General features: G+C 46.6%; 2 protein-coding genes, 1 long non-coding RNA gene and 1 other non-coding gene across 6 annotated transcripts; 3 read left to right on the top strand and 1 right to left on the bottom strand.

Annotated features, from left to right (window-relative positions):
* The first annotated feature begins 1,245 nt into the window (after nucleotides 1-1,245).
* Nucleotides 1,246-68,205, top strand: TRIM71 (tripartite motif containing 71). The gene is made up of 4 exons (XM_070455308.1): nucleotides 1,246-2,275; nucleotides 50,842-51,009; nucleotides 56,531-56,665; nucleotides 61,386-68,205. Exons 1-4 carry the CDS (start codon nucleotides 1,397-1,399, stop codon nucleotides 62,835-62,837), a joined length of 2,634 nt encoding a protein of 877 aa, XP_070311409.1. The 5' UTR covers nucleotides 1,246-1,396; the 3' UTR covers nucleotides 62,838-68,205.
* A 12,620-nt stretch (nucleotides 68,206-80,825) lies between these two features.
* LOC110145561 (uncharacterized) lies at nucleotides 80,826-91,683 on the top strand. The gene is made up of 4 exons (XR_002316255.2): nucleotides 80,826-80,951; nucleotides 89,739-89,893; nucleotides 90,606-90,678; nucleotides 91,329-91,683. It is a non-coding gene; the product is annotated as an uncharacterized lncRNA (long non-coding RNA).
* A 6,595-nt stretch (nucleotides 91,684-98,278) lies between these two features.
* Nucleotides 98,279-104,164, top strand: CCR4 (C-C motif chemokine receptor 4). 3 transcript variants are annotated; one of them, XM_070455309.1, is made up of 4 exons: nucleotides 98,279-99,273; nucleotides 100,366-100,452; nucleotides 100,645-100,994; nucleotides 101,696-104,164. In XM_070455309.1, exon 4 carries the CDS (start codon nucleotides 101,746-101,748, stop codon nucleotides 102,823-102,825), a length of 1,080 nt encoding a protein of 359 aa, XP_070311410.1. In that variant the 5' UTR covers nucleotides 98,279-99,273; nucleotides 100,366-100,452; nucleotides 100,645-100,994; nucleotides 101,696-101,745; the 3' UTR covers nucleotides 102,826-104,164. The 3 variants fall into 3 exon arrangements, with proteins under 3 accessions (XP_070311410.1, XP_020761585.1, XP_020761586.1); XM_020905926.2 differs by lacking the exon at nucleotides 100,645-100,994; XM_020905927.2 differs by lacking the exons at nucleotides 100,366-100,452; nucleotides 100,645-100,994 and having other exon boundaries at nucleotides 98,280-99,273.
* An 861-nt stretch (nucleotides 104,165-105,025) lies between these two features.
* LOC139031321 (U11 spliceosomal RNA) lies at nucleotides 105,026-105,155 on the bottom strand. Its single transcript, XR_011483802.1, has one exon. It is a non-coding gene; the product is annotated as a U11 spliceosomal RNA (small nuclear RNA).
* Nucleotides 105,156-125,102: the final 19,947 nt, after the last annotated feature.

Here is a 125,102-nt window from a genome sequence, read left to right on the forward strand (position 1 = left end):
ACGCACGCAGCCCGAATCGCGGAGTTGTTCAAAGCCCCGGGCGGCCAGGGCGCACAGCGCGAGCCAAGCCCGGTAGGCGCAACGCTGCCGGGGCCACCCGAGTCTCTCTCGGCGACTGGTTTCAGAAAGAAGATGACGCGGGCGCGGGCCGGCGGCGTTGACCACGCGGCTCCTGATCTCACCGCGCTGGGCCGTTGCCGGTTCCACTGATTCCGGCGCGCCTCGGTGGAGGTTCCGTCCCCGCGGCTCGAGATCGGAGGGGGGGACCAAGGCGAGGGCGAAATGGCCCGATGACAAAGGAAATGTGATCCCCCTTCGCTGCCAAGGTTTCAGAGAGGACGGACGCGAGGAGGAGGAGGAGGGGCGCGGGGCGCGCGCAGAGCTCGGATAGCATTGCACGACGGCTCGCGCGGAGCGGGCAGCGGGTACATCTAATATCTTCCTGCCGATGAATAATTCACGACGGCCCGCGGGGACCTGCGGCCCCGCGCAGCGGCGCGGCTAAACCGGAGGAGAAGGAGCGCGTGGGAGGCGCCCAGGCCCTGCAAGGCCGGGGCAAGAGGGCCCCGGGCCGCGTGGGGCGCGCGTGCGTGTTAAGCGCCGGCAGCTCGGCGGGGCTCGGCGGGCGCGCGGGAGACTCGAGGCGCGTGGGGCGCGCGTGCGTACTACCCGCGTGCGGCCGCGGCGGGCCCCACTAGCTGCAGCTGCGGCGGGGCTCACCGCCCTTGCAGAGAGGCCGCGCCCGGCCGTGCGCAAGCCCGGAGCGCCGCACGCCGGGCCACCCAGGAGCCCCTGGCCGCCGCGTCATGCGGTGGGGCGGCTGGCGTCGCGCGGGGGGACACGGGCTCGGCGTCGCGCCGCTCCCGCCTTTACTAGTTTGGGGAGCCTTCCTGTCCCAAGAAGAGACTAAATCCATTTAAAGAAAAGCCCACGCACCAAATACTCGTCGAACCAAATTCTGCCTCTCCTGCCGGGACTGGGATTGCACAGCGGACTTGACTTGGGGGTGGGGGACAATTCCCCTTGGCTGGCGAGAAGCTAAGCTGCAGCTGCTCCGGGAGTCCTCTGACCTCCCTGCCCCCGCTCGCCCCTCGCGTGTCAGGACTTGTTCCGGCGCTCCCGCCTCGGGAGGCGCGCGGCTCCCGCGTCCTCCTCCGGGAGGAATCCTTGTCGCCTCTGGAAAGTGGCATTTAATGCCCGCTGCGTCGCGGGTGGCAGCGCGCGGGTCGGGCGCGGCGAGGCCGAGGCGGCCGCGCCGTTCTGGTGCCGGCTCCCGTGCGTAGGCCTAATCGATGCCTTTTTTCTGAGTGAGTCGGCGGCTCCCCCACCCACCTCGTCCGCGCTCTCCTCCTCCTCTTCCTCTCTGGTCTCCTCCCTCCTCCGGGCCTGGTTGCAAATGGCTTCGTTCCCCGAGACCGACTTCCAGATCTGCCTGCTTTGCAAGGAGATGTGCGGCTCGCCGGCGCCGCTCTCCTCCAGCTCGTCGGCATCGTCGTCATCCTCGCAGACGTCCACGTCGTCGGGGGGCGGCGGCGGGGGCCCCGGGGCCGCGGCGCGCCGCCTGCACGTCCTGCCCTGCCTGCACGCCTTCTGCCGCCCGTGCCTCGAGGCGCACCGGCTGCCGGCGGCGGGCGGCGGCGGCGGCGCGCCGGGAGAGCCGCTCAAGCTGCGCTGCCCCGTGTGCGACCAGAAGGTCGTTCTGGCCGAGGCGGCGGGCATGGACGCGCTGCCCTCGTCCGCCTTCCTGCTCAGCAACCTGCTCGACGCCGTGGTGGCCACGGCCGACGAGCCGCCGCCAAAGAACGGGCGGGCCGGCGCCGCGGCGGGCGCGGGCGGCCACGGCAGCAACCACCGGCATCACGCGCACCACGCGCACCCGCGCGCGGCCGCCTCGGCGCCGCCGCCGCCGCTCCCGCCCGCTCCGCCGCCGCCCGCGCCGCCCCGCTCGGCGCCTGGCGGCCCCGCAGGCTCCCCGTCGGCGCTGCTGCTGCGCCGGCCCCATGGCTGCAGCTCCTGCGACGAGGGCAACGCGGCCTCGTCGCGTTGCCTCGACTGCCAGGAGCACCTGTGCGACAACTGCGTTCGCGCGCACCAGCGCGTGCGCCTCACCAAGGACCACTACATCGAGCGCGGCCCGCCCGGCCCCGCCGCCGCCGCCGCCGCCGCCGCGGCGGCGCAACAGCTCGGGCTCGGGCCGCCCTTCCCAGGCGCTCCCTTCTCCCTCCTCTCCGTCTTCCCTGAGCGCCTCGGCTTCTGCCAGCACCACGACGACGAGGTGAGTGCGGGGACCGCACCCGCGGGGGGACTGCGGCCCGGCGGCGTGGGCAGCGGGTCTGGGCCCCAGGGGCGCTGCGCGGCTGCTCGCAGGGGTCTCCGGGCAGGTCCCCGACGGAGGGAGGGAGTCCTCTCCCCCTTCCGGATTTCTCCGGTTTTCTTTTTGACTACGTGGCAGTCACTGCCTTTGAGCCGACGACCCTGTGTGTGTGCGGAGAAGAGCTGGCTTCTGTGTGCGGGCCGCCGAGGGTCCCAGAACGCGAACGCCTCCTCCCCCCGCTTCCATATCTAATTTTCTGCTGGCCGAAAGTGGTAACCGCTGTCTCCAGTTATAGGCAGGAGCTGGGGTAACACAGATGTGTGTGCCTGTGTAGACCTGGCCTCCGTGGGCGACGGTGCCTACTCTGCTCCCCCAGACAGCTTCCGAGGTTGGAGATAGCCCCTTCTTGAGAGACTTTGCTTTCCTCGTTTCTGTTTGACAAAACGGGCAGGCTATTGTTTTAAGTAAGACATGGGATGCAGGCGTGTGTGAGTCTGTGAGTGAGTGTCTCTGTGCGTAGATGTGGTCTTGTGGGGGTACACCAGGGTCTTCCCAGCATACTGAGGGCTCCCGTTTAGGTTTTTTCCCCACTTTAGTTTTGTTGGTTTGAAGTTCATCGATGGTTGCTTTTAAGTAAGGCGTTGGCCAGGAGTTAGGGGATCGAGTGGGTGAGAGTGGGGTACACGTGCCTGGAATGCCCTGATTTTCCACGTGCGCGATCTTGAGGGCGGGCTATGCTTGTAGTTGGGATTGTGTGGGATAAGCTGGCAGCTGCGGATCTGTGAGGGCCTCGGGTCTTTAGCCTCCAGCTCCCGAGGTTCCGTTTCCCCTACGTGGAGAAAAAGCGCGTTCTGGCCCCTGAACCTGCCTTGTGTGGACTTGAGTCTCGTGGGCCCACCGCTGCGCCCGGGGCTGCGGGTTGCGGGCGGCGGGGGGGACCTTGCCTGTTGCCCTCACCCAGCTGGAAGTCCTCGGGCCTCCCCCGCCTGCCCCGGTCTCGGTCTCTCCGGGAACCGGTTTCCCAGGTTGGGAGGTGTCCCCACCCCGTTCAACCTGAGGCTCGACTGCCCCTGGGGAACAAGCCGGCCCCGGCTGCACGCGGCTCGAACCGGGCACGCAGAGCCCGAGGACTGAAGGGCAGCCTTTGGGTTCACTTGGCTCTTGGCTGTTTGTTGAATAAACCTTTCTTGCTTATTTTTCACATCGTGTGCTACCTTAAGCCTATTCGAGCCCCTGAGTGGAAGGGGCTGAAAGTTTTAAGGCTCAGCCTCTCCTGAGAGGGTCGGTGCCTTGATGCGATCTACTTGTAGTCCTCGGGGAGTGGTGATGCTAGAGCCTCGCCTTGCAGGGAAACAGGAGTCCTCGTGGGAGTTGCCGCCTGCGAGGTGGGGTGGGCGTGCTGGCTGCGAGCGCGGCTGCGGCTTGCCCCGCGCAGCCTTTTCCACTTCTAACCTGTTATTTGGGGAGGAGGGCGGAGCTATTGCCTGCTGGCCTTAAGCCGGCTTCTCCTATTGGAAAAAAGTTGAAATTCTAATCTACTTGTTGTGGACGCCTCATTTTCAAAGTTTCTTTCTAGGTAAGAAGCCTAGGCGGGCCGTTATTCTTTGCCTTCCTTTTTTTAAAGCTTTGAATGGACTCTTCTGAAAGTTTTCCCACATTCAGGGCTGAATGTTTCTAGCAGATTCTTTCAAAAAATGGATTGAGGTAAAAGAGATCTGAATCCCAATCCCGGGAATGGGAAGAGGGAATCAATTCACTGGGAAGTTTAGTGTCAAGGGGGAGAGGGCACCTCGAATCCGCCCTCCTGGCAGGGGCGTAGATGGAACCCTCCCTCGAAGCAGTTGAGTTTAAATGTCAGGTTTTATTTATATTCCAGTTAAAGATCCGTATACGTTTTATTTGGGTTAAAACAGTACATGCTCAGTGTTGCCAGACTTGTAAAAGGTTTATATACTTTTCAAATTATAAAACCATTCAAATGGTATGGGAGTGTGTGAAGTGAGCGGTGTTCCCCTCACCCTGGGAGGTACCTGGATGCCCTGAACATTTCTTTTCTTTCTTTTTTTTTTTTTTTAACATTTCGATTTTTTAACGTGTGCAGTTCTGGTGAAGTTGTTTGGTAGAGGCATTAAGATACTACCCTGTTAAACCAGCTATCCTTTAAAAACACGAAATTTTCTCAGTTTTGAGCAAAACTCTACTCCCCCTGCCCCCTGTTGGTTTTAATTTAAAGAAGAAAACTTGGAAATTAATTTTTAGAGCTTTTTAATCCTTTCTGGGTTTGGAATGTTACCGAATTTAAGTTTAAAGGGACAGCCCAGGGCTGTGAATGAGAAAGTCAGATGTTCGGAGGAAAAGCACCTGGTTCACCCAGGGGGTCCCAGCCCGGGCCTAAATTCTTTCTCTCCTTCCAAGGGAGTGATCCTTAATAGTTTAGGAATGATGTGCGTTTAGAAAGCCCTTTTTCCGATTGGGAAAAGAGCCTGAGGTCACTGTAGGAGATGACCGCCTTGTCCTCTGATAGTGATGAAATGAATGTCTAAATCCGTGTGGTTTTCAATGGGTACAGTCTGCTTCGATTTTTGAAATGTGCTGTTCTTCTGAGTTGCTCCGGTGTCAGCAGGCTCCATGAAATAATTCAGCGTGCCCTTGTCTTACGGTGACTGATGCCACCTGACCTTGGGCAGGGGGTCCCCCACGCCTGGCTCTTCCCCTGTAATTTTAGGGAGAGTGCGTCAACAGTTGGCATTTAGGAGGGTAGCCGGTCGGGTCTCTTCCCCCAGACTCTGTTCCTTAAGCATCCCCGCCAGCGTGACAAGATGGTTCTCTTGAGCTTTGGTTTAAAACAACCGGAAAACCTAAAAGAAAGAAGCTGGGTTTTCGAACGGAATGAAGGTTGCTTCCTCCTCCTCTGTATTTGGTCCAGGTAAAAAACGAGAGTTTGGGTTTTTCGCCTCGGTGGTGGTCAGTCCAAAAGGCCTGCTGGCGGGCGGCCTGGCGGGGAATGGGGCGGGGGGTGGGTGGTCGGCGCCCCGGGACCGCTGGCCGCGCGCCTCCCGCGGGGGCCGGGGAGAGGCGGACGGAGGCGGCTCGACCAGCCCGGAGCCGGTCTCCGCCAGCCGGACGCGGCGGGGCCGAGGCAGGGTCTGGTCTGCACGCATCTGCGGGGAGAGCTGGGGAGCTGATCGGAGCCGGAGCGCGCGGCTCCGGTCGTCACGAGGTGTCCTTTAATGCTGTGTTGCTTGCACGTGGGAAGCAAGCCCTGCCTTGGCCGCCTCGGAGGCGACACTGGGGGCAGAAAGGCTGTGTGTGTTCAGGGCCGGGCGGCAGCGCTCTGTAAATGGGAGAAGCTGAGTGGGGTCTGAGCCTGTTCCGGTCCCCGGAAAGGCCTTGTCACTTGGGAGCAGGGCAGGGGTGACCCAGTTGCCATCTTGAGCTGAGGGTTTCTTTGTAGACCCCGAAGATGGCAATGTTGGTTCCCAGTTAGGTGGGAAGTGGGGGTGGATTTTCCTGAGTCTCTTGGATGGAAAATGGGATGAAGGGAATGATGCAGTTTATTTCTGTGTCTGTGTGTAACAAACTCCCTGAAAGATAGGTTCTAGAATTCCAATTCAATATGACCCTAAATGTTGACCCCAAATATTGAGGAAACCACTCTTCAAAAATCAGCCCCAAACACCCTGGAGAAAGAAGGTTTGCTGCCTAAAATAATTGATTGTGGAATGTACTCCTGTATCTTAATTTGAATAAGCTCCTGTGAATGGGGATTGTACCCGAATTGGCATCAATATATTTTATTCTATATTTACAGAGGCCAAGTTTTCTCAGGCATGCGTCCCTTTGTGTTTTAAAATTATATGTGTGTGCCTCGTAAATTGTAAAATTCATAGTAAGAGGTTTTTTTGTTTAAGGACAAGAGTAAAAAATAAGTAAAAATGTGCATTCTAGTTGTTTCTGCTCCGCATCCTCAACCAGTTCGATAGGACTTGGTAGATGTATGTCTGCTTAGCACACAAATCTCGCCTATTCACTGGAAAATCAGACCTTCCATACCTTGGAAATAGTTGGAAGGTTCCTGCTTTGAATCCAGTTCAGCAGGTGGACATTTGTAGATTGAAATCTGTTGAATTACGAAAATGCTTGAGGAAAATGTCTGGGAGAGAAATGTTCACTATTGATTTCTCAATATGTTAGTTTTAAATATACTTTCTACACTGTGAACTTTAAAGAAAAATATTCACATGTGATCGGAGGAATGTGCCTGGTCTTCCATAAAATGCACAGAGATGCGTTTCACCAACATGGCTCCCAGGCAAGTGGCTAGTTGGGCAAGCTGTGCTGATGAGGTTGCCTCACAGGCATGGCCGAGAGTCAGAAAGGATGCTGGTGATACTGAGGCTGTTGTGAAATCAATGCTGTCTCTGGAGACTTACGACCAGTTTTTCTTGCTAAGGAGTAAACACTAGTTTGGGAGTTGCATAGACTTGGTTTTGGTCTATAGGATCTTGATTTCCAATGCTAGGAATATATATTTTGCAAACAGTGAAAATATTTTAGAAAGAAAACGGGTACTTTCAGTTCGTTTGATAGCACTATACATTCTTTATGACTCAGTGTTTACAAGTTAAATAGTTGTAGGACTAAAGCAGTCTGAAAGTGTTTAAAGACTGAGTAAAATTGCCTTTTTCCATCCCAGCTTTCCTTCCCATTTTAGCTACTTATAAATGCTAATTCCAGGGAGTCCTTTTCAGATTTCAGGGCATTAAAACCAACATTAAAATGTAGAATTTCTTAGTTTCTCTGCACATGTAAAATTTTGAGCGCAACTGTTTCGCTTTTTATATTTTCATTAAAAAGAAAACTTCGTATATGTAGAAAGGGAATTAGCTTTGGAGGAAGCCATAAAGGAGGAGGTGAAATGGTTAAAATTCTTTTGTCGTTGAAGTAGTTTGCCAGGAGAAGAAAGGTTTTATAAGCGTTTTCTGCTTATGAGGAATTTTAACTTACTTGATAATTCTATATAGCTCTCACATTTAACACCGTCCAAGTTTTATATCCTTTGGTGCTTACTGAAGTCACATGGGTTGCTTATTCTCACCAGTTCATCTCACAGGGCAAGGTTTATTTCAGATGTATTCATTCTTAGGGAATAAAGGACCATTTCGATGTCATTCTTCATGACACTTGAAGGAAAGATTGAGAAGAATTCTACCACACAGGCGGTTTCCTCCTGCCTTTCCCCATAACTAACAAAGAGTTCAGGGCTTGACTCACTGATGGTGTTTGTGCCACCTCTTATTTTGGAAGGGAGCGGAAAGGTATTGATGAAGAATTACAGTCGACCAAAGGGAGCAAGATGCCTACCCTCGCAGCCCGCTCCGTTGCGCCTTCCCTTGAGCTTTCAAGTTTCATGACTTGGCGGAGGAAGTCTGAGCCATCTTTTCCTCTTCAGTTGATGCGACCTCCCGCTTCTTCAGTACTAAATTATTCTCCTCCCTTTGAGGTTTTGTCTGTACCCACAAACCTAGTTGACTGAAACCAGATTGACTGTTTTGATTGACAAGGCTCTGACTTGTTAACAGAAAAATTGGGAGGGGTGTGGGGGGTTGAGCGCAGGCAATTTACATCTGAGACTTTGGCTTAAACCCTATTCCAGCGGAATTCTTTGCCTCCTCAGAGGGCATCTTACACTTCTTCGTGTTTTAGATGCTTTGCTTGCAGTTGGCTTTGAAGGTAGGGTGGAATGAAACAGGGGAAGACCCTTAACTCCTGGCTTTCATCTCCCACTCAAACCCAGCTGAAATTTGGGGGAGATTCCAGTTTAATCTAAAGATATCAGACCAATGTTTTGTTTTGTCCTCTTTCATGTAGATTTTTCTTACCTGAGCATCAGTTCCCACCTAGTGAGTCATATTTTTAGTACATCTGTATAATGATCCCAGTTTAAGGGTCAGTAGACATGAGAAATTGGAAATTTGTCCCCAAACAATTTTCCACACAGTTCCCCTAAGGAGGTGGTGTTTTTTTTAAAATTATTTTTTATTGAAGGATAATTGCTTTACAAAAGGAAGTGGTATTCTTCAGTGATACTGCTTTCAGAAATATACAGACTGCAAGTTGAAGTTGTAAATTTTGGGACGAGGAGGCCTGATCATGAATAAGCGCGTAATTTATTTTAAATTTTTTTTGGCTACACCAGGCGGCATGCGGTGTCTTAGTTCCCCATCCAGATATCAAACCCACGCTTCCTGCAGTGGAAGTGCGGGAGTCTTAAAGCCCTGGACTGCCCGGGCTTAATTCTTGATTGTGATTGTTTACCTGACAAACTTGTGCAAAGTGCACGTTCTGCCAACATTAATGGGGCTTGCATGAAGCAGAGCACAAGATAATGAAATGGATCAGGTCAGTTGTGTAGACCAAGGGTTCCCTTCTTGGCTCCCGCACCCTGTGAATTTTGAGGGTCCCTGAGTTGGTTTTGGAACCCCTGAGCCTCTGTCAAAGGTCAGCAACTGTATCCTTTAGTTGTTACTCCTGAAAAGTTCAGCCAGCCATTTCCTTCCATCTAGCCTTAACTGTTTGCAATTGAAGATGTGTTTTTTTTTTTCTTGAAATGACAATGGGTTTTGCAAACTTCTTTCATATCTTTGACCAACTGACATAATTCTAAAAATGTTCTTCTAAGAAAAAGTCTGGGCATGGAGATTTTGCTTCACATGGATCTGACAGCACATCTTCAGCACAGGTGTTTAAGAAAACGAGAATGGTGAAGAGGTGGCATCAGCAGTCATGATTATAGTGTGTTTCAGCAGACCACATCGAAGATTTTGGTCTGTATCCTCTACCTCTCTTTAAGATAAGGGTCAGAGGAAGATCTTTTCCCGAGGCTCATCTCCAGGCTTGTACTGGATAAGTGCTGAGCAGAAAAGTGGATATAGTAGAGGAAGTTTTGGTAGAAGTTGGGAAAATGTTTTTGTGATGTTTCTTTAGGTTTATTTTTACCTAAGCACTCTTAGACAATGTGGTTTTGAGATTCTTGTGCTGCCTTAGTTTTCTCATCTGTAACACTTTGCAGTGTTGTAAGCATTCTAATTAATATATTTAAAGTGTCTTATGGCACACTAGAAGGCAATTTTAAATATTTTAAAAATTATTTATTTACTTATTTGACTGTGTTGGGTCTTAGCAGGCATGAGGATTTAGTTGCTCCCTGGCATGTGGGATCTTAGTTCCCCAACCAGGGATGGAATCTGTTTCACCTGCCTTGCTAATGCAGATTCTTAACCACTGGACCACCAGGGAAGTCCCTGTAAACTTTTTTTTTTTTTTTTAATGAAAAAAAAAAATTTTAATTGATGTGTAGTTCATTTACAATATTACTAATTTTTGCTATATAGCAAAGTAATTCAGTTACACATATATACATGTTCTTTTTTTAGTATTTATTTTCCATTATGGTTTATCATAGGATACTGAATAGTGGTTCCCTGTGCTGTACGTAGGACCTTGCTGTTTGTAATTAATAAGCTGTTGAGTTTTGAAGCAGACTCCTCACCCTATCCTTTTTCCTCCAAAGAGGATGCTGTAAAAGAAAACTGTTTGTCGATGTTAGAAACTTTGGCTTCTGTCAGTCTACTCTGATCTAATTGGAAAGGTGTAGTGATTTTTCAAGTGATGCAAGGTGAACTGGAGAAACATGCATAAACTTTATTTCACTCTCGAAAAACTAGCCCTCAACTTTAACTTCTGGTCTAGACCATCTTTGGGTTATAGGGCTCCCTGAGACTAGTGTAAAGATGGGCACAAGTGTGTTTAGAGGCTACATCAATGCCTGTGGCTTTTTTTTTTTTTTGGTGGAAGGCCATGTTTCTGTTTACATTTTATATGATGTGTTGAGAATCATTAATCTTTAAAGTCTTGATCTTTTGGGGGACCGAGACATTTCAAGGAGACAGATCAACTTGCTTAAGGGAACAGTTTGATTTCAGAGATGGGAATATTTTATAAGCTTTAATTTCACGGTGTTGTCAGCTGTGTGTTTAGGTGTTCCCGAAGAGGAAACTTCAATTATCACAAGAAAGGCCTTAAATCATTATAGAAAAACTGATACTTTACAAATGGGGAGACAGGCTGGGGTGGTGAAGTGATTTTAGCAGGAACTTGCCTGGTCCAGCACTCTTTTCGCTCTGCTAATTTATGTACAATATTTGGCAAATACATCATTATTATGTCTTAAAATATGTATGTATTCATTTGGCTGAGCTGCGTCTTAGCATCTGAACTCTTAGTTGCAGCAGGTGTGACTTAGTTCCCTGACCAGGGATGGAACCTGGACTCTGAATTGGGAGTGCAGTCTTAGACAGGGAAGTCCAGAATTATATTTTTGAAACTGGTCTTAAAAGTCTGAAATTTACTTAATGTTAAATTTATTGCTTGAATCTTTAGCTTCTTGTGTTTTTATCTTGGTTTTGGTCTTTTTTTTTTTTTTTTAAGTTACCAAGGAGAAAATTAAATAACATACAAGTAATTTACAGCTGGAGGTTTCCCACGTGTCTCAGTGGTAAATATGCCACCTGTCAATGCAGGAAACACGGGTTCAATCCCTGAAATAGAAAGATCCCCTGGAGAAGGAAAGGGCAGCCCACTCCAGTATTCTTGCCTGGAGCATTCCATGGACAGAGGAGCCTGGTGGACCGCAGTCCGTGGGGTCACAGAGTCGAACGCGACTTTGTGTCTGAGAATGCACACACAGGTGCAGCTTGGTAAAAGCGAGTGTGACTAGTGCTGCTGTGACTGCCTCTCCTTCCAGGGTTAATGTGTTGTCTGAACAGTAATTTAGCAAGGAAGAGGCCTTGAGTTTAATCTCTTGAAATGACGCCTAAGTCTCATAGGAGATCTGTCAGTATCAAAGTGAGAAGGGTGCTTCCTCTGCCAACCACCTCTTAACATAGGCTCACCCTGTCACCCCAGCACTTCAGAGCAAATAGAAATTCTAACACTAGTGGGTTTGGGGCTCTTATACCAGATCTGGCCTTGGTTGATGTTGGTGGCCTTAAGGACCAAATCGAGAAAGATGTTTTTTGGATTGCCGGTTCCCAGTGGTGATGGAAAATGGTGGTGCTGCCTTTATTTTGTTATCAGAAACAAAGACTTCTTTTTCAAGCCACAGAATGGGAAGATGCTTCGTAAGATCTGGGCTAACAGCCCAGTGTCGCCCTGGAGTAACTGTGAGACCTTGGACAAGTCACTTATCTTTGATTTCTGGACCTTTCAGGTGGAAATGGTTGAAGTAGTTTTCGAGAACTGTTTGTGGAGGGAAATTATGATTTACATAAAGATGCTTTGAAGAAGGAGCTAGGAAAAATGTTTTCAGTATCGTGAAAAAAATTTAGCTTCAACTTTTCCTGCAAGTTGCAGTCAAATGGGTAAAATTCCATCTTTGTGAAATTAAATAAGCTACTTATCCTTTTTTTTTTTTTAATCTTTCTTAAAAAATATTTTCTGGTTGATGGCCAAATGGTATTTGATACCATGAAATAATTTGGGCAGTTCCTTACTGCTGACAGAGGACTTGATGTGTTAAGATTTGTTGTCAAAATACTTGCACGTCTGCTGCTTAGAATTGTGCTCTGTGCCAAGCCTCTGGTTAGCCTCGCTGGGAGGATGGAACTGGAAGAAAATTGTTTGAATGGGGCAGAGGGATTCTTGGCTTCCTGTTCGGCTACTTTATTTGTGGTCTTATTTACATTACCAGAGGAAATCTAAATGTTAAAGCAAGCTCTTACAGCATCTGAACAGGTTCTGATAGGGAGGTGAGTTTGGGCTGAAAGACAGGAATCTTGAAGAACGAAGGGATTTAGGTAGAAGATGGAAAGAAGGCGGGAGTGGGTTTTGATTTCTAGCAGCCTGCATTGGCTTAACTATAGAGTGTTTATGATCTGATCTTTTATCTGATTTTGCCTTTCAGCATCCCTGAGAAAGGAGTTAAGCTCCCCCTCCCCATCTCATAAAACTGAAGTATAGTTGATTTACAGTAGTATATTAGTTTCAGGTGTCCAGCATAGAGATTCAGTATTTTTATAGATTATACTCTGTTAAAAGTTATTACTAAATAATGAGTATAATTTCCTCTGCTGTACAGTATATCCTTGCTGCTTGTCCATTTTATACACAGTAGTTTGTCCCTCTTAATTCCATACCCCTATCTTGCCCCTCCCTAGTGGTAACCACTAGTTTATTTTCTATGTCTGTGCATCTATTTCTGTTTTGCTGTTTCATGTGTTTCATTTTTTAGATTCCACGAATAAGTGTTGTCATATTTTCTGTCTGACTTTTTTCACTAAGCATATTCTCTGGGTCCATTTACATTGCTGCAAGTGGCAAAGTTTCATTCTTTTTGTGGCTGTGTGTATATATATATATATATATATATATATATATATATCTTTTATCCCTTCATCTGTCGATGGACACTGTCTTAGCTATGGTAAATAGTGCTGCTATGAACATTGGGTGCAGGTATCTTTTGGAACTTTTTAATTTTACCAGATACCTATCCAGGAGTGAACTTATGGTAGTTTTAGGGGCCCGTTCCTTTTTTTTTTAATTCCTCCTGCCATCTGCACACCTTGCATGATCTCCCTTCCCTGACCAGGGATCAGACTCAATAACAGCAGTGAAAGCGCTGAGCCCTAACCACTGGACTGCCAGGGAATTCCCAGGTCTCCCCTCCTTTTTTACCCTTTTTAGGAGGGTGGCTATTGATATGCAGAGGAAATAGCTTATCAGTCTGGAGCTAGAGCCACGTTTAGTTACTTTAACAGATAATTTAATGTAAAGCATTATTGACTGTTATTTGAGTTGTTGAGGTTTTAGCTGGGAAATTGCAATGTAAGGAGAGTCTACTTGCGTGCCTGGCTGGCGGGAAGCAGCTCCCCTCCTTGGGTTGGGAGATTGAGAAGAGAAAAAGTTGGGGGTTGGTAATACTCCTCTGGGTTCCTGTGGGTCGGCTCAGTGTTAGAAACCTGGAATTAGGTGCTGCCACTGGAGCGACTCGTGAAGCTGGATTAGAGAAGTCTGTTGAAGGAAGTTCCACCCAGGAAGCAGAACTCATAGAGCAAAAGCTCTCCCCCCTTCAAGTTCCCTAGCGTCAGAGTCAGAGGTCTGCAGCTGGCAGAGCAGAGGTGTGGCCCACTCGGGGGACAGGTTTAAGCTAAGAGGCAGTTAAGAGCTCGGTCAGCAGCACAGCATGGAAGATGGACTCCCACTTGGCTGCTTGATTCCATTTGAAAATTTCACGAAAACATGGGGGAGACCCTGGGCTAAGGGGGACTACGGGGATCCGGGGTTAGCAGCGCCCAGCCCCGCGGTTCACACTCTTACTAACCCAGCTTGCTGTTGATTTGCCAGCAGGCAGCCCTTGGCCCCGGCAGCCCACGCCCTGTGCTTACTTCTGGGGGGAGACTGCCTCTGTTGTTCCCAGACCTGTGTGTGCGTGCTCAGGCGTTCCGTCGCGTCCGACTCTCTTTTGACCTGAAGGACTGTAGCACCCTGTTTCCTTCTTCCAGAGGATCTTCCCGTCCCAGGGATTGAACCCACATCTCCTGTGGCTCTTGCATTGCAGGCAGATTCTTGGCCCCTGAGCCACCTGGCAAGCCCTGGGTCCTCCGAACTTGGTTGTGTAAATTACACAGTTGAAGTAAGAATGAAATCAGTGCAGAAAAGTTCTGCGTAAGCAGACCTGTGTGCCTGTGAACTCAGCTTTGGTGTAGAGTAGGAGGCCCTGGGGACAGAGCCGTGAGCAGAACCGCCCTGAACCCCTTTTCTTCATGGAGCTTGTTTCTCCAGCCAGCTTGGGACTGGGGGACTCGCTCTTCTTCCCCAAAGGCAGCCCTCTGGGCCGACGGCTCTGGTGCACTGGGCCTGCTGTGGGAACCTCCCTGACACCCTTCCAGCCCTTCCAGCCCCAGAGCCCAGGGCTCTGACCTCAGGGAGGGGAGGAGCCTTGGCCCTGCAGGAAGGAGCTCGGGTCCCTGCTTCCCCTTCCTCTCCTCCGCCTTTGGGATGACCTGCCCCCCAGGCTTTGTCCTACAGCTGAGGGGGGCAATTGCAGCTGCAGAACCCGAGGCCGAGAGGGAAACCTCACTTTTGACTACGTTCCGTGATGTCTTTGTGCTTTTGGCATTTGTTTTTGCATATTGAGGTAAACATATACATCGTACAATTGATCTTTTTTTTTTTAGCGTACACTTCTGCACCTTTTGACAAGGGTGGAGAGTGCCATCACTTCACACTCTAAAGAGCACCTCATCACCCCACAGTACCCGTCTCGGAGCCTCAGGCAGCCTCCAACCTGTTCTCCAGTCCTCTGGTCTGGTCTTCTCCAGAAGGCCATGAAATGGACTCTGAGAGTGTTGGATCCCCGAGTCTGGGCCTTTTCCACTTGCCAGGCTACGTTCACGAGTCCTCGAAGGTGGCAGGAGGCTGGTGGCAGTGGGTCCTCCTGTTTCTTGCCGAGTAGTTTTCCATTGTACGAATCTCCCATAGTTTTCACGTTCCCCAGCTGAAGGGCCCTTGTGTTTCCTGTTGTCAGCAGCGGTGACTGTTGATGCCTGAAATATGAGCATATGTTGAGTCCTGGTGGTCACTGTCCCCAGCCGGAGCCCCCATTTTCATCCTGGAACATCTGTCAGCAAAGTTAAGTGGCTCTGAGACTCTTGTTCCCGCATTGCTCTATAGGATGATAACGTTTGCATTCGTCTGCCTAGGGGTGTCTTCTCTGTTTGAGGATCAGATGGGATATTTCCTGATGAAAAAGTTCAGTGTATACTACATATAAATGTACATGAACAACAGGGACTCACCGTAGATCACAGGGAACTATACTCAGTATTTTCTATTAACCTGTAAGGGAAAAGAATCTGAAAAGGAAGGAATGTATACCTTAACGTATATGTGAAAATGATTCCTTGTGCCATACACCTGACACTAACACGACACTGTAGATCATCTTTTCTTTTTTTAATAAAAAATTTAAAAATAATATAAGTGAAGACAAATTGAAAGTGCAGGAGCTGCTTTGGAGACTGCTGCAGGGCGGACAGGGGAAGCTCCTGTCAGCCCCGCATTAGTCCCGCCCTTTATTGATTTTTTTTTCCTGCCCTTTATTAATAACTTTTCAGAACAATTTGGTTTTTATTTCCATTTTATTACTAGCTTTATCAGAGCTTTCAGGAGGAATATACAAAGAGGAAAATTTGTTTTTACCAGTTTAATCAGATTTTTAAAAAGCTACATGGGTGCACATAAAAAATAAAAAATACAACTCTGATCAGTGATGGACCACCCCAAGTATCTGGAGCTTTTAAGGGAATCTTGGAAAGAATTGCCTCCGTGGAGTGTAGATGGAAAAGTGTCTCCATTTTAAATGGAAGATTAACAGGGGAAAGGGGCGTTTCATATTGAGGTTGTTGATATTTATGGTGGTGAATAGAAACCAAGTTATGAGCAAGTTATAGCAGAATCCTTTCCGAGGCTGAGATAGCAGTTCATTGCAGGCAACATTTGAGGTTCACAACAGTTGGTAATTTTGTAATGTTGTTATTCACCCTTAAGTATGCTGTACAGTAAGAAGACAGATGTGCCTTGAGATCTAAGAACTGAGGTGAAGTTGTTAATTCCATTGAAATGTTAGTAACATACAGGAACATGCAAAGAACTGCACTTTGTATCTGGGCATCTCAGACTGTGACAGTGCAGCTTGTTTAGAAGTTGGAAACATTTTCCCTCATAAAAGGAGGGATGGTGTTCACATTGACTGTTTCCAGCATTCACATATGTGTTTTCTCTCCCTGCATTGGTTGTATGGGGTCTACTGCAGAATCAAGCACAGAAGTTTTCTGAATGTAGTGTTCATCAGTGTGTGTCTGTTCTAGCCCCCTGGAACTAGCTCAAGGTTTTTTTTTTTTTTTTTTCTGATGGTTTGCCTGTTGGGATGCAAAATCAACTCTCTTTTCCACCAAAGGGGGGGAGAAAAAAAGTCATGAAAAGCAGCAGATAAATATATGGGAATAAAATCTAAGAAACGTGAAAGATGGAACGATGAGGATGAGGAGGGGATATTTGGCCTGAATTTGGGAGAAAGGGTTGAGTTTCCAACTCAATACAATACAAGCCCCGATGTTGGCTTGTATAACTTGGTGAGGCTGGGTGTTGAATGGGGGAAGCCCACAGTATTCTGAGGTTCCAACAGGTTAAGAAAACAGGAGTCTAAAAAAATAACTGGGGCGGTATCTCTGTCCTGCCTGCCAAACTCTTCTCATTTTGGTTCCTTGACTTTCAGTTGGCACTCCTACGAGTTGCCACTCACCGTGGGGAGGTCTCACCCCACCCCATCTTGGGGCCAAAGGCAGACAGGTTAGCCACAGTGAACCCCAAAGAGGAACCCGGATGAGTGAGTGCTTAGTAAAAACCATCCAACATTTGCAAACATTTGATAGGGTCCACGAAAGCAGGAAGAGGTAACAGTTTTGTTTTAAAAATTTGTGTTCTTCTAACAACATTGAGAAGTTTTTTTCCTTTCTTTCTTAACTGACTTTTGTTTTTTTTTTTCCCCCTTAACTGAGTTTTTGTTTTGCTTTTTCCTTACCTGAGTTGTGTTTAAGACTTACCAGCACTTGTCATTCTGGGTGGTGATTTTTCTGAATATGTATGTGTCTGTGACTGATATTTATTTGACCTTTCCTTCCTTCCTTCAGCATGCTCAGCTTGTAGTTGCTGGATGAATGAAAAATTGAGAGTTTTCTTAGACCTTACCTTGTGTTCCCTCCCAGGAATAGTTAATTTGGCCCACTTAACGTGAATCCTCATTTAATTATGCAAGCAACACATAAATATCTTTGTTAGGATGATCTGTAAGAAACTTTTTTTAAGTATACCCCCAGTCCTACTTCTTCCCAAAGTGTGTAATCTGGGTATGTTCTCTACCAAACCTTTACCACTATTCACATACACACACGCACGGAGTATAGAAATACCATCTTGAAAAGCACGTGGACATTTTCCTATACTTACTTTGCTAGTCATTACTGCTCCGGGCTTGGTGTTCGTGCTGTGGAATTTATTTAGCTGTTCCTTTCTGTAGGATTTTTCTGTACATTGGCCACTGCCGTTTATTTGTGTCCCGGTGACTTCTGGAGGGAAGAGCCCCCCCCAGGCCCGCCAGCCAGGGCCGTACTCAGAGACTAGCAAGGCACATTTGAAATGTTAATTTGCCTTCCTGCCAGCCACATTTCCTCCCACCCAATCCAGCCCCGGTGCCGGCAGTCTAATGGGAGAAAAATGGCTCGTCCCAAGGACTGACTTTGCATTTCTGTGATTGCTGTGGGGTGGGCATCTTTTTGTTTATTGACCCTTTGGATTCCCTCCCCAAATTGCCTTGGTTCCTGGGCCTCTCTCCTGGGTTAAAAAAAAAAAATTCGTAGGCATTTTGGGTAAATACTGCTCTTTCTTCCAGCAGATTTTTCAGAGTCCATGGCTAGCCTCAGTTTAATTTAACTTGGTATACAATTTAAATTTTAGTGTTACTGACAGTCGTCTTTCATTGTCTCTGCATACTGTGTCTTTAATGATACCTTAGAATATTTTCTTAGTGTATCTTAGGAGGTGGGATCTAATTTTATCTAGAACGAACGATGAGCCTGAGGTCCTGACTGAGTGAATGGTCTCATTTCCCCTTTTCTCTGAACCCTTAAATTTCTGGGAAACAGTTGTGAATATAGCTGTCCACTGGGGGTGACGAGAAGGGAGTATTAAGACCTTTGCTCAGTGAATGCCAGCTGGCTTGCAGTTTAATGTATGTATATTGAGTGTTCATGCTTTGTGGTCATATACTGGTGATCTCTTAAAAATCTCTTAGGTGTTGGGTGGCTATTAAGGAAATAAATGGTAATGGTAATGCTTGATAAATGCATTTCATGCATATCTGCATAAAATACAGATAAATGGTAATGCTTGATTTGGTGTAGGCCCATTAGACATCAGTTAGTGGGTTTTTGCTTGTTATTATGTTTTTAAAAATTTATTTTTAGCTGCACACGGGCTTTCTCTTGAGATGGCGTCTCTTGTCGTAAAGCACGGGCTCAGCAGATGTGTGCACGGGCTTAGTTGCCTGTGACGGGTGGGATCTTCCTGGACCAGGGGCAGAACCTGTGTCTCCTGCTTTGGCAGGCAGATGCCTAACCACTGGACCATCAGGGAAGCCCATCACTGCGTGTCTGAGCACATGTTGTTCTGTTGCCCACGGTGTGCCAGTTACTGGGCAGGGTCCTGCAGACCTGCCTTTTCTTCCCTGAGTTTTTCATCTTCGTTGGGTTTTTTAACTGGAAGAGAAGCAAGTAGTCATTTTAATCCAGGCAAGTACTAAATAGCTAAAAATATACAACTTGCTAATTCCACTCCCCAGATGTAACTCCTGGTAACAGGCTGGATTCTGTCACTGGTCTCCTTTCCTGTGCTTTTACACCAGTATCTTTATGACTATATTTATCATTTAATCTTTAATCGGGCACACTCTGTTAATAAAGCTGCTTGGAAAGTATCATTTGTAACACACCTGTAGTTCTGCATCTTGCTTTGTCTTTGAAATAGTCATTCGTCATCACCTTTGTTGAGGTGTAGTGTAGGCATAATGAAATGCACCCATTTCAAAACATTTATTTATTTGACTTCGCCAGATCTTAGTTGCAGTATGAGGGACTTTTAGTTGCAGCATGCGAATTCTGAGTTGGGTGATCTAGTTCCCTGACCAGGGATTAAATGTTGGTCCTCTGCTTTGGGATTGTGGAGTCTTAGCCACACTGGACCACCAGGGAAGTCCCAAACACCCACATTGTAAGCACACATTTTGGTGGTGAGTTCGGGCAAATTTATACATCTGTGGTACCACCATCACGATCATGATGGAACATTTCTACCACCTTAGAAAGTTCCCTTGCCGCAGTAATCTTTCAGAGCTCATGTCTGGTCTGGTCTTGGGAGGATTTATAGAGACTAGAGTGGGACACAGGCCTTTGGATGTGAATTAGACTGATGGCAGCGTTGCCAGGTCTGATGTCCTGGTTTATTGCTGAGGTGCGGGGGAGCTGTAAAACACCCTAAAATCTTGACCCTTGAGAGGCATTTTTATCCTTTGCAAAGGCCCAGATTCTCTCTCTTTTTTCCTGTCTTAAACATTTGCCATTTCAGGACCACAATGCAAATGGTCAGGGAACATTGTTTTCCAGCAAGCAGTTGCCTGCTGGGAGGCAAATTCCTCAAGGATTGCTTGGAAAATGTGGAAGTAAATTCCGTTCAATCAACACACTTCTCATTGAACACCGGCCATGTGTCTGCCCTCTCCGGGTGTTTGAAGACACAAAGGAGTAGAACTGAGGGTGCCTTCTGGGGACCCTTACTTACATCACCATACAGGGAACTAGAATAGCCGGGGCTTGGGGATATTCTGGTGAGTCATGTACAGGTAAAAGCATTAAATTGTTGATGAGATGTTACATGCTCAGGGTTTTGTTTTTTTTTTTTTTTTCATGCTCACGTGTTAAAAAAAAAAGTTTCAGGGCTCAGGAAAGGGCAATGCAGTAGAGAGAGTTGAAGCCTTCCCAACAGAGTGCTGGAGTCCTGTGTGTCCTTTAGAACAGGGCTCCCCAGCCTCCGGGCTCTAGTGCCTGATGATCTGAGGCGAAGCTGATGTAATGATAGTAGAAATAAAGTGTACAATAAATGTACTGCCCTTGGATCATCCCAGGCCACCCCCACCCCGTCCGTGGACAAATTGTCTGCCACGAAACTGGACCCTGACTCCAAAAATGTTGGGGACCACTGCTTTCAAGGGTTCTTATCACTGAATCTAGGCTGATGTGGTCCCAAACATTTCTGAGAAAATTCATAGCTTTCCAGGCCTGCCTGGTCAATTGGGGCGACCACTTGGTAACTTCTATTCCTGAAGACTCCCTTTTCAGGAAATTTTGGTTTTGAACTTCTTGGAAGAGTCTTGAGTTGTCCTGGAGGACCCTGGCTGCACTTTGGGGTGGGGGCAGTTCCCTGCCCCGAAGAGGCTACGGCAGTGTTATTCACAGCCACCTTCCCCTGGTTTTCAGCCGCTTTGCAGGTATGTGCAGACCCGAGGAGCTGCTTTAGTTGAGTAAGTTGATCATTGGGTGTTGCTGCAGGGGAGGGTCCTTAACCCCTGGGCGCTGTCGGGATCGTTTCTGCCCTTTTCCTCTTTCCTGAGCTTTGGCGTCCGCCCCCAGCGAAACCTGGGTCTGCCTGCAAAGGAAGTAGTATTTTGCTGAGCCGAAGCTGGGACAGAATCAGGGTTGGATCCTGTGAGAACCGGATACAAGGCGTGAGAGAGAATTTTTTTTTTTTTTTCTTGCAAGGGGAGAAGGGTGAGAGTGAGGTGGGACCCACCCAGGTAGAGGTGAGGACCAGTCGTGGTCTCCAGGAAGAAAGGCCGGGGAGCCTTTGCGGGCGTCTGCAAAACTGGGAAGCACTTTGCTGGGGACCCTGTGGTGATTAGAACGTTATCTGCAAAAAAGCAAATGTTCAACCAGTGTTTGCGGAGTTAATTCAAACAGGCTCCAGGGAGCGGTTGGGCCCCCTTGAAAACCTGTGGCTGGGATGCTGGAAGGGGACTTTGGTGGGAACGGAGTCCCCTTGCTTGGAACCACCTCTGCCCTCAAAAAGGGAACCCTGCAGTTGTGTCAGCCTGTCCCGTCGCCTTCACTGAGGCCCTGGAGTCTCTCATCTCCCCTGTCTGCAGATTCTGTCCACTGTGGTCCCCAGAAGTGGGTGCCCCAGCACACAGGCCAGAGCCTCCCCACACTGTACCCCAGAGCTCCCCAAACTCTACCCCAGCTGCACCCCTCCTTCCAAATGTCTTTGGTGCTGGGGATCCGAGTGGAACCTGTCTGGCATCATCGGTGGTGATGCCGGAGCTGTCGTTTTAAAAAACCAGCCCGTGAATCCCACCCTCTGGTTTTGAAGGACAGTGAAATGTTTGCCTAGGGTTACTGTAAAAGCCAGCCCCTGGCGAGAATACAAAGAAGACCCTCAAGATAAAGTTAATGATTACATTTGGAGCTTTTGGCCTGTTTCCTTTAGAGTTTTCTCTCTTGAACTTTACTCCATCACAGCTAGGGACCCTGCCCCCTCTGCCCCCCCCCAAACTGCATTCCGTGTTTGGAAGGTTGGATTTTAGAGTCTGAACTGGAGTTCTTGGGCCTTCCTGTCTGGGTGAGGGGTGCGGAGGGGAGTGGGCTTCTTCCCAGGGCCTCTGGCTGGGGGCGCTTTTTTCTGCCCAGTTTTGTTTGGATACCACCCCACCCCCATGCCTGGGGCAGCAGCAGTTCCTCCCCAGGCCCTTTGTTCCTCCTGAGGGCGGGAATGGCGGCCTCCTGGAATGTGGATGCCCTGGCCTGAGTGGCCAGCACCATTGAAGCCTGGTCTCTGCTCCTGGGGCGGCTCTTAGGGCTGGGGTGGGTGGGGGTGATGTGTCAGACCAGCTCGGGTCACCCCTGGGCTGGATTAAGTGGACCCGTTTTAGTGCTTACCACAGTCACACGAAACACCCCTCCGCCCATTAAAAACAAAACCACAGAAACCCTGGTTACTGTGCTAATGAGTAACCTCAAAATTCCAGGCTTCCCTTCTCAGAGTCACCTCACCCAGCAGGGGGGACCCCCCCAAATCACCAGGAAGCCTCCTGACCAAGATTGCAAGCTCCAGCATACCCCCCCATGCCTAGTTTATAAATAGTAAGCAATTTTTTAGAATGTCCCATGCAATATTTGGGACACACTTGCGCCAAACATTGTTGTCTGTTGGAAATTAAAATTTAACTGGGCTGTGCTGTAGTTTGTATGACAGTTCTCGGGACACTCCTTAAGGCTGCTGCGGAGGCTGAAATCAGTGAAAGACTCCCCCACCACCCAGCCCCCTGGCAGGACCCACCCCTCCCCGACTCTGCCTTTGGGTCCTACAGACAGGGGTCCTCAACCTCTGGGAGCTAATGCCTGATGCTCTGAGATGGAGCTGATGCAGTAATAATAGAAATAAAGTGCATGATAAATGGGATGTGCTTGAATCATCCTGAAACCATTCCTGCCCCACTCCTGGTTTTTGGGAAAAAATGTCTTCCAGGAAACCAGTCTGGGTCCCTCGTGCCTCAAAGGTTGGGGGCTGCTACAGACTTGGTGAAGAGTTCTCATAGGTGACAGCAGTTAGTCACAGGACAGAAGACCTAGAACAGGAGCCCTCTGACCTCCTCACCCTCACCCCAGCCACTGGGGATCCTTGCTGAAAATGGTGGGGGAGAGATGGAGGCTCAGCTTGGAAACCAATGCCAGCTCAGAGGTGGGAGAAAGCTTAGCTCTTGACCACACTCCTGGTCCGTTGCTGCCAAAGACCCCAGCTGTTATGGGGGGTGGGGAGGCACACTCCTGTCTGAAGCATTTGGGCAGTAGTTTAGGAAGAGCAGTTTGGGGATTTCTACAAGAGGATTTTAGGGGAAGCTCGTTCCACATACCGTAGGGTTTCTGGGCACTTGTATCTGCTTTTCTCTAGCCAGAGAAAGAAAGATCGTCCCTTCAGGATTTCAGCAGGAATTTCTGTACCTCGGGGAAGAGAAGCCCAGTGAGCAGGTTGCAGCGAGTTTGTGTTGGGAGCGTGGAGAAAGGGGCTTCCAGGTTCACTATTGTATCTCAATCTGCTGCCAGGAGAACTCAGGAGAACTCAAGTGGATGGGTTGACAGTGACATAGTTGTGACGTATTGCCCATTTTGCTCTGACTGCCAGGAAGCTCGGAGCCAGACTCCTGGTTTCAACAATGTAGGGAGGTTTGTTGACTTGCTTCTCCTTAGGCAGCTCAGACTTGGTTTGTTGCTGCTGTTAAGCTGCTCAGTCGTGTCCGACTCTTTGCAACCCCATGGGCCGCAGCACTCCAGGCTGCCGAAGCTGTTCAAACTCGTGTCCATTGAGACGTTGATACCACCCAACCATCTCGTCCTCTGTTGTCCCCTTCTCTTCCTGCTTTCAATCTTTTCCAGCATCAGGGCCTTTTCTAATGAGTTGGCTCAAACTTGGTTTACATGTATGTTACTGGCTTTCTTTGCAAGCTGCTCTTCAAGTGAAAGATGAGGGGGTTGTAAACTGTCCAGGAATGGGACCGTTCCAATCCAATAAATCCAGCTGATGAGCATGTAAAAGAGTCAAGCCATTGTACCAGCGTAGTACTTGTCAGGCAAACACATGATGCTCGTGTACGCCCGTCCCTCCCTGGACAGAGTCCGGCCCCATGCTGAGGGGCAAGGAGACTTGGTAGAATGTGCCCCACGAACCTCTGGGGGCAACAGGACCCGAAAAGCCCCACCTGTAAAAGGCAAACCATCCTGAAAGATGCCAGGGTGAGTCATGTCCCCTGGAAGAGGCCATGGCCAGGTGTAGTATCGTTGGACCCCCGTCCCCCATTTCCCCCACCCAGGGAGCCCTTCTCTTCTGCACTTTGGTGGAGCTTGAAACCCCTTCTTGAGGAGTGGGAGGAAGTGGTTAATCCCCACTTCCTTCCCTGGGAGTTTTATGGGCCTCTGGGAGCCTGCCTTACTCTGGCCATAATGGTCATAAATGACCCTCTCCCAGGGCAGGGGCCAGGCCCCTCTGAATCTTTCGGCAGTTAGGTGCTTTAATACATGGTTTTCTGTAATTGGGAGGTGGAGTGGGAAGCCTTGTAGGATTACTGGGGTGGTGGCTTGAGCCCTTCCCAGGGGGGCCTGGGCTGGAGAGATTGTGACAGAGCTAGGGCCCCCTGGGTGCTGTAGCCAGGTGGGGCTGGGTGGGGACAGCTGGGGAGTCCTGGCAGGTTAGACAGGGTGGAGCAAGGAGAGATGAGAAGGGCTGAGAGATTAGTGCACTTCAGAGGATCCCTCCCCACCCAGTTCCCTTTTTAATCTTTCCTCAGCATTTTAAGATACGGCAGTAAACTCCTCAGTAAGCTTCAATTTTGATGAAGAAAGCACTTGGGGTTGCCCAGCTCTTGGGACAGGCTTTACCGAGTGGCCTTTAAGTAAGGGATGCTGGGACTTGCCCAGTGGAGTGATGGCTGGATTGGATCTTGTTTAGGGAGAGATCTCTGGGTTAGGCAGTCCCTTCCTCTCCTGCCAGCAGGTCCCTCCTTACCTCCTGTGAGCTAATCCTCTGCCTTCCATTCTGCAGGATTTTAATTAACTGTTTAATCTTCCTCTGCATGCTTATCCCGATAGCTGCTGGGTTTTCTGTTCCAGGGATGAGTAACATTCTGGGAGGGAGTCTTCTGGCCCAAGGGCTATTAGAACCTCCCTGAAAACGCCTCTGTCTTGCTGCCTCCAGGGAAAGTGCAGAGCCAAACCAGAAGGCAGCCTGGATGTGGGCCTGTGGGCCCTACACTTGAAACACAGCACCAGCCCTTCTTTGTGCAGGAACTCCTGGATTGAATGTTGTGCAAATAACATCAAACAGTGCACTTTTTCTGTTAAGGTGCCTGGAGGTGAAATAAAGAACAAAAAATGTCCTAAGCTGTTAGAAAAATATTTTATGCAAAGAGCATTTTTTTGTGACTGCCCATTTTGAGCTTGTATTTTCTCATTTAAGGGCTTCTTATTTAAATCAGCCTTTTCCAGTTTAACAACTGAAGTTGTCTTTGGAGTTCATTGATTAACCCCAGGGCTCCCAACCCCACAGAGATTCTGATTGTTTAAAACCAGGGTGGGGTTCTAATTCGCATTTTTAAAAATATTTCTGTGTTGGGTCTTAGTAGTGTCCTGTAGGATCTTTTGTTGCGGTGTACTGACTCTCCTTGTGGCTTGCAGACTCCGTACTTGGAGTTCTTGGGTTTAGTTGCCCTGTGGCATGTGGGATTTTAGTTCCCCCACCAAGGGTCAAACCCACATCTCCTGCATTGCAAGGCAGATTCTTAACCTCTGGACCACTAAGGAAGGTCCCAGTTTGCATTTTTGGAAAGTACCTTGTGGTTCTAATGCAGATGGCTCCTTTGAGAGAGAGAGGTTTTAAGCGGTAACCCAGGAGAGGAGATTTAAGGTTACCGCGGAGCCCCAGCACGCTTTTTTTTGTATTAGCATTTTAATCCCCAATTACCGATCATTAATTATATCATGTATCCCATCTAAGTGAGTGCACCTGAGTCCTACCCTGTTTTATTGTCAGCTGCCCTGGTTTCAGTGGCCCTTGATAAAAAAATGATGCTTTAACATACTATTTGGTGTTTTAGCTTTAAGCCGTAACCTGGGATTTGAAGACCTTTCCTCTGAGCCACTTTTTTGTTTGTTTGCTTTAAAAAGACATCAGTGTCCATTATTTTTGGCTGAGCTGGGTCTTTGGTGTGCGGACTTTTCTCTGGTTATGGAGTCTCCAGTTGCGGTGCAGTGGTTTCTCTCGTTGCGGAGCCCAGGCTCTAGGACGTGCAAGGCTTGAGCAGTTGCCCTCCAGGGCCCTAAGAGCACAGACTTTTTTCAAAAGTTGGGGCACATGGGCTTAGTTGCTCCAAGGCACGTGGAATCTTCCCAGACCAGGGATCGAACCTGTCTGCCTTCGCAGGCTGATTGATTCTAAACCACCGTGAGCCACTTTCGAAGAGGGTCAAGGGGCCCATTCGTTCACATCCCCCAAAGTTCTCCTGTCTTACTGACGTGGCAGTGAAAATCTGACTTGGGTCCAGAAGGCAGTGTTCTGGCCTGTGCTGGAGTGAGTCGCCCCACAGTAGCAGTCTGAAGACTTCTGCCATTGCCGCGGACAGAAAGCAGCTGGAACTAGGTTAGCCCCCCTGGGACTGGGCGCCAGGGCCAGAGTCCCAGAGTCTGTAGAGCTGCCAAAGGCTGTTGCCAAGTCTTCAGCCGCTGCTCCTGCTGCCAGCTGGCACCTCCTCTGTCTAAACAGAGCCACGCGGGAGCTACCTGGAGGCCTTCCAGGGACCTGTCTGCAGGACACGGGCGGGCCTGGCAGGCACTGCAGCTGCAGGAGCGTCTCAGGATGGCTTATGGGGGGCATGACTGTAGCACTCCCCAGGGGTGCTGAGCGCACAGTCAACTTTCATTTTGGCTTGAGAAATAATGGGGCTTCCCCTGTGGCTCAGATGGTAAAGAATCTGCCTGCAATGTGGGAGACCCAGGTTTGATCCCTGAGTCGGGAAGATCCCCTGGAGAAGGAAGGGGCTACCCACTCCAGTATTCTTGCTTGGAGAATCCCATGGACATGGGCGCCTGCTGGGGTAGAGTCCATGGGGTTGCAGAGTCAGACAGGACTGAGCAACTAACATTTAATAAGTAATAGTTTTTCTTTTTGACTGCACCACGAAGCTTTCAGGATCTTGATCCCCCTACCAGGGATTGAACTCAGACCCCCTGCACTGGAAGCTCAGTCTCCTGACCGCCAGGGAATTACCAAGAAATAAATCTTGTATAGCTATATTTCTCTTCCTTGGGAAATTGATCTATTGATATTGTTTATCCCAGTTTTTTCTTTTTCTCCCCCCTGAATCTCCATGTTTCCTTGAAAGACTTAAGTCAGTAAATAAAGCTTTTCTTTTTCCCTCCCCTCTAAGTCCTCTTTAAGTTGTTTCATCCAAACTCTTTAGAGTGGCAGAGCCCACCTGGAATCGATCCACTGCCCCGCACCCCTACCCTAGGAGAGGAGCTCTGACAGGTGCAAGGTGGAATGTTCTAAACAGAACACATCTTCCTGAGTGTCCCTTTCATTTGAAGATTGTATTAAAGCAGCCCCCACCTGCTGTGGGTGGGAGTGCAGGGATGGAAAGATAGGACTGAAAAGGTGAGCTGATGGCTGTGAACACCCCCCTAACCACCCCCCCCCCCCCCACTGCGATTTACTGCCCAGGGTGAATTCCACTGCTTGGGCGGAGACTGGGAGATAGCGACCTGCTCTGATACAGACTGGCCTACCTGCGTCTGATACAGAACTAGACTTACAAAAAGACCTTGTGAAAAATGTAGGATGCCTTGGGGACCAGGAGGACAGGAGAAGGCAGCTTCAGGGGTGGCTGGCTTCTTTCCTTGCTCCCTGCCTCTCTCCTTCCTTCCATGGTTCTTTTCTTTCTTATCCGCAGAGCAGTAAGCTCTTTTATGATTTTGTGCCTTTGACGCACTTCAGCAGGGCTGCAGGGCGTTGTTTAGGGTTACAAACCTCAAAGCAGAGGCACCAGGCAACTGAGCATTACATATCATCACAAACCAGTTGTGCATGCTGCGGGTTAATAACATTAACATGCCCAGTCCCTTGAGGAACCAAAGCACCGTGATACCTTCCACAGGGTTTCTGGGGCAGGCTGTGCACCAGCCATCTGACCCAGGCCAGAAGTCAGTTTCCACCATCTGTAAAATGGAGATGGGGCTACGGCTCATTAATCCATGCTTTCTTTTTTCAATTTTTCATTAATCTGTCTTTGGCCATGTGGCACGAGGTGTGGGATCTTAGTTCCTCGACTGGGGATGGAACCCACGCCGCCTGCAGTGGAAACGCAGAGTCTTAGCCCCTGGACCTCCAGGAACCCCCCGGTGTGATTCTGTTTTAAACGTGATGACGCGGGGCAGTATCCAGCCCAGTGCCCGACTTTCTGTTGGCAAGCATCCGCTGAGTACTCAGTTAAACGCGGCCCCTTCCTCATGTTGGCAAAGGAGGGTCCCGACAACCAGGCAGACCTGCAAGGGTCTGTCCCCTCCCCGCAGCCTCTGAGTCTCAGCTCAGGTGGCTCTCTTCTCTTGAGTTGCGTTAAGACGCACTTTGGAAGGAATGTTTGTGTCTCCCTGCGAAAGCAGCCAAGACCGAAGCGCTACTTGCTACCCTCTGACCTGGTGCAGGGCCGTCCCTCTCTCCCTTTGGCCTGGTTTTCCTTGTGTGTTGCCTAGGGATCAGGGCAGCTACATTCCTGTACCACAATCTGATCTCTGTTGAGTTCTGACAGTTGTACACCTCGGGGTAGGGTGCGTTTCTCTCTGCCCTCCCTCTTGTTCTTCTGCGGCGAGGAATCCTGCCCAAGGAGTTCCACAGGTCTGGCCTATCCATCGGCTTCTGCACCAGTCAGCTGCTTTCCTCCCTGCTGTCCGGGACCACCCCTCTGGCCCGGGGGCCTGAGTCACGGGGCCTCAGGTTGCTGGAAATGTCTCTCCGAAGGCGTAAGGAGATGGTTTCTGCTGATTCCTTGCCCCCTGTTCCTCATTTTAGGTTTCTAGTGGCCCCGTGACTTGCTTTGTTGTTATGCACTGTCGTGTCCGGCTGTCTGCAACCCAATGGTCTGTAGCCCGCCGGGCTCCTCCGTCCATGGGATTCTCCAGGCAAGAATACTGGAGTGGGTCGCCATGCCCTCCTCCAGGGGATCTTCCCGACCCAGGGATCGAACCCACATCTCTTTTTTGTGTCATTTGCATTGGTAGGCAGATTCTTTGCCCCTACACTGCCTAGGAAGCTCTCATATTTCTAGGATTGCTTCGTTTCGTGCTCCTTTTGGGGAACGAAGCTCAAAAACACACTATACTACATCCAGAAACAGGAGGATGAGGTTACTTTCCCCTTGTCAAGCATTTTTATCTTATTATTTTTTAATAGATATTCATTTGGCTGTTCCTGGTCTTCACTGAAGCATATGGGATCTAGTTCCCTGACCAGGGGTTGAACCCGGGCCCCTTCCATTGCAAGCGAGAAATCTTAGCCATCGGACCACCAGGGAAATCCCTGCCAGGTGTTTTTAACCATGCTGTGTGTTCATTTTTGCCCTTTGGCCCCCACTCGTGGCAGCTGACTAAAGCCCAGGCCAATAGCTAGGGTGCCAAGGAGCCAGTGGAAGAGCCGCCAGGACTCAAGGTGGCAAGAAAATCCAGAGAGCCAAGCAAACCTCCTGTGGCTGCAGCTCAAGGTGGTGGTGGTGGGGAGGGGGTTGACCCTCCTGCCCCGACCCCCACCAGTCACACCAACCTCCCCTGGAGGAGCCTGGGCCCTGCCACAGGGGACCCAGAGCCCCCAGCACCCCCCACCCCGCCTCCACATCAGCGAGCCAGCTCCTTGCAGCCTCAGTGTCTGGGGGTGGGGGAGGGTTAAGACACTATTTTAAAAATTTCAAGGACTCTCTTGTTTTAGGAAATGGGATCCTGGGGATGCTGGCCCTGGGAGGTCAGGGGGGCCTTAAGCAGAGAGCTGGGGGGATGGGCAGGATAATTGCAATTTAAAGTTAAAAGCGATGCTTTGGAAAATAGGCCGCACAAGGTCAGACGGAAGCAGATCTTTTCTTTGGGGTTGAGCTGAGTCTACCCCCTCCAAAGGGCTTAGACTATAAACCTGGCATCGGGATGCCCTCCTCAGATGTATTTGTAAACAGCCTGGCTGGGGGAAGGAGCCTGTAGAGGGGCCCTGGAGGACTGAGTTTCGATCCTTGCTCTTGCACACACCATGCTTGTTTTACCCGAACAAACAGCCCTCTGGCTCCACTGTTTTGTCTGATGGAGGGGGCAGAGTTGAGCACACCGGATTCTTCGCCGTTTCTTTCTTTTTAATAGGCAGAGACTTATGAGAATGTGATACCTGTGTGCCCCAGAGAGACATGCGCTCCACAGTCGAGGGCTGCTCCCTTGTAGCCTGGGAGATTTTTGTGGTTGAAAGCATTCTTGGGGGATGTCTTGAGTGCCTTTCAATCTAGATCGTCATCTGTTAACCATGAATTTTTACAAGTGGAACAGAACTCCACCCAGCTTGGATGGTGTCAGGATTGAGCCCCGTGAGGAGGCCGTTCTGTCTCTGGGCTCATGCTTTTTTGGGGGGATGCGGTGGGTAAAGGGGCAGAAGGGTGCAGTGACAGCTCTGTGGGGCCGTCTGGCCTGTGTTTGTGCAGGAGAATGTGGTGATTAGAGGGGGAAGTTGTGCATCGTTAATTAGAAATGCGAAATGTTTTGCGTGTGATGCTCCAAAAGCACGCAAGTATTAGGCAGGGTGAGAAAAGCGAAGAGGAAAATTGTCTCCCAGAGGATTTTTGTAAGGCCTTTCCCTCCCCCTCCTCGTGTTTGACCTATTTATGTATTTTCAGAGTGTTGATGTCATAGCCTTTCAAAGGGATATTGTATGTCTGGACTGCTAACTTCTTTTAAGTGGGCCTGAAATATCCCTGTCTCCATTAATGACAGCATGGTTCCCTCCAGTAATGGAAATTGTCATAGAGTGTCTAGTCATCCAGATGACTGAGGTCATTCTCCCCCCATTTTGGACCCCCTCCGGCAACAGCTGGAATGCAGTTGGCCAATAAAAATAACCTGAAGGAAGACTAGCTTGTGTGGACTAATGTTCTTTGGATTCTAAAAACTATTTTAGGATGAACTGCTGAGTCTGGGTTGCGGAGAAAACCTTGCTCACTAGAGTATCTTTATTTAAAAAAAATCTTTTGACCTATTTATTAGTGAGGCTTTTGTAGGGGAGTCGGTCCCTGCCCCATCCGCCTGTTTCTCTTGTGGGATTAATCATTTCCTTTTGACCTTGTGCTCTGCCCCTAACATGTTGCATTGATCAAATCCCGAAATCTCAAGTCATTTCTCCACCCCCACCAGCCACCCCATTCACATTAGAAAACCTAAGGGTGAGAGTGGGGGAGGGGTTTGAATGGAAAACGTGATTTGTCAAAATACGCAAAATGGAAAAAATTATGACTTTTTAAAAAAACAACCTTCTCCACCTTCCTGTTGTCTTTTGGACTTCTGTGAACAGGCCTTTAAAAAAGCCCCCTTTCCCCAAATGTGACTGGAAACATCACTATTCCAGCTTCTGCATTTTAAAACTTGTCCGACAGTGTTTCTTCAGGAGAACACGAAAAGTTTGTTCTTTTTTGAGAAGCGTTGGTTTTAATTCCATCCCCACCCGCCACCCCCCACTTAAAAATTCTGCAAATCCTGAAATCGATATTTCAGTCTACAGGGAGTTTATAGATGAATACAGTTGGTAATAGCCCAGTGCAGACAATTAGCAAAAGAAATGTGTCCATAACAAGCATCTGCAGAGTTGACTTTGATTGTAGGCCTTCCTCCTCCTCCACTGAGTTCGCTCAGGTAATATAAAGTTGTTTGAAGTCTCTTGGTCGCCATTATCCACACCTTTTCTTCCGATTGGTAATGATATTAGAGCTGGCAGCTTTGAGAGGGACAGGGCTATTTGGGTTTAAAGTAATGACCTCCTGTGTGACAGTCATAGAAATTTACTTTTTGGAGCTTAACGGTTTCGGGGTGGCACGTAGGAAAGTGACAAGGGAGAAGGAAATTTAAAAAAAAAGGAAACCTCATTTTACCATCTTGCCTGCATCCATGGTTATCTCTTGGGGGTTGGGGAAGGGATTTTCTGTGAGCTTCCCTCTTGCAGGGCCGGAGGGAGAGTGTGAGCCGGAGGAAGCTTGGAGGAACAAAGGCTCTGTATTGGGCCAGCCGCCACCTTGGACCCTCCTATCAATATTTTATGATTGACTCTAAGCCTTGGACCAAATTGATCACAGAGCCCCTGGGAAGGGAGTTAAAACCGGAGCCCTGGGGCACATCCCAGAGCAGGACATTGAGAGCTGTGTTCTTCTGTCTGACTACGAGAGGGGTCTGTGTTTTCCAGATTTACCCTGTGTCCGCTGAGTGAGTGGGATGAATGCTCTGGAGAGGGTCAGGGTCTCCATAAGAGTTAGGGGAGGATGGGGCTCTCCACGCTTCATGTTTAAGAGCAGAGGCCAAAGCAAGACAAAAACCTCTGGGCGTCATACTAAACTCATTTCCGAGTGCCTGGGGAATGTGCTTTTAAAACAAGACGTGTTTAACTTGAGGACTTTCTTTTTGACCCATAGGTAGTGGGAAGCCATTGAGGGTTGTTGAGTTTGGGAGTCGTGATAAAGGAATCGGAGGGTTGATGTTAGCAGTGGTTGTTGGCACGCGGGGCAGGTTGCCTGTATCACAGGCACATGTATCAGTGGGAAATTACAGAGGGGAGTTTTCCAAGGCAGTGGGACAGGGACTGTTGTTGCTTTTAATAGCATCAGCAGACCTCATGCCTCTGACACCTTACTTGTGCCTGGGCAGGTTGCTGTGTATTCCTCAATTTCTTCATCTGTAATGTGGGTAATAATACTCGCTACCCCAGAAGACTGCGAGGAGGATTAAACAAGTTAATATGCGTCAAGTGTCTGGTCTAGGCCCTGACCTCAGTAAACACCAAGGAGAAATGTTTGCCAATATTAAATTCCTGTTGGCTCTGAGGCTGTTTGGGTCAATGAACCCCAGGGGAGAGCCATACGCTTCAAGCCCTACGGGGGAACAAAAAAAATACACAGAAGATTAAGTTGCTTGTCATCCTAACCCAGAATTAATAATTTGGTTTATATCATTCTTTTTTTTTTTTTTGGACTGTTCATCGTGGTTTGTGGGTTCTTACTTCCCCAGTCAGGGATTGAACCTGGGCCCATGGCAGTGAAAGCACTGAGTCTTAACCACTGGACCACCAGGCATTTCCCTGGTTTGATAACATTCTAGACTTTATGGCTTAGAAGAAACTCCATTCCCCTATTTAGATCATACCGTAAATACTGTTCATATTCTGTTTTCCACTTCACATTACATCATGATAATATCTGGTTTTAGTTCAGTGTAAACAGTAATTAAACATGTAGCTTATCTTAGCAAATATTTTAGGAATGTGGAGGGAATCGCAGAAAGTATTTACAGTTTCATGAGGTTCTAAATAACTATATAATCATGCCCCCTTTGGGCGTGAAGTGAAAAATATTACAGAAAAGCATCCTATGGCATCTAAGCACGTTCATGTACCCCTCACTGTAGAATGAGTTAGCAAGGAATTCTTGTACCTGTTTTCTTCCTTAACACGAATAGCATGCTGTGTACACCACTCCTTCCTTATTTTTCCCTCATTTGTGTATTTTGGAGCTCATTCCATGGCTCATATTCTTTTTTATGGTTGCCCAGTAATCTATTTAATAATTGTAACCAGTCAGTCCCCTGTTGGAGGACATTTAGTTTGTATCTAACCTCAGAGGTGGTGCCACAAACCATCTGGATTTTTTTTTCTCCCAAGAAAGGGCGGAGTTCCTAGCTGGATGGCTTGAACATATACATTGTAGAAGTTCTTGTTTACTGGAGAAATAATATGCCCTCTCTTCTTCCCTGAGAAGAAATAGAGGTTAAGGCTTTTCCTGGAATCGCAGTCGGCTGTGGTGAGAAATACAAATCAGAGGTGTGTCAGATCTAGGTTGTCAAAAGTGTGTAGGAGACGGTGCCTTAGGGGAGACCCCTGGGAAGACATCTTAGGGTTGACCCTTTTGGAAGCTTACTGGGGATTTAGACTCTTTCCCCATTTTGGGCTTCCCTGGCAGCTCCGATGGCAAAGAATGTCCTTGCAGTGCAGAAGAGCCGGGTTCAATCTCTGGGTCCGGAAGATCCCCTGGAGAAGGGAAATGGCAACCCAGTCCAGCATTCTTACCTGGAGAATTTCATGGATAGAGGAGCCTGGCGTATACAGTCCACGGGGTCACAAAGAGTTGGACACAACCGAGCGATTAACAGTTTCACTTTTCCCCATTTTAATGGTTTTCTCCTACATTCTTCTAGGTAGCTACTTCTAGAGAACCACCTATTCAGAGACCTGGCCTCAAACACACAGAGATGCTTCCGGTTGAACTGAGTAGGCTCTTGAGGTTGTGGCCAGCTCTTGGGGTTTGGAGAATCTACATTTTCTTTGGGCTCTCCCTCTGTGGCTGCGGCCTGATCAGGGTCTGGAATGAAAATGAACTGAACTTTGATGGAACCAGCTATGGGCAGAGCTGGGAAGGAACCTTGACCGTCTTGTTTAATCCCTAGGCCTTACTCAGCTTCCCTGGTTGACTCAGATGGTAAAGAAACAGCCTGCAGTGGCTGGAGACCTGGGTTCAGTCCTTGGGTCTGGAAGATCCCCTGGAGGAGGGCACGGCAACCCACTCCAATATTCTTGCCTGGAGAATCCCATGGACAGAGGAGCCTGGTGGGCTACCGTCTGTGGGGTCACAAAGAGACATAATTGAAGGGACTGAGCCACCCACGCATGCCTGCAGGTCTTACTCAAGAATGGAAGAAGGCGTTATCTCTCAGTGAAAAAAACCTCTTCTTTTCTAATGGATAAGATTGAAATGGTGTTTTTTTTTTTAATTTGCTAGGTAGTCCTATGACTTTTTTTTTCCATTTATTTTTATTAATTGGAGGCTAATTACTTTACAATATTGTAGTGGTTTTTGTCATACATTGACATGAATCAGCCATGGATTTATATGTGTTCCCCACCCCGATCCCCCCTCCCACCTCCCTCTCTACCCTATCCCTCTGGGTCTTCCCAGTGCACCAGGCCCAAGCACTTGTGTCATGCATCCAACCTGGGCTGGTGCTCTGTTTCACCCTTGATAATATACATGTTTCGATGCTGTTCTCTCAGAACATCCCACCCTCGCCTTCTCCCACAGAGTCCAAAAGTCTGTTCTGTACATCTGTGTCTCTTTTTCTGTTTTGCATATAGGATTATCATTACCATCTTTCTAAATTCCATATATATGTGTTAGTATGCTGTATTGGTCTTTATCTTTCTGGCTTACTTCACTGTGTATTATGGGCTCCAGTTTCATCCATCTCATTAGAACTGATTCAAATGAATTCTTTTTAATGGCTGAGTAATATTTAATTATTGATGGCTTCTCATGAGTCAGCAGTGGAGCCTGCTTTTTTACCTGGTTATTGGAGGTAGAAGGCTAGCTGGCCTGGAAGGTGGAAGAAGGGGTGCTCTCCTGGCTGGTGGTCAGCTGGGGCTGGCGGCCAGGGCTCCTGCTTTCTTCCTGGCCTGGGTTTCTCAGGGCGCTGCTGCTGGACTCAGAAGTGAGGGCTTCAACGAGGCACATCAGGGTTTGTAGTAGTGACCACCACACATTTGATGGGGCAAGGGAAGTTGCACCACCAGCTCCGATTCAAGCTAAGGGGAAGTAGAGTGTGTGTGTGTGTGTTTTAAGGGGAAGTAGATTGTGTGTGTGTGTGTGTGTGTGTGTGTTTTAAATATTTACCCATCTGTTTGGCTGCACCGGGTCTTAGTTGTGGCATGTGGGATCTAGTTCCCTGATCCAGGGATCTAACCAAGGCCCTCTGCATTGGGAACATATAGTCTTAGCCACTGGATCAGCAGGGAAGTCCCAGATTTTGTGTTTTGATGAGAGGAATAGCAAAACATGGGCAGCCATCTTCAGTTGCGTACGAGTGGGTTTTCCTCGAAAAGGGCAGAAGTGCCTGTAGGTGCTCCCTGCCAGTGATGAGAGCTGGGCTTCCCCATCATGTCCTGGATTTCTGTCCACATTTTAATTAAACCTGCACACCGTGGAGCCTGCTATTCTGTCATACCTCCCAGCACCTGTCCTTCCCCTTTCCTTGTTTTTTGTTCTGTTTTCATCGTGATGTGGGGTGTTTTTCGTCAGCAGTTAGGGAGATGACTAGACAAGGTCCAACAGGTGGCCAAGAGCGCGGTTCATCTAGGGACCTGCTGCCAGACACAGGACCCCTTTCCTGTGTATTCTGCTGATTACAGCGCCAGTCTCCCCACCTGAGTAGTCACTCAAATGTTCATTGAGCTTTCACGTGCCAGACACATGAGAGGAAGCACAGAACAAGCAAATAGACACTTGCGGTAGTGAAAAGCGTTCAATAGAGAAAATTCAGGAGAGGGCTTCCCTGGCGGCTCAGAGAGTGCCCAGCACTGCCTAGGAAGGACTCTCTTTAAAACTGATCTCTGGCTCTCCTTCCTGGTGGCTCAGTGGTTGGAAGAGTCTGCCTGCCCGTGCAGGAGACATGGGTTCGATCCCTGATCCGGGAAGACCCCCCCCCCATGCTGCGGAGCAGCTAAGCCTGGGCGCCACAGCTGCTGAGCCTGTGCCCTAGAGCGCATGCTCCGCCACTGGAGAAGCCGCCAAGATGAGCAGCCCGCACGCCGCAGCTGTCTGCAGCTAGGGGAGCGCTGACCCGCAAGGAAGACCCAGCACAGCCAAACATAAATAGATAAAATAATTTCAAAAAGAATTCAGAGGAAGCCAGGGACCCAGGACCTTAGTGCCTCGTAGTCAGGGGAAGGATCTGTCTGAGGAAGCGATGCTGATACTTGCAGGAACTGAGGAGGGAGGGGGGCCGCTGGGCGCTGGTGGTGCGAGGGGTAGGGTTTTCAGGCAGAGGGAACGGGAAACGGCAGGTGGAGCTTGCGTCAGGGAGCAGCCAGGAGTCCAGGACGGCCCCGTGAAACCCTGCGGGCCGAGGGGCCTCAGGCGTGCAGTGGGAACGCGGGAGGGCTTCACGGAGGGGGCACTGCCTCTGACTTTAAGAGGCCCTCTTGGGACTTCTAGCGGTCCAGGGGTTAAGACTCCGAGCTTCCACTGCAGGTTTGATCCCTGGTCAGGGAAAAATAAATGAAAAAAAGCTTAAAATACACAGAAGGTACTCTCTGCATGAGGAGACTGCAGGGGAGCGTGGTGGAAGGGTGGGCAGTGGGGTGAGAAGGTGCCTTGCGTTCCTCTCCCCTTGTGTGGACCTTTTATCCCACCCATTTCTGTTTGCGCTTTGAGACTTCGGTTCCCTTTCCTCCTGGAAGTCTGCTGAGATTACTGCCCGAGGCCCAGTGTTCCCTTTCTTCCCCCATTCCTGATCTTGTGGGCCTCGTTCATCGCCCCTGCTGGTGGGCTGTCCCCTCTTTGAGGGGAAGGAAAGGGCATGGTCCCAGGAGCAGGTCCCAGGAAGCATGCCTGCCTTGGGGATTCCTGTTGAACACATGACCTGTGTCGGTGGGGACTGAACGGGGCTGGTCTGAGAGTGGCGGGGCAGCACCGTGGCCGCACAGGAAGTTGGAGACTTTTATGTTTTTAAATTTATTTGGCTGCCCCAGCTCTCTGGGGGATCTAGTTCCCTGACCAGTGATAGAACCTGGGTCCCCAGCATTTGGAGCATGGAGTCTTAGCCACGACCATCAGGGAAGTCCCCAGTCTGCTTTTTCCGGTTGTATTTATGGGCTGTGTAAATATTCCCTTCAGTGGGCAAAGAAAGTCCCAGCCCTGGAGAAAGGTCGTTGACCATGGGAGGGGCTTGGCAGCCCGTATCAGCCCCGCCTTGCAAACACAGCCAGCCTTGCAGACAGGATTCCGGAGCTGGATTTACCTTGCCTTTTTTTTCCACTGACCTAACTGGAGCCTTCAAGGCAGGCCACCATCCCTTTCCTCGCTGCTAGAACTGCTCTTAGCATCTGGGTTTCATGCAGCTGGGAACTCTTCACTGCCATCCGTGAGATGAAGTGTCCTTTCCCCACCTTGAGGGGATGGAAAACGTTCAGTGAGCCCACTTATCCAAAAGAGCTGGAGAAGGAAGGACCGAATCAATATTTGAACCTGGGTCTTTGGACGTCTCAACAAAAAGGTGGCCCCAGGCTGTGCCCTGGCCTCTATCCATGTAGTTGGTCCAGTTGGTCCCCTCTGGCGCTTGGGCTCCCAGCTAACTTCTCCCTCAGTCTGTTCCTGGGTCTTCCCTGCACCTGGGCCAAGAAAAATGCGCTTCTGCTCATAGTGTTTTTAATTGGATTTGTAAATCTTGCATATCAGTTCCTGTTCTTTTTTTTTTTTGCTGCACTTCATGGCTTGTGTGTGATTTTAGTTCCCCCACCAGGGATTGAACCCGCACCCCGTGCAGTGGAAGCGCAGAGTCCTAAGCGCTGGATTACCGGGAAAGCCCCATAAAAAGTCATTTCTGACTTACCCTGCCTCGCCCTTAGGCCAAGTGACCCCAGTAAATCCTAAGGGATTTTGTACTTCTCTGGATGGCAGTCTTTCCTCTCTGCCCTCATGTATTTTGGTTAATTCCCCATTTGTCTTACTGATCCTGTACAGTGGGTTTTCATACTGGGCCATTTCTGAGAGTGAATTGTTAATAATCACACTTAGACAACATGACCATGACCTCCCCAGGCTGACCACCCAAGACTTCTAGGAGATTGGAAGCTTGAGTTGATTTTTTAAATTTCCTAAGGCTCTTAGCGCAGAGCCTGAAATCCAGTGTAAATGGTTTTTTTTTTTTTTAAAGCGGCAAACACTGCATAGTTAATGCAGACATCATGGCCTCAGAGACTACAAACCACTTATATTAGTGCTATCTCTGAAACTGTGAAGTTCACTCCAGGAGGCAACTTTGGGAAAGCAGGGGGATAAGTGGACAGGCCAGCCTGAGTCGTCCCGGTGGGCCTGTTACTTGGGGAAGGCCCTTGGAGTATTGGGTGCAGCGGGTTCTTCTGTCGAAGGGCTGAGGAAAAACAACCTGGGGCCAGAAATTAAAAATACACCAGTTTGGGACTTCCCTGGCAGTCCAGTGGTTAAGACTCTGCACTTCAGTGAAGGGGGTGACGGTTCGATCCCTAGTCAGGAAGCTAAGATCCCACATGTCGGCACGGTGTGGCCAAAAATAAAAACAGAGACACCAATTTGAAGATCCATCACAGACAGATGCCTCCTACATCTCCCTGGCCTTGCATCCCAGCTATCTCCGCACAGAGCCAAAGTAAGCCAGCCCGCAGTTTAAAAACCCAAGGAGAGACCTCTTTGAGGGCTGTTCCTTTATTGTCTGCCTTGAAGTTTGGATTACGTAACACTCCACCTGATCGTTTCCCAGCTCAGAGCCTGTGCATTTTGTCTTTCCTCCACCCTGTCAAGTCTGGCCTTTGAACTGGAGTTTATCCTTGAGTATCTGCGTGGGGGGGATGCTGGGGAGGCGCTGCCCCCCTCCCATCGTGTACCTCCTGGTTGCGTTACCTGCTGGGTCAGGGTCAATGGGGCCATCCATTAAATTCTATTGAACAGCACACAGGTGCAGTGCAGAGAGGTGAAGCGCAGGCCTCCTTTGTTGGAATGAAGTGGGGTTTCTCAGGAAGCGCCGTCCATTTCTGAGGCTAGAATTATTTCTCATTATCATTATTTTCTCATTAGACTATCATTCACGCGTGATGAGTGATCCTGGGAATTCAGGCTTCTAAACAGGAGTTGGACTCGAATTGTTCTACGTGCAGTGTCCCCAGTGGATGATCTTTTTTTTCTGATTGTATCTTGTTTCTGTTAGTTGCCATTTGCTTGCCTGAAATCCTGCTGGCCTGTGTTGGAGTTCCCGACTCCTTGTCAAATCCTGCTGTAGGCAGTGCTTCTTTAGGACCACAGCCAACAGGATCCACACACACTGGTGGGATAGAGGAGGTGGGTGAACTCCAAGGACTCGGCATTCCTGCTGGTCTCACATCTCCACTGCTCACTGCGGTTTGGATTTTCCCCTTGCGATGGGGGGTGGGGGGTGATACCCGCCCTTGTAAACTGCCTGGATCACAGAATCGGGGTCCTATTCATGTCTCCCAGCCCTGCATGGGTGACGGGTGACTCTTGAAATAAAGCTGGTCTGCTGGCTTGGCCTGGCCCTGCTGCATTTGTAGGGGTGTCCGTGCAGAAGGCCTGGGTTCGATCCCTGGGTCGGGAAGATCCCCTGGAGGAGTAAAGAGCAACCCACTCCAGTTCTTGCCTGGAGAATCCCATGGACAGAGAACCTGGCTGACTCCAGTCCACGGGGTTACAAAGAGTCAGACACAACTGAACGACTAACACAGTGGGATTTCACAGGGGTTCCTGTTGTTGGAGTCCAAGGGTTTGATTTTTAAATTATCTGAAAGTGCTGACTTACAAAGGGTTTTAGAAAGACATAGGTTTGATAAAGATACAGGCCTTTCCTATCACCTCCAGCTGCTGCACTGGAGCTGCAGTTTGAAGTCCCTCTGCTCTTGGTCACAGAGCGGTGGTTCCTGAGGTGTCACAGGGGTCGAGGAGTGTGTCTGTCCATCTCTATTTGATGCTTTCCTTGATGGGGGTGGTTTTAAGGAGTGTCACCAAAACATGAGGCTTGGGACTCTGCAGATGCATGCAGTCCTGTGCCCAGGGTCGCCCCTCACTGGCATTGAGGGAATTCACAGAGGCCACCCAGTGCTTCCTTGACCTTTTTTTTTTTTTTTAATGCCAGATCTTAAGTTTGCCAACCAGGGATCGAACCTTTGTCCCTGCAGTGGAGGCATAGTCTTTAACCACTGGACTGCCAGGGAAGTCCCATCTAGTGCTTCTTTGGTTGGCTTCCTTCCCCAATTTTATTTATTTTTTTAATTCATTTGGACACTTGGTGTGTGAGATCTTATTTCCCTGACCAGTGATCAAATTCGGGCCTCCTACAGGAACATTCCCCGGCCCTGTCCCCACTTCCCAATTTAAATCATTCCTGCTTGTGAACAAGGTTCTTTTTTTTTTTTTTTTTTTAAAGGGTAATCTTTTATCTTTTATTTATTATATATTTTTTTCCATTTTATTAGTTGGAGGCTAATTACTTTACAATATTGTAGTGGTTTTTGCAATATATTGACATGAATCGGCCATGGATTTACATGTGTTCCGCATCCCGATCCCCCCTCCCGCCTCCGTCCCCATCCCATCCCTCTGGGTCTTCCCAGTGCACCAGGCCCAAGCACTTGTCTCATGCATCCAACCTGGGCTGGTGATCTATTTCACCCTTGATAATATACATGTTTCGATGCTGTTCTCTCTGAACATCCCACCCTCGCCTTCTCCCACAGAGTCCAAAAGTCTGTTCTGTACATCTGTGTCTCTTTTTCTGTTTTGCATATAGGGTTATTGTTACCATCTTTCTAAATTCCATATGTATGCGTTAGTATGCTGTATTGGTCTTTATCTTTCTGGCTTACTTCACTCTGTATAATGGGCTCCAGTTTCATCCATCTCATTAGAACTGATTCAAATGAATTCTTTTTAATGGCTGAGTAATATTCCATGGTGTATATATACCACAGCTTCCTTATCCATTCGTCTGCTGATGGGCAGAACAAGGTTCTTAGAGCAGTAAATACTCGGTTAACCTGTTGATTTGGAGGCAGTGCTCGATCAGGCCCTTAAAATCGTCAACAGGTGTGACTGTCACAGTGAGCCATCGGGAAAGCCAGTGTCGGACCTGTCTTGTCGTGCCCTAGGCAGCAGACAGTTGAGTACAGAAGGCATTCAGTTCAGAGTGACAGAGCTTGCCCAGTGGGGATAGAGAGAAAGGAACATTTCTGTTGGTGGTGTTGGAGGGGTAAGATACGGCTTGTGTGCGTGTGTGCTCAGTAGAGTCCGACCGTTTGTGACCCCGTGGACTGCAGCCTGCCAGGCTCCTCTGTCCCTGCGATTTCCCAGGCAAGAACACTGGAGTGGGTTGCCATTTCCTCCTCCGATCAAACCCAAGTTTCCTGCATTGTCCGGTGGTTTCTTTACCCCTGAGCCATTAGGGGAGTCCCGAGATACGGCTTACTAGTAATAATTTAAAAGCTTCTTCATCTTGAATTTTTTTTCGTATCTGAGTCTTTTTTTTTTTTTGGTGGCGCTGGGTCTTCATCGCGGTGCCGGGCTTCTCTAATTGTGGCCAGCGGGCTTATTGCCCTGCAGTCACATGGGATCTTAGTTCCCCTCACCGGGGATCAAACCCACCTCCCCCACATTGCAAGGTATACTCTTCACCAGTGGACCACCAGGGCGGCCCCTTACTTGAGTCTTAGTTTCTGCTTCCTTTCTGGAGATGAGTGCTTTTCCCTTGCTTCTTGCATCCACCTGTCCACGTGGTCTCAGCCGCAGCGGCCACTGAGACCCCTTAAGCAGCTTCAAGGGACGAAAGGTCTCAGGTGCACGGCGTCACGCACTTTTTTAAGAGGTGAGGGCTGAGTTACATGGCCACCTTCAGAGTGTGCCCACTTCTTAAAGTCAGCCCCTCTGCCTCCCCGAATCTGGTCCAGAACACAGCAGATTAAAATTGGACCTTGATTTTTCAACCTCAGAGGCAGACAGGAAAACTGTGTTATCTGTATCAGAATCTGTCGTCTTGTGCCTGGCTTGAAAATCTGTCCACGGGCAGTCATCTCCGTTGTTGGGACCGATCTCTTTCATTGGCTGCTGGGAGCTGCCTGGGCCCCTCATTAGTACATCAGAGGTCAGGTGTGCGCCAGGGCGGCAGCTGGGACCCTAATGATTTCATGCGGCTTTGTGTGACCGCTGGCCGCCTGTGGGCTGTAAATCGGACTCGGGGTTCTAATTTTATCAAAGCCTCCAGGGAGTTGGTCCGACTTGCCTCTTGTGAGATTAAACTTAAGATAATATTTATAGTGGAGGGCAAAGGAAAAATAATACCTAATGGGAACATTGTGGGAAGAATGGTAGCGACCTATTAGAAGTAAATTATGTGGGGCCACTGGAGTAACTCATTTATGGGCTCAAGGAGTATTTATTAGGTCTTTAGCTCGGAGGAGTCGGTACAGAGGCCGGGCTCCAATATTCATTGTGTTGTGTTGTATTGACATAAATACAAGCGTCCATTTTGACAATTTAATTCTTTTGGCTACGCAGCATGTGGGATCCTTAGTTCCTGGATAAGGTATCAAACCTGTGCCCCCTGCAGTGGAAGCAGGAAGTCTTAACCACTGAACCGCCAGGGACGTGGCCCCATTTTGACACCTGTGTACCTGTGGACACCTGTGTACTCACTCCTTCCTGCAAGATAGTAGGAACATCCATCACTCCAGAACGTCTCCCTCGAGTTTCTTCCAACCACACCTGTTTTCACCTGTAGCTTCTGTAATTTTTTTTCACTTTAGATTAGTTTTGCCTTCAAAGAAATAGAATTACACAGTATATGCTTTTTTTTTTTTTTTTAATTCTAGCTCTTTCCACTAAGCATCTGTGTGTGTGGACACAAATCAGTAATTGATCCTCACTGCTAAAAGTATTATAGTGTGTGGACAATACTGTTCCTCTGTTGATAGGGAAGTTTTGTTTTCATTTTCAAACTGGAAGAATTTCTAAATAACCCACTTTTTATTTAAGTAAAGAAGTTTACTTGCTAAAAAACCGTTTGGTGAGCAGCAGCCCCACACGCAGTTCTGGCATGGTCGAGAGTCTCACTCGATGTCCTGTGAGTTGGGTCTCTTGGAAGAAACGCCCGGCACAGGAGTGTCACATGCTCTTTTACCGCAGGCCACTGTTGGAGTCTTACCAGGAGTGAGGGAGAATGCAGAGCTGTGGGCAGTCAACCCTGCTGGCCTTGGCGGGCATGGCTGGCCATGAAGGGGCCTCAGGCTGGTTGCTTTGAGCGAAACTCCAGCCTGAAAACCAGAATTCCACCAGGAGCAAAGGAGCTTTTGCAGGGTGGGCACCCCCAGAGGTAGACAGGATTTGGGGGGGAGAACTTGTTTATCAGCATCATCTGAGGAAGTAGGATGGATGCGGGCCCCCAAGGAGGCGCTCAGTGACGCCCCCTACCGGGGGCAGAGCCTCAATACAGCTGGGCAGGCGTAGGGAGGGTTAGGTACTCCTGGGTATCACACGTGGACAGAGTCACAGTTCATCTCTGGAGTTCCCTTATGTGTTGTCCCACACTGAGTATTCTGTGACATCCTGATGATACATTTATAAATTTGATGTTTCGGTTGGACTTCACAAAAGCGCTGAGAAATTCTGACTGTAGCTCCATGTGGCAATTTCTGCCTGCTTTTTTTTCCTTCCTTCCTCGTCATCTTGAGCTCTGCGCTTCGAGCCCTTTTGGAGGGCTTCTCCTGCCCTCAAAACCTAGCTGTGGTCTCCAAGTATCATCAGGATCCTAGAAAAACACACATGTGGGTTATACGTCTTTCTTGCCGCCTCTAGGAGTCAGATTTACCGTTGGAACCGCAGTTTTAGGAGGGAGCTATGATAAGAAATAATTGTAAGGCTCTCTGTCTGTGACTCTGGGCGAAGGTGTTGTGTTTTACTGCCCAGAGTGTTCTTGTTTTCTGGGGGCCTCAGTGCTAGAGGAAAAGTGATTTCCTTCCAGGATGAACTCATTTTCATTCTTTTAAAAATAATTCTGACAGTTCTGTGAGCCCCAAATTGAGTTCTTTCTCCTTGTAGCAATCCGCAGGTAAACTCAGCCAAATCCAGTCATTCAGCTATAGAAATAGAACTTACTTCTCTGGTTTTTGGTGGCTTTTCATAAAAAGCTAATGCTTCTGCTTTTTTATGTGTTGATAGTAGAAGCTGTGTGTCCAGGGAGGGTTCTTCCTGGGGTTGAACCCTGAGATGGGAAATATAAAGCATAAAATATAAATATTGCCGGGATATAAAGTGGAGATCCGATGTGCCTGACTCTGGGGTGTTGGGCCCTGATCCCGCAAGCAGGAGAGGAGGCGAAAGGAGCAAGAGAAACCTGGAGGAAGCCTCGTGGGTGGGGAGCTGGGTCTTGCTGGGTGATAGGTGGTGGTTGGTTGGTGTTAGGAAGGAAGAGGGCAGCAAATGGTTATTGGGAGTGTGAAAATTTTCTTTTGTTCTAAAAAATTAGGAAAGGGATTTTGATGTGGCTTTTGAAGTGGCACAGAAACCTCAGATGAGCCACACGGATGTTCTGTGATCATTTCCCTTGGGACCAGCAACCACATTGAGTCTAAAGTTGGCAGAGCTGTGACTTCCCTGGTGGTCAGGTGGTTAGGACTCTGTGCTGTCACTGCTAGGGCCTGAGTTCAATTCCTGGTTGGGGAACTTAGTTCCTGCAAGCAGTGCAGCACACCCCACCCCACCCCACCCTGGAAAAAAAAAGGTTATTAGAGCTGGTGGCCTTCCTCCTCTCTCTTGGGATTAGATGTGCCTTGAAGTTCATTGTTCCTGATTTTGGAAAGTTTATCCTGTGAAACAGCACCACAAAATAATGAATATTAGCAGTTTTCCGGTGAAATATACGAGAACTCCCCCTAAATGGTATAGATAAAAATTAGAAATCCTTTTCACGCCAGTTCAGTTTTTGTTGCCACACAGCATACATAGAAGCTTTTGGTTTTCCGGAGTCTGTTGGATTTGGGGGGATGCAGAATGGGTTTCTGGGCTTGTATGGGACGCCCTGTGTTAGTTTCACTGGTGTTTGAATGGCGCCTCTGGGAATCCTTCTTTATGCCGCCCAAGACCTTCCCCCCTGTCCGCCTCTGGACTCACCCCAACAAGTGGCCCCACTCCCCTCCACCCTTGGAAAATCTGGCACCCACTCCTGAGCATGCGAGACCCCAGCCTTGCTTCCTTGCTTCTCCTCTGGGGCCTGCCTTCAGCCTTTACCTCCGACTTCCAGCCGAGCATAGTGGACCTGTCCTCCCAGCCCCGCGTCGCCTGGCTCACTGGTGTCCATCCCCGCACGGGCCTCCCGTGTAGGTTTGGTCTGTGTGTGTGTGTTTGTTAATTTGTTGGAGTACAGCTGATTTACAGTTTTTTTCTGCTGTACCGCCAAGTGGATCCGCGACGTGTTTGCATATATCCCCCTTTTTGTGGATTTCCGTCTCCTTTAGGTCACCTGGCAACATTGAGGTCCCTGTTCTGTACAGTAGGTTCTCATTAGTTGTCTATTTTACACACAGTATCAACAGTGTATATATGTCAGTCCCAATTCATCCCACCCCTCCCCCTCTTGGAGTCCGTACATTTATTCCCTACTTCTGTGTGTGTATTTCTGTTTTGCAAATACGAGGTTTTGTCTTCTTGCAAACAGAAACTGACACTGGAACCACCTTTGTTCCTCACATGAGTGGAGGCTGACCTGATATCAAGTTATTAAATTCAGGAAGGCTTACTATCCACGCTTTGCAAGTAGGGTTTTTTGTTTGTTTGTTTGTTTGTTTGTTTTTCTTCTTCTGATATGTCAAAGTGGCAATTGAATCTATTACCAAATGGAAAATTCTGGGCTTTGTAAAGAGCAATATGAAGAATGTTTGCTGCATTATTGCTTGCGAGTTTTCCAAAATCAGGAAACCGCATTAAAGTCCTATCAGCAGGTACTAATTAAATAAGTCGCGGTACATCCACAGACAACGTGACACAGCCGTAAAATAGGCAGCTGGGCCCAGAACAGTCTCCGGGTTAATACACTTAAGTGAAAAAGTCTGGTATCATGCTCTCCTATTTGTGTCTTAAAATATAGCATGTTTTTGGGTGATTACATTAAAATGTAGAAACAACCCAGATGTTGGGGCAGATTTTATTTTTATTTTTTTGTTGGGGCAGATTTAAAAAAAAAAACAGTCTATCTTTTTGCATTAAAAATGCACGTATTTTGAAAAGTGTCCGACTCCTTTCCCCCACTAAGAGGGTAGCTTGTTCCCTGCTGGACTCTGAGTCATTGGTGATGGTGTCAGAAGGAGGGTTCAAGATTCCTTTCTTCCCAGGCTCCCCGAGGCCACAGCTTTGCGGCTGGCCGCACGTGGTTGGAGATTCGGGAGAGCTGGTGTGAATTGGAGAGCCCTGCTTTCCAGTCTGTTTTTCCCTCAGTCAAGCAAAGCTTGGTTTCCATGTTGTTGTTGAAGAGACTTGGTTTCGTGGCCTGACTTGACTCCTTGAACGTGGTTTACCATTTTTTAATAGGAGAGGCTGCTGAGTGTCATGAACAGATAAGGCTTCTGGTTGTCACCAGCCCGCCTCCTCCGGTAGCCTCCCAGCATCTGGAGGGGCGGGTGGAGACCTCCTCCTGTCTACGCCTGGGTTTGTGGGAGGCCGCATGTCCTCAGTTCATTTTAAGGGCTGCCAAAAAAAATTCTCCAAAAATAAGTTGTTGTTATTTCAGTCGGGGCATCTGGACAATGAGAGGCCCCCTTCATCCTTTCCATGTGTACTTATCACTGATGTGGGTAGTTGTGTTTTAACCTGCTGTTCCACAGAGTGTGTGTGTGTGTGTGTGTGTGTGTGTGTGTGTTCCTTGTTGGATCACACGTTGTATAAAATGGTAGATGCCATGTACACACCGACTTGTTCATTAACAGAGCACTTAATTTAAGCCCTGCCTAAGGTAAACCTGCCTGCTTGGTATTTTTATTTATTTTTTCTCAAACTTCCCCCTACCCCCACCCCCCTTCCTCTCCTGCTGGGCTCACATTCCTAGGCCTTTGTCTCCGCCTGGTATTTTAGAAATTTTGGGAGAGGAAGGCAGTGGGTGGGGCGTTCTGGAAGCTGGGGGCAGGGAAGAGGGTGGTCACTTGCAGGGTCAGAGGTCAGGCCTGCTCCATTCAGCTGGGGCAGCCAGATTGTCGCCATGTGGGGGGGAGGGGGCGTGTCCGAGCATCTGCCCGGGAAGGCCCGGAGGGGCAGCTCGGGCCCTGGAATTCCTGCCGCCGGAGGCCTGCTCCCTCCCTCCCCCCAGAGCCACAGTTCATGGCCTCTGCCACATTTCTTTCTGCCTGTGGCCCCTCTGAACAGCCCTCCAGTTTATTCTTTCAAAATAACCTTAAATAAGCTGGTTCAGAGAGAGCGGCACCCACGCACACCCACGTGCACCCTGCCTGTTCAGTGAGTCTCACAGGGCCCAAAACTGTTGAGTTTTGACCTTAGAACCTGTCAGGCGAGTGAGGTGTGGAGCTTTAGAATGGAGTGATGTCCCTCCAAAGTTTTACTCTGCTAGAAAGTTTACAGTATGTGATCATCACGTTTTTTGGTTTTAGATAGTGTATTCTTAAAAAAAAAATCAATAGTCGGCTGCGGCTCTGTGACAGCCTAGAGGAGTGGGATGGGGTGGGAGCTGGGCGGGGAGGTTCAAGGAGGGGGGACGTATGTGTACCTGTAGCAGACTCGTGTTGTATGGCAGAAACCAGCGCAGTATTGTAAGGCAGTTGTCTTTCAACTGACAAGTTAAAACATCAACAGTTGAATAAACGCATTGCTGGGGCTCTGCTTTTACCTTCCTTTAAAAAAAAAAATTTTTTTTTTTCCATGCCACACAGCATATGGGACCCTAGTTCCCTCTCTGGGTATCAAACCCACGACCCCCCCCGCCTGCATCCCTGCTTTGGAAGCAGGAGTCTTAGCCACTGGACCACAAGGGAAGTCCTACCGATTGTTAATGTCACCCACAGCCAACCTGGAACTGCAGAAGCGCTGGCACTTAGAAAGTGTAGCATGTTAGCGCTACACTGATCCCATGTGAAACACTGTCAGATGGGGTCACACCCCAGGACCCCTACTGCCCATTGTTGAAGTGCTTCCCGCCTCCTGCTTTGGACCTCCCATCTCTGCTAGGATCTCTTTTCTGGCCTCATCACTTGTAGATCCTGTTTATCTGTTTATTTCTGGCTGCACTTTGTAGCACATGGGCTCTTAGTTCCCCAACCAGGGATTGAACTCAAGCCCAGAGTCTTAACCGAGAGACCACCAGAGAAGTCCCTGCAAGATCCTTTGAAACCCACCATTTGTGGGATCTCTTCCCCCGGACAATATCATTCCTGTATACTCTAGAGTTTGCAAACTTAAAAGCCCAGAAAAATCAGCTTAATACCTTGCAGTTGAACAACTGCACCTGGAGGCTGCCTTCCGGCTCAGCCCAGAATTCTCTGGTTTGTGGCACTGAGTCCCCAGAGATAGGGTTCCTGGGAGTTCTGGAGTGGAAGGGGTTTCCTGAGGTCAGACACCAAGTGCTCCATACAAGGAACTGAAGCCGAGACAGGTGACAGGATAGCAGGTCTCCTGGCGGGCGGGTGGTAGCGCCAGGCTCAGGCTGACAGCCTGAAGTTCTTCCCCACTTGGCGGGAGCCCACAGATCTAAGAAGACAGGCAGACATCAGCTCCTGTGGCCATCCATGCTCCCCTGCCCCCCGCCCCCTGCCAAAAAAGAGGGTAGATCCTGAGCAGAGGTGAAGAGAAGATTGCTTAGCTGTTGGGTAAGAGGAGGGAGCCTTCTGCTGGGAGGTTTTCACACTTCACATTAGCAGGAGTGATCCCTTTATTCCCGTGACAAATGGAAGGAGCAGAGGGGAATGATGTTGTTCAGGCCAGAGAATCTCTTTAGCAGAACTTCATAAAAACACAGAGTCCAGGGAATTTCCCTGCATTTATTTATTTAGCGTTTTTTGGTTCAGATATCAGGCAGGCTTGAGAATTTTAGGTTTATCAAATGAGAAAGATTACATCTGTAAATGGCAGGCCTATTTCAGAAAGCCTTCACGCCGGCAAGTGCCTCCTGGATTCGACTTCTGGAGAAGTACCGCACTCCGACAAGTTACAAACCCGATCACGTTTCCTGCCTGAGGAAAGGGGGTCTAGAAAACTTGCCGGATCACAGCCATTTCTTTCAAGCAGGAATTTGATCTCCTTAGTCATCTTTCCTTTTTCCAGTTCTTGGATCCCAGAGAAGAAGCACCCTAACCTCTACTGGGTCGTGCTCCTCTGAGTGGAGCGGCATGTCTGCCTGACAGCCGCCTGGGGGCATCATTTCCTAATGGACATGCTCCACCCACAATAAATACTGCGAGCTGACCCGGGCCCTTGCAGTGTGAGATGTGCAGTGTAATAGTTACTTCTTCCATCTCACGACACTCTGCTTCCAGAACCTCCCGGTCTTGAGTCTTACCGCCTCAGGGACACCTTGGCAGGTGGTTTGTGCCCTGGACGGGGTAGCCAGACCCCTGTGTGTTGGGAGCAGCCCTTGCTACCTGTGTGGCCTCTTTTTCACCTGGGCATTGAGTGCTGCGGATGTGAAAGCACCCCCACCCCCAACACACAAACTGCTTCCCTGCCTGTTGGCTGGCTTGCCCTCACCCCCTGGTATAACAGAGGCAAACTGAAGCCCTGCTCTTGTAAGCAAGCCAGCAAACATTTACAGACAGGGCCAGCTCTGGGGAGGGATGCGATGGGACTGGCCCCGTGCCAAGGAGCTTTTGCTGTTGGGCGTTTATCAGCAGGTGGAGGTGATGCCAAGCCTTCTGCCCCTCCCAGCTCTGGGGGGCCCCAGGGCAGCACAGAGCATTGCATAAAAGCAGCTCTGTCAAGCACCGGCTGCCTCCCAGGGTCAGCTCCTGGGAACAACTTGGCAGGAAAGAGAAAGACAAGAAGCCGGCTGACTCTACCATGAGCCGCTGGCCTTCGTTCCAGAAACGGAAGCGCTCACCTTTGCTTAAATGCTTCTAGATGGAGAAGGTGGCAGCGGGCTGTAGTGGGTGGGTGTTTGATCCTGGCCCCCCGCCTGGCTTCCCAGCCCAGAGCCTGGGATGGCAAGAGAAACTTGGTGTATTCGTTCATCTCAGACCGCAGAGACGTTCTCTTGGAACTTTCTCTGGTTAGATTAGGATTAGGGAAGTCTCTGATGGCAGGAGGCTCATTTTGTTTCTTTGTTTCTTGGCCTTCCAAGCAGCTGTGAATGAAGCTGGAGTTGCACGGGGGAGCTGGTTGGTTTTCCTCTGTGTCGGGTGGAGGGGAGCGGGTGGTCCTCAGGGCGGACTGCGGCGCTGCCCCCGCCGCCCCCGTGGGAGGTGCGTGGTGGGGGTCTGCACGGCAGAGCATCGCGCCCGCCGTTAACCTGCGCCTCTCTGGTCCCCAGGTGCTGCACCTGTATTGTGACACGTGCTCCGTGCCCATCTGCCGCGAGTGCACGGTGGGCCGGCACGGCGGCCACAGTTTCGTCTACCTCCAGGAGGCGCTGCAGGACTCACGGGCCCTCACCATCCAGCTGCTGGCCGACGCCCAGCAAGGCCGCCAGGCCATCCAGGTCAGTCGCTCACCCCCCTTCACCCGTCTCCCCGGTTCTTGCGGGCACAGGAAACCTTTCCCGCCCCCCTGTCGGCTGTGTGCAGGCGTTCGGGCCATGGGACAGTGGCCCAGATGCGCCCACGCGGCAGGCAGCGGCAGTCACATGAGGGCGGAAGGGCAGGGCATGGAGACCGCACAGTCTCGTGAAGATGACAGTGACGTGACTTGAGTTACTAGCTGCCCAGCGCAAGTTTCCCATCCAAGTTCCTCTGTCCTGCCTTTCCCCCACTCCCCGCCCCAATCCAATGGATATCAGCCTGCTTCTATCAGAACTGTAGGAAGATTGTGTCCTCACCTTGCTACCCAGATTGGTTTATCGGTGAGAAATCAATGAGCATGGGAAATTTTATATAAGGTTCAGAGTCTCAGACTTCCCTGGGAGCTAAATAAGGTCATGTAGGAAGGGATACATGTAACTTGGGGGCACAGGGAAGTTCGCTTACATAGGTAATAACAGTGCCACCTGAGCCAGCTTGACAGGGTTTTAGGAAAATAAAAAAATTGGGTTGTTTTCCTTGTCTGGTAGGATAAGCTTGAAAGTCAGACATTGTTAATGCTCGAACAGAAATCGAATAGGAAACTGTTTAGAATGTGAATTATTTTTTAAAATACGATTTTTGGGGGGAGATAGTAAAGAATCGATCATGCTCTAGGGAAGAATGGTTTAGGATTTTAGTAAGTTTCTCAGCAACTGTCACATTCCTGTGCGTGATACTGAAGTACTCTTCCTGATGAGTCAGGTAATCTGATATCCAAGGCACTTTGACTCATGAAAGTACAGCATGCTGGGAAAGATTGAGGGCAGGAGGAGAAGGGAATGACTGAGGGTGAGATGGTTGGATGGCCCCACCCACTTGATGGACATGAGTTTGAGCACACTCCGGGAGATGGTGAAGGACAGGGAAGCCTGGCAGGCTGCAGTCCGTGGGGTTGCAAAGAGTCGGACACAACTTAGCGACTGAACAACAAGTGTAATGTGAAAATTTCATAAAGGTTTTCCCTGGGGCCAACCATAGTTTGGATCAGGAATATAGTTGAAGCCCACTGACAACATTAAGGTGAATCATAGTTTCAAAGATACTCAATGTGATAAAGATACAGCGGTAGTTCTCACATATGCTGTGGTGGGCTTTGAGTTTATCGGTGACACTTGCTTCTCTCTTATCAGGCCACTTTAGATACCTGTCATCAGGTCACCACTGTTCTCCGTGCAGACATCACTAATCGCTTTTGGCACTCTTCTCAGCGAAACCCAGATTTGGCCTCAGACTCTACTCAGTACTAAGTGGCCGCCACTCAACAGTCAGCTGGCATCACTGACTTCCCTGCCCAGATTGAGATCCTCCACTTCAAGTGTTTGATTGAATCTGTTAACATTTGAAGACAACCTTTTTTTCCTCAAGTGCCGTGCCTGTTCAGTGCTCTTCCTTCTTTCCGCCCTTCCCCGCCCCCCTTCTTTCCTGCCTTCTTATTTATTTATTTTTTAGATGTTTATTTTGGTTGTGCCGGGTCTTAGTTGCGGCACGCGGGATCTTTAGTTTTGACGTGTGGAATCTAGTTCCCCGACCAGGGGTCGAACCAGGCCCCCTGCATCAGGAGCACAAAGCCCGAGCTGTTGGATCACCAGGGAAGTCCCTATTCTTCTTCTTTTTAAAAAAAAATTAATTAGTTTATTTTAGTTGGAGGATGACTTTACAATATTGTGGTTTTTGTCATACATCGACATGAATCAGCCACGGTGCACACTTCTTTTTCTTATATCAAGTGTGTGTTTCTGTTTTCCGAGCTTCCCCAACCCTTTAATTCATCCACTGCCATTTCCCGCAACCCATCTGCCTCTTGCACCCTTCAAGTGCTCCGCGTAGATAGCGGGAACTAGTTAAGCAGGTCCCGGTCTGCACACCGTGGAGTGCAGTGCTTGCCTGGGAGTTGTGTAGGGTTTGGAGAAGAAAGATCCATTTGGTCTCTTCACGCCGAGCTTTTATGACTTTGGGGATGGGGACGACTCATTACAACCAGAGCTTTGCTCCCCTTCTTCCTGTTCTGGGCTTCCCTGGTGGCTGAGCTGGTGAAGAATCCACCTGCAGTACGGGAGCCCTAGGTTCAGTCCCTGGGTTGGAAGGATCCCCTGGCGAAGGGAAAGGCTACCCACTCCAGTATTCTGGCCTGGAGGATTCCGTGGACTGTATAGTCGCAAAGAGTCGGACACGACTGAGCAACTTTCACTTAAGTTTTACCTGTTTGGAAAATGGAAGAAGTAGTTCCTGTCATCGGTGGGAGGGCCAAACCCGGGGGGAGAAGACTGAGAGCAGACACAGGCATGGTTGGCCCAGTCATATGGACCAGGACATCAGCTCTGTGCTGATTAATACCGAGCCCCTCTGGAAACGGGGCATACCCATTACTGATGTGCCAGCCCACCCTTGCATGGTCTGAGGCAGGGGCTTCAAAACGTGGGGGAAAGGACCTCGTTTCTCCCTTTGACTTCCTGTTCTCAGCAGCAGCTCTTTTCCCCTCCTGGTAGCAGAAGCTGGTTCCAGTTCCCAGCTGCCGCCACTCCCAGAGTGAGCTGGGCCCCGGGGTGTCCCTCCCCACACTTCTGGGTCCCAGGAACCCCCACTTGCTTTGTTCTCAGACCCCAAGGGTGGTAGCTGCTGACCAGAGTTACTCTCTCGATCCTCAGGGCGCCCTTTGTGCTAGCAGGTCTCCACTTCCAGTACAGCCGAATTCCCTGCATTAAATCATCTCTGTTTAAATGTCTAGTGAGGTTTCTCTTTTTCTGAATCAGTCCTGACTGACAAACCTGAGATGTTATATCTCTGCTCATGTACACACTTACTAGATTGATCAGTCTTAACTTTTTCTCTTTGGGGTAGTTTGGATACATCCACCTATTTCAACTTGTCGGCTCCTGTATTAGTTTCCTGGGGCTGCTATGAACTGGGTGACTTACAGCCATAGGAGTTTATTTTTTCATGGTTCTGGAGGCTATAAGTCAGAAACCAAGCTATCGCTAAGGCTGTGCTCCTTGTGAAGACTAGGGAAAAACCTTGTCTTGCTTCTTCCTGCCTTAACTTGTACCTGCATCAGTTTCGGTTTCTGCCTCTGTCTGCACATGGCCCTCTGGGTCTCCATGGTGGCTTGGACAGTGAAGAATCTGCCCGCAATGGTGGAGACCCGAGTTTGATCCCTGTTGGAAAGATTCCCTGGAGAAGGCAATGGCAACCCACTCCAGTATTCTTGCCTGGAGAATTCCATTGACAGGAGCCTGGCAGGCTACAGTCTGTGGGGTTACAAAGAGTCAGGCACGACTGAGCAACTGACTGACTTTTCACTTTCCCCCAGCCCTGTATGGTAAGAGTCGTGGATTTAGGACTCAATGCTAGTCTGCTGAGACCTCATCTTAAACAGTAATTTGCAAAGACCTTATTTCCAAGTTAAGTCATTTCCTGCAGTTTCAGGCACATCTGAATTTTGGTAGGACGGTGTTTAACCCACTGCAGTCATGGGTGGGTGTTCTTTACTCCCAATTACATCTGAGCTGAGTTTTGGAATCTTGGGGTGACTTTGGAGGTGAGAGCCATCCCAGACCATGGATAGCCTGTGAGGCGTCCAGATCAGCTAGGTACCAGCTCTGATCCACTCAGTGGGTCCTTAGGCCTCTTGGGGATGTCCAGTGTCTGGTTTGGGGGCAGCTGCTTGTGGTTCCCTAGCCATTAATGTGTCTTCCAACTGAGAGCATGAAACGTGGTTAGTTAGGGGTCCCAATTATAAGTGACTGAATGAATTGTAGCTGGCTGTCGTTGTTTGGTCTTTTAAGTTGTCTGATTGTTTTTCGACCCCATGGACTGTACTCCACTAGGGAATTCCCTGGCAAGAATGCTGGAGTGGGTTTCCATCCCCTTCTTCTGGGGATCTTCTTGACCTAGGGATTGAGCCCGTGTCCCCCGCAGATTCTTTACTGCTAAGCCACCAGGGAAGCCCTTGTCACAATTGATTAGCTGAGAGCATGGTCCTGAAAATAAGGTTGGTCATGTATTGTTTGATTCCATTTGTGAGAAATACCCAGAATGAACAGATCTATAGAGACTGTAGGTGTTGGATGCCATGGGGGAGAAGGAGGGGAGATGGCAAACGACTGCTTCATGGGCATGGATGCTTCCTTTTGGGTGAAGATGCTGTTCTGGAGCCAGATAGTGGTGGTGACCGCACCACGTCGCATGTGCTGAGGGTCACTTGTGGGATCACATCTCAAGGGAGGAGGTATGGATAGGCCTACTTATTTGTATGACGTGGCTAAGTGGGGTGAAGGGAAAGGATGGTTGCGCCTTTGTCACAGGGGTTTATCAGCTAGGCGCTGTTAATAATAGCCGTATTTGACTCCAGGCCAGGTTCTGGACCCAGCTTTTCCCATGTATTGTTCTGCATTTTTCTCATGTTTGCCCCAGTTGGAGAAGGCCAGGAACACATCTGAGACCTTAGAAACTAGTAGGAGGTGGAGTTGGAATCTGAAGGAACCTGGGTCTTTGAGCCCCAGGCTGGCCATCCAGCCTGGTTTACCCAGGGCGGGCGCCAGCCGTGGATGCATTCCACGTCCCAGAAAGCCTCCTGTGCCAGGCAGACGGTTGACGACTCATTTGCAGCTGATCGCTGAGCCCAGGCAGGATCCAGACCCTTGAGGCCTCCCTGGGTTCTTCCTGATCTGGGCCACCTGCTCTAAAGCCAGTTGGAGTATCAGCAGTTGGTTTGGAATCCCTGATTTAATACCTCAGTATCTCCAATCCTTGTGGCTTCTCAAGACACATCATGTAATATTCATGAAAACACTAGGCCTTCTGTCTGCATTAATTTTTTATGAGCAATACTACGTCTGATTAAACGGGCTGATTTACTGGGGGCTGGTGGTACAGGGTAGGGGCGTGGAGGGGGCAGGGATGGGCTCTGGCAAGCTGTGTCTGGACGCAGGTGTGGCTTCTCAGGTGGGTGTGACACGGTTCCCAGTTTGCACTTGGCATTGTTTCTGAGCTGCAGCCTGTGGCACGCCTCCCTCCAGGGATGTGCTTGGCCTTCGAGGTTTCCCCCAGGTAGGAACCTGTGCCGGAAAGCCTGCGGGAAGTTGCCTGCGTGCCCAGAGTCATAGATTTCACATCTGACCCTCAGTCCCCAGTTTTGGGCTGGGTCCCAGCTTCAGTGGTTTCACTGTGCTGGAGTATCTCTTTAACAATCCTGACATTCACTGTGGAGGTGCCATTTCTCGTACAAAGAAACCCAGCCCTTGGCCAGCAGCCCCTCCAGTTACCCGTCGAACAGAATCCCTTCTTTCTCCCAACGCCCACTCTCCTTTGCCAGGACAGGGACCACGCGGCCTGAGTGGGGGCCCACGGCATTCGTTTTTCAGGGCTGAAGAAAAGGAGCCTTAAGTGTTGCGTGTGGGGAGTGAAGGTCTTTCTCGTGGTCTGAGATTGCTTTTGGTTTTGCAGCTGAGCATCGAGCAGGCCCAGACGGTGGCAGAGCAGGTGGAGATGAAGGCAAAGGTGGTGCAGTCGGAGGTCAAAGCTGTGACTGCGAGACACAAGAAGGCCCTGGAGGAGCGGGAGTGTGAGCTGCTCTGGAAGGTAACTGGGGCCTCCCTACCCCTCCCTGGGCCGGCTCGGCGGCCGCGTGACCTCTGTGAGCCACAGCAGGACAGTGAGTGTTCTGATATCGTCCCCTGGACCCTGGCTCCAAGTGTCGAATAGTCTACAGGAAGATGCTGCTGCTGCTGCTAAGTTGCTTCAGTCGTGTCCGACTCTGTGCGACCCCATAGATGGCAGCCCACCAGACTCCTCTGTCCCTGGGATTCTCCAGGCAAGAACACTGGAGTGGGTTGCCATTTCCTTCTTGCACAAAGATGCAGGCATATCTAGACATTGCAGGTGCCCTCCAAGCAGAGGGACTCCTTTCAGAAGTCGTCAGTTCCCTGAGATTGGATGGTATCTTGGGTTTTCTTTTTTTTTTTTTTGCATGTGGGCTCTTAATTCCCCAACCAGGGCTGGAACCCGCGCCCCTACAGGGGTAGCCCTGGGAGTGTGAGACCTAACCACTGGACCACCAGGGGAGTCCCAGGAGGCTCGGGTTTTCTATTGCAGACACGGCAGAAAATTCTAGGCAGAAAGAAGGGAGTACAGTGGAGGCTGCCATCAGGAAAGCAGGCTGCTAGGACGCATCCTTAGTTTTGGTGCTCCGGCTGGTGGGACTTCCTGACCCCTTGTGAAAGCCAGTTTTCCCTTGTTGGGGGCAGTGAACGCCTGTGCCCTTTCTTCCTGTTGAAGCAGGAAAGAGCGCAGAGTCCGCTGGTGTGCTGTTTAGATAACATCAGCTGGAGAGATGACTCGCCCCGCCCACGTCCCTAGCAGCATTTTCTTGTCAGATCTTCCACCCTTGCTCAGGAGGAAAAGGGCAACAGGCCTGAGAGGGTCCAGTGCCTCTCGCTAGTTCAAGAGGAATCAGTCTACCTTCTCAGAACACATGACAACTATGCAGGGACTTGGCTGGTGGTCCACTGGTTAAGACTATACTTCCAGTGCACGGGGCACAGGTCCCCTTCCTGTTTGGGGAACTAAGATCCCACGTGTCATTTGGCACGGCCAGAAAATAATTGATAAAAAGATGCCAGCAAAGACTGTACAGAGCTTATGTAAGTGGGTGTATTTGGGTGTGTGGTGCTTGTTTGACTCGTTGCATCTTGATTTCTTTCTTTTTAAAATTATTCATTTGTTTCTGGTTTGCGCTTGATCTTCATTGCTGCTCAGGGGCTTCCTTTAGTTGTGTGAAGGGGTTCGCTCCTCTTCTCTGCGGTTTGGGGGTTTCTCTCGTTATGGAGCACAGTCTCTAGGCGCACGGGCTGAATTCAGTAGTTGCAGCTCGTGGGCTCTAGACCTGGGCTGTGTACTGGTGGTGCATGGGCTTAGTTGCCCCAAGGCATGTGAGATCGTCCTGGATCAGGGATTGAACCCGTGTCCCCTGCATTGGCAGGCAGATGCCTATCCACTGGGCCACTAGGGCAGTCTGACAGCATCTTGATTTCTGAAAATGATCCTCGTCAATTTCCTCTGCCCTAAAACAGTGAATTGTGCTGGCCTTTTGGAAGGCTGCATTGGCTTCTGCCTTGCCCCTTCCTGTCCGTTTTCTGCCTTCTCTGGCCTCTCAAGGAATATGGCTCCGCTCCCTTTTGGCAGGAGAGTCCTTGGGTATAAACAGTCCAAGAGTTCATTCACACGGTTTATTCGGGCACCTCCGTGGGCCTGCCACAGTTTTCAGACACTCTGATGTTCCCCCCCAGTCTGCCGGTCCCATGCCACCCACGAATGTTAATTATAACTGAGAGGGGGCCCCCTTCTTGCAACCTGAGAGCTCTGTGGTGAACTCTGCCACAAACTTGCTCTTCTGGATTTGTGGATGAAAAGGCCTTTGTGTGCGGGGGTTTCTGCAGACCTCACCTTAGTTCCCCTCCCTCTGGTGGGCCCAACTCGCATCCTCCTTCCTCAAAGGGCAGTGCTCGTTCAGGGAGGACTAGAGAGCCCGCGCTTTACTGGAGGAGAAGCAGATTGGGAAGCAGAGTCTGTCTCTTCTTCATGTAAGCAGATTCTTGTTTACTTGCCTAAAAACTCACTTTTGGTTGACCCAAAATCAGCTTGCTCGTATTGGACACACAGCAGTCCCATTCATCTCTGCTTTCTGCTGGAGTACCTTGCCCCAGATTCTGGCGGAGTCTGCCTTCTCCACTGATTACTAACTTTTCTGCTCCCTCCTGCCTGTCCCCGCCTGGGCACCTTTGTGTATAACGTTTTGTTTTTGTGCATCTTGGTTATTGAAAATACTTGAGTGCTGGGTGACCCAGTCTTACGTGTCTGGATGCGTCTCCTCTTTCTTGTGACTTACACGTTTCCACACAGTTGAGGGATGAGAACCAAGACCCATAGATATGGTCCAGAGCGACAAGAGGATATGGCTTCTCTTTGGTCCGCACCCGGGCCTCTCTGCACGCACGTCCTTTCAGAGTGGACAGATGAATGTGCAGGAATCGGGTTCAGAATCATGTTATCCACCCCACAAAGGGAAATCGGATTAAATCCAGCCCTTCTACCAGTGAACCCTTCTTCTAAAATAGACACTCTGTGTCTTTCAGATCAGTTAGGCACTCAGAAGTCACGGTCCTCTCTGCAGAACAATGCAGACTAGTCGGGCGGCTGGTTTGTTCTCTTCACGGAGTAAAACACTTAAATTTAGAGGAGTCTCAGGTTATTTCATGCGAAAGAATGGAGAAATGGCTGTTTCGTCAGTCAAACAAAAACCGCACGTTCCCTAATAGCGTGGTTTGGGACCCTCGGAAACAGGACAGAAGCCGTGTTTTTACATACTACAGCATTTTAGGTTTAGAGGCCCCTTTGGAAATAATCCAGGCCAGCGGTTGCCAGAAAAGATGGTGTCTCCAGATCTGGTGTGTGGGGCCTCTTAGGCTCCCTGTTGAAAATCTCTAAAACCTGTGAACAGAGAAAACAGTGAAGATAGGGGACAGAGGGGGGATTAGTTTGTAATCTGGAATTAGATGCTCACCAAATCCTTCCTTTTACTCCCTCCACACACAAGTGTTCTCCCTCTGATTGTGTGTGTGTGTATGTGTGTTTATGTTGACAAAGAGACAGAGAAATAACCTTCAAGAGACTTCAGGCCCTTGTGCAGAAGATTCAGTCTGTTGGGATTAAGCTTTGCACTCCAGTCCATTGGGCAGTCCTGCCTCTGGTCCCATGTCTGCCACTTTACTCTCCACCTTTCAGGCTAGGGTCCCTGAAAACCCTCTATCAGAGTCAGACCTCCCTCGGGAGTCTCCATCGCACTGTGTCTACCCTCTAACCCCTAGCACTCTGAATTTGTCTTACTGTCCTTCGTTGCTCGCTTAGTATCTGTCTTTGAGATTATAAGCACAGTGGGCTGAGGCGCGCATTTTCTGATGGCCACGTGTGTCTCCAGCCCCTGATGCAGACAAGGTGCTCAGGAAATGTCTGCATCTGTCACATGGCTGTTTTTCACTTTTATTTAATTTTTAAAAGGCTTCCCTGATAGCTCGGTTGGTAAAGAATCTGCCTGCAGTGCGAGAGACCTGGCTTCGATCCCTGGGTTGGGAAGATCCCCTGGAGAAAGGAAAGGCTACCTGCTCCAGTATTCTGGCCTGGAAGATTCCATGGACTGTGTATAGTCCACAGGGTTGCAAAGAGTCAGACACGACTGAGCAACTTTCACTTCAAATTTTTAAAAAGTATTTTATTTGGCTACACTGGCCTTCATTAGAGCACATGGGATCTTGAGCTGTGGCACATGAACTCTTGGATGCAGCATATGTAATCCAGTTCCCTGACTAGGAACCTGGGCCTCCTGCATTGGGAGCATGGAGTCTTAGCCGCTGGACCACCGGGGGGAAGTCCCTAATTTCTAGCTTAGAGAAAAGTTGCAGGGATAATAAAAGAACTCCATGTATCCTTGATCCATATTCACCAGTTATTTACATCATGTTCCATTTTCATCAATGGGGGTGTGTGTGTGTGCGCGTGCACTAGAGAAAAGTTGCAGGATAATAAAAGAATTCCATGTATCCTTGGTCCATATTCACCAGTTATTTACATCATGTTCCATTTTCATCAATGTGTGTGTGTGTGTGTGTGTGTGTGTGTGTGTGTGTGTGTACACGCGCGCGCGTGCATGAGCCGCATGCACATGCATGCAGTTTGAGCGTAAGTTGGAATGTTGGCAACTCGGCACCTTTACAACTAAATGTTCATTTCCTCTGATCAAGGACATTCTCTTAATCAACACCAGGAAGCTGAGGCTTGATACGACACTAGTTTCTAATCTTGAGTCTAGTCTGTAGTCAAATTTCACCAGTCGTAGTTTTTTTTGTTACTGGGTGTTTTTTTGGCCACGCCACCAGGCATGTGGGATCTTGGTTCCCTGACCAGGGATGGAGCCTGCACTGTCTGCAGTGGAACCACTGGACCACCAGGGAACGTCCCACCTGTAATGTGTTCAATAGCAGCATTTCCTCAGTCCAGGGTTAGTCATTGCATTTAGCCATGACTACAGGTCATAGGTCTCTGTAGTCATCGCCTGTGACCAGGGAAAGTTCCCCCGCCTTCCTCTGTCTTTGCGTTTTGCTAGGCTGGGGGCGTGGAGACCAGTCATTTCTGCAGCCCCTCAGTCTGAGGTTTCCCTTAGTGTGTGAGTCTGTCAGCCGATGCATTGCTTTCTGTCTGTCTTCTAAGCCTCTGTGTCCTCTCTTCTGGCTCTCGCCTTTCTCTCCAGGTAGAAAAGATCCGCCAGGTGAAGGCCAAGTCCCTGTACCTGCAGGTGGAGAAGCTGCGGCAGAACCTGAACAAGCTGGAGAGCACCATTAGCGCCGTGCAGCAGGTCCTGGAGGAGGGCCGGGCGCTGGACGTCCTGCTGGCCCGCGACCGCATGCTGGCCCAGGTGCAGGAGCTCAAGACCGTGCGCAGTCTCCTGCAGCCCCAGGAGGACGACCGGGTCATGTTCACACCCCCCGACCAGGCCCTCTATCTCGCCATCAAGTCCTTCGGCTTCGTCAGCAGCGGGGCCTTCGCGCCGCTCACCAAGGCTACGGGCGACGGCCTCAAGCGGGCCCTGCAGGGGAAGGTGGCCTCCTTCACCGTCATCGGCTACGACCACGATGGGGAGCCCCGGCTGTCGGGGGGTGACCTCATGTCGGCCGTGGTCCTGGGCCCCGACGGCAACCTGTTCGGCGCGGAGGTGAGCGACCAGCAGAACGGGACGTACGTGGTGAGCTACCGGCCACAGCTGGAGGGGGAGCACTTGGTATCGGTCACGCTGTGCAACCAGCACATCGAGAACAGCCCCTTCAAGGTGGTGGTCAAGTCCGGCCGCAGCTACGTGGGCATCGGGCTCCCCGGCCTGAGCTTCGGCAGCGAGGGCGACAGCGACGGCAAGCTCTGCCGCCCGTGGGGCGTGAGCGTGGACAAAGAGGGCTACATCGTGGTGGCCGACCGCAGCAACAACCGCATCCAGGTGTTCAAGCCGTGCGGCGCCTTCCACCACAAGTTCGGCACGCTGGGCTCCCGGCCGGGGCAGTTCGACCGGCCCGCCGGGGTGGCCTGCGACGCGTCCCGCAGGATCGTGGTGGCCGACAAGGACAATCATCGCATCCAGGTCTTCACCTTCGAGGGCCAGTTCCTCCTCAAGTTCGGGGAGAAGGGCACCAAAAACGGGCAGTTCAACTACCCCTGGGATGTGGCGGTGAATTCCGAGGGCAAGATCTTGGTCTCAGACACGCGGAACCACCGCATCCAGCTGTTCGGGCCCGACGGGGTCTTCCTAAATAAGTACGGCTTCGAGGGGGCTCTCTGGAAGCACTTTGACTCCCCGCGGGGCGTGGCTTTCAACCACGAGGGCCACTTGGTGGTCACCGACTTCAACAACCACCGGCTCCTGGTCATCCACCCCGACTGCCAGTCGGCCCGCTTCCTGGGCTCCGAGGGCACGGGCAACGGGCAGTTCCTGCGGCCGCAGGGCGTGGCCGTGGACCAGGAGGGGCGCATCATCGTGGCCGACTCCAGGAACCACCGGGTGCAGATGTTTGAATCCAACGGCAGCTTCCTGTGCAAGTTCGGCGCCCAGGGCAGCGGCTTCGGGCAGATGGACCGGCCCTCTGGCATCGCGGTCACGCCGGACGGGATGATCGTCGTGGTGGACTTCGGCAACAATCGAATCCTTATCTTCTAATCACGTTTCCTGGGCTTCCGTGTTTGGGGTGCGCGTGTATCCATCTCTTCTCTCCTGTCTCTTCTCCCCGCCTTTTGAATTTCAAAGAGGAAACTGTCTCAGGGAAAAAAAAAAAAAATTTTTTTTTTTTTTTGCTTTTGTTTGAAAGACAACAAGAAAAGTACAACATTGCTTACGTCCTACCTCATCTTTATTTTTTTACAGATGAATGTACTTATCTTTTCTGCAGGGATTGAGCCTGTGAAGTGATATCTCTATCTACCTCAGTACCCTTTTACATTTCCTTCTCCGACAGGCCCTCGCCCAGTGGGGGCTTCCCTCCCCCTCCGTGGGGTGTGACACGCACAAGCCTAGCATCTCTGTGGCTGAGGGGGCGGGCACTGGATGTGTGCGGTGGGTTGCATTCTGTAGATTTGAGCCAAGGAAACACGAGAAAACTACTAAGTAAAAAGAAAAAAAAAACTATAAAACATGGGAAAATAGATTTAAGATGCTTAATTGTAGAGTATTTGTGTTCTTAAGAATACTGTGTTTATGGGGTTAGGTTGTGTTGTGTGATCTTGATCTTTATGGGAAAAAATCTTTTTTTCTTCTTTATTTTTTCTTTCTTTTTTTTTTTTTTTTTTTAATGCTGCAACAGAGAACTTTCCTGCGTTCTCCTTTTATACCTCAGTGTGTTTCTCATCCTGTTCGACATCAGTATCTTTTCTTACTCCTAGAAGATGTGGCTGTGGCTTGCTAGCCGAGAAAAGCAGACCATTCCTATTTTAGGGTATGCAATCTTTATTTCTTCTGAGGGAGGGGGTGTGTGTATGTGTGTGTGTGTGTGAGAAAGAGTGAAACCACCTTACACCAATATAGCAAAATAGAAAATGCTATGCCACCTCCCAAAGAACTTTTTTCTCACACTTTGGTTTCTGATAAATAGATGTAGTTCCAGGCTTTTTGATTAAAAGTATTCTCAGAAGTTAAGTGATTTTTAGTCTGCTGTTGGTTATAAAGAACTCATTAGAAGGAAGAAGAAAAGTCACCTCCTACTCAGAGTGAGGATTTTCAGGCATGGACTGGAGTGTGGATGTGAGTGGGTGGGCGTGCATGTGGTGAGTCAGGAGAGACATAAGACCCAGGCAAGGGACCCCCAGACTGTGGTTGATTGTAGTTCTCTTAATACTAGGCGTTCTCCTAAGACGAGTAAGCAAAGGAATGAACTTTTGTTTTAAAAGCACAATTTTTTCCTGCTTCGGAAGTTCAGGGAGATGGAATGATTGCGAGGCAAGTAGGAACAGCCCACTCCCACACCCTGTCCTCAGCTCAGCTTCACAGAGCAGTCTGCTCCTGAGCCATGGAACGTGGTTTGTTTTCCCCGCAAAGGCCTTTGAATGTAAAGGGTTTGTAAGCCAAAAGCACCCCAACCTGGAAATCGTATAGGACAGAATACCTCTTGTTCAACCAAAGAATGAAGATGTATGAAGCCAGTCTCCCCAGCTGCGGAACCATGAGATGGCATCTGTCACTTTACAGGGCGGGTTTGTCAGAAGCTGGACTTGGGTGCAGAGCCTTGTGCTTCTGAGTCTTGGCCGTCTTGGAAATACTGAAATGAGAACCAAATTCCAGAGGGGCACCAGAAAGAGGTATGCCTGGACGGCAGTGCCGTCTAGAATCTGTCCCCTCACAGATCAGTGTCTGGCCCTGTATTGAAAAGAAATTCCTCTTGCAGTATGGCTAGTGTTTTTAACGAACAGAATAAACTAACAAACGGAACAACTCTTGTTGTTCCCAAAGAAAAGGAGATGATGGGAAATAGTGTAGCCAGCCAATCAAATTGCTTTTCCCATCCAGCTTTTTAGGACATTTACCACATTGTGGTCCCCCGTCTCTTCCCATTGCTTTAGTTGTGAGGTTTCTAAGTGACCAAAATGGGGGAATCCTCGTTCCCTTAAGGAGAACCACATGCAATAAAAGATCCCCTAACTGGAAAGTAGCTTCAAACTGCTGGCACCCAGATGCAGTGTGGCTGGGTAGGGAGGTGTCAGGAGACTTTGTTCGGTAAAAGCGCCTCTTCTTTTATTGAAGAATTTAATAGTGATTCCCTAATAGTGAATTCCCCTCTAATTCCTATTCATTTGTCTTTTATGTTGTCCCTAACTTCTCAGTTCTTTGGTAAAGAGCACATGTAATTAAGCATTTTTATTGTTGTTTTGTTTTGTTTTGTTTTGGAATAACTTGGTGCTGATTCTCCTTCTCAGTCCTCCTGCTCCCCCAGATAATCACCAAAGACAACTGATTTTAAATGCTTAATTTTTTTTTCGTTATGGGGGGGAGTGGATCTTGAAAATTCTTTCAAATGTTCTCTGAAACTCAGGTCGTGATTATGGTTAGGCTGAGTTGTTTGAGGTAGTGACTACCTTTGGTTAGTCTATCTTTGGTTTCATCATCTTCCCTGTCACCTTTTCTTCCCAGTTTCCCCATTTGTGGGGAAATACTGGGACCTGAGTGAGAAATGTACTTGGTGAGTGGCAGTAACTCACGCTGCTTCTCTAAAGTTTATCTGTGGATCTGGTTGTGAATCCAGGGTTTCCACACGGCTGAAATGACCAGGGCTTCATTAATAGACTGTCCAGTGTGCAGGCTTAAAGCAAACGGGCCCCCTCCCCGAAGCGAGCATGGAGCGGGCGTGACCCAGCCTCTTCACTCTTTGTAAAAGATACATCTCCTTACCTTGTCTGCGCCTAGGATTGTGCATCACCGCCATTCAAGAAACATGTCACACTTGGGGAGCTTTTGTTTGTGAAACACTGCCGTCTGTGGCTGCCCCCACTTGACTCCTGACCCACAAGGGTTGGTGCAAAGCACTCGGAGTGTGCTGCTCCCGCGGTGTGGAATGCTCCGGATCAAAGAGTCAGGAGAAAGGCTAGCCTTGGGACCTCCCTACAGTGAGTGAGTCTCTTCACAATAAGCATTTACCAGTGCAGGTCTCCTGCCCCTTAGGAGGTGATGCTAGGGTAGCAGGAATTGGGTCCAAGCAGGAGTCCGTAACGTGGTGTAACGATAGGGTTCCTGGGTGCTGTGAGGGGGAAGGATAAAATGTTTCTGTTGAGGAATATGATGCTGAGACAGTAATCCCCGTGTGTGTCTGATCTGGTCAGGGGATGGGGTGGGGTGTGAGGTCAGTATATGGTTTGAGATGCCAACTGGATTTAGATGTACAGGTTTAAATATTGCAATGGCTAAAGGAAATCTAAACAACCCACAGAGGCAAGCCACTTTTGGTTGACACCGACTTGGCATTTCAGAAGTATTACTGGTGTTTGGGTTTGTTTTGTGGGTTTGTTTTTTTTTTTTTTTTAATACTGGGTTGGCCAAAAAGTTTGCTGGGGTTTTTCCGTAAGGTGTGATGGAAAAACCCAAACGAACTTATTGGCCAACCCAGTAATTCCTGTGTGAATTTGGTCACAAGAAGCAGTACTATCTCAGCCTGTGCTGTCTGGTGGCTGGCAGTTGGCACTCGAGTTGGCTGGAGCCCAGTGGCCCAGACAGGACCCCAAGTCCACTGACTCTTTGACTGACAGAACCCTTTTAAGTCTAACTTATTTGGGGGATCACAAGATTAGGGTACCATAAACAGAATCTAAATTACACGCTGGGCCAAAAACAAGTTGCCAGAATTGAAGGCACTTTGAAATGCGGTTGTAAGAGAAGACCGTGAGATTGGCTCCATCTGCTTTATTCTAGTTAAGCCAAAGCTTAATGATTAGAGGAGGGAAGTCTTACTGTCTTCTGTGTGTTGTCTTCCTCTCTGAAGATCTTAAGACTGCTGTGTCCTGGTAGATAGCGAAAGATATGCCAAAGTTATAGGCTGGTTTTGTTTTGTTCTGTTTCTGTTTAAAAAAAAAATCCGATGGTGCCAAAAAGTATTTATTTAAGACATCACTCTTACTGAGTTTCCAACAGTCTGGGGCTGTATAAAAAAATCTTAATACTTGCGTGTGGTGAAATCGCAGAACCTGGCCCTCCCCATCTTCTCTGGCTGTTTGTAGGCCGGGGCATAAAACACAGACAGACACAGAAACACACACACCCACCCACCCACTCCACTCCACACCGTCTGCTTTTGTGTCGTTTCTACCTCACTTCTGGCAAAAAGTCATCTACCTCACACTAGCATCTGACGGGGTCTCTGAATAGTATTAATCCACCGGGAGTGGGTGGGAGCAGGGAGCTACCTCGAGAAGAAAATGTTTTCATAATTCCAGAACTGACTTCTCCCAGGAGAAACATTGGACCGACCTTGAAAAAGAAACCTGGAAACCAAATCTTCCTATACTCATGCAGAACAGAGTCCTTCAACCCAAATATTTCTTAGCAATCTGGCTTTTTTCCCCCACCAGGAGTTAACGCACACCGTTATCACGTTCAGAGTCCTGAAATCACGGGTACATCTGACCTGTTTGAGGACTTAACTGCAAATGAAGACCTTTAGGTCTTTTCTCTTTTTTTTTCTCTCTCTTCAAGAGAAAAAATATTTTATCTGTATTTTGAATGTCTACAAATACAGCCTTTTAGGAGCAATTCTAAGGGTCTGGTTGTTCAGAACATTACCTATTGGAAGAGAATGAGCATCCTTTAGACCTCGTGATTGTATTTATACCGTTTCTGGACCCAGCATGCCTCACCATGACATTGCAACAATCACTGTCTGTCTGAGCAGTGATGGTGAAGGGTATGTCACTCTTTTGTTCTGTGTTGTGTTTTTTTTTTCCCCTACCAAAGGTAACACATTCTTTGATGGGTAGTTCTTTTCCTTTGCTTGTTGATTAAATACTTGATAAAATTGAGAAGCACATTACCATGAGAATACTGTATTGCCTCTCCACCTCTCTTCCTCCCCTCGCTTAAATTTTTGTTGCAGTTTGGAAGAGAGGGTCCTGAAGACCACTGTCATTATCATGGATTTGGTTTAAAGATGTCATGGTGAAGAAATACCTCAATGATGCCTATTTTAAAAACTGATCTTACGGGTTAACAAGCCAGCCTGGTGGGATGTTTTTCCATCATCATTTAACCAGTAATGGTTCTAAAAGTTTTGTGTATCCACATGGTCGTAGACCTCCTTTTAATGATTGTATTAACTTACAAGCTCAGGTAGTATTTTTCTTAAGGCTCTATCCCAGAGCATACTGACTGAATGTTAATGCGTGTAGCAAAGTGTTTACTTTCTTTAAATAACCAGCTCTGGAATAGTTCTTTGTGTTTCTAGCAGTCTGTGTAGTTGTCTTTTTCAGAGGAAGATTTTTCACATTTCTGGGATGTTCTTGTTTTTAGGGCGGTAAGATTTCTTTTTTTTTTTTTTTTTCCTTCTCTTCCCCAATTCAATGCAGGTGAGAGGGTGGGTGGGTAAGGGATGTTTTTAACTAGCATGTTAGGTATATTTGGGTGGGTGGGAGGGTTGTTAGTGTTGCTGTTGCTTTTTTTTTTTTAATGAATCTTGCTTAATACTGTCCATTAGCTGTCATGCCCAGTCAACAAAATGCTTTAAATTTGAAAGTGTAGAGCACATGGCTTGGTTGAGGGTTTTTTTGTTTTGTTTTTGTGAGAAAAGCAAATGCAAAGTTGGAGAAATTAATACGGGCATGTTGCCTGAGATTAGAATGACTAAGATAAGTTTTTTTTTTTTTTTTAATTTGTTCAAGGCAGACATGGTGTAAGGAATATGCACCACCAGACTAACTGCCTGGGCCACAGAAACCTATGCTGCAAGCCCTCCTGGGTGCTGACTGCCTCTTGACACTTTTCAAAATGGGCATTGCAGCGGTGGTGTAGATCCTGTCCATTAAGTGGAGAACCGGGGAAGTGAAGGGTTTTCCCCAGACCTTTAAGGTGGGTTCTTGTTTGGGGTGGGGTTTTTTTTTTTTTCCTCCTCCCTTCTGGAGTTTTACTTTTAAATGATACACTGCAGGCCTCAGGCATGACAGGCAATGAGCAGGTGAAGAACCGATGGGAAAGTGTTCAAAAACTCCTGTGTTAGCTAACAGGCTTCTGAATGTATCGCTGTGGTCCACAGAGGAGGCTGGACAAGGTAGCAAGGAGATGATGTATCAGCTACTGCAGCCTTAAAACAAAGTTGGTGTCTCTTTGGACTTTAAAATTGTTCCTATGCAGCTTATTTTATTTTTGTTTAATCAAATAAACAAGAGGGTTTTTTCCATGGAAAAGCTGTGTCTGTGTGGTCCTTGATTCGAGAATATAGAAGGGTGCGTATACTGCCATCATGAAAGGGCGGTCTGTGATGGAAGATCCAGAGGAAGTACTCTGATCAGTGGGTCAGATTGGGTCCGTTCAGTGTTTGCAAAACAGGTGGATACCAAGACTTTATTTTTTTTGTTTAACATTAAAAATATTTTTTATTTATTTGGCTTGGCAGCTTAATTGCAGCACATGGGGTCTAGTTCCCCTACCAGGGATCAAACCCAGGTCCCCCCTGCATTGGGAGCACAGAGTCCTAGCCTAGCTGCTGGACACCAGGCAAGTCCCTAAAACGCCTTTTTTTTTTTAAATTTTATTTTTGGCCACACCCTGTAGCATGTAGGATCTTTCTCCGACCAGGGATGGAACCCAGGCCCCAGCAGTGAAACTGCCTAACTAACCACTGGACCACCAGGGAAGTCCCCAACTCCTATTTTTGGGGGGGGCGGTAAGGCAATTTTTATTTTAAAGAACAGTTTTAGGTTCATAGCAGAAATTGAGAGGAAGGCACAAAGATTTCCCAGAGGCCTCCTACCCTCACACATGCATAACCTTCCCCTGAGACCCACACCCTCCTGGGATTTCTTTCGGATGATGCAGTGATCTAGAGCTAGGCAATGGTGATGGTTTTACAACTAAGTGGGTGAATTCTATGGTATATGAACAATCTCAATATGAGAAGGCACAGTACACAAATCAGTACATCTGGTCATATTAAAAATTAATGCTTAAATGAAAAGGTTTGATTGGTTTTTCTGGACTTGTATTGGGAGGGCCGTGTGGCAAGCCTATCCTGAAAGTTGTAAGTGGTAATGATACAGTGCCATTTCCCAACAGGGCTATTTCTTGGGCCTATTGATCCCCTGCTGAGTTCTGGCCCCTTTTCCAGGACCTCAGGCAGTATTCTAAGGAAGCCAGCATCACCAGCCCGGATTTAGGAATGAGGCAAACACACCCCGCCAACCAGAGATGTACGTGTGACCAAAATATGTACAGTTGTTACTTTTAAAATCTTTAGAAAATCAGTCCAATGAACATTATAAAAAAGTGAAAACAAGGCTTGGCCTTGGAGAAGATATTTATAAAGGTATGGAAACCTGAAGGTCAGTCATGTCCAACCGTTTGCGACCCTGTGGACTGTAGGGTCCACCAAGCTCCTTGGTCCGTGGAATTCTCCAGGCAAGAACACTGGATTGGTTGCCATTCCCATCTCCAGGGGATCCTCTCGACCCAGGGGTGGAACCCAAGTCTTCTATGTCTCCTGCATTGCAGGCAGCTTCATTACCCCACAGGCATCATAAGTAACAGCAAGTGATATTCCAGAATATGTAAAGAATTACAAATCAATAAGGAAAAATATAGCCCAGTTAAAAAACAAGCAAAGGATTGGTTAAGTAATTTATAGAGTTCAGCTGCACTAGAGCTCAGGGAAATAAACTAGACAAAAATAAGATACCATTTTGTACTCAAAAGTTTGACAAAAATGTTAAAGTCTCATTATAGCAAGTGCTAGGAACTGTCATACACAATTGGTGGGAGTGTACAACTGTTAGCAGGGGTATTTGTCAATACCTAGTAGATGGAAGACGGGTTTGCACTGAGATCCAGTCCTTTCACCTCCTAGAGTGTGCTTTGGGGAGATTCTAGCACAGGACATGAGAAAAGTCCCTGTGATACATTTATTCACTGGACTATAAAATGAATGACCAGGAGCTAACTGTGGGTACATTTAAAAGTCGCAGGAGCTAGTTTCAGGGGGACTTGACAGTATACCTTTTTTGAAATATAAGTTCAAATTTTATTCTTTGCTCAATATGGAAAATACCTAAATCACAGAATTGAAGAAAATCCACTTTGTTTTATGCAAACTATAAAAAGGCCAACCAAAGTCAAACCATGTTTGATGAAATTAATAATTTTAAATTAGAAGCCAATATATAATGTTTGTCTCAGAGAAGTGCTGGATATATAAGAACTTTTAGTTACTTTGTCTTTTATTAACAATGTTTGGGCATATTAATTTTATATTTTTAATGCTATTTTTAAAGCAACAATGGAGGTAAGAAAATATCCTTTACTCTTAAAAGTATTTTTAGCATGGTCTTGTTTAATCACTGAGTCGTGTCCTATTCTTTTGCACCCCCATGGACGTAGCCTGCCAGGCTCCACTGTCCATGGGATTTACCAGCCAAGAATACTGGGGTGGGTTGCCATTTCCTTCTCCATACAGTAAGACTTTTACATGTTTGAAAAGAGCTCAAAACAATACTACATGTTTGTGGGGTTTTGTTTCATGGGTTCTTTTTTTGGGGGGGGGGGCGGTGGGGAGTAGGTGGGCCTCGAAGAGCAGCACTCAGGTTCTTAGTTCCCAGACCAGGGATCAAACCCATCTCCCCTGCAGTGGAAGTGCGGCATCCTAACCACTGGACCACCAGGGTATTGCCAACAGATGCTTACTCTTGATCCCACGTGCCCAGGCCAATGCCAGGATGAAGGCATTCCTAGAAGAAATGAGGAGGTGGGGGAGGTTGCATTTTGGTGTGGACGGTGTGTGGGTTTTGAGCTAGGTTTTGAGGCAAATATTCCCGCAATATTGACAAATGTGAACATGACCTTGTTAGTCCAAAATCATACAGACGTTATGATTTTGGCTGGGTGTTCACCCACTCTTAACCTCTCTTTTGCTTGGTGGATTCCGTGATGTGAATGTACTTTCTGCTCAACCAAGCCCTTCGATAGGGCTTGCTGGAACAGGTGGCCTAACAACAACTATTTTCCTGGATGGGGTAATTTCCTACTGTTCGACTCAGAAGATGTCAACTTTGATTTCAGTGATTGGAGGCTTATCTTGGCAACTTTCACAGTCAAGCATTCCCAACATTAAAAAAAAAAAAAAGTGTTATTGAAGTAGAGTTGATAACGTAAAATGGCTATCACAGGTAACAAAAAGAATTCTATTTCTAGTAATATGTGCTACCCTTGCTCCAAAAGGCTAGACAGTATTTTCACTGGACCAAGCTAACTATCATTGAATCTGAAACTTTTAACTGTTTTCTTTTTTTGGCCGAGCCACGTGTCTTGTGGGATCTTAGTTCCCTGACCCAGGATCGAACTGGTGCCCCGTGCAATGGAATTGTGGAGTCATAAGCACTGGATTTCCAAGGAATTCCCAACACTTTTAAGTTTTTACAGCACGTTCTGGGCAGGGACAGACCCTACTGCTTGAGAGGAGTTCAACAGCAGCCTGGACCACCATCTGCCAGATGAGTTGGGATTAACTGGGAGGGGCTGGCACACGCTCTAATCTGGACTGAGAGATCTCATCAGGTTTGGGAAATCAGTTTAGGAATGTGACTGTAATGTTAACTTCTGAGATGGGAATGAGGAGAGAAAGGAGGAGGGATCCGCCCAGAACATACTGTCCCCCAACCGGGAGGGCTGGGCAGGTGCCAGCATGTCAAGGTTCCCAGCCAGTTCCAGCAGAATCCCCGAAAAACAAGCTCTGTTGTGACTCCAGCACCACCGGTATTCACTGTACCTTCCACGTAGCAACATACTCTCCCAACTAGATCTCCCTCCAGGACGTTTTTCCTAAAGCAAGTGAGACCAAGATATAGGCAGAAGCCCACCTTGGAAGAGTATGGGCTTCCCCGGTGGCTCAGCCTATCAATGCAGGAGACACTGGTTCGATCCCTGGGTCAGGAAGATTCCCCTGGAGGAAGAAATGGCAACCCACTCCAGTGTTCTTGCCTGGAGAATCCCACGATAGAGGAGCCTGGTGGACTACGCCATGGGGTCGCAGAGTCAGACATGACGTAATGACTGAACAACAACCTCAGGTCATCAGGCATTAGATCCTGGAGGTGGGGGTACCTGCTATAGAGCACCTTTTTTTTTTTTTTGGTGAAATCGCTGACTGCTTGCCTCTATCAAAGCATTTTGTAAGCCAAAAAAAAAAAAACCACTTGATAGGCATTGCTTCCCGGTCCATCATCAACTGAAGTTTGCTCAAACTCAGGTCCATTGAGTCTATGATGCCATCCAACCGTCTCATCCTCTGTCGTCCCCTGCCTTCAGTCTTTCCCAGCATCGGGGTCTTTTCCAGTGAGTATATTGTATATATATACATACAATGAGTATATTGTGTATATATACCTATATACACACAATGAGGAGAAGGCAATGGCAATCCACTCCTGTACTCTTGCCTGGAAAATCCCATGAACGGAGGAGCCTGGTGGGCTGCAGTCAGTCCATGGAGTCTCGAAGAGTCGGACACAACTGATCAACTTCCCTTTCACTTTTCACTTTCATGCACTGGAGAAGGAAATGGCAACCCACTCCAGTGTTCTTGCCTGGAGAATCCCAGGGATGGGGGGAGCCTGATGGGCTGCCGTCTATGGGGTTGCACAGAGTCGGACACAACTGAAGCAACTTAGCGGCAGCAGCAGCATACACAGTGAGTATATGTGTTTGTATATATACAATGAGTATATTGTGTATCTATATGTACAATGAGTATATTGTATATATATTAAAAATATATAACTAGGGACCTACTGTATAGCACAGGGAACTCTAAATATTCTGTAATGGCTTATATGGGGAAAAAATCTGAAAAAGATTGGACACATACATGTGTATAACTGATTCACTTTGCTGATTCATACCTGAAACTATCACTATAAATCAACTACTGTTCAGTGGCCCAGTCGTGTCCGACTCTTTGCAACCCCATGGACTGCAGCACGCCAGGCTTCTCTGTCTTTCACCATCTCCTGGAGCTTACTCAGACTCCAAAAAAAAACTACCACTGAGTCGGTGATACCATCCAACCATCTCATCCTCTGCTGTCCCCTTCTCCTCCTGCCTTTAATCTTTCCCAGCATCAGTTTTTCCTAATGAGTTGGCTCTTCACATCAGGTGGCCAAAATATTGGAGCTTCAGCCTCAGCCTCAGTTGTTCCAATGAATATTCAGGACTCATTTCCTTTAGGATGGACTGGTTTAATCTCCTTGCCATCTGAGGGACTCTCAAGAGTCTTCTCCAGCACCACAGTTCAAAAGCATCAATTTTTTGGCACTCAACCTTCATTATGGTCGAACTCACATCCATACATGACTACTGGAAAAATCAACCATTCTCCATTAAAAATTAATTTTAAAAAATTTTTAAAAAGAGGCACTGCTTACTACTTTGGGTTTCTTTTTGCTTTTAAATTTTTATTCCATTCTGTTTTAATACTTTTTGTATGAATTTCCCCCTAAATATGTATATTCTTTTATTCTTTCTTTTATCTTTATATATATGTTTTCTTTCTTATATATTTTTATTGTTGATTATGCTAGATGTGCAGGTCTGTGTGTGTGTGTGTGTGTATGTGTTCAGGTTTGACTATGAACTGAAGAGTTAATTTTCATATTTGTCAGTTCTCCAGGAATCTCTGCCAACACCACCCATAACAAGTTGTGAAACTGAACACATCTTCTCTCCTCCCTGCCAGCTGGCTTCCTTTAGCAACCTCCTCACCCCTGCCAGGGGATCTTCCCTTGTCACACTTACAGACAAGAGATTTGGCAATGCCCTTTTGTTCATTCATTAGTTCATTCTATAGTCAAATATTCAAACATTTTAAGTCTCTTTCTTTTTTGTAATATTTATGTATGTATTTGGCTGCACCAGATCTCATGTTACGTGCCAGACCTTTTAGTTGTAGCATTCAAACTCCTAGTTGCGGCATGTGGGATCTAGTCCCCCAATCAAGGGTCAAACCTGGGTCCCTTATATTTGAAGCACAGAGTCTTAGCCACTGGACCACCAGGGAAGTCCCAATCCCATTCCTCTTTTTTTTTTTTTTCCCATTCCTCTTTATTTCCTCTCTCATTATGCTTCTCCTGTTATGTGCAGAACTACAAAATCCTCCTTCTCTGCTGTCTCTCCTCTCCTAGCCTCACCATCGTGCTATTTCCCCCTGTATCCTTTCACCACACTGCCCAGAAGGGACAGGTGCCTTGGAGCTCAGCTCAGTGGTTTGGCTTGGGTGGGTGGGATGATAAGGATGTAAGAATTGCTCAGAGTTGGGGGACTGGTTCTATGGCAGATGCAGGCCAGGGCCAGGGATGAGAATTCCCCCCCCCCCCCCCCAAAGCCGGGGGACTGAGAAGAGCTGGAAAGAGCTGAAGCTAAGAAAATCTGAGGGAAAACATGTTAGTGGAGAGCCGAGCCAGAGGCTTGGTGATAGGTGGTGCTGGAAGTTCATCCAGAGGTTCAGTGACTTTCCCTATGTGTCAGACAGGAGCCCAAACCCAAGGGTGTGGTTCCAACCTGGGGTCAAACACCTTTCTATGTTTTGGTTCTGGTGAAGCAAGGAATCAAGCTTCCATCTCTTCTGCCCTAGATTTCATCATTCAGCCCTGGGGAAAGAAAGACTTCTGTGGACCCCAGGCCAGAAACCCCAACTTTCAGAGACCCCTAATTCAGATGCTGCTGCCTTCTCATAACTGAAGCTGTTTTACCTTGGGGCTCACAGTTCTTGTCTCCTCCCTGCTCAGATGTTGCACCTTCCTGATCTTTTTCTCCTCCAAATACTTCAGAACCAGGAGTGTTTGAGAAACAACAGTCGCTGGAGAGAAGGTTAGAGAAAAATCAGTGTTTTCAGGAAACAGCCAGATTTTAGTATTTGGTACTTAGTATGTTGAACGTGGAGGAAACACTGAGGGATATGATAGAGGATGTTGGGGTGGGATGGAAGAAGGGCCTGATGAATGGGCATGAGGTCAAGGCTGTACAGTGGGAGGGTTTGGGGGTGTTGGGTTTTTTCCCAAGGTTGTACTGCCCTTCCTAGCCCAGTTGCCCTCCTAAAGAAGTTCAGCCCAGTCCTCTCATTTTAAGGCAACGAGGTTTGGGTTCAGAAGGGAAAATGCTGCTGAGTCTTCTTTTCTCAGTCACAGGTTCTGAGTCTAGGATAAAGTCTGAAGGGTTTTTTTTTTTTTTTGGCCATGCAGCAGCGATCTTAGCTCCCTGACTAGGATCAAACCTGTGCCCCCTGCAGTGGAAGCGCAGAGGTTTAACCAACCACTGGAACACCAGGAAAGTCCTCTGTGGGGTTTTTTTTGTCAGCTCCAGGCATAGCCTTTTCCTATTGGAACCCTCCTGGTATGGGGACATCACCCTCGAGGCAAGCCATTTTCCTGAGGCTTCCATCTGCTGGGCCCAGTTTTACCGATGCCATCTTGAGCTGCCTGCATTCTGGAACTGTCTTTTCCTAAAGAAACCTCGCGTGGTGCTGAAAGGGCTGAAAGGAGATACCCAACATCCAAGGTCAGGAGGGGCGGCCATGAGGAGATACCCCTCGTCCAAGGTAAGGAGCAGCGGCTGTGCTTTGCTGGAGCAGCCGTGAAGAGATGCCCCACATCCAAGGTAAGAGAAACCCCAGTAAGACTGTAGGTGTTGAGAGAGGGCATCAGAGGGCAGACAGACTGAAACCACAATCACAGAAAACTAGCCAATCTGATCACAGGACCACAGCCTTGTCTAACTCAATGAAACTAAGCCATGCCTCGTGGGGTCATGGTGGAGAGGTCTGACAGAATGTGGTCCCCTGGAGAAGGGAATGGCAAACCACTTCAGTGTTCTTGCCTTGAGAACTCCATGAATAGTATGAAAAGGCAAAAAGATAGGACACTGAAAGTTGAACTCCCCAGGTCGGTAGTTGGCTGATATGCTACTAGAGATCAGTGCAGAAATAACTCCAGAAAGAATGAAGGGATGGAGCCAAAGCAAAAGCAACACCCAGTTATGGATGTGACTGGTGATAGAAGCAAGGTCAAATGCTGTAAAGAGCAATATTGCCTAGGAACATGGAATGTTAGGTCCATGAATCAAGGCAAATTGGAAGTGGTCAAACAGGAGATGACAAGAGTGAACATCTACATTTTAGGAATCAGCGAACTAAAATGGACTGGAATGGGTGAATTTAACTCAGATGACCATTGTATCGACTACTGTGGGCAGGAATCCCTTAGAAGAAATGGAGTAGCCCTCATAGTTAACAAAAGAGTCTAAAATGCAGTACTTGGATGCAATCTCAAAAATGAAAGAATGATCTCTGTTCGTTTCCAAGGCAAACCATTTTATATCAGGGTAATCCAAGTCTATGCCCCAACCAGTAACACAGAAGAAGCTGAAGTCGAACGGTTCTATGAACACCTACAAGACTTTTTAGAACTAACATCCCAAAAAGATGTCCTTTTCATTATAGGGGACTGGAATGCAAAGGTAGGAAGTCAAGAAATACCTAGAGTAACAGGCAAATTTGGCCTTGGAGTGCGGAATGAAGCAGGGCAAAGGCTAATAGAGTTTTGCCAAGAGAACACACTGGTCATAGCAAACACCCTCTTCCAACAACACAAGAGAAGACTACACATGGACATCACCAGATGGTCAACACTGAAATCAGATTGATTGTATTCTTTGCAGCCAAAGATGGAGAAGCTCTATACAGTCAGCAAAAACAAGACCAGGAGCTGACTGTGGCTCAGATCATGAACTACTTATTGCCAAATTCAGACTTAAATTGAAGAAAGTGGGGAAAACCACTAGACCATTCAGGTATGAACTAAATCAAATCCTTTATGATTATACAGTGGAAGTGAGAAATAGATTTAAGGGACCAGATCTGATAGGCAGAGTGCCTAATGAACTATGGATGGAGGTTGGTGACATTGTACAGAGACAGGGATCAAGACCATCCCCAAGAAAAAGAAATGCAAAAAAGCAAAATGGCTGTCTGAGGAGGCCTTACAAATAGCTGTGAAAAGAAGGGAAGAGAAAAGCAAAGGAGAAAAGGAAAGATATACCTATTTGAATGCAGAGTTCCAAAGAATAGCAAGGAGAGATAAGAAAGCCTTCCTCAGTGATCAGTGCAAAGAAAGAGAGGAAAACAATAGAACTGGAAAGACTAGAGATCTCTTCAAAAAAATTAGAGATACCAAGGGAACATCTCATGCAAAGATGGGCTCAATAAAGGACAGAAATGGTATGGACCTAACAGAAGCAGAAGATATTAAGAAGAGGTGGCAAGAATACACAGACGAACTGTACAAAAAAGATCTTTACACCCCAGATAATCACAATGGTGTGATCATTCACCTAGAGTCAGACACCCTGGAATGTGAAGTCTAGTGGGCCTTAGGAAGCATCACTACAAACAAAACTAGTGGAGATGATGAAATTCCAGTTGAGCTATTTCAAATCCTAAAAGACAATGCTATGAAAGTGCTATACTCAATATGCCAGCAAATTTGGAAAACTCAGCAGTGGCCACAGGACTGGAAAAGGTCAGTTTTCATTCCAGTCCCAAAGAAAGGCAGTGCCAAAGAATGCTCAGACTACTGCACAATTGCACTCATCTCACACGCTAGTAAAGTAATGCTCAGAATTCTCTAAGCCAGGCTTCAGCAATACATGAACCATGAACTTCCAGATGTTCAAGCTGGTTTTAGAAAAGGCAAAGGAACCAGAGATCAAATTGCCAGCATCTGCTGGATCATCGAAAAAGCAAGAGAGTTACAGAAAAATATCTGTTTCTGCTTTATTGACTATGCCAAAGCCTTTGACTATGTGGATCACAATAAACTGTGGAAAACTCTTCAAGAGATGGGAATAGCAGACCACCTGACCTGCCTCTTGAGAAATCTGTATGCAGGTCAGGAAGCAACAGTTAGAACTGGACATGGAACAACAGACTGGTTCCAAATAGGAAAAGGAGTACACCAAAGCTGTATGTTGTCACTCTGCTTATTTAACTTATATGCAGAGTACATTATGCGAAATGCGGGGCTGGATGAAACACAAGCTGGAATCAAGATGCTAGGAGAAATATCAATAACCTCAGATATGCAGATGACACCACCCTTAAGGCAGAAAGTGAAGAAGAACTAAAGAGCCTCTTGATGAAAGTGAAAGAGGAGAGTGAAAAAGTTGGCTTAAAGCTCAACATTCAGAAAACTAAGATCATGGCATCCAGTCCCATCTCTCCATGGCAAATAGATGGGAAAACAGTGGAAACAGTGAGAGACTTTATTTTTGGGGGCTCCAAAATCACTGTAGATGGTGACTGCAGCCATGAAATTAAAAGACGCTTACTCCTTGGAAGGAAAGTTATGACCAACCTAGACAGCATATTAAAAAGCAAAGACATTACTTTGCCAACAAAGGTCCATCTAGTCAAGGCTATGGTTTTTCCAGTAGTCATGTATGGATGTGAGAGTTGGACTATAAAGAAAGCTGAGTGCCAAAGAATTGTTGTTTTTGAACTGTGGTGTTGGAGAAGACTCTTGAGAGTCCCTTGGACTGCAAGGAGATCCAACCAGTCCATCCTAAAGGAGATCAGTCCTGGGTGTTCATTGAAAGGACTGATGTTCAAGGTGAAACTCCAATACTTTGGCCACCTGATGCGAAGAGCTGACTCATCTGAAAAGACCCTGATGCTGGGAAAGATTGAGGGCAGGAGGAGAAGAGGACGACAGAGGATGAGATGGTTGGATGGCATCACTGACTCAACAGACATGAGTTTGAGTAAACTCTGGGAGTTGGTGATGGACAGGGATGCTTGCGTGCTGCAGTCCATGGGGTCACAAAGAGTCGGACACGACTGAGCGACTGAACTGAACTGAAAGAAACCTTAGGGCTTCCCCAGTGGCTCAGGAGTAAAGAATCCACCTGCCAATGCAGGAGACGCAGGTTTGATCCCTGGGTCAGGAAGATCCGTTGGAGAAGGAAATCACAACCCTGTCCAGAAAAATCCCATGGACAGGGGAGCCTGGCGGGCTACAGACCATGGGGTCCCAATGAGTCGGACACGACTAAACGACAACAACAAAGTAGCTTTTAGGTACCAGAAGATGCTACTGATCCCCTTCCCACTCCTCAGCCCTGAACTCCTCCCATTCTTCAGACAGTTAGGGAAATGACAAGAGCCTATGATGCGGTTATCTGTCCTGTTACAGTTGAGGTCGTCCAACGATTCAAATGCAGGCTTTTCCATCTTCCTCCCTTGTGCAGATGATCAAGCTGAACTCGGGTTAATTCTCCTCCCTGAGGCCACGAAGCTTGGTGGCTGTGAAACCTGGCTCTGAGTGAAGCTTGGTCTCGGTCTCCAGAGCTCTTACAAGCTGTTATTACGCAACCTGCCTTCACTTCCTGGCTGTGTGACAAGCTCCTAGTCTTATGTGGTAGGGAGTGGCACAATAGCAGCGCAGTCTCCATGCAGGATCACTGAGGTTGGTCTGCCTGAGATCAAAGTCTACCAGGTTGGAGAAGGCTTAGAGGAGAAGGAGAAGATGGCACTCCATCGGCCTCTGATAGAAGAACTGGAGTTAACTGCGAAGGAAAGTTAGAAGGGCATTTATGGCAGAGGAATCAGTGTGAGTGCAGGATGGGATGTTCAGCCTCCTATTACTCACAGCCCTGAGCACTGACAGCACAGTGGTGAGATACCTAGATGTTCCCGTAGCCCTTGCCCCACACGAATTCCCAAGACATGCCTCTCTCTGTTGACCTTCGCTGGCCACAAGGCGGCCGCCCCTACACAAGTCGCTCCCGGGAGCTCTGGATAAACTTCCAGCCTCGAAAGAAAGGACACACCCCCACGGAGCCACTGCCTCTGAGACCATTTGGCTCTGATTGGCTGCAAGACTTGCGCCTTCAGGCTAGCCACTCAGAGGCGCCCGCCAGTTCCCCCTTGCTTCTGATTGGCTGAGAGGAGCGCATGCTCAGACATACCACGGGCCACAAGCTTGGAGGCAGAACGGCCGTTAACTGGCCGGGGTCGTCATGCGGTTTCTTTAGAGACTCGCTGGTGTGTGACAGGTAACTCAACTGGGGAGCAGAGGAAGGAGGGGAAGGGGAGGCTGTGGGGTCCTGGGGCGGCCCTCACCCACCTCGGAGCTCTGGAAGGCTGCAGAGCCGATCAAGTGAGGGCCAGGCTATTGGGGGGTACCAGGCCCCATCTCCCCCGGAATCTGGCTCAGGGCGTGGAAGTTCACCTGACCTGTGAACCTGGGCCATTTCCTCCCCTCAGTGAGTCTCTGAGTGTGATATGGGGACAAACTAGCGGTGAGGACAGGCTGCTGGGGGCCTGGTCTTACTTGGTGTCGAAGGGTCGCATAGGGGTCAGGGGTACGAAAATGGTTCATCAACCGTTGATCCCCTTTGAGGTGACGACGAACACGTTGCTGTCTTCTTGACTCCACACTGATACATTTGTTTATAATTAGAAAGTAATGCAAAAAAAGAAAGAAAGTAATGCATATTTCCTTCTTTGGAATTGGTAGAAAATTGTATATAGTGTATATTTCTCTGGTAGCAAAGAGAAAACTAGCTGTGGCTCCAGTCCTCACTTGGTTGGAAGGAAAAATTGTCAGGGCTAAGCCTCAAGAAGGAGCTGTAGGGGTTGTAGTAGTGACCTTCGAAGAATGGGAGAATGGTCTTTTGGGCTCGAGAGAAAGCAAGGAGATGGGAGTTGAACCTCTCATGAGGGTATTCTTAAGGTATACCTATGAGATAAAGCCTTACAGCCAACACCTAATCTCTTCTCAATCTGTATAATTTTGTCACAAAGGTTGTAAAACTTATAATCATGTAGTTTGTAACGTTTTAAGATTGGCATTTTTCATACAGCATAATTTTCTGTCCCTTCAAGTTCTTGTAACTTGACACTTATTTTTAGGGGAGATTGGGGTACTTTGAGGACCATTGTAGACCTTGAAGCGATAGGAGCGGATCCCTCTTAGCCAAATCTGATGTCAAGAAAAGACAGCTCAGAGCTCAGGCATTGGATATTAATCTAGGGTCCATCACTTAGCAACTTTATGAAGTCGGCATGGCTACAAATATGTTTCTCAATTTCCTTATCAACATATGGAAGATAATGAAGAAACCTACGTTATAAAGTTATTGTGAGGATTGAAAAGGATAGTACATATGTACTCAGTAACGTATATATTATAAACATTCTGTAGTTCATCTTTTAGAGTTCTGTTATTAATCCATTTTACTCATGTCAATGTGAGAGAATAAGATTGATTGACTTATGGCTTTTCATCTTTGAAAAGGCCAACAATAAGCTCAGTCTATGTCTAATCTTCATTACCGTTATTACTATGATCTACCATACTAAAACCGTCTTCAAACTGGTCATATAACCCTCTAAGACTTTTTTTTTTTTTAGTTCTACCACTTTATTGCTACCAACCCATCTCCCTCCACCCTCGTGCACACATGCTCAGTCATGTAACCCCATGGACTGCAGCCCGCCAGGCTCCTCTGTCCATGGACTTTTCCAGGCAAGAATACTGGAGTGGGTTGCCATTTCCTTCTCCACCCTCTTAGACTTTAGACTATACTCCTAAGCTCCAGTAATCAAAGCAGTGTGATACTAGCAAAAAAGCAGACTTGTAGATCTATGCTGTGCCCAGAAATGAATCCATACACCTATGGGCAATTATCTACAACAAAGGTATCAAAAATATATAATGGATAAAAGACCGTCTCTTCAACAAGTGGTACTGGGAAAATGACAGCTACATTTAAAATAGTGAGGTTAGAATATTCCCTCACACCACATGCAAAATAAACTCAAAATGCTTTAAAGACCTACATGTAAGACCAGAATCCATAAAACTCCTAAAAAAAAAAAAAAGAATACTCTGACATAAATCATAGCAATATTTTTTGGATTAGTCTCCTAAGGCAAAAGACATAAAAGCAAAAGTAAATGAATGAGACCTATTTAAACTTAAAAACCTTTGCACTGCAAAGGAAACTATTGACAAAATGAAAAAAACTATGCAGTGTGAGAAAATATTTGCAAATGATGTGACAGGAATTAATATTAAAAATATATGAACAGCTTATACAACTCAAAAAGCAAACAAACCAATCAAAAATGAGAAGATCTAAATTAACATTTTTACTGAGAAGTCATACAGATGGCTAACAGGTACATGAAAACATGCTCAACTTTGCTAATCATCAGAGAAATGCAAATCAAAACCACAATGAGGTGTCACCTCACACCTGTGAGAATGGCTATCATCAAAAGGCTACAAATAACAAATGTTGGGGAGGATGTGGAGAAAAGAGAACGTTTATACACTATTGGTAGAAATGTAAATTGGTACAGCCACTGGAAAACAGTGTTTGTTGTTATTGAGTTGCAAAGTTGTGTCCCACTCTTTGCCACCCCATGGATTGCAGCACACCAGGCTTCCCTGTCGGGAAGACAGTATGAATTCAGTTCAGTCACTCAGTTGTGTCCAACTAACTCTTTGCGACCCCATGGACTGCAGCATGCCAGGCCTCCCTGTCCATCACCAACTCCTGGAGTTTACCCAAACTCATGCCCATTGAGTCGGTGATGCCATCCAATCATCTCAACCTCTGTTGGTCCCTTCTCCTCCTGCCCTCAATCACGCAGGGAAGCCTTGTTTGCTGAAGTCTTATCAGGTTGCAAGGTATTGGACATGACTGAACAACTGAAGTGAACTGAACTGATACCTGTAACTAACATAGTACTGTAAATCAACTTTTTATTCAATAAAAATAATAAGAAATAAGAAAATAGAATATCTGGCATTTTAGATAATAGGAAATGCTAGAGATAAAAAGAAAAGCAGAGTGGGGATTGATAGCGTATGTCAGAGAGGGTTGGCATTTTCATTTCGATAAGAGTTGAAGATCTCATTTGGAAAGTAATATTTTGGTAAAAGCTTGAAAGGGATGGGAGAATTTATGTATGTGAAAGAAGAACATTTGAAGCAGAGGAAAAACCAAATGCAAAGGACCTGAGGTGACAACATGCCTGGTAGCATGTTTGAGGCAAAGGTTAGTGTGGAGAAAGATAGGGATTGATAGTAGGACATGAGGTTAGAATATTAGGGGTAGAGTCTTAAAGTCATAATAAGGGCACTTACTTGTGTGTGCATGAAACAGTTTCATTTAGGTATAATTCACATACCATAAAAGTCACTTTTAAAAATGTACAATTCAGGGGTTCCCTGATGGTCCACTGGTTAAGAATCTGCCTGCCAAAACACTCTCCGACATAAATAAATCACAGCAGGATCCTCTATGACCCATGTCCCAGAATATTGGAAATAAAAGCAAAAATAAACAAATGGGACCTAATTAAACTTAAAAGCTTTTGCACAACAAAGGAAACGATAAGCAAGATGAAAAGACAGCCCTCAGATTGGGAGAAAATAATAGCAAACGAAGCAACAGACAAAAGGATTAATCTCAAAAATATACAAGCAACTCCTGCAGCTCAATTCCGGAAAAATAAATGACCCAATCAAAAAATGGGCCAAAGAACTAAACAGACACTTCTCCAAAGAAGACATACAGATGGCTAACAAACACATGGAAAGATGCTCAACATCACTCATTATCAGAGAAATGCAAATCAAAACCACAATGAGGTACCATTACACGCCAGTCAGGATGGCTGCTATCCAAAAGTCTACAAGCAATAAATGCTGGAGAGGGTGTGGAGAAAAGGGAACCCTGTTACACTGTTGGTCGGAATGCAAACTAGTACAGCCACTATGGAGAACAGTGTGGAGATCTCTTAAAAAACTGGAAGTAGAACTGCCATATGACCCAGCAATCCCACTTTTGGGCATACACACTGAGGAAACCAGATCTGAAAGAGACACGTGCACCCCAATGTTCATTGCAGCACTGTTTATAATAGCCAGGACATAGAAGCAACCTAGATGCCCATCAGCAGATGAATGGATAAGGAAGCCGTGGTATATATACACAAATGGAATATTACTCAGCCATTAAAAAGAATTCATTTGAATCAGTTCTAATGAGGTGGATGAAACTGGAGCCCATTATACAGAGTGAAGTAAGCCAGAAAGATAAAGACCAATACAGTATACTAACGCATATATATAGAATTTAGAAAGACGGTAATGATAACCCTATATGCAAAACAGAAAAAGAGACACAGATGTACAGAACAGACTTGTGGACTCTGTGGGAGAAGGCGAGGGTGGGATGTTTCAAGAGAACAGCATCGAAACATGTATATTATCTAGGGTGAAACAGATCACCAGCCCAGGCTGGATGCATGAGACAAGTGTTCCGGCCTGGTGCACTGGGAAGACCCAGAGGAATCAGGTGGAGAGGGGGGTGGGAGGTGCGATCGGGATGGGGAACACATGTAAATCCATGGCTGATTCATGTCAATGCATGACAAAAACCACTACAATATTGTAAAGTAATTAGCCTCTAACTAATAAAAATAAATGGAAAAAAAACATTAAAAAAAAAAAAAAGAATCTGCCTGCCAATGCAGGGGACATCGGTTCAATCCCTGCTCCAGAAGATCCCACATGCCACGGAGCAAAAGAGCCCATACACCACAACTGCTGACCCTATGCTCTAGCGCCCGGGAGCCGCAGCTACTGAGCCCTGTGCCCCAGGACCCACACTCCACAAGAGAAACCAGTGCAGTGAGAAGCCTTTGCACCGCAACAAAGAGTAGCCCCCTCTCATCACAACTAGAGAGAGAGCCCACACACAGCACTGAAGACTCACCACAGCCAAAATATAAAATAAATAAATCTTTCTAAAAAATGTACAGTTCAGTGGCTTTTTGTATGTTCATAGAGTTTTGCAACCATTGTCAGTCAATTTTAGGACATTTTCATCTCTCCCGAAAGAAACCGCATACTCGTTAGTAGTCACACAGCATTCTTTCACGCTCCTCTGCCCCAACCCTGTATAACAATCTACTTTCTTTATAGGTCCACCTATTCAGGGCATCTCATATAAATGAAACAGTGTTTGGTCTTTTGTGATTGTGACTGGCTTCCTTCACTTACCATAGTGTTTTCAAGGCTTGTCTATGATGTAGCATATACTAGTACTTCATTCCTTTTTATAGCTGAATAATATTCAATTGTATGGTGATACATCTTTTTATCCAGTCATCAGTTGATAGAGATTTGGATTGTTTGCACCTTCTGACTATTTGAGCTTTCATTTACATGTCTTTGTGTGGATATTTGTTTTTATTTCTCTTGGGTATATATCTAGGAGTGGAATTTCTAGGTCATATGGCAACTTCTTTAGTTTGAGGGAATTCCCACACTCCTTTCTGAAGTGACTACTGTTTTACATTCCCATAATGATGTGTGAGGGTTCCAATTTCTTTACAACCTTGTCAATACTTGTTATCTGTCTTTTCAGTTACAGCCATCCTAATGGGTATGAAATTGTGTGTCATTTCCCTGATGGTTCGTGATGTTCACTATTTTTTCATGTGCTTATTAACTGTATCTCTTCTTTGAAGAAATGTCTGTTCAGTTCTTTTATTCGTTTCAAGTTTGATTATTCGTCTTATTATAAGAGTTTTTATATATTCTGGATACAAGTCGCTTGTTAGACATACGTATTTTTCCCCATTCTGTGGGTTGTCTTTTTACTTGATGGTAACCTTTGAAGGTCCGTCTAGTCAAAGCTATGGTTTTTCCAGTAGTCATGGATGGATGTGAGAGTTGGACCATAAAGGAAGCTGAGAAGACCCCCTTAGGTTGGAGGAGGCAGGAAAAAAAAAAGAAAGAAAGCTGAGCACTGAAGAATTGATGCTTTTGAACTGTGGTGTTAGAGAAGACTCTTGAGAATCCCTTGGACTGCAAGGAGATCCATACAGTCCATCCTAAAGGAAATCAGTTCCGAATATTCATTGGAAGGACTGATGCTGAAGCTGAAACTTCAATACTTTGGCCACTTGATGCAAAAAACTGACTAATTGGAAAAGACCCTGTGATGCTGGGAGAGACTGAAGGCAGGAGGAGAAGGGGACAACAGAGGATTAGGTGGTGGGATGGTATCACCAACTCAATGGACATGAATTTGAGCTCTGGGAATTAGTGATGGACAGGGAAGCCTGGTGTGCTGCAGTGCATGGGGTTGCAAAGAGTCTGACATGACTGAGCGACTGAACTGAACTGAACCTTTGAAGCGTATAAGTTTTTGTGAAGTCCATTTTATTTTTTCTTTTGTTGCTTGTAGTTTTGTAATATGTCTGAGAAGGTTTTGCCTAATCCAGGATTACATTTTATAACTCAAAATATCTTAAATTATGACTACGATTAATTTGAAGATGCTAAATTGTACCTTCTGTCACCTGCTGGTAAGATTCATTACCCTAATACTGCAGTTTTCAAAGTGTGGAATGTGGAGCCCTCTGGTGGGAACCAGAGAGTCTTTTAGAGTGTTTGCAAGTCCAAAACTAAGTTCATAATAATGAGATGTTCTTTGCCTTTTTCACTATGTTGATATTTGCACTAATGGTGCAAAAGCATTGGCAGGTAAAACCAGTTGGCAGCATCACCACCTGTAGCTTCTGGGAAATTTCATTGTACATTCTTTAGAATGCAGAAGAAAAAAATTAAAAACACATATATACAGTTGACCCTTGAACAGAATGACTGACTACTTGGGTCCACTTACGGGTGGATTTTTTTCAATAGTAAATCCAACAGTACTACGCAGTTGGATCCAAAGGTGGTTGAATCCATGGATGCGGAACTGCTTACATCGAAGTCCAACTTAATTTATACTTGGATTTTTGACTGCATGAACAGACGATGGGTACCTCTAACCTAAATGTTGTTCAAGGGTCAATAGTAGTTCTACAAATACTTTAGAATTTAGAAGTTAAAATTTAATCTGTTATTATTAGTAGTATTATAAAAATAGTTTTGACCTCATGGGCCACTTGCAACAATCCTGGAGTCCCTCTAGGGGTCCACGGACCATACTCCAAGAACCACTGTCAAAATAGATCCTTTGATAGAAGAATTATTTGAAGTGCACTTTAAATTTCTACCGTTATCACTTATATATTGAAGAATCTTTGATGTAAAGAAGTACTAACTTGGGGGAGGACAGTGAGGAGAAGGAAGGATTTATTACTTCCTGTAAATAAGGAGAACGAGGATCTTTTTCCAAAGGAGTTGCCCCCTGAACTGTAAAATTGGCTAGTTTTTTTGAGGGGGGTAATTTTTAAACCAGGAGTATGTGCATATTCATGAAGGGGCTTGAGCAGAGGGGAATTCAGCATAGAATTGGGGCAAAGGTCAACAGAATCAAGCTTTAGTTGACTGAAGTCAGGAGGGTCAGTGTCATCATTCCATCCTCCACCTGGGTAGGAGCCTTAGTTCCTCCAGAACCAGAACTGGTGTCAGTTGAGTGAAGCTCAAGTTCTTTATGCCTTGTCATAGAAAGAAGTCAGTGAGAGACAAAGTGATAGGTAGGAAGGGGATTTATTTAGAGAGGTGCACATTCCATAGATAGAATGTGATCCATCTCAAAAGATGAGAGCAGCCCTGGGAGAGAGACACTCCACAGAGTGTGGACCATCTCAGAAGGTAAGACGCTAAGTATCAATATATAATTTAGTGTTCATATGTGACTTTCAGTATATATGAAAGGGAGATCAAACCAGTCAATCCTAAAGGAAATCAGTCCTGAATATTCATTGGAAGGACTGATGCTGAAGCTGAAACTCCAATACTTTGGCCACCTGATGCAGAGAACTGACTAATTGGAAAAGACTCTGATGCTGGCAAAGGTTGAAGGCAGGAGGAGAAAGGGATGACAGATGAGATGGTTGGATGGCATCACCAACTTGATGGACATGAGTCTGAACAAGCTCCGGGAGTTGGTGATGGACAGGGAAGCCTGGTGTGCTGCAGGTTCCATGGGGTCACAAAGAGTCAGACACAACTGAACGATTGAACTGAATTGATACATGAAAGGCAGTATATTTTAATTTTTAATTATTATATATCACTTTATTATATGTGATCATAAATGCATTTATTACTATATTTATAAATACAACACATCCAGTTTCCTGAATAATCTTTACATATTTAAGCTGTATATTATATAGAATCATATATTCCATCATGTATGTATGAAATGTATGATTCTGTGTGTATGCATGTGTGATCAGTCGTGATTGACTGAGACCCCATGGACTGTATGTAGCACACCAGGCTCCTCTAAGACAGTATGTTTTATTTTTATTTATTTATTTATTTTATTTTATAAGACAGTATATTTTAAATTAGTACATTATATCTGTTTTTAACTTTTCTAAATTCTGTGATGAAAAGACTATGTGCATATCATCAGAGTGTGGCCCTTAAAATAACTGCCAGAATCAGGCACTGATTTCTAGTTTGGGTGCAAAAATAATAGTCAGGATCTGTCCTATGGACACAACAGCTAGGTTAAAATCTTTATCATTCAACTACTTATGTGAATTTTTCTAGGTTTTAACCTACAGTAATATTTCTCTCCAAACATTCCAAACTCTGTAATAATAAGCTGTGACTGCTAAACCGTAAGGTGGGAGGGAGTGATAATGTTGGTGATTGTCTTGAGCACCTCCCTAGGTAAGAATTTTGAAACTTAACTTCATGAGAAGGAATATTTCTTCACATGTAAATTTTTCACATATTTAAGAATTGTAATATTTTTTGGATTCCCCAAATTAATTCTAAACTGAATTTAAATGTTACATATAAAATAAATTTGAACTGAAAAGCTGATTACATTACTTCATAGCACATAACCTGCGAGAGGCCCTAGTATGCAGATGATGATGTGACAATGAATTTGGAGTTGCCTTCAACTTTGGGGGAAACAGAAGAAACTGAAGCACAAAACAGAAACTTAGAGAAGCTGAAAGAAGCTAAAGTATTTAAAAACATATTAAATGGGTGAGTTTAAATACTCTGGTTATTTCCTTATTTGCAATATTGTTGGTTAGAAGATTGTGCTCATGAATAAATGATGTAAGTTATGCTCAACGTAGAAAATGCATTTCTTTGTTTCATTCTCATAATTCCAAAATCAGTTTTGCATGTTAAAATATGTTTAATATAGCTTGACTGACACTTTTGACCAAATCAGTTCCCCTTCTCAATTATATACGAGAGATCCTTTTCAAGTGCGTTATTATTGATCACAACATCTCTTTCTTTTTTCCTTAAATAAACCAAGACACTAAGGTAAGTATATATTAAAACTGCTAACATTGTATGTGCATATCCTATAATGTAAAATGAGCCCCATTTAAAAAAAAAGTATGTAAGAGGAGGGCTTTTATGATGCAGATACAGTGGTGTTCTGTGGATATTACATGAGCTCTATATTACGTTATGTCATTGTGTAGGTGTGAGTACTGCTTATATAATATTTGCACCCAAAAGTGTATGTAAACAGGAACTCACACACAAGTTTACATACACATATTCTTGTTTGATAACACAAAGTATTAAAGTATTCAAAGTATCATTTTATGTTATATGATGTTTAAATATTTTCAGAAAAGAGTGAAAGTTAATTTTTGACATGACATTTTTAAGTACCATAGATAATGTATGAAAAATGTTTTCTGATTAAAAATACGTACATTTTATTTTATACTAGGTATCACTCCTTATCTTGAAATGTTCTCAAATGTCATAGCACGAGACAACCACGGTGGCATTGTGAATATAAGGTAAATACTCAGTCTTTCCCAGGTGACGCAGTGGTAAAGAATCTGCCTGCCAAGGCAGGAAACATGAGACGTGGGTTCCATCCCAGGGTTGGAAAGATCCCCTGGAGGAGGGCTTGGCAGCCCACTGCAATATTCTTGCCTGGAGAATCCCAAAGACAGAGGAGCCTGGCGGGCTACAGTCCATCGGGTCATAGAGTCGAACATGACTGAAGCGACTCAGCACGCATGCATGCACACACTCAGTCTTTCTATGCATCTCCTCATCCACATTGACTTCTGGCACTTAGGAAGGCTTGGTACATCCCAGCTCTTAGCTCTGTGGTGCTAACGTGTAAGCAGATTCTGGAGATGAGTGTTGGTGTGGGAATGTCAGGGAAATGGCAGGGCTCGAGGAGGCCAGAGGAAAGAGAAGCGGGAGGACAGGGATACCTGTTCCTAAGAGATGGCCGAGATAGTGTCTTGACATCCGGGAACACTGAGGGGGGTGTAACCCTAAGGGAATATGGCCCAGTGTTTCTCCTAACTGCTTCGAAACAGTTTTGTTTTTCTTTATTGAAAGCCCTGGGTTTTGCAGCTCAAGGCTCCACTGTTTAGCACAGTACGGAGCCATTATTTTTTGACAGACTTTTCACCTTTTCTTTTTACACTAGCCCAAAAGAAGATGGCAGCAACAGACCGTGGTACACGTCTGCACCCTTTTCCAGTCTCCACGGCCACCACCTGCCTCCACAGGCTCCACCTGAGGATTCTCAGAGCTGCAGGAACGAGAGTTTTTTCCAGCTTCTATCCTCATGGTGACTCCCCATGCAGTTACTTGAGAGCTGTGGTAGACCATTTCTCTGTAATAAAAATACCCATGATACTCTTCTCTACTGCCTCTTTGAAATGTAAGATGGCAGTATTAAAAAAAAAGATGGCAGTATTAAAATTGCTTATATTGAATGTACTGTCATTTCCAAAATTCTTCACATGGCCAAATAAAAATATTCTCTTTGAGTAGGCAAACCTGTATTTAATATTTTGTATCCCAACTGTTTAACAAGGAGGGATCGAACTTTGAGTTAAGGAGAGAGGAAGAACCCCACCGGGCTGACATAGGTAGAAAGTCGTGGTTGGAGGGAACTGGCTACTCCAGAGACAGGATTTGGTGGGTTGTATGTGTGTTGGGGGGGCTACCCTGGTGGCTCAGTAGAAAAGAATCTGCTTGTCAATGTAGGAGACTCGAGTTCAATCCCTGGGTCATGAAGATCCCCTGGAGAAGGAAATGGCAACCCACTCCAGTATTCTTGCCTGGGAAATCCTATTGGAAGAAGTGTTGCTGAAGCTGAAGCTCCAATACTCTGGCCACCTGATGTGAAAAGCAGACTCACTGGAAAAGACCCTGATGCTGGGAAAGATTGAGGGCAGGAGGAGAAGGGGGCGACAGAGGATAAAAGATGGTCAGATAGCCTCATCGACTCAATGGACATGAGTCTGAGCAAACTCTGGGAGATGGTGAAGGACAGAGGAGTCTGGTATGCTACAGTCCATGGTGTCACAGAGCAGACACGACTTAGTGACTGAAAAACAATGTGTGTTGGGTGGTAGTTGCTCTGGAGGAGGAAAGGAATATATGGTATGCTCTGAAGAACTGATGGAACATGTTGGTGTCTCCCAGTATGGAAGGGGCCTCTCTGGAGTCTCGGCTGCTCCATGAAGACTCTGCAGCCCATCAGCAGTGTCCCATTGTTCTTTTATGCTAGTTCCCAGAGTTCAACAACTATAAAATCACCAGTGGGGGAAAAAAAAATTAAAACAAATCACCAGTGGGCGTTGAGTTGCCGGGGGTGGGGGTGGGAGTTGGAGGGGTGGTAGACAATATTTGGGGGGTTTCCTAATAGTGTAAAAAGTCTCTCTCTGAAAGAAAGTCATTGAAATTGGCCTCCATACTGAGGAATGGTTCAACAAACTCATAAATCAAATGATTACAGATATATTTCTACTGATTGGGTATAGCAAAGATGAAAAGGCAGGAGTGTCTCCCCAGCCTGTTCCAGTGTTTGGTGAATTTGAAGAAAGAGATGAGCAGTGTTCTTAGATCAACAGCTTCTTCCAGACTGCCAAGCAGAAGCCAAGGGAACTGACCGAGGAGCTGCGCTGCTGAGGTGGCTGCCGGGAGTGGGGTAAGTGTTCGGCACCGCCTGCTGATCAGGGTTGAGCCGGAAGGGGGCAGTTGGCCCTGAGCAGCTCTCCTGAAGCCCCATGGTGTTCCCTGGACTGGAGGGCTGCAAGTCAGCACCCTTCCACGTGTCCTTCAGACAAGACCTTCGTGAACCTGAGCCAGGCTGGAGCAAAGCCTTTCAGTTATCTGCTCCCCACCATATTTTGTCTTACTTTTTCCTCTCTGGGCCACTGGGGGTGGGGATGTCAGAGGTCAGGGTTCAGGAGCTCAGGTTGGTGGGAGGGCTGAGTCCTACTCTCAGAGCACCAGGGGGTTCACTGCGGGGCAGACCCTGGGGTGTCCGAGCCTCGCCCAGAAACAGATCCACCTCAGAGTAGAAATGGCCTCTGGCCGGCAATCCTGGGCAGTGTCTTCCCCTCAGTGGGTCTCCAGCTGTAACATGGGGACCGCTTGTGTGGGAATGAGGTCGTTGGGCTCCAGGCTCCAGGCCTCTTCTGCTGTCAGCGGTTGCTTCTGGGAGGAGTAAGACTGCTCCATCTCTTTGAGATGATAGCCTTTGTTCCATGATGAACACTGGCCTCCTGCCTTCTTACTGATACATTTGTTCATAATAGAATAATGCCGGTTTTGTTTTCAGAATTTGACCATACTTGGGTGTTATATATAGTTCCTTGAATCCAAAGAGGAAATTAGCTGTTGTCTTCTATCGTCGCCTGATGGGAAGGAAGAGCTGTCAGGGTTGAATTCAAAGAAGGCGTGTTGCACACTGGCTCTAAGCTAGCCCTGGTTTGCTCTGGGGCAGAAGAAAACCATGAGGAGCTCAAAGAAAACATGGAAGTGGAAGTTGACTACCCCATGGGGTGTTCCCCAGAGCTTCTGCTAGATGGAGCCTTCAATACATTTGCATCACTGTGGTCACAGGTAGAGCTAATGTTCAGCTGGAAAGAAAAGCATTGATGAGGTTATGGTTTCTCTTACTTCAAAGAAGGCTGCTGTCAATGGTGACTTCAGCCTTTGTCGGATCTCAGTTACGATCAATGTCCGTCCCCACTTCCTGCACTGAGCATCACTGTCCCCAACTGGTTTCCTCCCCTTTCTCCATTCCTTGCCTCTGACCCCACTGTCTCCTTAGCCTTGCCAGTGAGTCCCTCCTTTGTGGCTTCATTTGGCAAATACGATTGGCAAATAGCAACTATTTTCAGGAGCCTTCCTTTATTCCAACAAGCAGAGCCAGGTATGATTTCTGTTCTGTTACACAATTGTGCTCAAATCTCACTCATTCAGTATTACACTTTACAAAGTATCTCTTTAATTCATTGCACACCTCTGTTCAAATCTTTATTTGTTGTTTATTTTTGGTTTTGGTTGTGCTGGGTCTGGTGGCGGTGAGCAGTGGCTGCCTTGCGGTTGCCGCGTGTAGGCTTCTCGCTGCGGTGGCTTCCCTTGTCATGGAGCACAGACTCTGGGCCCGCGGGCTTCAGGAGTGGCAGCACAATGGTTCAGCAGCTGCGGCTTGCGGGCTGTATATCATTGGCTCAGTAGTTGCGCACAGGCTTGGTTGCTCTGTGACCTATGGAATCTTCCCAAACCAGGGATCAAACTCGTTTCCTGTATTGGCAGGCTGATTCTTATCCACTGTACCACCAGAGAAGTCCTCAAATCTTATTTTATATAATGTATCTGTCATCATTATCTTCTCACATTGTCGTCATCTCCATGGGACTGTGAACTGGTGCCCTGAAACATGGATATTTCCTCTTGAAATCCTCATTGTTCATGTAGGAGATGTTCAGGATATCTTACTGAATCATTGAATAAATTTTCACCTAGGAGAATTGGTCATAGCTTAAATACTTAGGAAAAAAATCCCTTGCTTTTGTTTTTGTTGTTGTTTGCTAGGAAGACTGCACATTATTCCATTATCATTTATTACTAATTATATTTTCTATTTGGTGAATTTTTACTTTTATATCTTTTGTCCACTACTGAAGTCCTAAGTTTCTTTTCTCTTTTCTAATTAATTTTTATTGAAGTATAGTTGATTTAAATTTCTTTTTATTTCATATAAAATAATTTGTATAAGAGATTCATTCAGCAAATAATATTAAGCATAATCCCATGTGTGACATTGTTTTAGGTGCTAGAGCTGTGTAGTTAACAACGAAACAAAAATCCTTGCATGTTGGGTGGATTTTTCTACAAAAGGGTCTGTTCTGAGGGTTTTTTTTTTTGTTTTTTAAAAAATATTTATTTGACCATTCTGGGTCTTATTGCAGCAGGCAGTTGCGGCATGCAGGACCTTTGCTGTGGTGCACAAGCGTCAGTACTTGGCAGCATGTGGGTTCAGTAGTGTGGCTTCCGGGCCCTAGAGCGTGCAGGCTTCGTAGTTGTGGTGCATGGGTGGTTGCTCTGAGGCATGTGGAATCTTCACAGACCAGGGACTGAATCTGTTTTCCCTTCACTGGCAGATGAGTTCTTATCCACTGTACCATCAGGGAAGTCATGTTTTCTGCTTTTTGGTGGTGCTTTGCAGCATGTGGAATTTTAGTTCCCTCAGCAGGGATTGAACCTGCACTCCTAGTGAAAGCTTGGAGTCTTAACCACTGGACTGCCAGGGAAACCTCTGACCACAATTTTGGTTAAATGGCATTTTATGATCATGTCATTTATACTATCCTGCAGTCACTTCCCCAATCAACCTCTTGTATAATACTCTGGAATCACTAGGAACCAGCCCTAATTGCCCTGTGGCTTGGGAACCAGATGACTAGGGACAACCCTTCTGTCTCAAGCCTACAAAGTTTCTCAGCTTAGTCACCAGGGAACTCTTGAAAACTAACTAATCCCAACCTGCTTGCCATATATAACCTGCTCCCTACAACTCTTAACTTGTTACTCTGTCCTCGTGTCCACCCACAGTGTGGCCCTGCCTGGCAGCCTTCTCTCGTGTTAAGCTGTAAGTTACAGGTCTGACAGCAGATCCTGGCTGTTTTATCACTACTGCTCTGTGGCAGAGTTTCATGGAGCGCTTCCCGAAGCTTCCAGTGTCAGACTTGCTGGTCCCGTGCGTGGCTATGGGGATTGTACTTTGATGTCTTTGGTCTTGAAGTAAGGCTTGGTCCACAAGGGGGCGCAGTAGTCTCATGCTATTGCTTTGCTTCCTAGTGAAGGTCTGTGTGGTGAGGCTTATCACCTTGCTTTGGAGAAGGGTTTGCCCTTGGTGTTACTGTTGGTCACCTTCTCCTCTGGTCAGGTTTCAGAAACTAAGCTCAATACAAGATTTTGTCCATGAAATGCACTGTGTCTCTGGCTGTGTTGCCTTGAATGCACCACCTCCCCTCTATGGGTTCTTAAAATGTGATCCTTTTTTTGTATATGTGTGGGGGTGGGAATATTGCTTAGTTTTGAAAACTTTACTGGAGGGAAAACCTATTTTGTGTTTCTTCGGGACAGTATCATTATTACTTTGCAAACCTGAAGAATGACTTTCTCCAGAACAGTAACTTTTGCAACTTGGAAACCTGAAACCTGCTTTTAACCTGAATACTGACTGTGATTGTGAAGATTGATTGTGGCCCACTGAGTCTAAATCAAAATATTTTCTGGATTCCTAATGACGGCTAAGGGAAACATGCCAGGCTCAGCCATTTCAAGAGATGAAGCTAGCATATTCCTGTATGTTTTATGCAACCTACTAATTTTCACAGCTGGTGCCGTTTTGAACACCTATCTGGACCAGACACCACGCTAAGTGTTTTACAAACTTTGGCTCATTAATCCTCCCACAATCTTAATGCATTATCACCCCCTTTTTTACAGATAAGAAAATTGAGGTTCATATAGCATACACGGTGGCCCTGAAATCCTAACCCAGACTGAGCAGACATATGCGCTAGCCAGCACAGACTCAGAGCTCTTACTCACTCACACGTGGGGCCAGGGGCCTGTCACATGGCCAGTCAGTCAAGGGAGCACCAACTGCTCCCTTAAAGATACTTAAAGATGGCTTTAAGGGGCCATCTCCAGACCCATAATGACCAACTACCACTGATGACGATTTCAACATCCAGATAACACCAGTTCTTCTAGAACCTCATCTCTTTTCCCCGTCCATGCAGGGGTCCACAGAGACTTGGACAACACATTCAGATGGCCTTGCCCAGGGCAACTCGTCCCTCAAGGCTTCTAATTCCATGGTGGAATCTTCCTCAGGCTCTGCATTTCTAAAAATATGTCCATTGTATAGGTTACTCTGTATCCTGGGTGTCCATGTATTTGTCCAATTGTTACCCAGTCAGCCCGTGTGGACCCCTGCTGGGGCCCTAGCCCAGCTGAGGCCCCCACCTCAACAGGGAAGGTTCTCACTCCTTTCAGGTTCATGCAGCCAGAGACTAAACCAAAGCTGAGACTGATGTAGCACAAGCTTTATTCAATGGCCTGAGAATGGAGAAGTGGGAATGTGTTTTAGAGGAGCTTCTTCCCAACATGGCACAACTTTGGACCATGGCTGGGGGCAAGGGTATCATTTAGTAGCTCATGTAGTAAAATCAGTGTAGAATGAGACTCAAGGGCTGCTGGAGATCAGATTCATCTTGGTTCCAACTGGTTCCATGTGGGTTTTTGGTTCTACTGGTTCCATAGATTCCCTTCTCTGGACCCTGTGACTTAAAGATATGCGTTAGCTCCTGTCCACAGGTCTGGTGTCAGCTCTGGCAATAACATATACCTGAGACATTTTTACTCTCTTATCTGCTTCCAGAGTTCGTGGTAATATTAGCACTGGGAAAGCATTGCAATAAGGAACTGTACCATGCTCAGCATTTAACCTGAGTCCAAGCCACACATTCCCCAAGCTTCTTTGTCCATTTCCTTTTACAGAATCTCTGTCCATCTGGCTCTGCAGTTTACCTGGGGGAACATTGCTCTAGCTTAGGAGCCCTCAACCTCAGTACTGCTGGTCTTGTGGGCTGGGTGACTCCATCGTGGAGGGCTGCCCTGCATGTGGTAGGATTTTAAGCAGCATTTCCAGTCTCTTCCCAATAGAAGCCAGAAGCAACTCCCCCACCCTAAATAAATCTTACTCTATTATACATAAAGCATATATATATACACATATATATATATACAAGCATATTTACTATTTATCTGTGGTATTATTATTTATTTTGACCATACTGCGCATCTTGGTGGATATCAGTTCCCCAACCAGGGATTGAACCTGGGCCACAGCAGTGAAAACAATAGAAAGTGGTCTAACCACTAGACCACCAGGGAACTCCCCTATTTATACGTGGTATTAAAATATTTCGTGGAGGATTTCCGTGGTGGTCCAGTGGTCAAAACTGCATTGGGGAACTCAGATTCCACGTGCCACGTGACGTGGCAAAAAAAAAAAAAAACCACAAATATATCATGGGGAGGTGATGATGAAAAAAATGTGTGAAAAGACTCCTTGGGATGGGGTGATAAAAAAAAGGTTGATAAATACCACTCTAGTTCAATTTTTCAGTTCTTATTCATGCAACTTCCTCAGGAAAAATGAGCTTTGTGGCTCTTTTAAAAAAAGCTGAACGAAAGAGCCAAGCACCTGTAGACACATAAAAGGAGACATCTGAGAGCTGGCAGGGGCCGAGGGTGCCACATTGAAAAAACTTAGACCGATGTCAGCCCCTTGGCTATGACTGGTAGGTGAACCCAAAGAAACGCTCAGCCAGGACCACCGTCCAGGGGAAGCGCTGCCGTTTCTAAGTAGGAGAGGCTTGGGGGAAGGGTCTTCCTGTGGTGCGGGGGCTTGGAGCTTTGTCGTCATGCCCCTTACACCAGACTGAGGACATTTATTGACTAGGTTGACCAGAGCCTCCATGTCACTGCCAGACACACACATCTGAATACACTTCCCTGCTCCTAACTATTATTCTTAAATAAATCTGGCTTCTCACTCTGACCTCCTCAGACCCCATTGTTTAGAGAACATATCGTGGCATATCTTGGTTGCTGGTCACGGCGCATCCAGGATGGGGAGATAACAAAACAGCGCATTGATCCAGAACATAAAGGTCATCTCTAGTGCACATAGCCAGCTAAACTGGAAAAAAGGTAAATTAAAAATCCAACAAATTTTAAAACATGAAAAAGTTTCTCTCTTGAAAAACTGACTTCCCCGATCTAGCAGAGCACAAACCTTCCCAGCTTTCAGTTTGGGGAAATGAGTAAGTAACCTGAACCCAAGCGGAGAGTCAGTCATTTTCTGCTTCTTACTTCTATCAAAAAACCCCACTTGAACTCAGCGTGCGTAGATGGGCGAGGAACAGACTTGGTGTTCACAGGAAGCCACGCGCCCTTCAAAGGCACCTGTCTGTCTTAGCGCGCTGCTTCTCGAGCAAGTCGGGCACTGCCTCGCAGACCTGCCTTGGAGCCGCTTTCAGAAAAGCGAGGTAAGGGGGCAGGTGGTGTGGGCGCTTGGATTCCCGGACCCTGAGCTGCTCTGCCCGCAGGTGTGTGGGGTTGGGAGCGCTGAACGCTGCCCAGGTGGACAGCCAGCCGATGACTTGGGCATCCCGGTCGCTCTGCTGGTTCATCCTAGATGGCACCTGTCCTTACGGCTCACACACAGCCCTCCCAGCCCTCATCTGACTGGCTCTCCCAGGCTTAACAGTGCTCTCCTCCCGCACACATCTGGCCTAAGCCATGTGCTCAGAGCCCACAGTTAATTTTCATTCACCATATATACTTTTCCACTTCTGGCTTCTGTCAAGACTCCCGGCTCAAGAGACACCAGTCAAATAAGGGCTGCCGAATAATTCCAGACATTTACCAGCTGTGTCGACTTCTGTTTCATCTCCTGATAATTTCCTAACACCTCAGCCTCTCTTATCCCTTTCATGTTCACTGGTAAAATGATGGCGGTAGACCAGAATTGTTATTTGTTTAATTGGAATTGATAATCACTTAACACAATTTTTTTTTTTTTTTTTTGAGAACCTGCGATGCCCCAGGTTTTCGGCATCCCTTTGCAGGAATAAATCAAAACTTCTCTGTTGAGAAACATGTAGTTTGGGTGTTTGGGTGTGTGGTGGTCAGAGTGGGAGATGGGGAATGTATGTGGAATTATTGAGTGATGTGATAGGGCTTTGATTAAGAATATCAGGGTGCCTCTAAGAAGGATGCAAGGAGAGGTGGCCTTGAGGCAGAAAGCCTCCTGCACTGCTCTGACTCACATGTGGACATGTGCGTAACTTTCAGAAGGTCTTAACCTCTTCATCTGCCAATTTAGATAGGAAATGAGGGTGGTTGAGCGTGTGTGTAAGGTTAAGACTGTAACCTCATCTGCCAGTTTAGATAAGAAATGAAGGTGGTTGGGAAGGTAGAGATTTTATTTCTGGCTATGAGGTGCCTTTTCTAGATCTATCCTGCTAATTGCCACTCTGATGGCATTCGTGCATAAAATTGATCTTTATATGCAGTTCTGATGAAAAGACCAGAAATTTCCCTCAACTTACCCAACTGAATACTGCCCCCTTTCATAGGGCCTGGAAAAACACATTTGCTGCTTTAGTGTCAGACTGGCCTGGGAGTGGCCAGCCACGCAGCCTGGGAGTCCAGCTGTGTCCCAGGTAAGACAGTGCTCCAGAGCAAACACAGGACTTGGGTGTGGTGTGCTGGGGCCCACCTGCAACAGTGCTCAGTAGCTGATTGTTAAATCTTCAGAAATTCTGGGGGACAGTTGGTGATCTGACCTTGGCCACAGTGGGAGTGTTTGGGCTTCCCCAATGGCTCGATGGTAAAAGAATCCCCCTTCAATGCAGGAGATGTAGGTTCGACCCCTGAGTTGGGAAGATCCCCTGGAGGAGGGCATGGCAACCCACTCCAGTATTCTTGCCTGGAGAATCCCATGGACGGAGGAGCCTGGTGGGCTACACAGTCCAGGGGGTTGCAAAGAGCAGGACATGACTGAAGCGACTTAGCACACACACATGGTGGGAGCGTTTGCACCGTGGGGACCAGCACGAGGCACACATCAGAGCCCCCCAGCCCCACCTCCTCACCCTCCCAGACCTGGCTCACCTACAGCACCGCTGGGACTTGGGGCCCAAAGAAGACGTTCTCTGTGTGGCCGTGTGGTCTTCAGGAGACGCTTAACTTCTCCGAGACTTTGGTGAGTCATCTGCACCACAGCTCAGTGTGGTATTTGGCTTAGAATACCAGGTTTTTGTTGGAAGGGGTGTAGAAACAGGAATACAAGACTGGATTGAATGCACAATACCAGCGAACATGCTATGAAATCTGTAAAGTGCAAAGCACACAGAAGGAATTAGAATTTTTACACAAAAGCAAGAGGTCAACCTGGTTCCTTTCTAGCCTGATGATTTACCTAAGTCATCTCTGAATTTTGGGCTTTACAATCTGAAGGGGAAACATGCATAGATTTTCTATCTTGTTTTTTTTTTTTTGCTTTCATGTCACAAAGGCCCTGGCTGCGGTACTGTTTGGCAGGTCATCTGGTCTTGTCATTTCTGTGAGTGATTTCAGTAAATGCCAGACTGGCTTTCAGAAATACATCCTTGAAAAACACCTCACTGAAAGAAGGTTTTACTTCTCCCGCTTACAAATGGGAGAACCAGAGCTCCCGGCAGAGGGGTAGGGAAAGTGCCAGAGCTGGAGTTGCTATCTGTCTGCCGCCAAAGGGCAGGATTATTTCACTGTGGCTGCACTGCTCTTCAGTTCAAGGACCTGAGCCCCTCAATGCCAGAAGCTCAGGAAGAGTGTCTGATGATCTGGGCGAAGCAGCTGTGCTCTGCACACAGCACCGTTCTGATTTGTTTCTTATAGAAATCTGTTGGCTCTTCCCCTCATTAGGTTCTTCTGGTTGGGCTCTGACCTGCCTTGAGGAGCCTGTAAATCTGAAAATGAACCCCACGGATACAGCAGACACCACCCTGGATGAAAGCATCTATAACAGTTATTATCTCTATGAAAACCTCCCCAAGCCTTGCAACAAGGATGGAATCAAGGCATTTGGGGGGCTCTTCCTGCCCCCACTTTACTCCTTGGTCTTCCTCTTCGGTCTGCTTGGAAATTCTGTGGTGGTCTTGGTCCTGTTCAAGTACAAGCGGCTCAAGTCCATGACTGACGTGTACCTGCTCAACCTCGCGATCTCAGACCTGCTCTTCGTGCTCTCGCTCCCTTTCTGGGGCTACTATGCTGCAGATCAGTGGGTGTTCGGGCTTAGCCTCTGCAAGCTCATTTCTTGGATATACCTGGTGGGCTTCTACAGTGGCATCTTCTTCATCACACTCATGAGCATCGATAGGTACCTGGCCATCGTGCACGCCGTCTTCTCCCTGAGAGCCAGGACCTTGACGTACGGCGTCATCACCAGTGTGGCCACGTGGTCAGTGGCTGTGCTCGCCTCCCTCCCAGGCCTCATGTTCAGCACGTGTTATACTGAGCGCAACCACACCTACTGCAAAACCAAGTACTCTTTCAACTCCACGCGGTGGAAGGTCCTGAGCTCCCTGGAGATCAACATCCTGGGGCTGGTGATCCCTCTGGGGATCATGCTGTTCTGCTACTCCATGATCATTAGGACTTTGCAGCACTGCAAAAATGAGAAGAAGAACAAGGCAGTGAAGATGATTTTTGCTGTGGTGGTCCTCTTCCTGGGTTTCTGGACCCCTTACAATGTGGTGCTCTTCCTGGAGACCCTGGTGGAGCTGGAGGTCCTTCAGGACTGCACGTTTGAGCGACACCTGGACTATGCCATTCAGACCACAGAGACCCTGGCTTTTGTTCACTGCTGTCTCAATCCTGTCATCTACTTCTTCCTGGGGGAGAAATTTCGCAAGTACATCGTACAGCTCTTCAAAACCTGCCGGGGCACTTTGGTGCTCTGCCAATACTGTCGATTCCTCCCAATGTACACTGACACCCCCAGCTCATCTTACACACAGTCCACAGTGGACCATGATCTCCGCGATGCTCTGTAAAAACTGAAAACGCAAGAAACAGTTAATAAGCTTCCCAAGTTGAGAGCTTATTTAAAATTGCATCAAAGTAACAGTTTCCTGAACAAGCACAGGGGAGAAGAATTACATCCACTGCAAAAAGCAGGGCTTCTCACCTGGAAGTCACGTTTTCTTCCTGCCAAGCACAAGTTCAGTGTGACCAGAGTTCCCCTGGACCGAGGCATCCTTCCTTGCTGCACCAGGCTTTCCTGCAGGGATGAATGAACCTGAGACAGTCCTGAGCATGTTTCAGTGAGGAGAGAGATGATTTTGGAAAGGGAAGTCCATTCCCTTCCAACCTGAACTCGTGGGATTCTTTTTTTTTTTCATGGCATTCTTTAGAGGGGTTTGTAGAGCATTGACTGGGGGAGTAAAGCGCTAATTCTTGCTGTGAAAATGAGGCCTTTAAACTTTTACTAGCTTCTGTGAAACAATATAGAAAAACTTTGGCTTACTGTCCCAGTGGTTTCCTAATCATATATCTGAAGCACAGTGTACTCCATGAAGCCAGGTGTCTGCAGAAACGAATAGTAAAGGCATGAAACTAGATCTGGATTCTTTTATTGTGAAGGATTATTTGTTAATGAAAGCCCACCAATGCTGAGAACAAGTATAAGCTTAAGAGGGCGTTAGAATGGTCTGATTTCTAAACATGAAATGCAAGGCATTAACAAATCTAAATGTAACTTGTGGAAATTCAAACACAGTTTCATATGCTTGTGGTGTGTTTTATTTTCATTAATACATAAGTATTCAATTTTAAGAAATAATACATAGGCCCAGATACATTTATTTGGGGTCCTTTACTCATTTACAAGCATTTCCTTCAAAACCAAAAATTACAAGGACTAATCAAGTAAGACATAGCTTCCTTAATTATGTCAAAGTGCCTGGCATCAAGTAAGGCAAAAATAATCCACTAAAAGTTAATGCTGATATGGCATAAAAATGACTTCCAAAAAATTTGGAATTGTGAAAAGTGTCATCTTTTAAAATATTGGCCCTGGTTTTTAACTTTTGGATGAATCAAAATTTCAGTCAGTCACTTCTTACAAGTCATTCTAATTATGTAATTAGTCATTAAGAGAAATCTCTGTTCTTACAGCCTTAATCAGAATTAAGACTTACAAAGTCTAAGGATATCTGTAATTGCTCCAAAAACAAAGCCTATTTTGCAAACTATTACCTGAGTTAACCAGTTTAAAATGCTTCTGTAAATTTACACATGCTTTCCATTTATAAAGAATGCATTTCCAAAAAATTTATTTTCAGAACAGTTGACATTGCCTTTTTAGAAATACAATAAAAGACAATAAATAAACCTGTGCATAGTTTTTTCCTGGTTATGTGTATGTTTGGTCTCCCACTGGGGATGAGCATCTGAGCCACTAATGTTCCAATTGTCTGGCTTGATCATCTTTGCTACATGTTATAGAAGAGATCCATGTTCCCGAGAGGAAGAATTAAAGGCTTCAGTGTTAAGATAACCACTTGGGATGGAGAAAGGAGTCACTACTCATCGTCACAAAAGTGCCTGGGGATGAGAGTGGATGAAGAGTGGGGACAGGAGGGGTTCCTGGGCAGTCCTTACAGAACGCCCACATGACATGGCAGGGCCTGTAAATTGTACTTCTGTGTTTCCTTGTGCGTCTGAGCCATTACTCTCCTCTCTTAGCCTTGGTTTCCTCTTATCTGTAAAGCAGAATAGAGTTCAGAGTGATTGAAAAAGAAGATGACTACTCAAAGTATCTATGTTCCTTGGTCATAAAGTGTGGTTTTGAACTTCCCAGCCAGTGCCTGCCTCTCCTTTCCTCTTAGAGCTTGCAGTTTCATTCATTTAATCAGGAGGAGACAGAAATGTAAGGACACCAAAAGACAAAGACTAACCAACAGGGTTTTACTGTCCCTTTAGTGTCCATCACATCTAATGCTCACCGAGGCTGCAGACCACACAACTCTTGTGCCCCATCTGAGGATGGGGTCACCTATCACCTCCAGTACCTCAGGGCCCCCCTTGCTCCAAAGTTGGGAGCTGTCCCCTCAGGATGGGAATTCAGAACCTCTGGTGATACCCAAACAACCCTCTCAGATCACTGGAAAGAAAGTTCCTTCCCCTTCAGTAACAAACGTAGAAAACCCAGCTTGATTTCTACGCAAAGTTTGTTTTTGCCTTTTTTTTTTAAAGGGTGTCAGGACCAACAATCACCAGCTACCTAAGAACCAAAAAATTATACTTCCAAAATCTCTTGATGTTGATTCTGCAAAGAACAAGAGCTGTCCTACGTGTGCTTCTTGTGACAGAAACCCTTTTAAAGGTGGGTGTAACTGTATGTTTTCATTAGGACCATTAGAACATTAGGACCATTTTTCTCTTGCTGCACCGTGTCTAGCTTCTGGGGAACACAGTTCAGTTCAGTTCAGTCACTCAGTTGTGTCCGACTCTTTGCGACCCCATGGACCACAGCATGCCAGGCCTCCCTGTCCATCACCAACTCCCAGAGTTTACCCAAACTCATGTCCATCGAGTCCATGGTGCCATCCAACCATCTCTCATCCTCTGTCATCCCCTTCTCTTCCTGACTTCAATCTTTCCCAGCATCAGGGTCTTTTCAAATGAGTCAAAGACTAGGTGTAATTTCTTTAAGAACAAAAGAAAGAGGTTTGCTTTTCAGGTGATGTCATTGTTTTAGAATAAGATAGAAGTTATGGCTGCACAGCTTTGTGAATGTACCAAATGCCACTGAATTGTACATTTAAAACAATTTTAATTTACTTTTATTTTTTGATCACACTATGCAGCATGTGGGATCTTAGTTCCTTGACAAATGATCAAATCCTTGGATCAAATCTCCTGCAGCGGAAGCCTGGAGACGTAACCTCTGGATGGCCAGAGAAGTCCTGAATGGTAGGTACAGTTTTAAATGATTGGTTTTATAGTGTATGAATTTTACCTCAACAACAACAAAAGGAATAATAAGAAATAGCCCTGTCAGTATCTGTCCCATAATAGGCACTCAAACTCTATTAAATAAAAAAGTGTCACCTGCTTCCCAAGAGAAGGAAGAATGCTGGGTGATGTATAGACCTTTAGAGAGATTTTTCATAAGAAACTGCCATAACACTCTGGGACATTTTATGCAATGATTTCTGATTTGTTGGGAGTCTGTCTTGTACCACGCAGGACGGTAGGTAATGGAGAGGAGGATAGGATAAAGGAGCGGGCTCTGCACGTATAGATTGTAACCTGAGAAGGGAAAACACAAGTACAAGATCAACTCCGAAGCAAGCAGGACAGATACAATAACAGAGTCACAAACAGAATGCTTCAGGACCCCAGACGAAGGAGGAATCAATGTCAAATGTCAAACTTCAACTAGCTTTTGAAGTTGGCCTTATAAGAGGAGCGTGATTTTGGTGAATGGAAAGGAGGAAGGACATTCTAAGTTGGTGAAATTGCACACGAAAAGGCAGATGTTGTGTCAAGACCACCCCTGGTGGTCAGGGAGGGGTGAGTAGGTTTTTGTAGTCAAAGTGAAGGGGGGTCGGGTGGGGAGAGGAGCAAAAGAGGAAAAGCTGAGACAAAAGAAAAACCAGGGCCTCATTTTTGGCGGCAGTTCTGAGCTCCTGGGACAGTGGCCATCCTGCAGCAGGCTGGAGGTGACTGTTGGGTTGAGGGGTGCTGTCCACACAGCCTGTGCAGAATGAGGAGCACTCATCCCATCCGCTCCGGGAGCGCTGACACTTGGCGCTCTCCGCTGGTCTCTTCAGGACTGTCCTCCCAGGGCGGCAGCTCACTTCCAGTGCCTGGGTCTGGAGGGGAGAGAGTCACTTGCTCCCTGGCTTTACTTTGGGACATGCTGATAAGCCACTCCAACCACAGAGCTGCCCATAACATGAGCTGAGTCTCTGTTTCAGCTACGTTGTGGCAACAGCTTCTTCTACGGCCCAGTCCTGCCTCCTTCACGCCCTTACAAGTGTTGTTCCCAAGAGGACTCCCCATTCAATCTCCTGTATGTCCATCTCAGAGTCTCAGAGTCTGCTCCCAGGAACTCAAGTCTAAAATGGGAATTCTGGATCATCCCCTAATATAAATGGAATTGACCCCAGGTGTGGGAACATGAGGGTGCATAGAGTTTGCATCAGGCTGTCCATTCATCACCCTCTGGCTATCAACCCCCTTTGACTCTTGGTTCATGTGCTTGCTTTAGTCAACCTCACGTTTGTTGTCATAATTCGCCTGCCTCAAACCCTGAGCCATCATCCCTACACCATTCTCTTTCTGTTATAGTAACAACTCAACTCTACCCTTGGCCATGAGGTCCTGTATTCTGCACTGGTCTGTGGCTTCCTGGACTCAAATGAACCAGACAGACACAAGTTCCATTCACTTCTGGGGTCATGATACTTCACTCCTGAAAGGCCATTATCAAAAAGTCTGTAAATAGTAAATGCTGGAGGGAGTTCCCTTATGGTCCAGTGGTTAGGACTTTCACTTTCACAGCTTTCAGTGCCGAGGTCTGGGTTCCATCCCTGGTCGGGGAACTAAGATGCCACAAGCCAAGTGGTATGACCAACAAAACAAAACGAAAGGGAAGAAAATAATGCTAGAGAGAGTGTGGAGAAAAGGGAACCCTCCTACACCGTCGGTGGTAATGTAAATTGGTGCAGCCACTATGAAAAAGAGTATGGAGGTTCCTTGAAAAATGAATAATAGAGCTGCCATAATCTAGCAATCCCAATCCTGGGCATATACCTGGAGAAAACTCCCACTCGAAAAGACACTAGCCGCCCAATGTTCATAGCAGCACTATTCAGAATAGTTAAGACATGGAAACAACTTAAGTGCTACAGATGAATGGATGATGATGTGGTGTATATATATATATATATATATATATATACACACACACACACACAATAGAATATTAGCCATAAAAAGAATGAACTAATGCCATTGGCAGCAACATGGATGGAACTAGAGATTATTTTACTAAGTAGGTCAGACAGAGAAAGACAAATATCATATGATGTCACTTACATGTGGAATCTAAAAAAATGATACAAGTGAACTTATTTACAAAACAGGAATAGACTCACAGATGTAGAAAACAAACTTTGGTTAAGAAAGGGGGAAGGGAAGGGGGAGGGATGAATTAGGAGTTTGGGACCAAAATACACACACTACTATAACATGAAATAGATAACCAACAAGGACCTATTCTATAGCACAGGGAACTATGTTCAATATCCTGTAATAACCTCTAATGTCAGAAAAAGAATAGATATATACGTATAACTGAATCACTTCGCTGTATACTGGAAACTAAGACAACATTTTACATCAACTATATTTCAATAAAATTTTTAAAAAAATACTTTACTCCTTAAAAGCTTCTAATGGCTTCAAATTCCCCTTTCAGAATATCAGAACTCCACTAACTGTTTTTGACACTCATTTCAGCCTCCTCTTAGAGTAGATAAGGTTGGTTTTATTATCCCCAAGCAATTGAGTTCAGGGGAAACAACATTTTAATAATGAAGTAGACCCACTCCACCAACAGTAATCATCACCTAACTGCTTAGTAAGATGCCTAGCACAGAGCAGTTGTTCAATTATTTTTTAGTGAATGAGTGAATTTCCTTATCTCTTAATTAAGTACTCTATGCTGGCAACTCAAGTTTCTATTTCACTACATAAAGTTCACCAGTCCTCTCTCCAAAATCCCCAATATGTTTCTAATAAAACTTTGTGTGACAGAGTTCAAAGATTGATTGGCTTGCCTCCTCGTTCCAGAAATTAGTGGGTGGTCTTTGGGTCAAAAATGACTTCATTATGACTTTTGGTATGAACAGAGTTGCAGAAATCTGCATTTTCGTCTTCTCTGGGAAATTAGAAAATGACAGCAAGAAGAATGAAAACCCCCACAAACTCCATTTTCAATCAAACTTGGAGAGAGAAATACTTCTCAGAGTCTAAAATATATATGAAAGACCTACTAGAAGCAGCTGATGTCAGGCACAGATGTGGAGAAGTGTACGGCAGTGACAGAGCTCACAATCTCTGCGAGAACCCATTTCCCATATGGAGAGGTTTACCGCCAGGAGCAGGAGCTGGCAGGAACAGAGCTTGAATGAGAAGCCCTCCGAGTCCCAGCCTGGCTCAGAGGAGGCAGGTTTGCTCAGTTTCAGATCTGCAGGATGCAATCTTCCTCTGTGGCAGTAGAAGAGAATCATTGGATTGTGAAAGCAGCTTGCCTCCTGGAAAAGAACAGACACCCTGCCTCAAACACACGCATACTCATACTTAACAATTCAGAGATCGACACCCAGAAAAATAATGCTGACTACAATCAGGATAGGAATGCTACAGAAGTATAGGAATATAATATTTTATTACTGTCATCAAATATATTTATCCTCAGCTTCCCTTGTGGCTCAGCTGGTAAAGAATCTGCCTGGAATGAGGGAAAGCTGGGTTCGATCCCTGGGTTGGGAAGATCCCCTGGAGAAGGGAAAGGCTACCCACTCCAGTATTCTGGCCTGGAGAATTCCATGGACTGTACAGTCCATGGGGTCACAAAGAGTTAGACACGACTGAGAGACTTTCACTTTCACTTGCTTAAAATGCTTAACAGGGCACTCGCGAGATATTTTAGCTCAAAACAGGAGACAAGAAAGCCTGCTACTGATGCTGCTACTGATACCAGGCTTTGAGATACCAGCTCCTTCCTATTTAGGGATAATTTAGAGGTATAAAAATTTGGAAAGAGGGTCATTCTACAAAATATCTGACCAAGATCCTTCAAAACTGTTAACATCAGTAAAAACAAAGAAAGTCTGAGAAATCGTCCCAGAGTAGAAGAGCCTGAGGACCCTGAAGAGACATGATGATAGAATGTAGTTGCGGAACAGAAAAGAACATCAGCTAAAAACTAAGCTCATCTGAATAAAGTATGGACATTAGCTGATAATAATGTGTCAGCATTGGTTCATTAAGTATAACAAATGCATCACGCTAATGTAAGATATTAGTAAAGGGAAAATGGGGCATGGGGTGTATGGGAACGCTCTACTTTCTTCGTAATTTTCTCTTATTCTTCCAGTTTTAGTGAGATATAATTGGCATACAGCATCATATACGTTTGAGCTTCCCAGGCAACTCAGCTGGTAGAGAACCTGCCTGCAACGCAGGAGACCCCGGTTTGATTCCTGGGTCAGGAAGATCCCTGGAGAAGGGATAGACTATCCACTCCAGTATTCTCGGGCTTCCCTGTGGCTCAGACAGTAAAGAATCCACCTGCAGTGCGGGAGACCTTGTTTCGATCCCTGGGTTGGGAAGATCCCCTGGAAGAGGGCATGGCAACTTATTCCAGTAGTCTTGCCTGGAGAATCCCATGGACAGAGGAGCCTGGGGGGCTACAGTCCATGGGGGTCTCAAAGAGTCGGACGCGACTGAATGAGATGGACACTGTATAAGTTTAAGTTGTGCAGCATGATGATTTTTAAATTATTTATTTATTTATTTGGCTGCCCCAGATCTTAGTTGCAGGATGCGAACTCTTAGTTGCTGCACGTAGGATCTAGTTCCTTGACCAGGGATCAAACCTGGGCCCCTACATTGAGAGCATGGAATACTAGCCACTGGACCACTAGGGAAGTCCCCAGCATAATGATTTGACTTACATATATCATGAAATGATTACCATGTAAGTTTAGGGAATATCCATCAGCTTATAGAGATATGAAATTTTAAAAAGGTTACCAAAGATATTACATAGTTATTGGATATATTCCCCACACTGTCCATTTGATACTTGTTATTCATATGTTCTGTAACTGGAAACCCATACCCCTAAAACTCCCTCACCTGCCTTATTCATCCCCCACACCCTCCCTTCTGTTTCTTTTTTTTAATGTTTGTTCATTTGTTTTGTTTTTGTTAATTTATTCTCACATCCATACATGACTATTGGAAAAACCATAGCTTTGACTCAATGGGTCTTTGTTAGCAAAGTAATGTCTCTGCTTTTTAATATGCTGTCTAGGTTGGTCATAACTTTTCTTCCAAGGAGCAAGTGTCTTTTAATTTCATGGCTGAAGTCACCATCTGCAGTGATTTTTGGAGCCCCCAGAAATAAAGTCTGACATTGTTTCCACTGTTTCCCCATCTATTTGCCATGAAGTGATGGGACCATATGCCATGATCTTAGTTTTCTGAATGTTGAGTTTTAAGCCAACTTTTTCACTTTCCTCTTTCACTTTCATCAAGAGGCTCTTTAGTTCTTCTTCACTTTCTGCCATAAGAGTGGTGTCATCTGCATATCTGAGGTTATTGATATTTCTCCTGGCAATCTTGATTCCAGCTTGTGCTTCCTCATGATGTACTCTGCATACAAGTTAAATAAGCAGAGTGACAATGTACAGCCTTGACGTACTCCTTTTCCTATTTGGAACTAGTCTGTTGTTCATGTCCAATTCTAAATGTTGCTTCCTGACCTGCATACAGATTTCTCAGGACACAGGTCAGGTGGTCCGGTATTCCCATCTCTTGAAGAATTTTCCACAGTTTACTGTGATCCACACAATCAAAGGCTTTGGTACAGTCAATAAAGAAGAAGTAGATGTTTTTCTGGAACTATCTTGCTTTTTTGATGATCCAGTGGATGTTGGCAATTTGATCTCTGGTTCCTCTGCCTTTTCTAAACCCAGCTTGAACATCTGGAAGTTCACGGTTTAGGTACTGTTGAAGCCTGGCTTGGAGAATTTTGAGCATTATTTTGCTAACATGTGAGATGAGTGCAATTGTGTGGTAGTTTGAGCATTCTTTGGCATTGCCTTTCTTTGGGATTGGAATGAAAACTGATATTTTCCAGTCCTGTGGCCACTGCTGAGTTTTCCAAATTTGCTGACATATTGAGTGCAACACTTTCACAGCATCATCTTTTATGACTTGAAATAGCTCAACTGGAATTTCATCATCTCCACTAGCTTTTGTTCGTAGTGATGCTTCCTAAGGCCCACTTGACTTCACATTCCAGGATGTCTGGCTCTAGGTGAGTGTGAGTGATCACACCATCATGATTATCTGGGTCCTGAAGATCTTTTTTGTACAATTCATCTGTGTATTCTTGCCACCTCTTCTTAATATCTTCTGCTTCTGTTACATCCATACCATTTCTGTCCACCCATGTTGTCACAAATGGCAAGATTTCATTCTTTATTATGGCTGAGTAATATTACATTGTGTGCATATCTTAACCTGTGAAAAAGTGCAAGTGAAAGCGTTAGTTACTCAGTTGTGTCCAGCTCTTTGTGACCCTATGGACTGTTTGTCCATGTGATTCTCTGTGCAAGAACACTGGAGTGAGTAGCCATTCCCTTCTCCAGGGGATCTTCTTGACCCAGGGATTGAACCCAGGTCTCCTGTACTACAGGTAGATTCTTTACCATCTGAACCACCAGGGAAGCCCATCTCTACCTGTATCTATATCTAAATCTTCTAGAAAAGAATATTTATACATATATACCTGAATCACTTTGCTATATACCTGAAACTAACACAAAATTGTAAATAAACTATACTTCAATAAAAAAACAAAGATGACATCTTAAATCAAAGGAGGGACACAACAAATTTACTTAAGGAGTTGGCCAAGTTGGACCGTTATCTGGGAAAAAAATTAAGCTTGATTCATTCTTCATACATACATGGTTGAGTGGCAAATAGATAAAAATTTAAAGGTAAAAACTGGGACAATAAAAGTTCTAAATGGAAACATGGAAGAATTTCTTCATAATTTTGGCACAGGCGAGAACATTCTCAAAATTCAGAAGCCATAAAAGAAATGAGTAATAAATTCAACCATGTGAATACAAAAATAAACATGATGAAACATCACCAAAATAAAACTCAGAAGATAAGTGACAAACTGGAGAAAATATGTATATGCAATTGGACTTTTTTTCTAATAGGTAAATGGCAAAAGGATGTTTGTTACATTATTCTTAATACTTTTCTATATGGTTAAAACATTTAATAAAAAAATTAATTAATGTATATTATGGAATATGACATTAAAAAAAAGAATGGCTTCCAGCTATAAACTTACTACTAGGCACAAAAGTTCATAATATATGTTTGTTTTTTTTTTTCTTTGTTTGGCCATGTGGCTTTTTTTGAATGCAGGCGCTGGCACTGAAAGTGTCTAGTCTTAACCACTGGACAACCAAGGAATTCCTGTAAGTGCATTATAAAAACCTGGAACGATAAACCTAAAACTTAAATCCTAAACTGTTATTCATTTAAAATTTTTCTGGATTTATTGAGATATTATTGAAGTTAGCCATTTCTTAAAATTATTTTTAATTAAAAATTTTTATACAATTTAAAAATATTTATGTACTTGTTTTTGGCTACACTGGTTCTTCATTGCTGCATGTGGGCTTTCTCTAGTTGTGGCAAACAGGCTCAGTCGCCCCGTGGCCTGTGAAATCTTCCCAGACCAGGGATCAAACCTGTGTCCCATGCATTGGTTTTGGCAGGCAATTCTCAACCACTGAACCACCAGGAAGTCTCTTATCCATTTTTATAGAGGGAAGAATTATACTATTTTACAATTTCTAGGCTTCTTTATTTCTTTAAACAAACATGCCTTCTTTTCACAACCTGCCAAAACAATCAGGATCTCCCCATTTTAGAAAAATAAAAAGAGGGAGGCTTTGTGATTAGGGAAAGCAGACTAATGAACCACAGAGAAGAATCTAAAAAGTAGGGCTCCCAGGTGAGGTGAGCAGGTGGTTGCTCAGCCTGCGATGATACCTGCCTACAGAGAGGGGTACTTTGAAGAAGATGCTGATGTCAGTCGTGGGATGGGAAGCAGAGTTTGCATATGAGATGGTTACAAGATAGCTTGTGGGAACCTGCAGAATGTCTGCCTTCTTTTGATCTCACAGGAGATAAGCCAAGGCTATGCCTGGAGCCCCGCCAGGCAGGAAAAAGCTCTGCACCGACCCTGGACTGTGCTGCACCTCTCCACCCTGGTGGCCTTGGTTTGAGGGATTCCTCCTAATGGCAATGACATTGCTACAAAAACATCACCTGCAAATAAAGTGAATGGTGGTTCAAGTGGTGCGTTTTGTGGTCTAGCTGGGCTTCTCTTGGGGGAATGACTGAGGAGTTTGAGAGGGTTTGCACAGTCGACAAAGACTGAGCTTGTGAGGGAATGGATTTAAGCTGAAAATAAGAAAATCATCTTTTGAAAGCTTCTTGAAGGTTACAGACATGTTGAGTCTATCACAGAGAAGACTTCCAATTAAGGTGCAACATAAGTCTACAGTGTGGGGGCCTTTCTGTTTTCCAAAACTCACTGGGATGTAACAAGAGAAATTTAAAAGATGGCTGGATACAAAAGCCGCTTTAGAAAATACCTTGATGATTGTAAAGTTGAATGTATATATACCCTATGATCCGGGAATTCTATATCTAGGTATTTGTGCAATAGAAAGACTTGTACAAGAATGTTCACAACATCATACTTGATGGTGAAAGACTGAATGCTTTCCCCTTTTAAAAAATTTTATTTATTTTTAATTGGAGGATAATTGCTTTACAATATTGTGTAGGTTTCTGCCATCCATCAGCATGAGTCAGCCATGGGTATACATGTGTCCCTCCCTCTTGAACCTCCCTCCCACCCCCACCCCACCCCACCCCACCCCTCTAGGTTGTCATGGAGCACCAGACTGAACTCCCCGTATGATACAGCCACTTCCCACTGGCTATCTATTTTACGCATGGCAATGTATACATTTCCATGCTACTCTCTCAATTTGTCCCACCTTCTCCTGCCCCCGCTGTGTCCATCAGTCTGTTCTCTCTGTCTGAGTCTCTATTCCTGCCCTGCAAATAGGTTCATCAGTACCATTCTTCTAGGTTCCACATGTATGCATTAATATGCAATATTTGTTTTCTTCTTTCTGACTTACTTCACTCTGTACAACGGGACCTAGGTTTATTCACATCACTAGAACTGACTCAAACGTGTTCCTTTTTATGACTGAGTAATATTCCATTATATATATGTACCACAACTTCTTTATCCGTTCATATGTTGACAGACATCTAGGTTGCTTCCATGTCTTGGCTATTGTAAATAGTGCTGCAATGAACATTGGGGTACATGTGTCTTTTTCAATTATGGTTTTCTTAGGGTGTTTGCCCAGTGGTGGGATTGCTGGGTCATATGGTAGTTTTATTCCTGGTTTTTAAAGAAATCTCCATACTGTTCTCCATAGGGACTGTATCTGTTTACATTCCCACCAACAGTGCAAGAGTGTTCCCTTTTTTTTACATCCTCTCCAGCATTTATTGTTTGTAGATTTTTTGATGATGGCCATTCTGACCAGTGTGAGGTGATACCTCATTGTAGTTGCCTTTGCCTTAAAATCAGGAACAAGACAAGGATGTCTGCTCTTGCCACTTCTATCATAGTATATTGGAGGTTCTGGTCAGGAAAACAAGGCAAGAAAAAAATACTGAATAAAATGCATCCATTTTGGAAAAGAAGAAGTAAAACTATGTTTCTGCAGAGGACATGATCTTTCATGTAGAAAATTGTAAGGAATCCATAAAAAAGGAAAACTCTTAGGGCTATTAAGTGAGTTCAGCAGATTACAGGATAAAAGATCAACATAAATCAATAATACTTCTTTTCAAATATTAATCTCATCCAGAAATCCTCACAGACACACCCAGAATACTGTTTAACCAAATGTCTGTGGCTCAGTCAAGTTGACACATAAACTTAACCATTACAAGTTGCCTGCACTGGCTTGATTTCCTAGGGGCTCTGGAGCATGAATTGTTCCACAGAATTAGTTCCATTTTGAGGCAAAGGGCCTTTTGTATCCACATGTCAGTGAGGCATCTTCCTACTGAAGCCAAGAGTAGATCTGTGGTAGGACTTCCTTGGTGGCTGGTCCACTGCACTTCCAGTCCAGGGCCTGGGTTCGATCTCTGGTCAGGGAACTAGATCCCACATGCCATGCAGCCAAGAAATAAATAAATTAATTAAAAGAGTAGTTTTTTTGGGGAAAAGCAACTAACACAGCAGCTAAAGGAGGGGTGCAGCAGTAGGCAAAAGCTTCTGGGGAGGGTACCAGCAACGTCTAATACAGAGGCAACCTCAACATTCCTATGCAGAGATGGAGGAGCAGAGAGAGAGAAATAAACCTTTATAAACAAACTAATGTGAAATCTCCATTCAAAATGAGCCTGCAGTCCAACATTCCTTACTCCAAGGAAGAAATATGATTGTACAACAATGAACAAGATCAACAATCAAAACGAGATCACTTGAGATGAACTCAATATAATACAATAGCAGGGAAAATATTTCTAAATAAACATGCTGATCCATTTGGAGGAAGTTATAACACCCACTGACAAAGAACAAGCATTTTTACTGACACCTAATAGAACTGATCCTACCCAAAGGTATTAGGAGAGATGCATGTGGGTGTCAACAGTAAACTTCCTTCTACAACTGAACTGAATTGCTATTTCAAGATCCTAGTTCTCCCAGAAGTCAGAGACTTAATCTCAGTCAATTCAGCATTTCACCTACTCCCCCCTCCTTCAGTGGCATTTTGGTATTACAATTTTGGGAAATGGTCTTCGTCATCTGTTGTCAGCAACTGCTGAGACTCACCTAATCCTGTCCAGGCTTCAACCATCAATCTATGGACTGACCTGCTGAGTTTATCCACTGATCCTGTGGCAACACTGGAAATGTTTCATTTTCTCTTGTGTCCCTCTGTGGCCTCAGATGACATAGCAATTTCGGGAGCCATTGCTACTTCCTGCTGCTCTGCCTGGCGTGAGAGCTCACCCTTCTTCTCCCCACTCCGTGTCTAGCTCATAGGAACACTTGAAGGGACCTTGGTCCTTGTGCATGACACCTATGCTATGCTTCCTCCAGACTTGAGCTACAGTGGGAAACACAGGGACCTTGCTTCCTCCTCTTTTGCTCAAATTTCAAGATCTTGGCAGGGATTCCATTGTGTTCTCTAACTCTAAGAGCCTGGCCATGGGCGGTGGTCATGCAAGGACCCTTCCCAGGTGTATGTCCTAGCATCTGACTTTTGCTTTCCTTCTGACTCCTCTCTCTCAGCCCATGGAAGCCTCTTCCCTCTCAGGGCCCCTTCCTAAGAAGTTAGATCTGAAGGAGAGAGGCAAGCATGTGTCATTTCAGAAATACAGATGGGACATGCTTAATTTTAAAATCCTTAGAAATTCGGAGGTGGGAGTGGACAAAGAGAAGTGAAGATTAAAAGAAGATGGCCAAGCAATATGGACCATGGTAGAATGTCTTGTAAAAACTGGAATATCTGATATTCAGTACAATTAAGCTTATGCTATTACTCTGTAGACCGCCCCCACCCCTGTCTCTTTAAGCTTCTGTAAAGTTCTACAGATGAAAGGGCCAATGTGGGTGAGGTTTTTGTGAAACTCAAGGGTCTCAGTTCCACATTTGAGTCAAGATACTGCAAGAAAGTATGTGGGACGGTGAGCTTGTTCATGACTTGAACTCATTCAGCGGAGGCACAATGTCTAGCCAGAGGAAAGGGTGAGAAGGAAGCCTTCCAGGGGTTCACAGAAATCCTGGGAAGGTTTTAAAAACAAATTTTTCTAGATTTTCAAAGAGAAGGAAACCTCAGCTGACATCTGGTAGACATGGCTAAAGGAGTGCTAAAAACACATGGACCCACTCCCAATCTGTGAGTATACACATAGAAGTTTTTTGGGTTTTTTTGCATTCAGGAAGCATTGATGGACAACTTACTCTGGGCTAGATGTGCTGAACTGGGTACCAAGGATACAAGAATGAAAATCGCATGGTAGTTGTCATGAAGGCTCTCTGATCAGTGGTGAACAAATAACTACAGTTTTATGAGCTAAGTGCCATAGAGGGGATGTAACCTGAGAAAGGGTTAACAGTCCCTCCACTGACAAATATCAGGGGAACCTGGCTCTTCCATTTCCTCATCTGCTCCCGAGGCTCACAGAATATTTTGCCAGCCTGGCCCTAATCCACATGTTTGAATTTCTGACACAGTGCCCTGGATATTTACTTATGTGTCCTTTGCCTAATTAAATGATGGAAGTTTCTCTTCTTTTTTGATTGTTATCCTCATTGACTGCCGGTTCATGAGTATAGAACAACTGCAGAATCTCCAGGGTGATCCCATGTTGTAGTTGAGCTGACGGGAAAACAAGTGTCACCAAAACAGGAAATCGCCCATCATCTCAAAAGCCTTTGGGTGAGATAATTGCCTTGATGTCCATAGTTAGCATGGGGTTGGGGGAGGCGTTTGTCCCAAAGAGACTGATGAGATTCTTAGCATATTTAGCTCGAAGATGGAGAGATTTTACGAGACATGCTAGAGAGGGAGGGATTGTGTGGGACATCCTTTCTTTAAGTGGGAATGGAAAAGAAGAATTCTCCCCTCACATTTTCCATAATAACAGCAATCAAAAAAAGGAAGAAAGAAAGAAAATAAATTTTCTAAGTGTCAAGAGTTGAGGAGGAAAGTAAGTTCTTGTATTTCAGACTCTGCAACAGAGGGATTCATGGGACCCTAATAGAAACATGTTAACTAAAATTTTAGAAACCAACGCCTGATTGAAATAAAAAGGTGTTTATTTGGGGTTTGTTAGGTCTGTAGCCTGGGAGACCCAGACTCTAGAAGCACCAGAGTTTGCTCTGCCGGACTACAAAATGAGAGAGGCTGATCAAGGCAAAACCCACAGGGTTACAGTCAGTTCCAGGAGTTGTTTATCAAGCTTTAGAACTGGGGCTGGGGAGAAGCAAGGGAATTCGTTGAGTAAGACTGGCTGGGGTCTGAATACTTCTGGAATTCTCTGTTGTCTTTCTGGATCTCTGCAGTTGCTGCTTCCTCCCCGAGCGCCTTCAGTTCTCGTCATTCCTGGTCCTCCCTCCTTCTCTTCTTCCCCATGTGTCTCCACTCCAGGAGGTTCACCCTGACCAGCCCTGCTCTGCATCAGGTCCAGGTCTACAGCTGGCATGCTCACAGTATGCTGTTCTTCTCCTTGAAATGGCCTTCCCCACAAACACTGCCTCGTCCATTCGCACACAACTGTGTGATCCTCGAGAGGTAAGAAACATGTCCTACTCAGTCACATGGGCTTCAGAGTAAGTACTGAATGAGTGTCTATTGTGTAGGTGAAGACACTCTGCTCATAGTTAAAGGTGAGGAGCACACCGACCCTCAAAGGGACAGGATCTGAATGCCCCCAGGAGTCCTCTCTGGCGCTTCTTGGAGCACTTAATGTCTTCAAAGATATGGAAAAGAGGCCAGGTGAGCCGTAATGGCCCGTTTACCTGGATAAAGACCCTATGCCTAGTAAACAGTAAAGCCAGGGTGAAGTAAAGTGGGCAGGCTGCGCATCTTGCCTTATGGCGCCACCCATACGGCAGACAGCGAAGAGGAGCTAAAGAGCCTCTTGATGAAAGTGAAGGAGGAGAGTGAAAAAGCTGGCTTAAAACTCAGCATTCAGAAAACTAAGATCATGGCATCTGGTCCATCACTTCATGGCAACTAGATGAGGAAACAATGGAAACCGTGAGAGACTTTATTTTCTTGGGCTCCAAAACCACTGCAGATGGTAACTGCAGCCATGAAATTAAAAGATGCTTGCTCCTTGGAAGAAAAGCTATGACAAACCTATATAGCATATTAAAAAGCAGAGACATTACTTTGCCAACAAAGGTCCATCTAGTCAAAGCTATGGTTTTTCCAGTAGTCATATATGGATGTGAGAGTTGAACCATAAAGAAAGTTGAACCATCAATTCTTTGATGCTTTTTGAACTGTGGTGTTGGAGAAGACTCTTGAGAGTCCCTTGGACAGCAAGGAGATCAAACCAGTCAATCCTAAAGGAAATCAGTCCTGAATAGTCATTGGAAGGACTGATGCTGAAGCTGAAACTCCAATACTTTGGCCACCTGATGCGAAGAACTGACTCGTTGGAAAAGACCCTGATGCTGGGAAAGATTGAGGGCAGGAGGAGAAGGGGATGACAGAGGATGAGATGGTTGGATGGCATCACTGACTCGATGGACATGAGTTTGAGCAAGCTCTGGGAGTTGGTGATGGATAGGGAAGCCCTGGCGTGCTGCAGTCCATGGGGTCGCAAAGAGTCAGACACAACTGAGCGACTGAATTGAACTGAACTGAACATCTTGCTCAGAAATCTAAATCCAAAGGTTTTGCCAAAGATAAAACAGGAAACCAAACTGAGTTTTAAGTGCAGGACGCACTCCTGTCATCTGACCTCGCCATATACTCTGCCTGGTGAGGCCTGTGTTCAGAGTCACAATTCCCATGTGGTTAATACCTGGCAGGACCACCAAAGGCCAGTAATCTGCAAAAGTGACAAAGGAATCCAACTCATTAACACAGGTGACACATACCTGCTATGGAACAAGCACAGTGCTCTGCCAAGGAGACCTTGCGCCAAGGGTGAAAGGACCTGATTCATGCTCACCAGGTTCTCAGACTCAAGTGGGAAGAATGGAAATACATATAACGCTCCAGAATTTCCTCCTGGAACACACCCTCTGGAACCTGGCTACCAGGCTGTAAGAAGTCCTAGTCCCAGCAAAGGCCATGGGTGGAAGCTTTGGTTGACAATCCCAGCTGAGCTCAGCCTTCAGACACACCAGCCCAAAAGCCATCTGGAGTGAAGGAACCTCCAGATGATTCTAGGACCCGGCAGAGGCTGCGGTGTCATGATACCGACAAGCCGTTCTGCAGAGTCTGTTCGAATTTCTGATCCATGGAATCACACGCATCACAAGATAGTTTTTTTAGGCCACTTATGCAAATGTATTGAAGTGCTTGGATGTGTAGCAACAGCCCACGAGCAGCAGGCACATAGTGATGGGAAGTGCCCTTCGGATTAGTAATTCAGGTGTTGGCACCAGAGAGTTGCTTAAGTTTTGGGAACAGGTGAACAGAGGCTTTACAGGAGTGGAGGACCGTTTAGTCTACACTGAGGTTTCAAGTGTTTCCTGTCGGCATAGGCGGCCCCCAGCAAGGTCAGGCTAGTGACCTTGGAGGGTCCTGAGGGATGAAGCCCCTCCCCCTTCTGTGCAGCCTATGCCCTCGCCTTTTCTGGTCTGTGTCCATATTCGAAACCAAACTATCTCCTTGGTTTTGCGTGCTTCAGTCAAGCATGGTGTCCAGTCAGAAGAGCCCAGTTGTTGAACTGAACACAAGGGGTAAAAGGAAAGGACAGTGTCTCCTGGTGGTTTTTCTCCCGTCTGTCCCTCAGGTTTCCAGATGACCCTTTACTTGCTTCTGTGGAGGAATGTGATGGGAAAGCACCCAAATAGCCTTCAGGAAAGCCTTTCTCCATGGCAAGTGACCTGGGAGGTACTTTTATGATTATTGCCTTTGATGTAAAAACTCCACAAGTGGAGGCCCCCTTAGGAGGCCCTCTTACGAAATGAGGGCTTCATCAGTGAATTACTTGCTTAAGATCATATCGGTGGTGAGTGATGAGCGGGGAGCACCCACCCTGTGTTTTTGCACCACCCCTCCGCCCCCAGCCTGTCCTATTTCACCAGGGAGACAGTGGTGCTGGCCTGGGGGCTTACGAGCCTGGGGCTCCTAGGGGACTTCCTTACAAATGGAAAGCCCCTGGGGGTACAAAGAGAGCAGCTGTCTGCTGGGGAATCAGTTGAGATTCATCACAGATGGCTGCTGGGTGTCTAGTTAGCAAACCTCAGGACCCAAAGGCTGGAAGGCAGGGGACAACCCGGGAGCATGCTCAGTTAGATCAAGAGCAGAGGCTGGGCTGAACCCAGAACCCCTCACCCTGAGCATCTGGACCCTGCCCAGACTCTCCCCACAGCCCACGAGTGGCTGGGCCACACCAGCCGTCTCCTCTACCACAGACCAGACAGAATCCCTCAGAGTACGGACTGAAAAAGCAATTTCAGGAAATGACTTTTTTGTATGATCATAAGGCAAGAAACAAAGACCACATGAGATTATTTCCTATGCGTGTCATCTGCCAGAAGACCTAGCGCTTGGTGGGGAAACAGTGAAAAAAAAACCCAAACTCAGATGAACACGAAACAATTTCATTCTGAATAAACTGGATTTGCTGAGAAATAACAACGGACAGGCTGACAGATAAAAAAGAGAGAGACAGTGACTGGCCTGACACAGAGCAAGGCAAAGAGACAGAGGGAGGTGGGAGGGGCGTGAATGATCTTCTTCATTCCCTCCTCGGCTCAAGTAAGATCTTCTGAAATTTGTTTGGTAGTTTATTAAAAAGTTAAACATACACTTATCATATGACTAATGAATTCCACTCCTAGGTGCCTACCCAAGGGAAAGAAAAACTGTTGATCACACAAAGAATTGTGCACAGATGTTCAGATCAGCATTATTTGTAAGAGTCCCAAGCTGGAAACAGTCTGATTGCCCATCAACTGACAAATGGATGTTCACACAGGGAACACTCCTCAGCAGGAAAACGGAGAACATTCCACATCGTGCTGCAGCACGAATGAACTTCAAACACATGATGCTGAGTGAAAGAAGTTAGACACAGAAGACTTCATATTCCTAGTCCTGTGAAATTCCAACAGAAGGCAAAACTACAGAGATGGAAAATGTTAGTGGTCACCTGATGTGGGGTGGAAATGAAGACTTCCTGCTTAAGAGAATCTTCTGAGTGAAAAACGTGTCCTAAAACTGGATTGTGGTGGTGGATTTACACATGAATAAATTTAGTAAAGGACTTCCCCAGTGGCTCAGCTGGTAAAGAACTCGCCCACCAATGCGGGAGACAAAAAGAGATGCCGGTTTGATCCCTGGGTCAGGAAGATCCCCTGAAGGGAATGGCTACCCATTCCAGTGTTCTTGCCTGGAAAATCCCATGGACAGAGGAGCCCGGCAGTCTACAGTCCATGGGAGTGCAAATGGTCAGACATGACTGAGCACCACAGCCCTCCCCCCACACACACACACGTTTAGTAAAACCCATCAAAGTGTACCCTGATATGAGTGAATTTTATGGTGTGTATATTATACTTCAACAACACTTTTCCAAATAAGATGATCTGCTGGTTGTGCAAATCTAGGCCAAGGATGCCAAGGGAAAAGCCCTGCTGTTGACAAGGATGGTTGAAAATACAGTAATGTTCTGGGAACATCAGTGTTATGGATGGGTTAGTTCAGGCCTGCTCAGAAAGCTTTGACATATTAAAAAAATTATTAATTAAATTTAAAAAAATTATTTATTTGGCTGCACCAGGTCTTCATTGCAGCACATGGGATCTTTTTTTTTTTTTCCATTTATTTTTATTAGTTGGAGGCTAATTACTTTACAACATTGCAGTGGTTTTTGTCAAACATTGAAATGAATTATCCATGGATTTACAACATGGGATCTTTAGTTGCAACATGTGGGATCTAGTTCCCTGACCAAGGATCAAACCCAGGCCCCTTGCATTGGGAGTGTGTAGTCTTAGGCACTGGACAACCAGGGAAGTCCCCAAGAAGCTTTGACATATTAAAAATCAGCTTAAGATTAAATTTAATATAAAAGGTTTACACATCAGTCAATAAAGGTGTTGCCCCTATTATTTCCAGAGGCTCATCAAATTTTATGAATGACATTGTAGAAGGTGAAATGTATGCCCCCGAGAGACAAACAAAGAGTTGGATGAGTTTGGGTAGAGTCCAGGGTAGGGTAATTTGTGTATTAAGATAACGGTTTTCTACTGTATGGAAGTTCCTTAAAAAACTAAAAACAGAACTACCATATGACTCTAGTAATCCCAGTCTTGGGCATATACCTGGAAAAAACCATAATTCAAAAAGATAACGTGTTTCTTAATATTCATTGCAGCACTGTTTACAATAGCCAAGACAAGGAAGCAACCTAAATATCCATTAACAGATGAATGGATATATACTACATAAATACAACGGAATACTACTCAGTCATCAAAAGAAATGAAATCATGCCATTTGCAGTGAATTTGATGGACCTAGAGACTGTCATACAGAGTGAAGTAAGTCAGAAAGACAAAAATAAATGTCGGATAATGTTGCTTATTTGTGAAATCTAGAGAAACGGTACAGATGAACTTATTGGCAAAGTAGAAATAGAGACACAGATACAGAGAACAGGTGTATGGATATCAGAGGCAAGAGGGAGGAAGGCAGTGGGATGAATTGGGAGACTGGGATCGACATACGTATGAAATAGTGAAGTCATGAGAATCTACTGTGCAGCACAGGGAAGTCTAGTCAAAGCTCTCAGTTCAGTCAGTTCAGTTCAGTCGCTCAGTCGTGTCCGACTCTGCGACCCCATGAACCGCAGCACACCAGGCCTCCCTGTCCATCACCAACTCCCGGAGTTTACTCAAACTCATGTCCATCGAGTCGTTGGTGCCATCCAGCCATCTCATCCTCTGTCGTCCCCTTCTCCTCCTGCCCCCAATCCCTCCCAGCATCAGGGTCTTTTCCAATGAGTCAGCTCTTTGCATCAGGTGGCCAAATTACTGGAGTTTCAGCTTCAGCATCAGTCCTTCCAATGAACACCCAGGACTGATCTCCTTTAGAATGGACTGGTTGGATCTCCTTGCAGTCCAAGAGACTCTCAAGAGTCTTCTCCAGCACCACAGTTCAAAAGCATCAATTCTTTGACACTCAGCTTTCTTTACAGTCCAACTCTCACATCCATACATGACTACTGGAAAAACCATAGCTTTGACTAGATGGACCTTTGATGGCAAAGTAATGTCTCTGCTTTTTAATATGCTATCTAGGTTGGTCATAACTTTTCTTCCAAGGAGCAAGAGTCTTTTAGTTTTATGGCTGCAATCACCGTCTGCAGTGATTTTGGAGCCCCCCAAAATAAAGTCTGACACTGTTTCCACTGTCTCCCCATCTATTTCCCAAAGCTCTAGGGTGACCTAAATGGGACGGAAATCTGAAAAAGAGGGGATATATGTATAGCTAATTCACTTTACAGCAGAAACTAACACAGCATTGTAAAGCAACTCGACTCCAATAAAAATTAATTTTAAAATTATAAAAAGATTGTTTTCCACAATATAGCACCCTGGACGAGGGGGGAGAACCCCAAAAGACTCCCTCACACAAACGAAGAAAACACTCTGACTGACTTCGGGTGGAGACAGACCAGGCTG

This window comes from Odocoileus virginianus, chromosome 26, assembly GCF_023699985.2.
Source record: "Odocoileus virginianus isolate 20LAN1187 ecotype Illinois chromosome 26, Ovbor_1.2, whole genome shotgun sequence".
NCBI classification, from domain to species: Eukaryota; Metazoa; Chordata; class Mammalia; order Artiodactyla; family Cervidae; genus Odocoileus; species Odocoileus virginianus.

Coding starts and splice junctions, on each gene's coding strand:
- TRIM71 (XM_070455308.1), top strand. CDS start 1,397: ATGGCTTCGTTCCCCGAGACCGACTTCCAGATCTGCCTGCTTTGCAAG. Junction 51,010..56,530: donor AAGGCCGCCAGGCCATCCAG/GTCAGTCGCTCA, acceptor TTGGTTTTGCAG/CTGAGCATCGAGCAGGCCCA. Junction 56,666..61,385: donor AGTGTGAGCTGCTCTGGAAG/GTAACTGGGGCC, acceptor CTTTCTCTCCAG/GTAGAAAAGATCCGCCAGGT.
- CCR4 (XM_070455309.1), top strand. CDS start 101,746: ATGAACCCCACGGATACAGCAGACACCACCCTGGATGAAAGCATCTAT.